This window comes from Sceloporus occidentalis, unplaced genomic scaffold (genome assembly GCF_023333645.1).
Source record: "Sceloporus occidentalis isolate IW3139 unplaced genomic scaffold, rSceOcc1.0.p SCAF_23, whole genome shotgun sequence".
Taxonomy (NCBI): domain Eukaryota; kingdom Metazoa; phylum Chordata; class Lepidosauria; order Squamata; family Phrynosomatidae; genus Sceloporus; species Sceloporus occidentalis.
The window spans coordinates 6,714,228-6,847,500 of record NW_028317003.1 but is presented as its reverse complement, the minus strand read 5'-3'; the positions used below and the strand labels follow the sequence as shown (position 1 = coordinate 6,847,500).

The window sequence follows — 133,273 nt, the reverse complement described above, 5'->3', positions numbered from 1 at the left end:
TTATTGATATTTCCAGCTGTTCAGCTTTCTACCTATTTGTTTTCCAATTCCTAACAATAGACATCTGAGACATCTGACTCTAAAGTTACCCCTAGTGTCACTAACTATTTTATATTAGCCAATGAGGCAATGTAAAATACTATATGGCAATAAGGCAGCAGATGGCAGCTTTCACATAGAGCACAAGAGACATTACCCCAACACACACCATGACCTAGAGTAGATTTTTTTTAGGTTTTTGTTTTGTTCCCAAAGCATAGGTGCTGAAAAAAGTACAAAAAACTGTTTAGTAACATCTATAATAAAGTAATGTTTGGAAGGGCCAAAATGCCCTTATTTCATTGGTGGGGGCGGGGTGTAATGAAGGTCGTTTTTTATTTTTCCATCTCATTTTTTGATTTTTTTAGAATAATTTTTTCAGACTTTGTAACCTTAATGATTTCTCTTGTAACACGACTTTACCCTTGATACAGAGTCTGTACTAGAATGGCTGATGCTTCTAGTGGTGTTAAAGCTAAAGTACATTTCGAAGTGTACTGGAGCATGCATCAAGCATTGTTACCCCTAATGTCTGCCCACAACCAGTAATGCTGAGTCCAGGTCATCATTGGACAAATGGTGGGGAATTTTCCCCACCAGTGCAAAAAGTGGTCATTGTTCATGCCTTGAGCAGATGTAATAATAATATATAAACGTTGTGAAGGGATTAATACTCAAATAAAAATAATTAATACATAATAAAATAAATATAAATAAAATCATTGATAATCTGCAATGTGACAGGTCCATTTTAATACACAACTATTGTGAAAAGTGCATACTTTTGTCCTATATTTACGTCAAGCTACTTTTTAGATCATGTGTATGTTTTGTTTTTTTAACTCAAATCCAAAAAGTATTCAGATTATAGTGTTTCAAAACTAAGGTGTTGTCATTTAAATCAGCTGACATTTGCGTGTAACTAAACAAATAGTATTATAGAATTTGTCTTGCCAAAGAAAATATACAAATTATTATTGTTCACTAACACTAGACTTCAAATGAAGAGCAATACATTTCCACAAGTGAAAAAAAATAAATAAACCAAATTGAAAACTAAGACCAAATGAATATGTCGAGACAATATTTTCCAAGTTATTGGTTGAGACCTTTTAGGATGCAGCCATTTAAGTTTAGTGGGGTACTGAAAAATGTTCAGTATAGGGATTACTGGTCTTTTGTACATAAAATAAATATGGCACTTAAAGTGTAGGCTACCCATGAAAGTTCTTTTGGACATAAAATAAATATAGCAATCGTAGGCTATTCATTAAAGTGGGAGCTGAAGAGTTTAACTCCCTGACTTAACTATGCAGTATTTAAGGTCAACCCTAGTTAAGATCTCATGTAATAAGGCCTGTGCTGGCCTATAATGCATAATTATAGGATTTATCTATAGTCATTTCAATAACTGCCATATACAGGGCCATCTTCCCCACAGCTGGAGAAGCTAACTGGGATTTGGCCATCATGTTTCATTGTAAAGTTGATTTGAAATGTTAAACTGTCGTCCATACTACTCAATATTTTTAAGCCTTGTCCTCTTAATTAGCAGTTTTGTACATTGGATATGCACGCTCTAATTTTTAGTTAAGATCATCACTATGCAAAAATTATGTTATTGGAGAAGTTGTATTTCATGCTTCTTGCTTTAAAATTGGAGCAGTGATTTTGCATTTCATTCTTCCAGGGCATGTCAAGTTCATTCAGCTGCTGATAAATTATAGTTCTAAAATCTACCATGTTGAGAATCACATTCTGCCACTTAGGGTGTTCTTTTCTAAATAATTTCACAAAAACATTTCAATTTAAGAACTCCATTGTAAAGTCAGTTTACTTTTCCCCATTAACCGGCTGTGAAACAGTTTAAAACTTAGATTATCAATAAGTGACCTGTATAATGTGTACCTTTGAAGATAAAGAGGAAATTTTCTTGGAAGAAATGTAAAATGAGAAATAGGTCTATGAATTACATGTTTTACTATTAAAGCATATGTTATTCTACATAATTTACAGATGTTTTATATAAAAATATGTATATAAAAAATAAAAAAATAACAAGTCTTTATAGCTTTGGTTCCTTCTTGATGAATACTGATGTGGAGGTATATGACCACTATGACCCCTCTTTTTTTGTAGAAAGGTTAATAGGGCAGTGACGTATTTTTGGGTTCATTATGACACCATCACAATGGGTTCATGATTGCATCATCATGATGACATCATAATGGGTTCATGGTGACATCATCATGACAACATCATAATGGGTTCATGATGACATCATCATGGCGACATCATTATGGGTTCATGATGACATCATCATAATGGTTTCATCATGACATCACCATGACAACAGCATAATGGGTTCATGATGACATCATCATAATGAGTTCATGATGACATCATCATAATGCGTTCATGATGACATCATCATCATGCGTTCATGATGACATCATCATCATGGTTTCATGCTGACATGACGACATCATAATGGGTTCATGCTGACATCATGACTGCATCATAATTGGTTCATGATGACATACTCACAATGGGTTCATGATGACATCATCATGACATCATCATGGGTTCATGATGACATCATAATGGGTTCATCATAATGGGTTCATGATGACATCATCATGACATCATAATAGGTTCATGATGACATCATCACAATGGGTTCATGATGACATCATTACATCATAATGGGTTCTTGATGACATCATCACAATGGGTTCATGATGGCATCATCATGACAACATCATAATGGGTTCATGATGACATCATCACAATGGGCTCATGATTACATCATCATGACAACATCATAATGGGTTCATGATTACATCACAATGGGTTCATGATGACATCACAATGGGTTCATGATGACATCATGACTATATCATAATGGGTTCATGATGACATCACAATGGGTTCATGGTGACATCATCATGACAACCTCATAATGGGTTCATGGTGACATCATGACAACATCATAATGGGTTCATGATGACATCATCACAATGTATTGATGATGACATCATCATGATGACATCACAATGGGTTCATGATGACATCATCACAATGGGTTCATGATTACATCATCATGACATCATCACAATGGGTTCATGATGACATCATGAACACATCATAATGGGTTCATTATGACATCATTATGATGACATCATAATGGGTTCATGATGACATCATCATGACAACATCATAATGGGTTCATGATGACATCATCACAGTGGGTTCATGATATCATCATAATGGTTTCATCATGACATCATCATGGCAACATCATAATGGGTTCATGATGACATCATCACAATGGGTTCATGATGACATCATCATGCCATCATAATGGGTTCATGCTGACATCATAATGGGTTCATGATGACATCATCATGACAACATCATAATGGGTTCATGATGACATCATCACAATGGGTTCATGATGACATCATCATGCCATCATAATGTGTTCATGATGACATCATCACAATGGGTTCATGGTGACATCATGACGACAACATCATAATGGGTTCATGATGACATCATCATGATGACATCATAATGGGTTCATGATGACATCATAATGGGTTCATGATGACATCATGATAACATAATGTGTTCATGATGACATCATCACAATGGGTTAATGATTACATCATCATGACATCATAATGGATTCATGATGACATAACAATGGGTTCATGATGACATCATCATGACATCATAATGGGTTCATGATGACATAACAATGGGTTCATAGTGACATCATCATGATGACAGCCTCCTAATGGGTTCATGATGACATCATCATATCATCACAATGGGTGCATAATGACATCATCATGACTACACCATAATGGGTTCATGATGACATTATCATGACATCATAATGGGTTCATGATGACCTCATCATGATCACATCATAATGGGTTCATGATGACATCATCATAATTGGTTCATTATGACACCATCACAATGGGTTCATAATGGCATCATCACAATGGGTTCATGGTGACATCATCATGATGACATCATCCTAATGGGTTCATGGTGACATCATCATGATGACCTCATAATGGGTTCATGGTGACATCATCATGACACCATCATAATGGGTTCATGACGACATCATAATGGGTTCATGATGACATCATCATGACGAAATCATAATGGGCTCATGATGACATCATCATAATGTATTCATGATGACATCATGATAACGGGTTCATGATGACATCATCATCATTATGACATCACAATGGGTTCATGATGACATCATCACAATGGGTTCATGATGACATCATCATGACATCATCACAATGGGTTCATAATTACATCATCATGACTACACCATGATGGGTTCATGATGACATTATCATGACGACATCATAATGGGTTCATGATGACATCTTCATGACGATATCATAATGGGTTCATGATGACATCATCATTACAACATCATAATGGGTTCATTATGACACCATCACAATGGGTTCATGATGACATCATCATGATGGCATAATAAGGGGCTCATGATGACATCATCATGATGACATCATAATGGGCTCATGATGAGATCATCATGGGTTCATGATGAAATTATGATGACATGAGTTCATGATGACAGCATCATGATGACATTATAATGAGTTCATGATGACATCATCATGACAACATCATAATGGGTTCATGATGACATCATCACAATGGGTTCATTATGACATCATAATGGGTTCATGTTGACATCATCACAATGGGCTCATGATTACATCATGACAACATCATAATGGGTTCATGATGACATCATCATTACATCATAATGGGTTCATGATGACATCATCATAATGCGTTCATGATGACATCATCATGATGACATTATAATGGGTTCATGGTGACATCATCATGACAACCTCATAATGGGTTCACAATGTCATCATCATGACGAGATCATAATGGGTTCATGATGACATCATCATGACAACATCATAATGGGTTCATTATGACACCATCACAATGGGTTCATGATGGCATCATCATGATGACATCATAATGGGTTTATGGTGACATCATAACGACATCATAATGGGTTCATGATGACATCATCATGATGACATAATAAGGGGTTCATGATGGCATCATCATGATGACATCATAATGGGCTCATGATGAGATCATGGGTTCATGATGAAATCATGATGACATAATGAGTTCATGATGACAGCATCATGATGACATTATAATGAGTTCATGATGACATCATCATGACGACATCATAATGGGTTCATGTTGACATCATCACAATGGGCTCATGATTACATCATCATGACATCATAATGGATTCATGATGACATCATCATTACATCATAATGGGTTCATGATGACATCATCATAATGGGTTCATGATGACATCATCATGATGACATTATAATGGGTTCATGGTGACATCATGACAACCTCATAATGGGTTCACGATGTCATCATCATGACGACATCAAAATGGGTTCATGATGACATCATGACGACATCATAATGGGTTCATGATGGGATCATAATGGGATCATGATGACATCATCATGACGAAATCATAATGGGCTCATGATGACATCATCACAATGGGTTCATGATGACATGTCAAAAAAGGAACAGAATGCATTCTACACAATATTAAACATATTGTATTCATATGTTTTGGTATGTTTAAAGAGATACGTTCATTTTTTAATACAATTGGATCCTTAAATAGTATATTGTTGTCACCTACTTGCGATGGAGGGGGGAGACCCCTCTCCTCTGACATACAGCCACTACAAAGAAGGGGGAGACCTTCCTCCACCTCGCAGCAGCCGCAACCACTGCCGAGTACGAGAGGAAGACCCCGCTCCATCAACGAGACGTCGTCCTCTTCTATGTCTTCACACGCTCTAGCAGCGCCGGCGGAAATGACCGCGTCTTATAAAGGGAGGTGTCAGGGTCCTGATCGGGGGCATTGAGGCAGGAGCTGTGTTTTTTTAGTGTTCCTGGATTGGTGAATTGGTTTCTGGTGTGCAAGCACCTCCCCCGTGTTGGTTTACTCTATGAGAATGAATAGGAGACGCCTCTCCCCTAATGCCAGTGACTCAGCCACCTTCTCTGAGTCCAGTGGTGTTGACACGCCCCCTATGATGGTTCTGGAAGTTTGGCACACCCCCTGCCGTGGCTTCCCGAGTACCGCCCTCGGTATACCCGCCACACAGGCCGCGTGAACTATGCAAGCCCAGGGATGCGGCCTAGCGCTGCGTCACATTGTTGGCCTAAGGCACACGGAGGATCCCTAGGGCCTGGACGGAGGTAAGAGATGCCTCATCTGCATGAGTTCTGGTTTGGGGGCCTGAAAGGAGGTTACGTGCTCGCTGCACTCAAGATGGCCATGGGACGTATGGAAACCTATTTAAACCCTCAGAAACCTTTGCACTTTGTCTTCTGATGGTCATACCTATATCCTATAGTGCCTATTCCTCAGTACGCGTTTTGTTTGATCTCTCCGTTGCTGAACCTGGCTTGCGTTCCTGTCTGATACTGGTGCCTCCTCCTACGCTGTGTGTGACAATGATTACATGGAAACCAAAAAGACACAGTTAGGATTTTCTTTAATTACCTTTATATAAGTACTGCATTGTGGAGAAAGCAGGTAATAAGAGTTACACTTCTATTTATCAGAATATGAGAATAAGATAACAAAAGTGTGTGTCTATTAAAAGGAAAACGTTGGAGTCTGTAAAGTAAAATTCAGAAACATAATTGGGAACATAATTGGGAACATAACTGCTCCTTGCTAATATTCTGGGGTCCAATGGTTTGCACACCTAAAAGCAGTTGAGCAATCCTCCCTTATTTACTTGGGTATGGCCTTTTTAGAGTTAGTGACGGAGCTACTCACTGCCTTTTACATCTATTTTTTCTGTGTATAATCAAAAAAACAAAACAAAACTCATACAAAATATAAAAGTATCATCTCATAACTCAAAACATATTTTATTGCACAATAATATAATGTTACTATTAAAAAAGAAATTAACTTTTTAGCATACAAATCAGATTAGTGCAAACACACAATGCAACCCTGTTTTGTGTACAAGTAATCGGTTTCGATAATCCATGTTGCCATTTGTTATAAATTTAAACAATGTTGTTATGGGTAAGTCTGAAAAATACTAATAGTTCGGCTTTAGAGCTCAGATATACCTAATTAACTTGAATACATATACTTTTTTCCGTTAATTTGTATGAAATCAATGTATGATCATACAAAATTGTATATTGCTGACAAAATGTAGGATTCAAGCAGTATATTATTCCCAACCTCCATATGTTTTGTCAGATCCATTATACTTTCAAATACATGTTTTAGAAAGTATTATTATTATTATTGTCTCACCTAGTTATAAATTATTATAAGGATATGTCATCAAAAATGGCCATGATATATTTTGAAGCATAGTTACTTCGAAAATGTTGCATTGATAAGATCACAAACCAATATAAGACCATTCTTTAAAAACTAAAATTATGTGTAGATAGTTAAATTGCTTATTTATAATATTAATATTAATATCACAAACAAGGTCACAAGTACAGAAAGAACACCTTTGTATACAATTTTAAAACAAGTTTCATTATAATTGATTTAGAAAGACAACATTGTTACAATAAATAATATTTTTTGCAACCAAAAACTACTTTTCACTGAATGGGAGTGCATTTTAATCACTGTTAAATGAAATATGTTCATTATACTAACAATAAATATACACGGACAATAACAGCATGTATTCTTCTTGGAAGAATAGCATCTAGTCTGTTACATGTGCAAAACTTTGTGTAATAGTATCAGAAAATGAATGGTATGAATTCAATAAACTTTCACCAAGGGTTAAGGGTTTACTCCAAAGCAGTCCTCCTTTAGGAAGATTGAGTTAACTCTATGTAAACTCACTGATTGAATTATGATTGAATTATGCTGGACAACCTCCAATGTTCTTGTGATAAAGGCCACAATTAATTATTATATAAATTATTAAAGTAATGCTCAAAAAGGCATTGCACAATGATGTACTTTCCTTGACACTTAACATTTTGATCAAATTTTATTCTTTCTACGTTATCGTATTCATTGATTGGTTTTAATAATATTTATGCCTAGGAATACACATTCTATGGTCCATACAGTATGCGGCTATTCTTTCAAAAGATTCATTGGTACACTCAATAACTAGAAAACAGAACTTATTACAGGATCTGTATAATTCAATATGCAAGAAAAATTGCAGAACACAGTAATGTGTATTGGCTCACTCTGGATGCAATTCAGTATAAGGAGTGATGGAGGAGGCCAACATCTATATTTATCAAGGCGTGAGAACACAGTGCATAAAAATCTAGGTTTTGCATTATCCTATGGGAATTTATTATTCATAATGGGTTCATGATGACATCATCATGACAACATCATAATGGGTTCATTATGACACCATCACAATGGGTTCATGATGGCATCATCATGATGACATCATAATGGGTTTATGGTGACATCATAACGACATCATAATGGGTTCATGATGACATCATCATGATGACATAATAAGGGGTTCATGATGGCATCATCATGATGACATCATAATGGGCTCATGATGAGATCATGGGTTCATGATGAAATCATGATGACATAATGAGTTCATGATGACAGCATCATGATGACATTATAATGAGTTCATGATGACATCATCATGACGACATCATAATGGGTTCATGTTGACATCATCACAATGGGCTCATGATTACATCATCATGACATCATAATGGATTCATGATTACATCATCATTACATCATAATGGGTTCATGATGACATCATCATAATGGGTTCATGATGACATCATCATGATGACATTATAATGGGTTCATGGTGACATCATCATGACAACCTCATAATGGGTTCACGATGTCATCATCATGACGACATCAAAATGGGTTCATGATGACATCATGACGACATCATAATGGGTTCATGATGGGATCATAATGGGATCATGATGACATCATCATGACGAAATCATAATGGGCTCATGATGACATCATCACAATGGGTTCATGATGACATGTCAAAAAAGGAACAGAATGCATTCTACACAATATTAAACATATTGTATTCATATGTTTTGGTATGTTTAAAGAGATACGTTCATTTTTTAATACAATTGGATCCTTAAATAGTATATTGTTGTCACCTACTTGCGATGGAGGGGGGAGACCCCTCTCCTCTGACATACAGCCACTACAAAGAAGGGGGAGACCTTCCTCCACCTCGCAGCAGCCGCAACCACTGCCGAGTACGAGAGGAAGACCCCGCTCCATCAACGAGACGTCGTCCTCTTCTATGTCTTCACACGCTCTAGCAGCGCCGGCGGAAATGACCGCGTCTTATAAAGGGAGGTGTCAGGGTCCTGATCGGGGGCATTGAGGCAGGAGCTGTGTTTTTTTAGTGTTCCTGGATTGGTGAATTGGTTTCTGGTGTGCAAGCACCTCCCCCGTGTTGGTTTACTCTATGAGAATGAATAGGAGACGCCTCTCCCCTAATGCCAGTGACTCAGCCACCTTCTCTGAGTCCAGTGGTGTTGACACGCCCCCTATGATGGTTCTGGAAGTTTGGCACACCCCCTGCCGTGGCTTCCCGAGTACCGCCCTCGGTATACCCGCCACACAGGCCGCGTGAACTATGCAAGCCCAGGGATGCGGCCTAGCGCTGCGTCACATTGTTGGCCTAAGGCACACGGAGGATCCCTAGGGCCTGGACGGAGGTAAGAGATGCCTCATCTGCATGAGTTCTGGTTTGGGGGCCTGAAAGGAGGTTACGTGCTCGCTGCACTCAAGATGGCCATGGGACGTATGGAAACCTATTTAAACCCTCAGAAACCTTTGCACTTTGTCTTCTGATGGTCATACCTATATCCTATAGTGCCTATTCCTCAGTACGCGTTTTGTTTGATCTCTCCGTTGCTGAACCTGGCTTGTGTTCCTGTCTGATACTGGTGCCTCCTCCTACGCTGTGTGTGACAATGATTACATGGAAACCAAAAAGACACAGTTAGGATTTTCTTTAATTACCTTTATATAAGTACTGCATTGTGGAGAAAGCAGGTAATAAGAGTTACACTTCTATTTATCAGAATATGAGAATAAGATAACAAAAGTGTGTGTCTATTAAAAGGAAAACGTTGGAGTCTGTAAAGTAAAATTCAGAAACATAATTGGGAACATAATTGGGAACATAACTGCTCCTTGCTAATATTCTGGGGTCCAATGGTTTGCACACCTAAAAGCAGTTGAGCAATCCTCCCTTATTTACTTGGGTATGGCCTTTTTAGAGTTAGTGACGGAGCTACTCACTGCCTTTTACATCTATTTTTTCTGTGTATAATCAAAAAAACAAAACAAAACTCATACAAAATATAAAAGTATCATCTCATAACTCAAAACATATTTTATTGCACAATAATATAATGTTACTATTAAAAAAGAAATTAACTTTTTAGCATACAAATCAGATTAGTGCAAACACACAATGCAACCCTGTTTTGTGTACAAGTAATCGGTTTCGATAATCCATGTTGCCATTTGTTATAAATTTAAACAATGTTGTTATGGGTAAGTCTGAAAAATACTAATAGTTCGGCTTTAGAGCTCAGATATACCTAATTAACTTGAATACATATACTTTTTTCCGTTAATTTGTATGAAATCAATGTATGATCATATAAAATTGTATATTGCTGACAAAATGTAGGATTCAAGCAGTATATTATTCCCAACCTCCATATGTTTTGGGCTCAAATTTGCGTTGTATTAGTCAGATCCATTATACTTTCAAATACATGTTTTAGAAAGTATTATTATTATTATTGTCTCACCTAGTTATAAATTATTATAAGGATATGTCATCAAAAATGGCCATGATATATTTTGAAGCATAGTTACTTCGAAAATGTTGCATTGATAAGATCACAAACCAATATAAGACCATTCTTTAAAAACTAAAATTATGTGTAGATAGTTAAATTGCTTATTTATAATATTAATATTAATATCACAAACAAGGTCACAAGTACAGAAAGAACACCTTTGTATACAATTTTAAAACAAGTTTCATTATAATTGATTTAGAAAGACAACATTGTTACAATAAATAATATTTTTTGCAACCAAAAACTACTTTTCACTGAATGGGAGTGCATTTTAATCACTGTTAAATGAAATATGTTCATTATACTAACAATAAATATACACGGACAATAACAGCATGTATTCTTCTTGGAAGAATAGCATCTAGTCTGTTACATGTGCAAAACTTTGTGTAATAGTATCAGAAAATGAATGGTATGAATTCAATAAACTTTCACCAAGGGTTAAGGGTTTACTCCAAAGCAGTCCTCCTTTAGGAAGATTGAGTTAACTCTATGTAAACTCACTGATTGAATTATGATTGAATTATGCTGGACAACCTCCAATGTTCTTGTGATAAAGGCCACAATTAATTATTATATAAATTATTAAAGTAATGCTCAAAAAGGCATTGCACAATGATGTACTTTCCTTGACACTTAACATTTTGATCAAATTTTATTCTTTCTACGTTATCGTATTCATTGATTGGTTTTAATAATATTTATGCCTAGGAATACACATTCTATGGTCCATACAGTATGCGGCTATTCTTTCAAAAGATTCATTGGTACACTCAATAACTAGAAAACAGAACTTATTACAGGATCTGTATAATTCAATATGCAAGAAAAATTGCAGAACACAGTAATGTGTATTGGCTCACTCTGGATGCAATTCAGTATAAGGAGTGATGGAGGAGGCCAACATCTATATTTATCAAGGCGTGAGAACACAGTGCATAAAAATCTAGGTTTTGCATTATCCTATGGGAATTTATTATTCTTTCTCATTTTCCTGTTCACTAATAAATAGTAGAAAAAAAAAATATATATATATATATATGAATACAAGAACTTTTTCATATTTTTTTTCTTATTAGGTCTACTGATAAGTAAGACATATTTTTACATTTGTTTCATATATAATGTTGTGCATTAGTAGTACACATTCCTCTTTCTGGAGAATGCTTAGAGTTAGGGTCAGGGAAACTCCTCCTAACATTATAAACACCTGTAATAAACGGTGAGGAACAATGTGAATGTTTGGTGGTATAAAGAAAGTCTGTAATTACAGGCTTTGTAAAGGGCACTGCTTTCAATGAACCAGTAATTTTAACTATGTGACTTGGGTGGGGCTAATGATTTAATGAGCCTGTATACTCCGGTTATGACATCACAATTTGAGTCTTTGGAGTCTCTCTTTTTAAGTGGAAATTGCCCAGAGAGTTAGCAGGAGAACTGTAGTGTTTAACATCCCAAATATACACATTACGAAGGACCATGCCTTGCAACATTCTCCTGGAAAAGCTGAGCTAGCCCTACATAATGCATATGTTAATAAAAAGGTTGGCTTTCAATAAATCTCACTGATATAACTTTATGTAGTGTCATCCAAGCTCTTCTTGCTTCAGAAGCTTACTTGGGTGGGCCATTTAAAATGCATAGTGAGTTTGGTTGAAACTCCTCCTGCTAACCTTCATTTAGTCAGTAAACTCGGTTGAATAATTCAATGTGGAACAAGAGAAAAGAGATCCCTTCCATACTTCCACGTATAGTTATCACACTGGCTGGAGCCATACCCCCTGCCTTAGTATACCTAGACGGATACAATGAACATTAAAGGCAACAAAAAAAGTACTGGTCATTTTACATAAATATGATTATATAGACATATTAATAAGAAACTGTGATTTAGCCCTGGGCAGCAAAGGGATTCTCCACTTTTGGATTTACAACTCAGTTGTAAGAATGCTGGCGTGCTTGGTATTTAAATACTTTAAAACATTTTACAACATATTTTGCATTTACATTTAAACCGTTTAGCATAACATATGTTTCATCTCATATTTAGCCTCTAGAAACTACGAAGAGTTGCTCCTTCTGCCAGGTGATAAAATATGACAATGCATAAAGATCCAGTTTCTTTAACTTTACCTGCCCAAGATTTTGCTAATTTGCTAAATTGCTGCTAGAATCACACCTACAAGTCTCTGCCAAGCAGTTCAATCTCATCCAGCATGAAATCCATGTCTTCTCGGCTCACTTGAGGACTGATTATAATCTGACGGAAGAAGTTAACTTTATCCCGGTGAGGCTGATATCCCACCATCATACTGCCTTTCTTCATCATCCTTTCTTTAATGACGGGGGCAACCTGCGGGTTACACAAAAAAACTGCTTTCAGGAAAAAGGATTAGTACTTCTGCAGCTATAGACTAGACTAGTCAGCAACCTCTAGAATGAAAGTGACTCTCTCTCACCTGGACACTTATGCCTGCTTAATTAATTAATTTCCCCTGCATACTTATTGCAAGCATTGAGCATATTTATTAAAACTACCAATTGTCTGGACTTTTTGGTTTGCTAACCCTAGGCTTACCCCTGACACACAGCGAAACCAAATTCTAACACACACACTCATGATAACACCATACGTTACCACCCACCATCAAACATATGCTAACCCCAAACACTAACACACACCTATGTTAATACCATACACTAACATGCACACACACTCATGTTAAGACCATTTGCTAACACTACGCCCACCCCTGACACACACACATACTCCATCCCCACAATGGTCACTTTATTGCTAATGTAAGCAGAAACCCCTTATTTACCATAAGTATTATTTGAGAACGTACAGGAAAAGTGTGTGTTACTTTCCATTTTTTAAATTAATGTTATGATGTTTGTTTATCATCACTTACTGAGTCATGCTAAGAATTACAAGCAGAGCTGACGAGTAACATTCTTTAGAACTATTGCTCACAGAATTACACTCAGAAATATAACTAATTGGTTATAATATATTTTTTCATTCACATAAACTCAGATGATAATGTATTTTCCTGTAAACTAGAGCTATCTACTGTCTACTTTACTGGATGATGTAGGAGGAACACACATACCAACTCATGGCTAGCCTGGCTGTTCCAAATAAATTTCATAATATCTCAATATCAGATTTTTTATTCACGTTGCATGATGCGTAAATGTTAAATTGATTTCAAGACTAAACACATGGCATATGGTATCTGCGTAATCTACCCTTTGTAATCAGAGTTTAGGTGAATACTGCATATTTGGTGTTCAGTTTGCGATAAACTTTACGTAGCAATTACATCATTATTTTTTATTCACTCAGAACAGGTTTTGTGCATAGGAATGCCAGTGGTTTGTGCCTGGGGGCACCTGGAATGTAAGTACAACTCTGAGTTAGGCATCCCTGAAAGTAAATGCCAGTCATGATTGTATTCCAAAGAACTGAACAAACATAAAAATCATACAATTCCACTTCCTCTTATTTGTATAAGAGGAAGCCTGACCCCATATACAATCTATACAACACTACTGATTAGTATATTTAGGATGTGCTTAAAAAGAGCAAATACTTCATATTCTTAAGAGTTTTATTATACAAATGTGCCTTGTGTGTGTAAAAAATGCAACAAGAGCAGATTGTTCTCAGTTAGTGGAGGATTGGCAGCTTTGTGTACAATAAAAATAGCATCCCTGCCATCATGGAACTGCAGCTTTATGTATCTACAGGTTACCATGGTCCATGCATGCTGGCATCTGTTCTATTGTTAGATCATCTTGCCAGCATGCAGGAACAATGCTGGTTGCATGATCAGACCTTGTGATGCCACACACCAGCAACTGTCCATTAACAAGCAATAATAAGCTAAAATAAAAAAAATAAAAAACATACAAAAATATATATTTAAGAGATGTTAAGCCATAAACGAACAGATGAGTTCATGTTGACAGCAACTACCATGGTTTTTAGCCAAAATGACTACGAGGGCCATTAAAGCTCTAACACACAACAGTGGGTAGGTACACAAGTAGTAGAAAAAAAGAAAAATGGAGAAAAATGTATGTCTAGATTAGGTTGCATTGGTATAGCATACTAAACCCATTTTATCACCATAAATTGACTAAAAGGGTATGATGTTTTTAAGAAACATATTTACTTTTAGTTACTTCTAGTTTTGGTTTTGCAATAACTTAAATAATTATGTAATATGTTGTGTTTTAGCATTTTTCACATATGTACCATTACATCAAGCTTTGCCTTAAAGTATGCATATCTTTATATTTAAACGTGTACTTAAAATATATAGATTCTTCTCTAGTTTGCCAAAGAGTATAACACAACCTTTCAATGATTAGTAGACCCTGAAAAAAGTTGGATTGCATCTATGATTTTATTGGGGTCCTTGGGTCTGAAGCTGGACACCAGAAAGACTTCCAGTGGCCATGTTTACCTTCTCACAGTAATTTCCAATGGGATTTCTTAAACTCAGAAGATATCTGGTTTCTGAGGGAACTTACCAGACTGATAAATATCTGGCAAATATCTTGTTACACAGGCCATTCTTTGATTGCTTCATATTTGACAATATTTAGAAAATTCTAAATGACCATTTACAACACACAAATACTTAATATTTATCAAAAGCATACGATATGTACAAAAAAAGTCAAATGAATCTAAACACCACTGCTTACATGTTAAAAAAAACTTACTTTATGAAAAGTAGAAGTAGATTTGAACCATTTTAACAAGCTCTTAACACTGAATATTGACATCTTTCTACCCTTTTGATTGATGCATTCAAGGTCCTTTCCTTTTTTACTGGGGTGATTAGAATTCTGTGAACTTCATTTATGGTTGCTTTTTTTCTAAAGCATAGACATTTTTTTTTAAAAGCATTGCAAGCTAAAACAGTTAGAAACCAGAGCTAATGTCCTAATTAAAAGATCCAGTACCAAAATTACAAAAACCTAAGTAATGTAAGATATATACATTAACACTTTCAAAACTGCTTGTGCAAAAAAACAAAAAACAAATGCCGTTTTAGGATTATAAATATGTTCAAAAATCCCAAATGGAGTCCATAAGAAGTTAGAAAGTCTATAGTGTAAAGTCCCCTTGGAGGCTCTCTGGATAACCTCTAGTAATTATTTGTACTGATATAGTTGAGATTCACAGCCACGGGGATATGTCAAGGGATTATACCAGAAAAGGAGAGTCACCAACAATATGCCCTAAAGGTCATTCCGTTCATGAGATCGGGTATTATTGCTAAAACATTTGATACTGATATTATTCTAGACAAATACAACATCGCTCATGGCAACAAATCCTATCTTCTCATTAGCGTGTTTGCCCATTTATTAGTCATGCAGAAACACAGATATCCAGTAGAAACTAGTATTGAACTTTGCTCAAGGCTAAAAATGTATGTACTAACATGAATATGAAGTCATAAGTTAAAGAAAAGTTAAAGCTCAGGAATGTAGGATTAACAAGGATTTTAGACCTGTTGAGGCAGAACTTTAACTATCAAGTTTCCTGACACAAGTGGCCTAATGCTGCTGACCTGGTCATATTTAACATACAATAAAATGTATTATTATTATTATGCAAACATTACATTTTGTTCAAAAGAATTCATTAAAGCAAATATAGGCAGCAATCGACTTATTTAGATCTTTTCAAGAAGCCGCCAGTGTGTTTCACTTAATGGTCTGGTTTTCCTCTTTAACAAGGTGTCTTACACATACCTTTAAACAAGCAAGACATCCACCTGTAGATAAGACGGCTGGCAGTCAGTTCAGGAGCTGTCTGGCAGCTCTTCTTACAGTGCAGAAATGCTTTCTCTGGGGACCCAGGAGCATCATTGAATAGGTGGTACCTAGTTGGCAGTCTAGCCCTTTTGTCACCCCAAAAATTCAAGTATTATATTGTTATTCTGGTGACTGAAATCATCAGTATTGTTGAGAGTAAAATCCCTAACATTTACCTGAGCAATGTGGCAACTTTTATCTATGAGTGTATTGTTTCTCTGCTGTTCACAGATATCTTATGGTCTGCACCCAGTTGTGACTGTGTTGTGAATTTATGGCATAATATTTTTTGTACAATTTTTCATTTTGCTTTGTGCCTCACTTATCTTGCAGCACAGGCCTCCATTGTATCTCCCGAGTGGTCTCTAAACTACACTGCTGCCTGCACCAACCCCACCCAAATTTTTTTTTTCATTAATTCACTAACTGCCTGTATTTGCATTTGTAATTGGAGTTAACAAAGTTTTGTCATCTCATGGATGGTTGAGAGTATCATAAAATATACAGAGATAACATATGATGCCATGTCACTAGATTCGTGTTGTGAATCACAAATTTTTTATTTCATCTTTTGGCTATAAACACAAAGGTCTTCTCTGTTTCTCTGTATCAGGAAGCAGCTGAAAATGAATGAATTGCAGTAAAAAGACCTGGTAATTCCTTTGCTACTTATAACCATGGGCATTTGAAAAAGTATAAACAGTAAAAGGCATAATACGTATATAAGAGAACACTCATAGCTCCCCATGTCAAAGCCAACAGAATCACCACTTACAATAGGATAAGAATGTGAACAACAAAAAATAATATATTCCAGGCCAAAATATGCTGTATTAATTTTAGGATTTTGTTTATAAATCAATGTTATGTATGTGCCTTTGGGTATGTTAGTATAGTTGTGACTGGTTGTGTTAGTTTGAGTAGGTTTTGTGTGGGTGTCTATGTTAGTGTACAGTGCCTGTGCATGTTAGTGTTGAGTTCCTGAATGTGTGTGTTGTGTTGGTGTGAGTGTCTGGGTGTGTGTTGGTGTGAGTGTCTGGGTGTGTGTTGGTGTGAGTGCCCCTATCAAGGTCAGGCTCTGGATCTGGAGTATAGGCTCATAACATCTTTAAGAATTTAACACACCTTCAGTGTGTTTCTCTCTGCTGAAGGACCACACCTGGAAAACTTTGCATGACTCCTAATAGATTCCATTTACAGGAACATGTGGGAATACTTTAAAGCAAATCCTTTCATTTTCCAATCAGCACTCATGGCACCTGAATGATTTAATGCAAATAACCAGATATATCCAGATAATACATGGACTGAGTATTTCACTTAACATGTTCTAATATATGCCGCATATATGATATTTTATATATGTTGTAATACAATATATTTAGGGCAGTTATAAAGTGTTCTAATACACTAGTTATCATTTGTTAGCTGCCAGCAGGGACAACGGAAAATCAAAATCTGTAAAAAGTCAAACTTTAGAAATCATTCAGCTAAAGCTATTAGTCAGAGTCTTCATATGCCTTTTTATACCTGGTGCTTGCCTAAACCACTAGTATACTCATTACATGTATGAATATCCTGCCTCCTTAACTCCTGTTTTACCGAAATACAATAGAAAAACAAACAAATATAAACAACTTCCACATTCTTTACAAATATTGAGTTAAACTAGACACGGACACACCTTACGCATAACATAAACAATGTAGCAATACATGGCAGTCATAAAGAACACAGTACTTTCACATAACACTGATACATGTGTAAACAGGCGCTAGCTAATGTAAACTCTCACAGTTACTGGATCATGGATCAGGTCCATGTGATTATATATATTATATATATTATATAACACCTGTTAAATTGCTTGTTAAGAAGCTACCCATTCCTGGTTGAGTTATTCTTAAATATTTTTGTATTTGGGGAATTGAACCTCCAAAACATTGACAAAGTAGATGATAAAAATTGAGAAAGAATCCAGATCCCAGAAAACAATATATAGATAAGGAACACCGTGTGAGGCTGAGAACTGTTTTTATTGGAGTTTTAGACCTACCTAAAAATATAATCATTCAGAACATAACTGCAGTAAGACATTATCTTTTTAATTTTAAAAGCTCATGTGAATCAATTATTCAGAGTATTTGCATAATAATTTGTGGCACAGTTCACAGACGTCCCTCTTTCCCAGTGTCTGGATTCCAAACCTAAAATTCATTTTTAAAAATGCTGTTTCTGTCGCAATGCATATTCTGATTTTAGTGTTATGAAAATTAAGCTGTCAATTGCAAGAATATATTATGAGCTCTTAATACCCTGTAGTAATTTCAATCCTTTAAAACAAAATTTCACTGCTTGGTTATCTTGAACATAAAAGATGTTTTTTTTTCCTTATTGGAATCCAATATCAAGTAGCATCTCTTGTTGACTTTATAAATGAATTGACATAAATATGGTTCTAGCATTAAAGAATATTACATTTTTGTATTGCTTATAATTCAAACAGTAAATGAACAGTTTGATTACTCATTTGATTAGAAAACTTATGTGGTTGTTTTCTACATATTCTACATCAGAAATTACCATTCCCCCCAATCACAGTTTGACCAAGGCTATCCTCATATACGTAGTTTTAAGGGCAAAGATTTTATGAAGAAAATCTTACTGGGCACCAGTGTACAAGAAAGATATAGTGGAGCTGGAGAGGGTTCAAAGACGGGCAACCAGAGTAATAAGGGGAATGGGAGGACTACAGTACCCAGAAAGATTATCAGAATTGGGGTTATTTAGTTTGTAAAAAAGACGGCTTAGGGGGGACTTAATAACTATGTATAAATATATAAGGGGACAGTAAGGAGATCACTCCCAGGACCTATTTATACCCAGGACTGTATCTATAACAAGGGGACATCTTCTACGGCTGGAGGAAAGAAGGTTTCTACACCAGCACAGACGGGGGTTCTTTACAGTAAGAGCGGTGAGATTATGGAACTCTCTGCCAGAGGAAGTGGTAATGGTAAACTCAATAAAAGAGTTCAAAAGGAGCCTGGACGTGTTTCTTGAAAGCAATAATATTACAAGTTATGGATATTAGATTAATAGGGACAGAACGTTGATCCAGGGATTTATTCTGATTGCCATATTTGGAGTCGGGAAGGACTTTTCCCCCTGGTATGGGGCAATTGGCATCTGCTTCATAAGAGTTTTTTGCCTTCCTCTGGATCAACACAGTAGGGACACAATATGTATATAGGTTGAACTTGATGGACTTTGGTCTTTTTTCAACCTTATGAACTATGTTACTATGTTACTATTCCATCATCCACCTGCCTCAAGTGTTTTTTCATGGCATTTCAATATGTACTTTCTTTATAGTGTAAGCAAGGGGTGCTTCCTATTACATGGCATGTCTTTCTCACAGGCTCTAGAGGAGCTGCATGGCTGGGTTTACCAAAATTACCAGACTTGACTGACGTCGCATGCCTTTTTAAAAAAAAAACTGTTTCCAAGGACATGTAAGTGCCTGCAACACTAAATTTTGTGAATTTCTGATGAGGGCATGCAAGGTCAGTGGGAAATTTGCCTAAAAAAATGCAAAATTTTCCCCTCCACCAAACAACACACACAAATAATATTAAAAATAACTAAATTAATGGGGAATAAGGTTAATTATGACTCATCCTCCCATCCCGTTGCTCACAGAATTGGTGGGTTAATTTCAATTAAAGGCCCTTTCATCTACGTCTGCAAGGTAGAGGGGGATGAGGTCCATCCAAGAACCCTTTGGATGCCATGAAGGTGGACAGTGAAAATAATTAAAATATTACAAAGGTGCAGGGGGGAAACACCATCAGCTACCTCTTAAGGCCATCCACAAAGCCATCAATTCTTATTTTCAGCCAAAAAATGGCTATAAAAAATAAAATAAAAAGAAGCTAATGCAAAAGGTAAAAATTGCCACCCAAAAAATTAAAAGGCAATCAGGCCAATGTGGATTATATATATATATATATATATATATATATATATATGTGTGTGTTTTTCACTTCCATATTGGGCTTTTTTTTAATGAAACCGAGTTTCTTGTTGCAACTTTGATGACTCTACTGCTGGAATTTTGTACATTTATTTCTTACTTGCAAGCTCACAGTTTAGTGAATACACCCTCCAGATAAGTAAGGATCAGCCAGCAAAGACTATGCTTCCTTTAAAGCCCTTGACATTTCAATTGAGAAGTGATATATATAGTTCTACATCATACAATTTTCTAAAATATATAACCTTTCATTTGCCAAATGAGCATATTTGATGTTATGTATACTATATATATCATGCAAAATCATCTTTGGGCTGTCCATTGGGAACTACAAAAAAATTCTGGGGTTTGCATCATGCCTATACAAAACTGAATAGAGGTTTGGGTGTGGACCATTTTGACATATGAGTCATATCAATGTGCTGCTTACTATTCCTATGTGTGATAATACATGTCTGAATTATGGTTTATACAATGTCAAAACACCTCTTGTGCTATGTTCATATTAATGACTAAAAAGGTATGGCAAAAACAAGCTAAAATTCATTCATATTTTTTATAACCACTGTTCACAATGAAAACATTGATTTAAATGTAACTGTATTTCGATGGCCTGTGGGAAACTTTGGGATTTAACATCACAGTAAATACGCATCCTCTTCTCTCTCACACAACTTTCTCTTTCTCACTCAGAGAAGTAGGAAGAATGCATATTGGTTTGTTGAACCACTCTCAATCTGACCCTTATGATCAGGATTAGTAAAACATTATAAATGGTGATTTTCCCTGTGCTCATTATGCTAAGAAAATACAACTTGCACTTCACTGATAACATCTTTGAAGGCTTTAGCTTAGGTTTCAATATGCTGTTGGTATCCTCATACAGAGTATTTTTTTCTTTTCTATGTAGGGATCACATAACCCCCAACATTTCAGGAACACCAAAAAACCAGAACACCTATGTTGCTGATGTGAAAGAAAATAAGGAGGGATGATGCTGTAGGCAGTGAAAGGATGGGCTTGAGATGGTGCGTTGCTCAAAGAGCTTCAGAGCTGGACAAACCGTCATCCAGGTCAGGGGACATCAATGGATCTCCCCAGCTGGTCCATGTTCCCCATTGCCAAAAATCAGGACTATGTCACAGAAAATGGAGCCGAAAAACATTTGGCATTTGACTGTTAAATAGCTTTTTGGGGTCCACTAAATATTGTGACCTTTAATATGCAACTGAAAGCAGTCTACCCCTCCCTCAAAAATATCTTTCATGAACAGTTTACAGAGATTACTTTGTATTTTGTCATGTTCCCAGTCAAAGTTAAAAATTAAGTTGATATTCTAATGAATTTCTCTTAGGACAATATGGTTAAAATAAAAATCAGACGTTTCCCAAGAACAAAAGAGTTTGTGAGACATCTGGCTGCTTGGAAACAAAAAGAAATACTTATGACTTATTATGGATGGAATGTAGAATGGAGAATTCACAAACAATATCCATGTGATCAATTTGGTTTAGTGACTTAAGTTTACATTCTTCTACTGGGTTTGAAAATTGGTTACTGAGACCTTGGCACCCTAATATCTATATCTATCACATATCTATGACATTGCATTCTAAATACATAGACATTGGTATGTCCTCTTTAGCATAACACGATATTTTGGACAATGTTATGCTTCCAACTTTGTGGGAACAGTTTGGGGAAGGCCCTTTCCTATTCTAGCATAATTGTACCCCAGTGCACAAAGCAAGGCCCATAAAGACATGGTTGGATGACTTGACTGCCCTGCACAAAGCCCTGACCTCAACCCCATCGAACACCCATGGGATGAACTGAAATGGAGATTGCTAGCCAGGCCTTCTCGTCCAACATCAGTGCCTGACCTCAGAAACGCTCTACTGGATAAATGGCCAAGAACCACATGGAAAAATGCCAAAATCTTGTGGAAAGCCTTCCTAGAAGAGTGGAAGCTGTTTTAGATGCAAAGGGGGGACCAACTACATACCAATGTCTATGCATTTAGAATGCAATGTCATAATGGTGTAATGGTCAGATGTCCCAATACTTTTGACCACATTACCGAGGCACGCTAAGCTGCAGTGAAGCTCTCTATGAAGGGGAGGGGGATAGAAAGAAAAGTGTGTGAGCTGCATTGATAATGGGGTGGATGTTAGTGTATGGTGTTAGCATGAGTGTGTGTGTCAGCATATGGTGTTAGTGTCAAGGGTAAGCTTATGGTTAGTGGTGTGAGGAAGATATGCCATTTATGTGAGGATCCAGATTGGATTTATTCTTTAATGAAACTCTTAAAAGAGCAGTAAGACATGACTATGGATTCCCCTGGGGTCTTTGTAACTAGAGGGAACTGTGATAATGTCATGATGACCTCACTAGGGTCCCTATAAAATACTTAGGTCCCTATAAATATATATTTTTTTAAGTTTATTTTTATTGATAATTATTATTTTTTTTAGTTTTTTAATCATAGAACAACTATTTCCTATTCTTTTGTCTTTCTTCCCTGTGCCCTTTTCACACAGTTATCAATAAGCAGGAATCTGGTTCTGGTTTTCTGATCATATTATGTGTGATCAGCTATAGGAGACGACCAGAAACCCCTATGTACAGCCTGTATGTCTGTTTCATTGACAGAACCACTTCTCAGTGAGATCATTGACACTGCAGGATCAGAATACCCTAACTTCCATCAATGTAACATTGTTTGCACTGACCCAGTGATACTCTCCCTGCTGATGCAAAAATAGGGCATTTTTGTAATTGTGACCACCTTTATTCAGGGTGCAATAGTATGTCCAAATGAAAAAAATTAACCCAATGGAAGCTGATGTAAACAGTGTTACATATTTGTATATATTGTAAAGAACTGTAAAATGTAGGGTTAGGTTAAAGTGATTTCACATTTTAAGTGCTGTTTGGAGCATTTTAAATTAAACAACAACAAATGGTGTTGGGGAGTCTTACCTTAGAGGTTGGAGATATTAATATTAATTTCCAATTTGGTTTACATTGAACATACTACACTCTCCAAAGAAAAACACATTTTGGAAATCACACCCTTTTAGGACCATTTATGACCATGAGGGATGCAACCTAATACGAACTCCCGCAGATGCTGGTTTGGCCACACATCACATTATGATGTTTTGCTGATGCAACATCCCTGGTACAACAGAATACATACACCTTTTTTTCCTCAATACCCAGAGAGTTAAAAAGATGGAGAATTCTGTCAATGCCAAGGTTATCAGCATGCTTGAAATGCCCGAGTTCAAAAGAACATTACACAAAAATGCAAATTCCACATTTGCCTGGGAACTTAATTAAAAAAAAATATTCACCAAGGAATCCACCAAGAATAAGAGGTCGCAGAAGTCTCTTGTCTGAGATCATATGAGGCTTAGAAAGATCCTTACAGATTTGGGTGGAATGTAATTTATAATGCATAGTGCAGTTGTTTAAATTAAATGTTTGTTTTTTTCACCATAATCACTTGGAGCCCATGGTTTAGTAAATTGAACTTGCAGAGGTGAAATATATGCTTTAGCCTTTTCTACAATCTAACATTTTAACACATATAAAAATATTGTATAGTGTTCCTTTTCCATCTCGGTTAAAATACATTTAAAAAAAAGTGTGCTATATTCTCCAAATAGCATTATTTTTGGCAGAATTATCCCTCCCTCCCATGTGTCGGGAAATGAAGGCTTTTCTGGCAACATAGCACAGTAACTGGTCACAGAATTGTGTTTCTTTTATACAGAATGCATTTCCAGCTTGGATCATAACTCTCATGTGCATTTGGCTGAATCAAGAAATCTTGTGTAAGGAAATCCAGAACTATGCCAGAAACATATAATTGCTTTTGTCTTAATAGTAAAAGCTGAAGTCAGTATTGCAAACAAGGTTAACATCCATATATTTCATAGGTTTTAACATTTAACATAGCTTTCAAATGTTGATGTTGAGCTTATCTTATTATTTGTGCAATTAAAGGGACACTACAGTTGTCATATGTAAATTTCTGTTGTGTCTCTTTTGCAATTTGCCATGCAGAAGAAGTGTTCAGCTGAACATTTTATTATTATTATTATTATTATTATTATTATTATTTTTAATTGTTTTATATAGTGTCATCATATTCTGTAGCGCTGTACAACAGGCAGACAGGACATAACAAGTGGTATATAACATAACAATTTGACTTACAGAAAAAGCAGGTAGGGGGGGCCCTGCTCAAATGAGTTTACAATCTAGCGGGAGTTATGGTGTATTACGCAAAAGGTAACAGTGCCGTTGTTAGAGATGAACCAGCCACACTTGTATATGTATTGCAGAGAGAGGGACTAGGAGATGTGAGCTAAAGAAACAAGGTTGGGGGTTAATGTATAATGTTAAAAAGGTTTTGTACCGTGTAAGCCGTTGAGAAAACAGGAGAAAAGTATAGTTAAAATGATACCATTTATTGGCTAACTGAGAGTTTAATTGCGAGCTTTCGAGACCAAGTTGTTAGGTCCCTTCCTCACGCATTAATGAAGCTAACACAGACTTTTCTAAATGTGCTTTTGTATTTAGAAAAGTCTGTGTTAGCTTCATTAATGTATAATGTTGTAAGCGTCCTTAAAGAAGTGGTTCTTAAGGGATTTTTTGAAGGACGAAAGGCAAGGGAAGGACGGATAGGCCGGGGAAAGGCATTCCCGAGGATAGGGGCAGCCCTTGAGAAATCTGGTATGCGTGCATGAGAGCTAGAAAGGAAAGATGGAGATCATTGGATGAGTGGAGAGATGTGAGGGCTTTGAAATTCAGTTTTTTTAAATTTACCCTAAAGTGCACAGGCAGCCAGTAAAAAGACTGATTGTGGGGTAAAGCGATGGGAGAGGAAGTCTGGCAGCAGCATTCATAGTGAATTATAGAGATGGGTAAGGGAGAGACCAGCTAGGACCGTGTTACAATAATCAAGGTGAGAGATAATGAGGGCAAAAGCCTTAGTGGCATCTTGTGTAAGGAAGGGATGGATACGGGCAATGTTTATAAGATGACACAGCAGCTTTTAGAGACAGACTCTTTGTACATAATATACGTATCCCTCAGTGCTGGCTCAGTTAATGCCACAGACCACGATCCGTCCAGACCTTGGCAAGTGCTCCCAATGGGCAAGAATCGTCACCCCACAGAGGAGGGAAGTTAAGTGCTTTAACGTAACTATAATTTTAGCAATTGCTTTTAAATGTCTTTTTTTCCTCATTTTTAAGAATGTATATTAAAGTGCACACAGACTACTTTAATATGCTTTCTTCTTTAGTGGGGTTGTCTCTTTTATTTTATTCTATTTTAACAAAAGAAATGCTCAGTGTTTGCAGCTTTTTGAGTGTTTGTCTTTGTATCCCTGCTGAAATTTGGAAAATAATAAAACGCGTTAAATCCCTGTTCTGTTCAACTGCCGGCACTCACACAGTTAAAGGTGTATTACATCTAAAAGCTTTAACTTAAAATTCTTCTTAAAATGTGCATTACGTAACTATATCCTTAAGTCAACACATAAGTCACTGTAGTGATCATTATCTTGTAGTTAAAATAACCTTTGGTTGGGGGAATCCATGAGTTCACACTGACACTGTAATTCTACCAAGTGCAACTTGGGTCAAAAACACACACACACACACACACTTAAAACATAAATGCCTGTATTTAATCTATAGACCACATTGCATTTACCTTAAAAAAAGGTAACTGGATAATTTCTGCTTAAACTGACAGGATCAAACTGCTATGTCCTTAACTCTAACACATGGAAAACATTCGTGCTCCGTTTTCTTCTCTTTCATGCACTGATTAGGAGGGAAAGCTCATGTTTCACTGTGATGATTTATTAAGAAGGTCCAGGTAGCTTTAATACTAAGTTAAGTTTCCCAGATGTTCACTCACTCTGTTTATGAGATTAAATAAAGAAATAACTGCTCAAAAATATGAAGTCATGACCCAAATATGATTTCTTATATTTATTATGGTAAACCAAACTCTGTTAAATGATGAGTAAAATTCACACACATTAGACCGCTTCCAATCTATATTTACCTATTTAAATCCTATATAAATTTACACTAATATATACATTATATATACATATATACATACATACATATATACATGTGTATATGCTGCTATACAATATTAAGGGTTTATTTAAGTGTATAAATGTATGTCTCAAAATATTTTTTTTTTTCTTAATGTATGTAGTGATGAGTGATGTAATAAATATCTCAGTTTACAAAGAATGAGGGACAAAATATGGTCATCCAATAGATTTTTAACTATTCCTATTTATGAGAGATAGTCAATGTCCCATAATTTCTCAATTAGTATTCAGTTGGGATCCCACATTCAGTAGGAATTGCTAAGTCTTTATAATTGTTTAGGAAGAATGCTAAAACCTCTAATGCACTTTGTTTTTATTTCCTGGGATCCTAAAGTGAAACCATGATTGGAATTATACTACAAGCCCAAGTGGGAAGATTTTTCACTCTTCTATGCTCTTTGTGAATTGTTTTAAAGGATTGTTCACAAAGGTAGTGCTTTGAATTATTACAACCATCTACTTTACTCAAAGGTAGATGGCAGTGCTTCAAAAGGTTGCCACATGAGAGTTCCCAGGGTTTATAACTTCCATGAATTCTAGATTATTCATGCAAGGAGTTAAAAGATACACTCAAGCCATTACTTGCACTTTAATATAGATCTAGAGAGATCCAACTATATTAACTTGGTGTCCCTTTTGTAAATGCATATACCCTTTTGTAAATGCATATACATACAGAGGACCCTGGACTTTGCCTGTTCAACCCAACAAATCTCCCTGCATGTGATATACATCTGCCCCAGTCAGCCCAAACGCTGGCTCAGTGAATGATGAGGGTGAGCAATGCTCTATAGTAAATTTAAGCTAAATTAATTGAAGAAGCCAACAGTGGCAAAATCTGTCAGACCATGGAGGTTCAATCATGTGGTACAGCAGCAAGATGGCAGCTCCAGACTTAGACTAAACATAGGCTGAAGACGGGGAAAGATTATATTACTTGACATGAAAAGTATATTTTTAATCTCGTATTTTTCTTTTACTGTCTATGGGGATAATCTCCATTCGGTTCCTTGTAATAATTTCAAGTTAATATGTCCTTCCTTCTAACGCAAAATATCTAAATGTTCAACTTTCCCATGTATCGCAAAACTCAGTAATGACACATGAAAACAAAAACATAGGCATATGCAAGTCAAATATAATAAATAACCTGTTTTTAGTCTGTTTGAAAACCTTTTTCATGTCTCATTGTATAGCTTTTGTCAGTTTACACACAAAGTATTGTATTAGATTTCATCGCCATCTAGTGAAAACACCTGTACACTGCATGCGACTTGTATCACATTTTATTATCAATTTTACCATAATATATGGCATTATATGTATGACATAGGATTTTGTTTGCTAGGATTTGATAGGGTGAGTTCAGCTTTAACTAAATTCAAATGCCTGGAAGTTGGCTAACATGGAAGTTTGGAGTGCCAATCTTGCACAAGTTGGACAAATACCCATCTCATAAATTCACTAAAGCCTGCAGGAAAGCAAGCAATTCAGAGATTAATTAACCTGTTGGTTGCAAATGCAAGTTGGCACTCTCTGTCCATCACATATAAGGTAATAGTTATTTTGAGACTCAGCTCCTTAATGTATAGACCCAAATGTATTTCCATTTCAAGACTTTCCATTGATTTTGAAGTAATACTGCTGCAGTGTTGGTAAGGACAATGGATATTAGACTTGTGCATTCGTATTTGGGTGAACATGAAAACGAACACGAATGGTGCATTTCCGTTGTTCAGCCCGAATACCGAACATACCAACATGACGGTGGCAAAGTGTATACGAAGACAAAGACACACAACACGAAGAATCTTCGTGTTCGTCTTTGTTTACTAATCTCCCTGGTCCCTTCCTAGCCTACTTTATCTACGCAGCATAGCAGGAGTTAACGGGAGCGGAAATCTATAGGTTCGCCGCCAGGAGTTAAAGGGTCGTGCAAACGACTCTATTGGTCGCCTGCAAGGGCCTCCTCTGGCATCAGCCAATCCTCTGGACCAATAACTTTTATTTGTAATAAAATTAAAAATCAAAGGTATTGGATGCCAGATGGCACAGGGCACAATCCAACAGTCCCTCAGCTGGGTGGTAGTTAATTCTAACATGTTTCATCCAAAGTGCTGAACTAAGTCATAGGTACCGAGATGAGGCTCGTTTCGACAATATTCTATACCTCAAATATAAATTAATATGTGCGTGCTATCTTATACACTGTCAAAGTAAAGCACGTTTTCATATGTCTATGTCATTAATTTATAATATTTTCCTGAATGTACACTGGCTATTTTGTACTGTATGCAAAAAGTCATGTAATTTTGGATGCAAATAAAAAACTTCTCAAAAAAATAAGGTTGGCAACCATTAATAGTTAATAAAGCTTTGACGTTCTTATGACAGAGCATCTTCCAAAATGAATGCCAAAGGTATAAAGCTTTACAAAAACCAAAGATTTACAAAAAATAAACACTGATTTGTGCTGCATTTCTGCAGTGTTTTCTCTTGGGGTCAGACAACACAAATTAATAATAGAAGTGCACAGTTTTTTCCCCCCTAGCCAATATTGGTAATAGCTGTCAAAAAATGTAATTACAGATTAAACCCAATTAACATTTATTTAAGAAGAAACTAATTGCTTGCTCTTTAATGTAAGAGTTCACAGTGAACGTTATCTAAAAATCTCAGGATACACAAAAATTACTTATTTCTGTCTTCAGATCTATGTGTTTTTTTTACTGACTCTTTCTGGTACTCTTCAGGTTCTTTTAGTTGGAACAGAGTAAATAACAGATATGCTTGAGTTCTGTTATCTACAAAAAATAAAGTACTATGTATCTCAAATCAAAAAATCCAATCTAAACTGCTACGTTTATTTCTTCAGAGCTCCTCAGGCAAAACAATTTAACTTCAAAACAGCACATTATTTTCGAAAGAATATGTAGTACAAAGTTCAGAAAGTACCCAAACTGCTAGATATAGTATTTTTTACTGAACTATAATATAGTGAGATTTTTAATGTGTTTTGAGTAGTATAAGATTTAAAAGACAGACATTTACCGGGCAAGAAAAGCGACTTTAAATCCAGCCATAAAATGCACATCCTTTTTAGTGGTTCCACAAGGAAGACACTTAAGTCATATCACTCCATCGAAAATAATCTGTTTAGCACATTCCCACCCATTATAAAAATCAATACATTTATACAAAAATATATAGATAAATATTAATGTTTTTTCATGAAACAACATATTTTGCAATTTTTTAAAAATTTTTTGTATTACATTTAACCAGACTCTTCATAAATCGGCTAAACTCATTCAACTGGCACAGCACTGCCCTGATGATGTCCATATTCCAATTTCACTACGGCTGGTGAGGCTGAATTTATGGTATTGCGCATGCATAATGTCATATTATTTATGTTTTACAGGTGACATACGACTGCATACATAAGTCCTTCCACCTGCTTCCTGTAATGTATATTCTATCAAGGTTTGGAATCATTTATGTACACATTAGCAAATGTTAGACAATGCTCGGTTCTATTTTTTACCAGTTATAATTAACCTCTAGATTCTATTAAAAAATGTAAAAATAGCTATATGTTAATCTATTTAAGATAGGTAAGGATTTGGAACAACCAAATAATCCAAATGGGAAACGGTGAATTTGAGATTATTAATGTATTTGCATAATATCCACATTTATTTTTACCTAGCAGATGGACAGAAAGTAAAAAAAAAAAATCAGCAAATTCCACAATGTTTCGGCAGACTGTCTGTGAATGACTACACATATGGAATATTAATAAAATCTCACAAAAATGAAGCAACTGTAAACCAAGCTTGTATCCACTGTAAAACAATCTTTTTAGTTCTTAACAGCGTTTAGTACACCAAATAACACAGATAATCACATTTTTTGCAAAGGGAACATGTTGAAGAAGAGCCTCTCATTACAAATCCCACAACATTTCAGGTGCCCAAATTGGGACACTTCTGTTGCGGGGTGTTAGTAGAGGTGTGGAATGGGGCTGGAGGTGGTGAGAGGGCAAAGCCAGAGGTGTGACCATCTGCCCACCTTACCAGAAGAGCCCCCTTGCAGAACTCAGCTGCAAATCATAAAACAAAAGCACAGGCTTGCATAGATATTACAGCAACCTGGGCCGGTCAGGTGAGATCAGTGGATCTCCCCAATTTTCCCATGCTCCCCACTGCCTTCAAAAGCTATCCGGGACAATTGAGGGTAAGTCATTCCATTAACATTGACTACCTTCTTCTAAGGCACAGCTAGAAAAATAAAAAATGAAGCACTCCGATTACTACTGGTGAACTTGCCGAGACTGGAGGACCAGTTGAGGCTGGCAGCCAATGACATCAGAATTGGTTGAACTACCAATTTACCCCAAACACCCCTCAACATGAACATGTAGAATATGTACATTAAAGTAAATAGATCACTAAATGTCATATAATTACAACACGTCATCATGAAATACAATTTGTATTTGGTTATATCATATTAAATGAATAATACAAAACATTAGTATTTGTGTTACATTTTGGATATTTTACTTCATTAATTCTATAATTTCCTTGCAAAGTAAGAAAGCAAACTGACATATGGTTTATAGGACATATATTTCTTTATTGGACTTCAAAAGAAAGTGGTTTTCGCTGTTAAATATGAGCTTGCATCCGATCTTATTTACCACATGGGGGAGCCTGAAACTTTGAGCAACGACAGATGCTCTACTAATGTCTGCAATGTCTGTAAGTCAGTACAGTAATAACAAAAAAAAAACGTTAAAATTACCGTAGGAGAAAAGTTAAATCAAATCAATTAAAGAGATTGTACTCACTTGATGGAGTTTCTGCCAATACTCTGGTCCTTTTTGCATGTTCCTAAGACTCGGTGGAATGTACCAAAAACAGATGTTTGCATATTCCGGCTGATAAAAAGAAAAATCGTAAACATTCATTTAAAAGCTATAATTAGCATTTTTCAGAAGTTGAAACATAGATTGCTTTCAAATTCAATCCCAACTCTGGATAATAACTAATCATTTCTTTTTCTACATGGATTAGATGCAAATTGTTTTGCTTTTTTTTTATATTGTGTTTTTCACTTTTAGTTACAAACTACTACATTGTCTTGTATTTGTTTTGAATTTGTCAGCCTTCTTCAGGTATACAGGTACAATATATGATAGAATATAGAAAAATATAGAAAAATAAATACCCCAAATAAATGTACATCTATAATATATTTATCTGGTTATTCTGAGAATGCATATGCCCTAGACATACACTCCCATGAACTCATCAGCTACAAGCCAGTCTGTGCTTTTAGCTGAGAAATTTTCTTAAATATTGGGAAATAATTGTATTTATTTGAAAGTAAGAAGACTGCACAAGCTCATATATACCGTATTTTTCGCTCTATAAGACGCACCTGCTGATAAGACGCACCTAGATTTTAGAGGAGAAAAAAAAGGAAAAAATATTTTGAGCTAAAAAATGGGCTATAAAAAAAGGACATCGTCCTCCCGTCATGCCTGCACAGAAAAAAGCTGGTCAGACATGATGGGAAGTGTAGTTGGACTACAAGCGCCGTACTGCGCATGCGCCGGCGCCATACGTGACACGGCGCTTGCGTCAAATCCCCCCGTCCTCTCCATCCAGTCCGCCCTTAGCCGTCGCAACGGACCAGAGAAGAGGAGAGGCAGCGACAGAGGCGGCGGTCTCCAGATGAAGACCTCCCCTGGACGGCGAAGCGAGACAGAGACTGTCCGGGACACTTTTGGTGAGTACCGTATTGGCTCGGATATAGGCCGCCCCCGTATATAGGCCGCACCCTAAAAGTTTGGTGCTTTTTTAAAGAAAAAGTTTTTTTCTTTAAAAAAGCACCAAAAAACATACTGCCACTCTGCCCCCCCCGCCCCCCGAGATATGCTACCACTGTCCTCCCTCCCCGAGATACGCTGCCACTGTCCTCCCTCCCCGAGATACGCTGCCACTGTCCTCCCTCCCCGAGATACGCTGCCACTGTCCTCCCTCCCCGAGATATGCTACCACTGTCCTCCCTCCCCGAGATACGCTGCCACTGTCCCCCTCTGCCCCCCCTCCCCAACTTACCGGAGCAGACTCCCGGGTGTCTTGCGGGGCCGGCGGGGGACATCTACGCAATACAACTTCCGGTGCGGCACATCCGGCACCGGAAGTTGTATTGCGTAGACGTCCCCCGCCGACCCCGCAAGACACCCGGGAGTCTGCTCCGGTAAGTCCGCGGGGGGTGCAGAGGTAAAACGCATCCGCACGATGCGCTTAGACAACCTCCCGTGCCGGCACCCCCCCCCGTGGGAAGTGCTGGCAGGGGAGGCTGTCTGAGCGTATCGGGGAGTAGGATGCAGGTCCCCTGCACCGCTGCGGGGGATCTGTATCCTAACCCCGCTGCCTGCCCGGCGCCCGGGACTGCATGTCCCGGGCGTCGGGCGCTAGACCCCGAATATAGGCCGCACCCCCACTTTAAAGTCTTAAAGTGGGGGAAAAAAGTGCGGCCTATATTCGAGCCAATACGGTATATCGTTTCCCCCCCCCCCCCCTCCCTGCCTGCATCTTCGCTCCATAAGACGCGGCTGATTTTTCATCCTACTTTGGGAGGAAAAAAACTGCGTCTTATGGAGCGAAAAATACGGTAATTATTTTTTTTAGTTCTGATGTATATTCTTGATTCCAGAGTAGATGGTGATTACAATGCACATATGAGTAATGTAAATGTATATTGAGGTCCCATTACCGAACCTAAGTTTCTCTAGTTTTCTCCCTTTTTGTTTTTTGCTTTGTTGTGTTATCAAGTAGAACATGAGGAAGCATTGGTGGAGCAGTAACCTGAGCTACTAGTAAGCTCCAATCCTTTGCTGCACACTGTAGATCCCTAGAAAATAATATTTTCTTATGGGAAATCCATCTAAGGACTAAGTCTAATGTCAGAAACATTCTCAAAAATATAAACATTTGTGAGAAATAGAAGGATTCTTCTAAGTATAATCAACTTCCGCTATCACGGTTTCTTTTTTCCTTTTGTTGATGTATTTCTTTATTTTGTTATCTTTTATACATGTAACAATCTTACTAAGGGCAGTCGTCTGTAATATATAAAGCTTTGGAGGATTTGGGTGGGCCAGGTTAATATAGATAAGTTGTGCCAGTAACTCTGTGATGCCTCATGGCTGAATATGGCAAACAAGTGCATCCTATGGACTTTGACAATGGCAATGTTTCTGAAAACTGAACAAGATAGGAGGAGCTCATGGAGCCAAGTTTTCCTGGATTTGAAGCTGACACATGGACAGAGAACCATAAAGCTGCCCAGTTCCTAATATGCATCAGGGACAAAGAAAGGGATATCTGTAGATCATGGACTGCAATCTCTCCTAAAGGTATGCAAAACAGTGTTTGTAAAGGTTAACAGATACTAAAATCCTGAGAAAAATACATGTGTGCAGAGAAAATGGTTTTATGAAAGAAATGAAGGCTTTACATAAATAAATGAATGGGTCACAAATTATACCAAATTTACCATTTATGATGCTATGATAAAGGACAGGGTTTTAATGAGATCTAATTCCAAAGAAATGCAGAAGAAATTACTGTTGGAAGATAATCCCAGAAACACTGGAATTTTTAGTGAGAGCAGATGGAAGTGCTACACAGCAACACTGGGGAGTTACACATGGTGCAAAAACAAAATGGAGGCTACTAACAAATGGCGGCTCAGGGCAGCACTCAGAGAAATGCACACACGCAGAATTATACGGAGCAAAGAATAGGCAGAAGTGTGTGCAATAAATGTGGCACAAAACACAAAATGAGGAACGCCCTGTTGAAGGGAAAAGATGTTTCAAATGTAAGAGATATAACCATTTTTCTAGATTGTGTAGATCAAGCTCTGCCAGCTGTAGGAAAGTTGTAAACCATTTAGAATAGGATGGAGAGCAAAGCGACAGGGAATATAATGACAGCTCTGTCATAGATATGGTAAATAAAACAAATAAAGAACCAGATGAAGTATATTCAGAAATACTAACTTGACACGGGTGCACAAGTGATCGGCATACCTGCAAAATTATACTACAGAATTCGAGCATATACGTGTAAACTGGTTAAAACTGGATTAGCAAACTTGTGTGCTATGGTGGTGACAGTGTGGAAGTCCTGGGTAAATGCTCATTGAAAAAACACAAAAATCAAGCATGAATCGGGGTATTGGCAACTTAAACTGCATTATTTTTTAAAGAATTTTTAATTCACCATTTGGAAGATGGTGTTTCATAAGAGTGCCATTGGGCATTGTATCAGCACAGGTATTTTTTCTAAAAAATTAAATGGTGTTCATGTGATCATAGATAATCTTCTTGTCTATGGATCTACACATGCAGATTAAGACCATAATTTATGTTCACTTTTGGAGCGTTGCCAATGCGAGAACCATAAAGTTAGACCCGTTTAAAATGCAAATTGGCGTCATTAAATATTTTAGTCATCTACTGATGCTCAATTGCTTAAAAGCGGAGAAAATATCAGCAACATAGCAGTTGACACCCCCTGCTTCTAAAAAAAGATATGAAAACCATCTTGGCCACTTATTAACTATGTAGCAGAATGTGTTCCTGGCTTCACTGCTATAAGGAAACTGCTGCACAGATACACTTTGGAGTTAGAAGAAATCATTAAGCGAATTTGAATATGTTAAATGCCTTATTGTTCCTTAAAAAGATTAAGAATACAATATGTTGATCCTACTAAGGAAGTCACCATATAAACGAAGTAGGGCAAGCCTGTTTCTTATGCATCCAGGACAATGGCTCCTACACAACACAGCTATGCACAAATTGAGAAAGAAATGATTTTAAGGTTAATTGTGTGCCTGCAAAGGATTGGGAAACCATGTACATTCTATTCTGAAACCATTACCCATCACAGATGAAAAACTTTACAAAATAAGCATAGTGACAGAAAGGCAAAATCATAAGGCAAGGATGGCCATACACAAAAAGTATAGTAAGTGCAGATTTAAAAGCTGTGTGACGAGTACTACCAGTGGTTGAAGGAATTGTGTTGCGAGGCACATTGTAATTCCATTACAGAAAATAAATGCTAGGTGAAATACATATGGGTCGTTTTGGAATAACTTTGTGTAAGAGACGTGCCCATGATCAGAAAAAAACATGTTTCAAAAAAGCATCACTAACCAATCAAGAGCTGCTAAAATACCGCAACAATCCAATAGATGGATTGGTGTCACCAGCAGAACTGCTAATGAGTAGATGTTTAAAATCTGTTTTGCCACCAATATATGTTCTTCTTGATGCCAAAGTACAGAATCCAATTTATGTACACCAGAAACGGAAATATTTCAAAAAGCAGACAGAAGTACTTTTATGACCGGGGATCAAAGCCACTAAGTCCCGTTGCAGTTGGAGATGGCGTAAGAGTGTAAGATCCTCATGGAAGGTGGAAACCTACAGTAGTTTCTAAAATAGCCAATTTTCCATGCTCAAACCTGTTGTGCACTGCGACTAGAGCAGAATATCGATACACCAAAGTACATCTACAAGTTGAAATGAGTACGCACACAAGACACACGTGCGTTGAAGACTCAGAATATACATCACAACCTAAAAAAAGGACATTGCAAGAGAAAACCAAATTTCAACTGCAAAATCAAATGCAGCACAAGATGTTCTGAGCAGGATTTACAGGAACAATGTTCACAAGGCACAAGTCTAATTCAGCTCTAAAGATATGGACATAGAATCAAGCCAAAATATTGGAATGATTCATCTACTGTATTATTGTGACATTATCCAGTATTTGTATATCAAATGTTTTTATATATTTTTTAATCTTTTTGTGGTTGTTTACGATGTTTTACTTTAAAACATTTTCTTACAGAGAGAGATGTTATGATTATAACATACTGTCTGTGCTGCAGTAACTGTATTCTTCCACTAGGGGCAGTCATCTGTGATATACCGTATAAAGCTATGGAGGGTTTAGGTGGGCCAGTTTAATAAAGGTAAATTGTGTCAGTAACTTAGTGACGTCTCTACATGTAGTAGTATATTGAAGAACATTACATACACATACATCTGCAAAAATACTTTCATCATATGCAAATAAATGTTTAAGATTATTTTCTTCTTGATTTTTTTCTTACCTCCCACAGAAGCTCAAACCCATTCCTTTTCTTAATTTCATTTGTTAGATATCTAAAAAAAAAAACAGTTTAAGAAAAGAATACAGATTATGGTATTGTTTTTAACTAACTTAATACAAATGTAAAAAGTTGAATGAAGCAGTGTACAGCAGCATTTAAAGATATGTACACAGACACGGACATTTGCTGAATAACCCAACAATGCTTTTTTCCACAAAGCCATTTTTTCACATTATTTGTGACCTGAATATGTCTACACTGTCCTGGACTTTTACATACTCTATATACAAGGGACAATATAATGTAAAAAATGTTATTTTAGAGGGTATTTCATTTTAAAAATTAAGAGTTATTTGGGATTACTCATTACTCATTTTGTGTATGTGGAGAGCAAATTCTTCCCTTTAAAAGTATTTGTATATAAGAAAATGGGTTGTCTCTAAACGTACGTCAGGATCAAAACATATGTATAAAGGTATTCTTGTGAATATGCATCTCCGGCCAACTGTATACCATATTTAGTTCTGATACTGCTGAAAAGAATCACCAAAATATGTTTTTGTTAACGCCAACAATCTTGAAAGTTGTGCCTAATACTGAAAGTTGGTTAAAGGGGCTATCTCATTGAAAAATCAATATTTTGTACATTAACCCCTTAATGACAAAGCTCAAAATGCATTGTTTTCAATGGGTTTAGGGACCACCCATTGTCCTTAAGGGGTTATATACAGTTGTTTTAATTGTTTTAAACAATTAGCATTGTAGTTTTGCTTTTGCATACATGAATAATAATATCCCACTTTTAATATGCAGTGTAAGTCTGTGAACATGTTCTTAAAACAGACATTATGGAAATTAAAAAAGTGCAAAGTAGAATGGAACACCTTAGTTATTAAAAAAAAAGGCTAGAAGAGTTGCATTTGTCTTAGATGTAATATGATAGCATTATACAAATACATACAGGGAAAAGTCAAACCATGCACTTATGATCTGCTCATTACTCTGACAGTAGCCAGCAAAAACGGCTCTTTACAGTAAGAACAATAAAACTGTGGAATTCACTACCTACAGAGGATCAAATTGATGGCTTAAAAAGATGTGTGGATATTTTTTTTAACACAGGAGAAAAGTTGATCAAGATCCAAAATTTCTTGCCACTGATTGGCAGCACAGTTCTTCCAATAAAATCAATGGGCGTATATCTGTCATTGATTGATACCGTAATCAGTGGCAGGAAAGTGCTCCAATTAAAGTCAATGGAAAGACTTTACAAGTGCCCACTGGTCTAAACATGCAGCGTTCAGCAGAGCCAGTGCTGGATCTAAAAGGAGATGAGTACATCACATGTAATAATTAGAATTATAAAAGAAAAACAGTCTATTTAAATATTGTTAATGTAGTAATGCAAAATGCTGGAAATTTGCACTGAAGTAGGTTAGGAAGTGCTACTGTAATTAGCTTTTTTCCTTTCGTAATACTGCTTGTAAAATCAATAACCTGATGCTACTGATCTCCTAGTTGATAAATAAAGTATAACCAAATCTAAGTCTCATAAGGTTGGATATGAACTCAAGGAAGCAAGATGTTATCTCCCTTTAGACATAGCTTTGCAATTTTTCTACACCAAACAAAAATGCGACAAGTGAAAACATCATACACATTATTGCACTTTGTGAACTAGCGGCTGTATTTTTCACACTGAAATAATCATTTTTATTAGCAAACAGATTAATTTCTCAATGTCTCCAGTTCAATCTACTCCAACAGAAAACTGAACTTGTGTAGTGCACGAAAGGGGTAATGTGTTATCTGCAATGAAATTACACTTAATTGGTTTTCAACATTTAGTTTATCAATTAAAAAAAGAAGTCTGAGTGGCAGAAGCACTTGTGTTAATGATCTGACATTTGAATGCAATGCAAGCTGAACAAAAATGTCATGAGTCAAAGTGCTCTATACAGAAACTGATGCTTAAAAGAGAAGTGACACTTTGGTGAGGTAGAAATACAGTACGAGATACAAAATCTAGTTTAAAAGTTCACATAATTCTGTACATCACAAGGATATTCTCCTTCATTATGTTAATTTGGACTAATAATTAAAAACAATATAGGCATTCAACATTTTTACAATTAGAGATTCTATTGATTGCCTTGTACTATGGAAGCTTTTCCGAACAGTCTGGACGCAGGGCTGTGTTTAATAATATTGAGGCCCTGGTAAGTCTCCTCTAGTGGGCTCCTGGCCCCTGGCCCAGTTAAACATTCTCCAGAGCCCCTTTCACCCAAAGTGGTGCAGTGCAATGGATATGGAGGTCTCTGTAGCTGCTGGCAAGGACTTCTCCAACGAAGATTCCTCCTTCACAGTGTGTGCGCCACCTGATGCCGAACTCTGGTATATGATGTCATATCCCAAGTTTGCAACTGCAGGTGATGCACTGAATATAAAGGAGGAACTGCTAGATCAAATGTCTTTATTGTCATATGCACCGACTGCCATTACTTCAAGCTGAATTCTACCACCAGACCCTGGTGGCTCTCATGGTAACCAAAGCCTAGTTCTAGGGCAGATCTCCTTTTGCCCCTTGTTAAATAATGTATACAGCCCCATTCTTATACTAGCAGTCCTCATTTCAGTGGATACATGCAAAAAAGAACTTTAACATATAACAGATCCAGTTAAATGTCCCTTACAGCATTAAAATCAAAACTGCCTAATGACTCGAATCTGACATACTCATACTTTCATCAGGATGACATGATTGCATCAGTCAGTTAAAAAAAAGAAAATAAATCATTGACAACTTTAACACCTCTGGTCCCTGGCAATGGCAAAGAACTGGCCCTGAGTTATAAGGTCAGTAGACTAGTTATAAAAGCCAAATCTATTTTCAGAGGCATATTATCTTTGTAACTTTCAAGTTAGCAACAAAATATATCAGAGCGATCAGAGCAGTCAGGCTTAGAAAAACAGCTGAATTGGGGTATTAAATGCAACAGGATGAAGGAACACTGCAGGGCTTATATAATGTAATTATATATAATATATAATGCCCTTTAATCATAAACATGATGCCTAAAGTTGCACTTGTTGCATAATATGCATAAACAAAATTACCCGTCTTTATACATACCGATGTTGAGGCTGATATACAGCAGCTTCCTCGGCTGTCAGAGAGAAGAGTTCCTCTCTGACAGCCGGAGGATGTATGCACGATAGACACAGACAACCCCCGTTGCTAACCCCACCTCCTTCTGGCTGCAGCGGAAGTTGCCAACGCGAATCGCGCAGACGTCTACCCGCTGCCCCAACTACACACCAGGGAGTCAGAAGCACTGGTAAATTTGGGGAGGGTTAAATGGAGGGCATAAGGCATTTCTGTAGGCAGAGTGCTCTATGATATGCTTTTTAACCCCCTTAATGCCACTCTGCACCATAATATGCCTTTTAACCCCCTAAATGCCAGAGTGGCATACAGGGGTATAATGCATTTCTGGAGGCAGGGGGTCAAAAGACATATTATGGGGGGGCATATGTGCATAACTGGGGGGCAGGTTGGAAAATAAAAGGAAATAAAGACAAAATATTTTTCTCAATCATAGCGTACATAGTTTACATAAATTAACATTTACTGGTAAAACTTTTTTCCTATAGGGTCATCTTGTATTCAGGCTTTTTCTTTTTTCTTCCTAAATTAATATTCAGATTTTGGGGGGTCATTTTATAATCGAGCAAATACTGTATTATAATCCTCAAATTATGGGCCACCCCTATTAACCCTATGAAGAATGTGATGTGGCCCTTTTACTTAAAACTTTAACAGTAGCATAACTACAGGGGTTGCAGTGGTTGTATGCATGTATTTATGTGAGCATGGATGTATAAGTGTGTGAGTGTGTATGTGAGTATGGGTAATTGTGTTTGGGGGCAATGATGGGACAGACCATCTGTTGAAGTTGGGCGTCCTGGGGCAATTTTTGCACCACTGCCCTGTGGTTTCTAGTTAAGACCCCGAACTTATGTATGTATTTATTAATTATTTCAGATTTCATCTCCTTCCAATAGCAAGAAGACATTTGAAGGTTCACACATTATTAAGTGTGCATGCTTTATAGACCTGTAAATAGATTACACTTTTTGTGAGCTGACAGTACTAAGATGCTACTTTTCGCTTTGTGAGATCACAGTTATGTATTTAAGTGTGTTTCACCTCAATGTTATGTTCTATAAAATCTCTGGAGTCCATAGAAAAGAAATACAATTGCCTGCTGCCTTAATGGAGATGAAGCCTAAGAATAAGTGTTTTCAACAGTACAGCAATGGCCACATTCCATTTAAAGGCCACATGTTTTTAATGCATTTAGATCTTGAGAAATCTCTTCCATTGTGATTTTTTTAATGAAATTCTTTTCCTATTTCAATTTAGCTGTGACATGCTACTTGTTATAATGCATTTTGTCAATATTCAATCCAACGTAAAAATCAAAACAGGTGTTCCTTTGGAGTTATGCATTTCCCCCCTACATTTAGTAAATATTGAAACCAATATTGGAAGCTCGTATTTCCAACACATCAAGCGGACATCTCTTTATCAAGTTGCGCTGTGGACCCTTGCAAAAATAAAGAATCATTAAGGCATGTATTGTTGTATCCTTGGCTAATTAATTTTCATGTACATTTTTACTGACAGTATTATAGCTAATCATACAAAGTTGGTGCTGCCACACTAACCTCGCAAACCTCGAAACATTGGCCTCTCTCCCTGACAGCTGTTCGCGTCTATAAACACTAAGCTGTATGCTTGAATATTAATTCAAAATAAATGGTATAAAATACTATTACAAAGTATTTACAAGGAATATAACCTCACCAATAGGAGCAGCTTGACATTCTTCTGCACATGCATGAATATCCTCGATGTTTTTAATTAATAAAGTGAATTATATTTTACTCCATAATTTTTTTAATTGACTATGTTTCTAGCACAATCAACGTGGAACCAATTAGTTAAATACATTAGATGCCTTGTGTTGAAATTCCTTACCTTGATAATGCAAGTGCACGGTTTACCCTCTCTTCAAGTCCCATGGTCCCTAATGCTTTCCACATCATCCAGAACTTGAACGCATCCGCTCGCCTACTGCACTGAACAGATTTGTCCCCTGTGTCATATCTCACATCATAGAATTTATCTTGCTGGAAGAGATAGGAAGCTTCTGCTGAATGGCATTTTTTAAGCAGACCCTGCAAAATATGTTTAAGTAGATACATTTAGAGCATAATTATACTGACAGTTAAGTCATTGATGTTTGTGTTTAAAAAAGATTACATTATTATTATATGTGCTTTGGTAAATCAAACTTTTATTAGTAAAGTTTATCCGATCATAAAAAAAATCCTTTTACCCACTTCTTCAAAGCGAAAAATAAATAGAAATAATGTTCACTCGCCAGTAAGTGGAAAATAGGTCACAAACTAAAAAGTGTGGTAAAGTTAATGGAACTCTACATGATTTGTTAATTTAAACAAGGCAGTGAATCTAAGAGTGAAGGGTAATCAATGCATGAGCTGCTTCCTCATTGTGCCTTGTTACATACTAAATAAAACTCACTAATGAGGACTATAAGAAGCCAGAACACTCATCCTATGCCTTTATATTATCATAGTTACATAGTTAATTAGGTTGAAAAAAAGACATATAGTCCATCAAGTTCCACCATTCCACAAACCCATCTGTTCAGTTGATCCAGGAGATCTTACCAATGACTTATAAAGAGGGAAAATTATGTTCTGATACCTTAAACCCATTAGCCTTTTAATATATGCCAGAATCTTGCTTGCCTTAGACTAGGCTGCCTGAGATTGTGCATAGCTGTATTGTCAGTAAGAACACTCAAATCCTTTTAAATAGGAGATTTACCCAACACAAAGCCATTAAGGGTATAATTTGCATTTTTTTTTTCTTACTCAAGTGCATCATTTTACATTTATCTATATTAAAACACATCTGCCAATCAACTGCCATTTTCCCATTCTGTCTAAATGCAGAGAAATGACATCTTGCTGAGACTTTATTACATTATATAATTTTGTGTCATCTGCAAAAATTGAGACATTACTTCCAGGACCTTCTTCCAAGTCATTGATTAATAAATTAAAAAGAACTGGCCCAGGGACAGAACCCTGAGGCACTCCACTTGGAAAATTTGCCATTTACAACCACAATCTTTTAACCAGCTCCATATCCAAGTACTTTTTCTACAATCTTATGTGCCTTGTCCTTTCATTATTTCATTATAATTTCGATTTAGTTAGTTCTAGTTGTTTTGGAAATCAGCCAATGATTATGTCTATAACAACAACACATTCAGGGCTACATGATGGTGCATGTGATATCATTGAATATAGGTAGCGAGTTTTAGTGCAATAGGCATACATAGGAACATTATGGCTCTGGCTACCTGGACCTCTTCCTTTGTAGGATGTGGACAGAAAGTCTCACTGATGTCAGTTGGTGGTCCTGCTCACATCGCGGTCAGTCCAGCTGAGTTTTAGTTAACAGTAAATTTACCTGTAGCGACCAGTGTCAGGCAGCTGCTGCTAAGGCAAATAAAATCATGGGGTGCATCAAAAGGGGCATAGATGCCCACGACAAGGAAATAATTCTACCCCTGTACAAGTCACTAGTCAGACCACACATGGAATACTGTGTACAGTACTGGGCACCAGTGTACAAGAAAGATATAGTGGAGCTGGAGAGGGTTCAAAGACGGGCAACCAGAGTAATAAGGGGAATGGGAGGACTACAGTACCCAGAAAGATTATCAGAATTGGGGTTATTTAGTTTGGAAAAAAGACGGCTTAGGGGGGACTTAATAACTATGTATAAATATATAAGGGGACAGTACAGAGATCACTCCCAGGACCTATTTATACCCAGGACTGTATCTATAACAAGGGGACATCCTCTACGGTTGGAGGAAAGAAGGTTTCTGCACCAGCACAGACGGGGGTTCTTTACAGTAAGAGCGGTGAGATTATGGAACTCTCTGCCAGAGGAAGTGGTAATGGTAAACTCAATAAAAGAGTTCAAAAGGAGCCTGGACGTGTTTCTTGAAAGCAATAATATTACAAGTTATGGATATTAGATTAATAGGGACAGAACGTTGATCCAGGGATTTATTCTGATTGCCATATTTGGAGTCGGGAAGGAATTTTCCCCCTGGTATGGGGCAATTGGCATCTGCTTCATAAGGGTTTTTTGCCTTCCTCTGGATCAACACAGTAGGGACACAATATGTATATAGGTTGAACTTGATGGACTTTGGTCTTTTTTCAACCTTATGAACTATGTTACTATGTTACTATGTTACTATGATGTCACAGGTGTTCCCGCTGACGTCAGTGGGTGTTCCTGCTGGTTTGAGTGCAGAGGGCTTAGCTGTCATAAGTACAGCCAGTTTGGGTGGCACCCGCACTAGTAGTTAAATGCTGTTCACACTGTGAGCTGGATTCCTGGTGGGTTGCGAGTAGTGTGTCCACCACTGCCTATGTTAGTAGCCTTAGGGACCCCAGCCCGTCATCAAGATCACATCAGTTAGCAAGTTTAAGCCAACATGTTACAGTTTATCTTGAAATAAATTGTTAGTGTTCCATACACTGTAGCCTTTTATCACCACACCTTTTGGCCTGTTTCATTATTTTATATACCTAATGGCCATATTTACTTTGCATGAACCATTCCCTGTCTTGATCGAGCTGTCCATGGTGGTGTTTTAATGTTGTAAGGGTTAATAACTGGTTACCTGGTCCTGCTAACTGGCCAAAATTCAAAGCTTGCTCTGTGAAAACATATGTCATCTGCCTAATGCTATACTGTCTATTAGTACATTATTAGTTCACTAGCTATCCAAAACCATATTTGAAGTTATTGAGACTCTCCCAATAAATTCAGACGTCTCTGCCATGAACTGTTCATTCTGTAGATGAACCCTCTTCTTTTTCCGTGGCTACTACATTTGATAAATTATCAAATTTAGAACATAATGATTGGTTATATACCTCTAATGTGATGTATAGTTGATAATTAGAATTTTACAGAATTAAAATGTAAAAAGGGCCCTGCATAGCTTGAAAGATATAATATGATATCCACTTTTAAAAACTTTTAATACTGGGCCCTTTAGGTTTTCATCTGCGTATAGGCTCTTTCTTCGGGTCCGCCTTCACGAGGAGAAATTATTTACCGTATTTGCTCGATTATAAGACGAGGTTTTTTCCAGAGCAAGTGCTCTGAAAAATACCCCTCGTCTTATAATCAAGGTCATCTTCTAATCAGACCTCATTCTGCTGGGGCCGTGCTGCTTACCGTGCTTTGGTCGCGAGCAGCGTCTGTGCCACTAGCAGCAGGAGAACAGGAAGCTAGCACAGTCCTCGCATAACTCTACCTCCCCCCCTCCTTCCTCTGGGGGCGGGGCCAGAGAAGTTGCTCGCACAGCCGGGCCCCTGCAGAAGTCTGCGAGTGGGAGATCTGCAGTTCAGGTAAGGGGAGGGTTTTTGTGATTAATGTGTGAAGTATGTGTGATTAATGGAATGAATGAGTATTTAAATGTTTGTGAATGAGTGTGTGTGTGATAGCATGGATGTGTAAGGGGGGTGGTGGTGGTAGCATGGCATAGGGAGGCTGTAATCACACTACTATCATCCCCAGGTTCCAGCATGTACTGGCTGCCTTGGCTTGATAGGATTGCTGTTAGCAGTTATATATAAATATACCTCCAGAAATGCATTTTAACCCCCTATATGCCCCTCAGCCCCATGATATGCCTTTTAACCCCCTATATGCCACTCTAGCATATAGGGGGTTAAAAGGCATATCATGGGCAGAGGGGCATATAGGGGGTTAAAAGGCATATCATGGGGCACAGTGGCATATAGGAAGGTATAAGACATTTCTGGAGGCAGAGTGGCATATAGAGGGTTAAAAGGCACATCATGGGGCAGAGTGGCAAATAGGGGGGGTATAAGGCATTTCTGGGGGCAGAGTGGCAAGCCTGGGGGCAGATGTGCATAACTGGGGGGGCAGGTTGGCAAATAAAAGGAAATAAAAAATATATTTTTCTCAATCATAGCTTTTATTAAATATGAAAATTAGTTTACATGAATTCATTTTTACTAGTAAAACTTTTTTTCCTATAGGGTAGTCTTATATTCAGGCTTTTTCTTTTTTCCCCTAAATTAATATTTTGATTTTGGGGGGTCGTCTTATAATCAGGGTCGTCTTATAATGGAGCAAATACGGTACTATTCCATGTAAAATATCGAGCCTAGGTTTAATCAAGACTATGAAGTAAAAGTCAACTTTGACAAACAAGAAAGCCTCTACGATACATAATATTTAAATTATAATTAACATCTAATTCGGAAATTTGTGTTATACTGTAAGAACTCATGTTTGAAACGCAATGCAATCGAAATTCCACAACTTGTACCGAGCATTCTTCTTCTCAGATCACTCCAAGGGAAACAAAATGCCGATAATGGCATACTGTCCCAGGTGGTTTAATTACACATACTTCATACTACTGAGAAACTTTTTGTGAGATTTAACATTCACCGACATGTAGGTATCTCAAGAATTTATAATGTTTGATGCTCCATATGTTTTGGTCTAAGACCTAAAATGTTGTGATCCATGTTTAATACAACAAGACTTACTCAAAGCAACCATATGTTTAATACCTGAAGCCAGTGATTCATTGGGAGATAATTACATACCTTGATTGTTGTTAGCTAGATTTACATTGCTCCTGGGTAGTCTGACAAACTGAGTAGTTTGTCTCCCATGAGATACTGTTTGGATTTTTTGTTCCAGTATAATGTAGAGTATTGGTATAAATATAATGTTCACAATTCCCAGAGACTTACTGATCATGACACTAGTGTGCGGATGTTAATTTGAGTTATACCATCTGTTTTGAGTGTTTTGCTTGCAGAACTACATACTATCCATTTAGATGTCCCCCTCCCCCCAAACCCTGGGCTAAACATTACCTGGATTCCTATTTATGCATCAAAGTTTAAATTTGGCCCACATTTTATGAAATCATCCACAACAGTGGAGAGAGTTGCCTGGTGTGGTCTCCTTCGTTCTTTTTATATTTTTTAATGTTAATTGAGTCCACTGCACTGTAACTTAAATGCTATGTCAAATGGGTAGTAGCCTATTAGGCAATCAGACTACCCAGTGCAACATTGTTCCATGGGCTGGTTGGGAAGATCAAAGATCTCCCTTCTAACTCGCTAATACACTATGGAGGTTTGCAGTTTTCCACCATTGCACTCAGCACTCATTGCTCAACACCCCACATTAAAATGTGATATCCCAGCTAAATATATACACACACACAATTCTGATGACGTAGAAACATCTTCCTCTACATAATGTAAACCTAACTTACTTGAGAGATAATTGTGATAATTCCTAAAGAAATGCCATCTGTTTTATATGCCTTACATTTTATGCTATAAGTTTTCCTGTTCTGTGCTGTACTGCTATACACTTGACAGCATTTAAAAAGTACATTAAATAGTGTCTGACGAAAAACAATTCAGTCCTTTTCCAATAGTTAGTCAAATAGCATTTTTCTGTGTTTCAGAAGAAAATACCGTTTATTTTTTTTCTAATAGCAGTTTTGAAATGGCAACCTTTCTAAAGGTCATACAAACCTAAATATAATAGAAAACTTCATATTCTTATTTCTTACATTTTTTTATTGAAATATACCGGTATATATATATATATTTTTTGAGATTTACTGCCTGTTCTTGTCTACTGTCAACATGACCAAAATCATCACATTGCTACATCTAAGTTTCTGCATTGCCGTGTTAAGAAATAAATAGAGCAGGGTGTGTGTTTTGCTCTTTAAATAGAAATGATAAGCACCAATTTTTTAAAAAGCTATGCTTGGTCAGACAGCAAGATATGCATTGAAAAAGACAGCCTTGAAAACGCTGAGTGGCACTTTGACTAACAACCTGAAAATGAGAAAGCCTGTACCGATTATACGGAAGAATAGGCTCACTAAAGATAATAAATTCATACAAGTGAAGATTTTTTCCCCTTGTGGAAGGCACAGGTTGATCCAGGTAGAAAATTACTTTTTTGGCCACCTCACAGCAGTTCCTTAAATGACAAGCAAATCGATCGTTTTTCAAAAAATGGTGCCAGAGCCACTCTCCTTTAAACAAATAATTATCAAGCTATATTTCGGTTTCTTATGATGATGTTTAAAACAAGAAGAAACTGGAAAAAAAATGTTTCTACATTGGAATATATTGAAACATTAGAGCAGAGTACTGCTAATTATATTGTTGGACCTTGCTAGAGGTAGAGACCGGAGTGAAAAACAGAAAAAACTGTCGAATAATAACCAGAGTATGTGTTAGTTGTGGGTTAAGGATGATCCTGCTACACACAAGATTACTCCAGACACCAAAAGAGCACTACAATTTTTGGAGCAAAATGAGATATTACTACAGTATATTGTACGGCACTGTATTTAATGCTCAAGGGGAAAAATATTTATTCTAAGGAACATCCCCTTTAAATAACAACATCAGAGGCTTAACTAGAAACCACAGGGCCCTGATGCGAAAATTGCCCCACCCTCAACAGCTGATATGCCATCATTGCCCCCAAACAACTTGTCTGTGCCTTCTTTGTCCCTTGCCCCCCTTACAAGATACACTCTGGCACACATATGCAAACACCTACACACACTCTTACTCACAAACACACCTACACACACCCCATCTCACTCCACTTACACATACATTCACACACAATTACACATCCATGCTCACACAAACGCATACAAATAGACATCCATGCACACACGCACACAATTAGACTTCCATGCTCACACACAAATAGTTAAACATCCATGCTCACACACAGTTAGACATCCATGCTCACAGACTTAATTACACATCCCTGCTCAAACACAAACAAAATTACACACCCACGCTCACACACATACAAAATTAGACATTCATGCTCCCACACACAATTAGACTTCCATGCTCACACATACACACCATTACACATCCATGCTAACCATCCATGCATCATACATACACTTAAACCTTACATTAAACCTTCTTACTTAAATAGCATGGCAACAACCTATCACACCCTGCTTTTGATAAGCATTTCCTGAGAAATTATTGTCACGAAATTTAACATGCATTCAACGATGCTGGGAATGATGTATCTAATACTGCATTAAATTATGAAAGTGTCATATTCAGCAGGGTAAGCAGAGCAGCACCTTTAAGGACACTGTCACGCACGTACCGGCACGCAGGGTCGGCGCCGGCTTACTCCCGGATCCCTGGTGCCGGCGTCGTCTGGGACGGCTGCTTCTTCACTCCCGTGTCCACACGGGGAGCTGGGGAAGATGACGACGGAGTGGCGTCGGGTGCCAAGAGACGGGCGGCGCACCTCCTTCTTCTGCCGTCTGTGTGCAGGAGAGGGTGGGAGGTGCCACTGAGGAGGCTGTTGCTAGAGGGGAGGCGCTTCCAACGTCGTCTCATACGTCACACCTGTGATCCCTATAAATTTCTCAAGCTCCCTCTCAGCAGTGCTCAGATATTCTGAGACGCTCTGTGTGCTACATAGCGTCCCCAGTGCTGTGCTCCTTGCCCTATTTTGAACCTGTGCCTGAATCTGTGCCAATACCTGTGCCTGCACCTGTACAGTTACCTGTGCCTATACCTGTGCCTGCACCTGTACCATTACCGGCACCTGTGCCTGCGCCTATACCTGTGCCTGCACCTGTACCGTTACCTGCGCCTATACCTGTGCCTGCACCTGTACCGTTACCTGCACCTGTGCTTGATCCTTACCCTGGACTGTTACCTAGTAAAGTGAGTCTGAACTTTACCTGTTTTGCTTCTCCGTTCCTCCGGTCGTACTGCATATTTGGCTCCTTCTCTTAACGGAACACAGACACCTAGTGGTGTCTGACAGACACACAACCAAATTAAAAACTTTGAACAATAACTGTTTTATAAACAAGTATAACAATTCTATTTTTGCTCACATCAATGTCTTAAAAATCTTTGTGTTATGTGCCTCTTCAATTGAGAGCCACAGCTCAGACATCATACTGTTTCAGTGTTTCATCTCTATTACTATACCTGATTAAAGCAAGGATTCAGATCTGTAATTCAGACAGTTTTATAGCAAACAGTTGCTTATCCTATTCGGCTCTGCCATAGCCAAAAATAAACATTTTTTTATTTGATTTTAATTCTATTTTATGTTCACACAATGAAGGTGAGATTATTACAGACGGAATTTTGCTTTGAAAAGCCTTTTTTTTGTCAATACATCTCTGACAAATGCAAGGCATCTCTCATTGTCAAAGACTGGTAAGACTGCAGACTTATTTCTGGAGTGAAGGCGATAAAGGAGTCTTTTTATTGTGTTGCCTATCTAACTGTAGAATAGTCTTTACAGATGATTATAATGTGAAAAGAGTCCCAGACGTGGTCCCAGCCCGCTGAGATAGAAATTGATGGCAGTATCTCCGTCACAGCAGAATGCACAAGCGTTTGTTTCATTTTCTGGTATGTTTATAGGATGCCTTTTGCATTCCTAACAAAACAACTGATTTAATTGAGTCATTTTTAAAAACTCACATGCAATTCAGTTGTAATCTCAGTTGCCTTGATCTTCTAATTCAGTGCTTTTTATGAATAAAGTATTATCATTTTTAAAAAGTGTGTGAGTGTTGATATTTGTATATCTATATCTATCTAACTATTTACAAAGTACTGTGCAAAGGTTTTAGGCAGATTTGAACAAACGCTGCTAATTATTTGGTGTGACCACCTATTGCTTTCAAAACAGCATCAATTATTTTAGGTGCACTTAAACTCAGTTGTTTTTTTTAAAGAAACTCTGCAGGTAGGTTGTTCCAAACATCAGAGTTCTTCTGTGGATTTAGGCGCAAAAAAAAACACAAAAAACTAGCGTGAAAAGAGTTTTTTATACTTTGTGTAGATTAACCCGTACTGATGCGGGTGTCGGTGTGGCATAGCTTTCCTGGTGTGTGTGTGTTTGGGTGTCGGAGCCTGCCCTGGTGTGTGTGTGTTTGGGTGTCGGTGTGGCAGAGCCTGTGCTGGTGTGTATATTTGGTGTGTCGATGTTGCAGTGCCTGTACTGGTGTCAGGGCAGGCTGTTCGGGGATAAAGTTGGCTCACTCTGGACTGTAATTTATTTGTGTAATCTGGATGCTGGTCAGGTTCTATGTGGGCAGTGTGTATGCCAGGGTTGGCCTTTGAGGTGTGCAACCTGTGATCTATGCCTGTAATTTAGGGGGGTCATTCTGAGTTTACATGTGATTTCCAGTTGATTTATACCTGCAAAACTGGGTTTGTGTGTTATTCAGTTGATCTGTATCTGCTATCTTTCCATACATTATTTATGTATACCTGCAAGTACAGGGTTTGTATGTCTTATTCAGTTGATCAATACATGCAAGTGCTGTTTACATGTGTTTATTTGATCTCTATCTGAACTACAGAGAGGAAAGAAAAGAGGCATGGCTAAGTGAATGAGGGGACTAAAGGACTCTGGGGATGATTTCGGGGAGAGGATCTCTCAAAGTCACGGTCAAGGTCAGAAGGAGGGAAGACTTCACTAACTTGCCCTAATCTGCAGTTAGTGTGGCATATATATATTTTTTTGGTTCGGGAGCGGAGGAAGTGATTGCATGCCACGGAGTGTGGAGCGAGACCCAAGGAGATGCTTGCCTAGGGACCAATTTTTCAACATTTAAAAAAATGTTTGTTACAAAAGTTAGCTGTTGTTTCCTATATTTAATGTATTAAATGTACATTATGTTCACCAGTGTTTCAAGTTATATATTATTGTACTTGTTTGCAAAAAAAAGAGATGGGGAGAAAGTGGGGTAGGGGGTAGTGAGGAAATAGGTATCTGATGGGGGAAAATGCCCATTTTATACCCAGATTTTTAGGGGTACCTACACCCATGCTGGTGTGTGTATTTAGGCATCTGTTTCCTGGGACTTTATTTTCTGTAGGAATAAATTTAACAAATTAAATTTTTACTTATCCAGAGATAAAACGCTCCCTCCTGAATTTGTAGTCACTTCAGAGGACAAAGGGTTAGTGGCGATAAATTGTTGCTTCAGGCGTCCCGTGTATGATTACTTTTTTGGTGTACAATCACATCACATCAATATGTGTTAGAAAATCAGGGAAAGATGGGCATGGATGGTGGGCTGATTCGGTGGCGCAACAGATCACTTGACTAGACTTGCCCCCCAGGCCTTAGGCTGCCAGCCCTCCCCTGGTACCTAATAAAGTGCCCGTGAGTGTATATCTGATGCATGTCCCTTCCCCTTGCAAGTGCTGATTGGCCAGATTGAAAAAAGGCCCGAAAACCTCCCAAGCACAGCCATAATCTTCAAGTAGACCATCCACCACCAATGAAATTATATCACTTATCACAAGGTTGTCTGTCCTTAAATACTAAAAACACAAATCAGGCTTGTCTTCAACAAGTGCAATGGCAAAACTGTTCAGGGTGTCACAGATGGTCAACAACATTGTGGGGAGAGCAAACTTCTTGAAATATAACTGTAAGCTCTTAAGGGCATGCTTGGGGAAAGGTGGTGTAGCTGGTTTTTGTCTACACAGTTTGTACTAAAGTGCATCCCATAAATGTTTGCCTAGGGCCATTGAAAAAGCCCTGCATGAGATGAAGTGTTATGTAAGTTGTTGGGCTACACATTTGCTTTATCACGGAAGGCAAATCTTAGCCCTAATAATTATTGCACGCATGCTGCTATAGGATTAAAAAACCAAGAGATTGGCTTGGAGCATGTCTTGCAAAAATAAGATGTTCCATTACAGTAAGATTTTGATCTCTTAGAAAACTATATGATTCTGTTACTATGCTGAAGTTCACAGTTTATCTTGAGGAAATTGAAGAGATTACTGAAGCAAAGCACAGCTTTAGGCCAAATAGACCTTAAAAAAGGTTGTCAACTGTATTGACAGGTTCGTAGAGTAGATTATGTGTTTGGAATTTAAAACCGCATTTCACTTTGCTCTTTTTCTGAGATTTAAATTGCACCAAAACATACATAATGTCAGTGATTCAATAATAAAGATATCACCATTTTACACACCATCAGAATGATTATGTCACCCATTTTAGAGGACTTTATACTATACTAAAATACATTAGGCTTAAGTAATGTACAGAGTCTAATTACTAACTCCCAAATGAAAACCGAGTCCAGCGATAGAGAAAAACAGATAGCGACTTAAGCAGTGGATTTTTTTTGGGAACGTTCAAGCCACACAACCTCTTTCTTCTCTACCCTTAACTTTCCCTTTCTAGTCACCGGAAAATGTTATTGTCCTCTCTTTTTTATTACTACCCACAGCTTTTTATCTTATAGCATAACTAAATTAACTTATTATAATTACTTATATAGTAGCTAGTCATTTTTGCTTGCCATTTTTCTCCCCATTCACTCTAACAAAGACTGTCGAACCAGTAAATAATAATCAGCAACTTAATAAGGAAGAGAAAGTTAATGTTCAAAAAATACACACACAGATATTGGCATCAAGAAGCTACTCCAGTTACATTTTAGTACATGCAAAAGGGACATTAATTGTATATTAGGTTTATTCGAATTCTTCTGTCTCATTGAACTCCTCCAATATTTGCCTCTACTGAAAATAGGAAGCGTTAGCATGTAAACTTCTAGCACTCCATCTGAGGTCACAGAAACCAATCACAAGTATCCTAGTAAAACATCAGTGTTAGTTGTGATAGGATGCTGCCATTGCCATGTTGCGTTTAAAGGAACACGTGTAAGAGGCAAATGCTTTCGGCAGAGGCAGCCAGGGTATTAGTTTATTAAGACAGAAATCTAATTTCTTTCTCCAAAAGAATACTTGCTCTGGTTTTCAAGAAGTAAAGTGTTCTGGAGTCCAAAATGTGTCCAATACATATAAAATGCTTATTTTAACTTGTAAACACAATAAATGGGTTTGTTTGTTGTATAACTAAGGTAGGGTACCAATGCAGGATTTGGGAAAGTAGATCTTTTATCTCTCTGTGCAGTGTCATCATCCTTTTTAGAGCCCTGTGCACTATAGAAACCTCACAGTCAATTCACATGTGTTAGTTTAGGGGGGGGCGACTTTTTTCAAAACTGTAATGTTAATCAATGGTTTCTATTATGATAATGTTATCCTCTGATAATTTTTGCATTGTAATTCCCTTGGTGATGCCGCTGTAACAGTTTTTGTTTTTACACTTTATGAAAGTTAATCAGCTCTGCCCTTCTTACATAATAAAATTTGAGAATTATGTTATAAATCACAGCCACCGTGATCTTTTGTGCTGCAGTTCTTAATCACAACCAAAAAGCTAATTAGACAATGATCACACAGTGACGTTTGCTGAACTTGCATGTTCTATCTGGGTCAATACATGTTCATTAAGGTTTATAAAAAGCAAGACAATGAATAATGTAATAGTGGCATAAAACTGATTTACAGCATAGAATTCCACTCAGAGGAAAAACATGAAAGGAAAACAATAGTGAACAACTCAATCATATTTGCCAACTGTCCCTAGTTACTCCAAATAGTTTAGGACAGCCTGAGGAGGTCAGGTCTGAGCCAGAGGGTAAAGGTACATGTTCAGATTTTGACTACTGCAAAGGAATGTGTTGTTCAGCCCTAAAGCTCAGTTATTACTTATACAGTAACTCATAATCCTTAGCATCCCCCAGGTGCCTTGATTTAAATCCACAACTAAACAACTAAATTCTAGCTCTGTGGCACAAACCATGCCCTTCGTTCATAAAACATCCAGATTCCGATCTTAATCTGGCCATTTCATTTATTTTTTGTATTCTGTGTTTATCATTCCCATTATTACCCATCACACGTGCAAACAACAGAAAAGCACAACTTAAAACATTTCTTGTAGTTTAGTCTTAATTTATTCACCCTCGCTGCTTTTATTGCAATTTTTATTGTTACTAAATTTAAATAAGAGATTTCTGCAGGGCAGATCATCAACTATTTTACAAAGTAGAGCCATCTGGTTTAACTCATATCTTTTGCTTCTTGACAAATTCATGAGATGGAGATGGCTCTGAAGGTAGCACAAGTGAACCGGTGCCACTCAGAGTGAGGTCGATGAGCCAATTGGCAGTCAATGTGCTGCTGTTGTGCCACATCATGCAAGGAGAAAAGTGATATTCAGTCTGATATTGACATCATAGCTGTCCCAGCCAATCTGAGGCTGACATCAGAGCCAGGAGGCAGACAGATTTAGTGTGACACTGTGCCAGTGAACTACTTGCCCTTACGCTAAAGATGATATCATGTGAGTTACACAGCTGGCTTAAAAATGGCAATGACACCATGCCAGTGAGCTACTCAGTGTCTGACTGACTCACATCATAATATGATAAGCCAGACACAAATAAAGGTGTGTATAAATACTCACAAAAAACACAAAATTACAGCATTTACACAACCAACCAATACAGAGGATTGTACAATGCACAAACTAGATCGTTTGGCCATTTTGGCCAGGAGAATGATTTGGATTATTTTATGGTGGCTCAGGTGTTTCCTATTTACGTGAAAATTATTGCAAATGTCTTACACAAAGTAAGCTGCCAGCTTTCCAATGCTAGGTAGATTGCACTTCATCTGCCCTTTATATACTCATATGTGCCAGAGCGACACACATCTCTTTTCACTGTTTGTTAACTAAAATAAGAGATGCTTTTATGCCTTTCATGACAGTAAAAACATTTTTTGGCACAAAATAACAATTTGTACTGATACGTTGGCTATTTAAGAGAGTAGTTATAACAGCAGGCAATAAGTATTGAGAATATAGTATATGCCTTCAATACTTTTTTGGCTTGCAATATCAGTATTTATGCCTGCTTGATTACATAATAGCACTTTATAACTATATCAGAACAGTAAGGGGAAAAGTCTAGCAGGGTGCAAAGCCTTTCCCAGAATCTGCTATGAAAGTAGGAGAAAAATTAGAAATCAGGTCCAGGAGTTAATACTTGGTTTGGGTATGCCAACTCCAGGGAAACAATGTGCCAGCTCATTTCAGCAGTACTTTTGGATTCAGAGACTCAAACCCTCTCTCATTTCTATAATTATATATAGAAATATATTTTATAAGTGCATTACATGTTAGGATCTGAAACTCTGGCAATGCACTGTGGATGATGCTTCTGATGGGATGACTAAGCTCATGAGAGAGGAGAGGGGGGATAGATGGATCCTTTAACCTATATAGTTAATGTATATTTACTTTCCTATATCCCAACACTGCTAATTGCTGACACTTATGCCCTGCTTAATATTTTTTTATTATAATTGTCCCCACCTAAAGGGAAAATCCATCTTCTCATCCTACCTTAGGAGTCCTTATGGGAGCCTGAAGGCCAACCATGTTTCTATACTGCAACAGTGCAAAAATAATTCTATAACATAGCCTTGTCTTACCTCCCATGTGTGTAAGGGTGCCTTCCGTTAAAGTCAGAGAGTGACTGACCATTTCTTTTTGTGTAAAAAAAAAAATATATATATATATTTGATACGCAATATGGCTACCTGCTACCATGGTAGCTATTGTAAAAAAGATGTGCCTGTATATTGACAGCTAATCAGTTGTTGGAGCAGCTTGCGAGCATGAAACTTTGTCTGAGCCATGCTTACCAATATTCTTGAAAAAAACAAGGATTACAAAATCTAGGGAAGGAGATCAATTCCATTATTGTAACAAATGAACTACACACTATTTACGTATGAGTGACAGTCTCAGTAGATGGTTTTAAAATGCATCACCATAGCAACCAACGGAATTGTCTTTATGAGTTGGACCATCTTATTGCCTGCTATAGTAATAAGATGACTTTTACAACTTTATACCAGAGCTGCCCCAAAAACGACTTTTGTTCCTCACTTTTAACATGCATAAGTAATAGTTTAACAGGTACACAATATCATCCTTTTGTAAAGGTTATAAGAAAGAGCTAATAACCTAAAACAATACAGATTCGCCGTGACTGTTAGAATAACTAAAAAGAACTGAAATGTACATTGTCGATGGAATCAGTCACGTAAAAACATCAACATAACATTTTGTCAAATTATGCATCATTTGTGAAGAGCACAGAGAGAGAACCATTCATTATAGAATGAATTGGTGTCCTTAACATTAGTGTAATGGGCAGTTCACTATATTAGTTAATGATGAGCTGAAATCAGTATGTCCCATCTCATTATAAAAAAAAATCATGCTGGTAGGTAAACAAAATGACTTTGAAATATGCTAACTAAAGAGTGAATGTTAAAGTGGCAGATTGAAGGGAAATGGTTCTGCATCACCGCTTATCAGGAAATCAAACTCATTGCATTGTCTTATTATGGAAGAAAAACAAGTTAGGAACAATTGCTTTTACCGTCTGTAACTAGAAAATGAAATGAGCAAAACAAAATCACAATATCTCAAATAACTGTAATGCTTGAAACCCTTCATTTCTAATCCAAGAGGAGGGTTTAATTTTCATAAATGTTTGTACAATGTAAAAACGATTTTAAGAAGTACTATGTATTTACTTTAAAAGGAAAAGAGCTTTGTAGGATAACAGTAAATATATCACATAAATATATACTAATGTATAATTAATAATTGTGAATCATTAAAGGGGATATTGGCAGACATACTGAGGGAGATTATCTAGTATGTCGAAATAAAGTTGTATTTTGTTTCTAAATTGGGTAAAAATAACCTTAAATCATTTCCATTAACAAAAAAAGACAAAAATGTAGCAAACATTGTCTAAATATTTTGATTAATTGACATAGTTAATGTTATTCTTCTACAGTAATAAAAGATGTTTGCAGACTTACAGTACTGTCCTTTACCAGCAGGGCGCAGCACTGAATGCCGGCCATTAGCATTTTATGAGGATTCCATGCTACTGAATTGGCCCTGGTCAAAAAAAAAAAAGAAAGTTGTGTTAGAAGTAAAAATAAAATAAAAAATAATGCTGTTTAGTACCACAGTATTACACTTACCTGTGGATACCATGCAAAAGTTTACGATACTTTTGTGACATTAAGGCTGAGCCTCCCCAAGATGCCTATAACAAAAATAAAACTTAGAACAGGGGTTCCCAACCTCAATTATATGTTCAGACAGGGATTCATGCTACAGACCTATATATAACATGGTCCAAAACCATAATTATATTAAATTCTCCACGGAATGGAAAAATGTGCAAAACTATTTGCTATTAAACACTCTATTTATATCTTTGTAATGCAACCTGTTCATCATGTACTCACTATTTTAATTTATCACCTCACTCTTGCATATATGCTTTCCTTGTGCCTTGTCATTTAGTTTTTTATGATGCCATTAAGATATTTTATTTTAATATTTCTTTACAATTCACACAACATTCAATACCTGGGGCATAGCACAAAACTTACTGTGATGTAGCCTGTAGAATTTATGTTCCCTTGTGTCGGCAGACATTGCCACTAGTAGACTTTTGTAATTCTGATAATATTACCAATATTACCGATGCAATATAGCATGAAGGCATAGTGAGCATACATATTGTCCATAACAAGCATGTTTTGCTCATTTTGACCTGGTTAAAGATATAAAGACTTACATCTACATGAAACCAAAGTTTGTGTTTTTCACAGATTTCAGCAATCTCATCCAGGGGGTCAAATGCTCCCAATACTGTGGTTCCAGATGTAGCAATGACAAGAAATGGAGCAGCTTTCTGTGTGATTAAAGGGGAAAAACTGAGACTCGTGAGACAGTTAAAAGAATGAATCTTTCACCTCTTATGCACCCCTATACACAAGGTAGGGGGAAGGGGGTTTAATTCTTTTATTTTATTTGTTTTTCTTTAAAAATGTGAGTGGCAGGTCTGCAACCTCCAAAGTGTAAAGTTGCATTAACTCAGATGTACTCATAAGCAACTGGTATATTAGTGAAAACTCAAGTTAATTTGGGAGTGTTAAGGTATGATAACATTCTACAGTAATAGAGTCTGTACACTCCAGTTAACTATTAGTTTCAATGTATTAGCCAGCACTGCTATTTTATTTCTTGTATATTCTGGGGTTTATACTCAATGTAATCATTGTTAAGAAATATGCTATTACAGTGCTTTCAGGGATGAAAAATTACTTTGTTTTATTGGATTCCTTACAATTAGTAATAAAGCATCAGTCACATACAGAATTGCTTTAGATAACTGCAGCTATAATTAAGGGAAACAGTTACATTATATATGACAACGATACATAATGAACACATTTGCCCGCATTGATAGATTTCACTGCATATCTTGGTGCTACTTATTATCTCTCAGTTGAAAAGGTATTATTGAAATAGACCTTCCTTCATTCTAACAAAAATACCTCAATTCCAATGATAGTTCTTTAGAATTTCATAAACCTTGCAATCTTTCCAAATTTTAACTAACATAGGTACAATTTTACAATTTTATGTTATTTTGTTTTCTTTTACATTTAAAAAAAAAAATAGCTACAGATTCTGGATTTACCTCTTCTTTTGCTCTCTGCACCTGCTTCTCCAGTTCCGCAGGTATCATCTTCCCTCTGCATAACAAAGAAGTTACATTTGTCATTGTCATTCATTGATACAAAGATCTTGACTAAACATTATTTATTATATTATTATTTACTACCTTATTTTATGACCAGTAAAATAGGTACTTTTTTTTTTAAGTAGCAATTAAATGAACCAAGTATTTTAAAGATTCACTAAAGATGTAGGTTACTAATGATCTCACCTCTCCAGGAATTAAGAAGTTTAAAATACTACTATAGATTACTTCAGTACATGAATTATATGTCCTTCCGGGAAGATCCTTTTCTATAACAGCATGACTGTGTCCCAGTGCACAAAGCAAGCTCCATAAAGACATGGTTGGATTAGTTTGGTGGGAAAGACCTTGACTGGCCCACACAGAGCCCTGACCTCAGCCCCATCAAACACCTCCGGGATGAACTGGTACCGAGATTTCGAGCCAGTCCTTCTCATCCATCATCAGTGCCTGACCTCAAAAATGCTCTACTGGACAAATGGGCATAAATTCCCACTGAAACACTACAAAATGTTGTTTAGAATGTGATGAAAGTTCCTGTGTAATGGCCATGTTTCCCAATACTTTTCTCCATAAAATGTATGAGGAAGGGTGTGCATTACAAACACATATGAAAAAACAACACGGGAACCACACTTTTAATTCTGTTCCTGGAATGATTACATACAATAAAGTGGACAGCATTTCCGCTACACTCCTTTTATTTGCTGGAGTAAATGTCTATGATCAGGGCTGGCACAAGGCATAATGCCGCCAGGGGCGAAGTTTAAAATGATGCCCCCTCCCCCTGCCGACGCCAGGGGTCATTATCTACCCTTCCTCTCCCTATTATGTACCCTTCCTCTCCCTCCCTCCCTACCTCCCTATTATCTACCCTACCCCCCCCTTTGTACTTACCTTTCAGCAGTCATGTGGCAAGTCTCCCTGCTCTGCCACGGTGTGCGCTGCTTTACTGCTGAGCGCTGGGAATGACGTCATATTCCGGCGCTCAGCATTACAAGCCGGCACCGAGATCGAGCTAGAGGGCTCGCAGAGGAGATAGAGGGGAGCCGAGCGGGTACTGACAACTTGGTAAGCGAAAACCACTCTGCGCCCTCTCTCTCCTCCACTTTAAAACAAAAAAAGCGCATGGGGCGGCAAAGTGCCACCTCTTCAAAAGTGCCGCCTCGGGCAAATGTCCCACTCTGCAACATGTAGTTGTTGATCATGTCTATGATCAACAACTGCCTTACCAACTAGCTGAGGATTGTCAGAGGTGTAGATCATCAACAATTAAACATTTACATTTGGGTCAGACAGGAACTAATTTTCACTTAACAAAAATACTTGACAGTTCAACTGTTACTTTTTTTCTTATGCTTTGAATTCTTAAAGAGGGTTTAAACAGCATGAACCATTCAGCCTAATAATAGTTACAAAGTATGCAGTGATAGAAACATGCATAAAAGATGGGAAATTTGAATTAGGCGAGAAAAATCAAACAGTGCTCTAGCTTAACATGATTAAGGTCTACTAAGCTTTTTAATATTATTGTTCAATATTATTGCTCAAACAGTAATAACCTTTAGATAAGGAATGCAATCTATGGAAAAAGCAGCTAATGCCCAGACATATAGAGATGTAAAAAAACCTTGTAAAAATTTTAAAATTGGATAAAGAGTGTTAAATGTAAGATAAAATGATTAATGGGAAGGTGAACTGCATATGGGACAAATAAGTCTAAATATTTGATAATGTAATTTGGGCAGGTCTGTCCTATCTTATACTGATATCTACAGATAACTCTCTACCTGACACACAAAGAAAGTTTGTTCCTAAAATCCAGTAGCAAATATATACAACTGTACAACTGTTTTAAATTGAGGATTATATGTACTAGATTAAAATTCAAAATACCACATAGAGGATCTGGTCTTAAATAAAGGACTTAATTATGCATCCTTTAGCTGCCAAGAAATAGGATAACATGTAGCCTTAGGAACAATTGCAGCTGCAAAACCCTCCATGGTCTGGTTTTAGTGCCACTTTTGGCTGCTTGCAACATGCGCCCATTGTGTAGGGGATCTGATTAGACCCTCCCATAAGCACATCTGCGATCTGCGGGGGAGGAAGACTAGAGAAGAGTTCATTTTAATTAGAGGGGGTCATGTGCATTATAGTGTATATAGGACGGCTGGAGTGACCAATCAACAGAGGGGGTGGTGTATCCTGGCCAAGGCCAAACAATACAGTAGGACCCTCTTTTTCTACAGTCTTATGTGTTAAAGGTGATGCCAGATTTGTATATGTTTTTGTTAGTTTTCACTTTCCCTTATTGCAATAACGCTACAGAATCTGTCGCACTATAAATAACATTAAATGTAATGCCTAGGGCGGCACATAACAAATAACTGTAAGCTCCCCGATGTGCTGCTGCTGAATGAGCTGATTTGTTACTGGTCCATTTATACTACAGATTTCTATGCCTCGCCCGCAAAGCATCAGCTGCAGCTTTTCTCTTATGACACGACCTTCTGGGGCACAGGGCTGGGCTATGATACGTGTCCAGTCACTCAGAACAATGGGAAGAAGAGGAGAAAATCCTCCGGGTAGTCTGTCCATCCCTCATATATAATGCCTATAACGTCTTTCAATCATATGTTATTGAGTGTTTTATTTTTAGGACAATTAACAAGCAATAGTATACCGGTAGGATTGATGTGACCCCAAACAATTTACAAGTACCCTTACAGTTGGACAAGAATCTTGTGACGTGAAATTCCCAAAATTAAGAATCATACAAAGTACAAAATATTAAATAAAAAACATTTTCCATATATTTTTATTAAACAAGAATGAATGATTAACCACCTACCGATCGTCAGTCTTTACAAAATATACATTATTAGTGCCGATACCAAGAAATGCAGCTGCCTTCTTCATGGAATAGTGGCACTGTTGAAAACAAAGTAATAACTGTTAGTGAAGAAGATTAGCACACATTTGGCTCACACAAACCCAATGCCAAGGAACCTTGGCATACACAGAACATTATCACTGATGAGAAATCAAGTGGGTTGGTACATTACAAGAAATGCAGTGAGCTTAAAACTAAACATATCATTACCTGCCTGGTAATTATAATCAAATGTACTTAAAACACAAGGATGCACATCATTAGCTCAAATTACTAAAGACTGAGAAAAACGTTCTCCTCTCCAATGGATGATTTTGTTGGCCACAACCCATTTGTAGAAAGAATACTTACTATCTGCAAAAAAAGCTATATATTTGCTCGCTATGAAATTGTTGGAAGCACAAAAAAACATAAGTGTTAAATCAGATGACATGTAACTATTTAAAATTTTGTAATTTATCTTATTATTACCATATTATTTAAAGAATATACATTGGTGATATATTTATATTTAACTTGTCTATTCTTTCAATTTAAATTTGTATTTATCAAGCTATTAACTTCCCTAGCCTTCCCAATACCAAAACATATTGCTCTGCTCCAAAATTTCAAAAGTGATCTTACCACCATAGTAAATAATGGTATAGAATAAAATTACTTTTCAAGGGTTCAGTTTTTATACACAACCTCCATTGTTAGAACAAATAACTGAACTAAACATAACTAGCCCAAGGGGGTCTTTTTAGTGCTGACAGGTTTTCTGCTGCTGGTAAGGTGCCGGTGTGAGATGGCACAGCAGATGGAAGCCTGTTGCTAACCAGGAAATTAGGTGAATTGGCTGTATGATATGACAACAATGTGCATAAATATCTGGTCCTAAGAAAGTATTGGTTGCAAATCCTTGGATATATCCTTGAGTAGATCTATTAAGTTCTTCTAGGTAAGAACATGAGGAACACACATGTTATCTTGTTTATCTTGCATAAACAGATATAATATCTGGGTATCTATTTCTCTGTCAAATAAAGCCACTGAATGTCCTTGCTTGCACAACTCACTATAACTGATTTCTTGTATGGCTGGGGTTGGATCTGGAGCACTGAGGATATTTTGGTGCATTGAGGTTTTTTTATATATTGTAATAATAATGTTGACACAACTACCAATACCAAATATGACATTTAGAAGTTGATGCACTTGGTGGAGTAAACAAGAGTGTCTATAATGGCTGAAAATGAGTGGAAATTGTTATAGGTGATATATATAAGAGCTACAACTTGTTCATTCCAGAAAAAGAACAAGTAGCAGAGCTATCGCAGTGGTTTGATGTTTTGGGAATTGACAAATTCTTCTACTAAAAATGTTTTGTACATCACCTGTGTGTTCCCTTTTGGAGATAAAGTTCTTGCAGGAACTTATAACATTCTCATGGGGGGGTTGATGTGGGGGTGGTGACATCCATTGTTACCAGAATACAGTTATGTGCCAGATCTTTCATATTGTTACATTTCTTAGGAAATAATTCTTATACAAAACTTTTGGTGCCATATACAAGCCGGGCACAAGCGTCAATGTCAGAGATTATGGGGTGTCCTGAATTGCCTAGTTTGCGTTGGTGTATCTTAGGGAGCATATAAGAATACACTGGCGATAAGCAGTCCAGAACTAGTATTTTTTTCTGAATTTGAATCTAGGGATTACTATTTAGTCCATTAAAGGATTTGATAAGTACAACATACTTGACTCTGAATGATAATATGGAATTCCCATTATTTCCTCATTCCTAAAAATGGTCTTGGTAAAAAAAAATATGCAGATTGAAAAAGAAAACTGTAAGGGAGTCAAAATAAGCAAGTACAAACTTGCTTATTTAAGCAAATGTGTTTAAAAAATATCGCTATTATCAAAAATAAAATGTCAATATTTGAAAAAATATATTGTACTTTCTCGAATAAATGTTTTGAAAGAGCACTCAGTATTTGACTGGCATGTCTTTATGCATTCCTCCTAGCAGAAAATAAATATCCAATTCAAAATACTCTGTTGTGCCTCACTTATTCTAACATGCCCCACTATTTGAACACCAATGCATTCTCTAGAGTTTGATCTGTCTATTTGTGTCACTCCTACAGCCCCTGAAGTATAATAAATAACAAACAGGTTACTACGGCAAACACCAGTCTAAGGCATTACAAAGAGATGGGGGGGCTTAACACTGGTTACTAATTCATGTTTTCTTCCACTTTATGATATTGTTTATGAAGCACAAGTACCGATATAATTTACTTGGTGTTTGTGAGATAATATATAATATACCTCTTCTGAAGTAAACATGACAAGCCGTGGAGTTGTCGAAAGCCCCTTTTCTTTTATATCAGGACAATGGGTGTATCTAGCTATATTAACAGCATACATATTGGAAACGGATCCACCTGGGAAAAGAATACAGGTTTTAATAATGCATAGATTTCATTTTCTATGGCAACTGATATTTGGTACAGTTATTAAACTTATAGAACTGTCAGTTTATATGGTGAGACAGTTTGTTTATGGTAGGTCAGCTCATCTTCTCCTGAGAACTTTGTTTAGTTGGAAGCCTTTTAAACTCTGCTGCCAAAACAAGGAAAGTCAGACAAAATTCTTAAATATCTAAAGAACTGTTCAATTCTATAAAAATAGGTAACTGTAACAACAGTAGTAGCTAAACAGTACCGGTATATACAGTGCCCTCCACTAATATTGGTACCCTTGGTGAATATGAGCAAACAAGGCTGTGAAAAACTGTCTTTATTTTTTAATCCTTTGATCATTTCTTCAAAAATACACGAAAATACTCCACTGTCATGGATATTAAGCAACTGCAAACACAACACAGGTTTATATAAAAAAAAATGTTAACTATATGTGTGGCACAGTTATTTGCACACTTTTAGTCAATACTTTATGCTACCTCCCTTTGCCAAGATAACAGCTTGATAATGCCTGATAAGGTTAGAGAATACATGGCAAGGGATCTGAGACCATTCCAATCTAATTTAATTGATTATCTGCAGTAATATAATGTTTGTACATTCTGCATCAGACACAATAGGAGGATGACTTATCGCTCTTACTATATCTGTTGATGCATCTGAATAGTGCCTATGGACTATTTCAGCTAGGCATATCATTGAGTAGTACATAAGAGTAGGAAGAGACATGGGGAAATAATTTATGTGACCAGGAAAACTAGATCAGTAAAAGACATAGACTTGGCATGAAAGTTGTCCCTATATTGTTACTGTATAACAACCCCTTACATTATTTAGTGATTCATTATAACTATTTTTATACTGTTATCTAACCAAGCTTATAGTTTATAGTAATCCTATTTTTTGTATTATGTCTAATTTGCACCCAGGCTTGGAATCTTTTCTTTGCCCTTTCACAAACTTTGAAAAAGCTGATCTTGAAGGCAAAGCATAGCTGCAAATCGATTAAAGGAGGGCAACAATAAAAAAAAAGATATATTTGAATATAAATGTGTGAATTATGTACACATTAGAAGAAATGCATTTTATAATTTTTAAAGTTTATAAATAACTACAAATAAAAAAAGATCAATGAATAGGTTATATTGTAGTAATGAACAGCCACAGTGTGTAATGATTAATTTCAGAATGGAAAATATGACCTTTTTAAGATGTAATATCAGAAGTATTGACATTTGAATTTATACAGTGTATTAGCTTAATAAACTTAAAAATATTTGACACTAAAAACATTTTTTGTTTTAGAATCTTCCTTGTGGTCTTTTCCCACGCACTACAAACTATTTTTTCAAAAGGAGACATTGGTGATATCGTACAAGATTTAGTCCTAAAGATATAATTACAATAAATTGGGAGCACAATTTGACAGCAGAAGTAATAAAAAGGGATAATGCAAGGTAAAGTTATCTATGAGGGAGTCCTCATTTTGAAAAATCTTTTGCCATGTGACTACTGTGTTCAAACTTACCAGGACTAAATATTCCATCCCCCTCCTTCCAGCCAAGGAATTCAATCATTTTCATCAAAACAGCTTCCTCAATTAGTATAAACACAGGAGATACTTCATAAGTATATCTATAAGAGATCCAGAATGAATTAAATTTTGACAGTTCTAATATATTTGTGTGTTTTCAAAAGCGCTGTAAAAAATGTTAACAAGTTTAATTGTTAACAAGTGTGATCTTTTTTTTTTAATTACAGGAAAGCTGGAAGACAAAAATGTGCTAACAATAAAAAAAGTTTTTTACTTATAGTTAATTCCTATACACAAGTATAAATGCTTACTTGATACTAAAATTTACAGTAAAATTGCCATATTCAGGTTCAATGGCAAATGCTTAGGATGGCAGCCACTCACATAAGGCATTCAATCATCTCAATATGAGTCAGCTGTAGGTGATTCATTACATTATGTCTTTTTGTTTGATTAACAAATGTGTTCTACTGTGACAATACCAAGGTTTGCAGAGCCAAAAGTCTACTGGCACCAAATCGCCATCTATCACATCTATCTAACTTTATAAAACAAAAGCACCTTGAGTTGCCAGTAGACTGCTGTGGTGTGGGACCTACAGAGGTTAGGTTGGTAGTTGCCAGTTGCCATATTCAGTATCCCAAGAGGCTGTGGTTGAGAGCTGTGTGTGATACCATCTGTGTGACCAATTCTTGACGCTTGTCAGTCACCTAGGACACTTCCATCAGGGTAGATAATCTTCAGTCTTGGGCGATTCAAGGGCCTCAGGGCATGCCATATGCTCCTCTCTGCAACTTTTCTGAGCATCCAGAACATTTCCTGGTGCGTTTTGGTGTGATACCAGTAGGCATTATTCATTGTGCTATTTTATACCAAATAGTCCCTTCTTAGTTAAACAGGAAGGACTGGTGTACTTTGGCAGGATGGCTAGTAAACCTGCCAACCAAGATGAGGAGCCACCCTCATCGTGTTCCCAATGGACAGATTTGAAAAATGTAATGAGTGACATTAATGTTGGAGGTTTAGCTGGAATTTTTGTTAGGAGTCGAAATTGTAGTGCAATTTTATTTTTTTTAACTTCTAGCTGTCCTGGACATAGGCTCTTTTTCTTCTGATAGCTAGACAATTACCTATCTCACTATGTCATAGGTTAGCACAATAAAGAGCAAGCGTAGTTGTCACCACCAGAGTTAATTGACCCCCAAGGGGGCCACAGTACTCCTAATACATATTTGACTTCTGACCACTTTGAGTTAGACTCGCTGGCCAATGTGCTTTCCATGTCTTGCAGGGCTCGGATTACGTCTGCCTACTAGAGACTACTCGTGTCTTTTCCCTTTTGCTAGATTGCTGACGGCAATAATCCTTCACCATGAGTTCACCTCAGGCACTCTAAACAAATTATTGTTGCTCTTGACACAATTCATGCAATTAGGTCATTCATGCTGTGATAAACACTTTCTCCCAAACAAAAAAAGGTCTGCTCGGTGAGTTAGTATGATTTCTGTCTCTTTCAATTACGGTTAAAGAATTAAAGCTTTTATGTGTTTCTCTGTAGGGTAAGGTATCAGGTTGTAAATTATCTTAAGATCCATGCTGTTTGGAGCAAGTTTTCCAGAGACTGGCTTAGCTGGGTCTGACAAGTAAGTGGATATTTAGGCTGGCCAGTCTGGGCCAGCAAAGTCTAGAGGCCAGATAGGGCTCCAATTGGGAGCTAGGTTTACACATTTAAATTCCTGGGTTGCTGCTAGAATAATAATGACCAACAGGTACACAAAGCAAAGCAAGAAATCAGCACACATACCCAGAGAATACCATTCATAAAACACCTAAGGCATAACTATTGGGGATTCCATCACACTATATGGCCATATATTCCTTAGCCTGCCACTACGCCAGAGTACCCCAAGCAAGTCATATCATTAATGGTGTCCAGAGCAGGCTTTGAATTGCTTGAGAGTCTCATTTGGGTTAAAATGCAGTGCAGTCCTAGTGATTCAGCTCCTTGGTAAGCAATACTGCCATGAAAACATTAGATAGGACTCACCAAACTTGGGGTACTTTGACTTAGTGGCAGGCTAAGAAATATATATGGCCATATAGTGTGACATAATACTCAATGTTTATGCCATAGATGGGTGTTTTTTTGAATGGTATTTGCTGGGTGTGCACTGAATTCTTGCTTTGTTTCATGTTCCATTTCAGTAGCCCTTTTTGATGTTTCTATATATTGCTGAAGAAAGGATAATTAAGATTTTGATCAATTTGATAATATTTTATTATAGCTTCTGTTGCTTCTGACTTACTATATGAATACATTTCTTATTTACAGATCTCAAGAATACTTAGGACATTCAATAAGGTTACTTACACACTTGGATTAAGGGCCTCTGTAATAAAACGTGCTGCTAAAGAGTAATGGTCCATGCCAGCATACAGCTGATTGAAGAATCTTGGATGGCCTATGAAAGAAAAGAAAAACAATGTAATATGCCCCATTGTATCAATATCAGCGCAATCTGTTAATGTGTTATATTAGTAAATATTTTTTCCGATAATGGTAACAGAACAGGCATCTCTAGTACAGTAAATCCAGGTCTAAATACATTTGTAAGCATCCTGTAAAAGTCAAATCAATGTCAACTAGCCTACCACTGTAGGTATTGCTTATTCTAATAATATTCCTGTATTGTTAGGGATATTAATGAGACAAAATAGGCAAAACCAATATTTCGTCACACACACAAAATAACGACGCTACCAAATATTGTAGTACCCCATCCACAATATTAATTTAAGGAGATACCCTATATTTTATCTCCGATCCTAAATTCTTTCAGATCGCCGAAAATTATAATTCAAATTAGATAGATATCGCCACGATAGTCAATCAAAAATATTTATTTATTGTGAATACAATTTATCAAATCTATGTATGAGTCACACAGTGCATAATATAAAACACAACGTTCTTAAAACATGTCAAAATTGAATCAATTCAAATACAATATGTTATCGATAGTTATCAATATGAATTAGTACTATATGAGTCTAACACACAATTAATTTCCAGTCCACTCAGCAACCAAAAATTGATAATAATCAGGGCAGTAATAAAGATATCACTATTTCTCTTATATTAGTTTAACTAATATGACAAATTAAAAAGTAATTTAATAATGTCTACGAGTATTAGTGAAATTCCTAATAGATGCAAATGATGTCAAACTTCATCTACAGGTAAAAATACCTTTTCATTATTGTTATTATCACGGGTTATAAGCTGCAGTCTCACAAGCCGCCATATACAATAATGCAATATATTATTTCCCAGAAACAGGGAATTCTATATGAAGAAGACAAAATTCATCTCTATTCAGAATAATAAAACAATTATATTTACCACCACTTGTTGCTGTTGTCCCACTGGTCCTTGTAGAAATTAATCCAGGTTCATTGTCAAGAAATTAAGTGGGAAAGAATATAACTTTCTAAAAGTTATATAGGTTAGAACTCCAAGTAACTCTAAGAGTGAAATATGGTGCCAGGATCTTAAGATTCCAATTCTCTGGGGTAAATTTGGTGAATCAGTCCGTCCTTTTCCTTTTTCTTTTTTTTAATTATCCAAGACATAAGCTTAAAAACAGAGCTTATTATCATAGCCTCCACCTCTTGATTGGAATTCTCCAATCATAACGGTGGGTTTTACCCATTAAAATTAGGATTTCTACTCATAATTACACCATTGTAATTTCTTAATTTACCTGTGAGAGACGCTCTGGTCTAAGAATTAACTTAAAACCATTACATATGTGTTTGGAATTTATCCTTGGTCACCCTAATCGCCAGGTGTTACCTCCTAGATAGTAACTCAGGCCTTGGTAGTCTTACCATGTATCCCCCATTCCAAGTTACATTTCTAAAGATATGCAGTGTCTACTCCTTAACTTTCTCATGGAAGATAACATTAATTGTATCATATATACGCTGAAACATCATTATACATGAATACTCCTTTGTTCTCAATTATAGAGGGAAGAAGGACAAAAAGAAATAATCACTATATGATTAAATAAAATAAAATGGATCTGACTCCATTTTGTGTTCATGTAAAATACAGAATATGTGGAATACATGTTTTCTATCATAAAATATCTGACAGTATTAACATTCACTAATATACTATTCTTTATTCTTTGTACATTAATATTTGCCAAAGAAAAAGTCCCTTCAAATATTTCTTTTAGCAAACAGTCATTTCCTCGAATGACTTTGTTTTACCTTACTTTGCCTTCACTTTTTAGTATTAATACAGTGAATACGGCATTGTTATTTGTGACTTGATAAATATGCAATCCTGAATCCATTAAATTATCAGTTATATCAGTTCTAAGCAGCAAGTGTTTATATGGTACGTTTTGTACTGTAGGAAGAAAAGAAGCAAATTAGACAGAACATTACAGGTTTGGCAAATAGCAAAAAAAGAAATTACCACAGAGCTCTTCAGACTTTTGTAATAGATCTTTAAAGCTAAGATGATGGAATGGATTCACATATATATGAATTCTGTCATGTTTCCAATTAACCTTGTCACTTTAAGTCTCTTTCCCTGCAGCTGCAGTCTAGTTTACATTATGGAACGCTCCAACAACTGTGCTTTATTATATGACCACCAAGTCGGAGGCGTGCCATCAGAAGAATTGATATTATTTGGCAGTTCACCATTAAATATTTTCTCTGAGCTGTAGATCGATCTATAGATGTCTGTGCTTAATTTTGTTATATTTATATAAAGATATGATTGACAAAGTGATGCAGATATGTTGTTTAATGTATATGTGTATTACTAGAAAATGTTAAACATTTTTAGTTAATCTTTCTTAACTTAGTTAACCCTTTGTTGTACCTCAGAACATTTTGAACCTCACAAATGCTCTACTGGATGAATTGGCAAAGATTCCCACAGAAACTCTCCAAAATATTGTGGAAGGTGTTATAGCTGCAAAGAGGGATCAATTACATGTTAATGTCTATGTATTTAGAATGCAATGTCATAAAAGTCCCTGTTGGTGTAATGGTCAGGTGTCCCAAAACTTTTGTTCATATAATGTACCTCTATATATGCATTCACCAGTGTGGGGTGTTGGCAGTTTTAGGACAAGTGAATGTGGCCACTGAGCAGGACACTAGATTGCATGTTAAAGGGAGAGAAAATATCTATGTATGGAGGGGGGGTTGATGTACCATGCATTGACCCTACAGTACTGGGATGTGCAGTCGCTGGAGATTTGTAGACTATGGAGGTAACCAAAGGTCCAGTTGGTGCAGATTTTATAGCAAGAAGATGGTGGCTCGAGCACAGCAACCATGACTAGGTTTTTAAGTAAATTTTCTATTTTTCTGATGCAGCCAGAGGCAAAACCATAAACCACCAGGCTCTGGTGTGAAAATGTACCCAGGCCCCTTACCCTATCATGCAACTCCACCACAGAAATGCCACATTCACAATATATGTTTATATAACTAGAACACAGCAACAAGGAGAGGCACATATATTCCACAAAAAAACAAGGCCACATATCTCAATACAGGTTCCCCCTTAGTGCCACACATCTCAAAATAGATTCCCCCTCAGTGCCACATATATAATACAGAAATACAGATTCCCCCAGTATTATAACAATAACCTCATGCCTCAACACATATTAGTAACAACAAACTGCATCACAGCCTTATTTACAATATGCAGTATTGAAAAGGTTAACCACACACACATGAAACTTTTGCACTCCAGCGCTGATGAAATTACACAAACATATAAAGGTTGCATGTTTGGCACCCCAGCACTGAACAGGTTTACTACACACAGGGACAGACTAAAAGGCAAAGACAACGCAGCTTCTACTTTCAGAAAGGGATTAACTACAAACATATGCATGTTTTGCACCCCAGCACTGAACAGGTTTACTATACACAGGGACAGGCTGAAAAGGCACAACTTCTACTGTCAGAAAGCTGCCTTTTTTCTGAACAGCCATTCAGACTATTCAGCCAGCAACCATCTTGACCTTTTAAAAAAGGATCAGGCTATTCAAAAACAACTAACTTGTCTAGCTTATGAAGCTCTGCATGTTCTAGGTCAGGGGTGTCCAAGTTTTTTCTGCAGTGGGCCACTTCATCAGAATTGTATACGTGCGAGGGCCGCACTTATTTTTCACTGAGAGAAAATATGGACTTTAATAAGATATGCAGATTACAATAAAGTAAATGACACAAAACCTTTACTTTTCCTCTCACTGATTTCTGGGATTTCTGGGCCTACAAATTCAGCATTCTGGATAAGTAAAAATGAAATAGTTCTATTTATTTTAGGGATGCACTAAAATGAAAATTCTGGACCAAAACCGAAAATTCAGGGTTCACTTAGCCGAAACTGAAAGTGATCCCCCCACACACTTTTAATAAAAGTAAGTGTAAACACCGAAATTGTACAAAAAAAATATATATTATGATTGTTAACAGCAATCTCAGGCATACCCAGATTCCAGCATGTACTGGTTGGCTGGGCATTGTATTTTAGTGTGTAACCACACTTTTATTAAAAGTAACACACCACAATTGGACAAAAAAAAATCAACAATATGACTTGGCATGATAGGAGTGTGATTGCTAACAGAAAACACACTCTTTTTATACCCAGGCAACCAGTAAATGCTGGAACCTGGGCATGATGGGACTGTGATTGCTGTTAGCAGATTGCTGTTAGCAGCTGGCAATCACACTCCTATCATCCCAAGTCAGCCAGTATATGCTGGTACAGGGTGGCTGTAAGTGCAGACCCCTTACTGTTGGCAGCATCAATACACAAGGGGGGCAAATAGCCTGGTTTCAGCATGTACTGGCTGACTTGGCATGATAGGAGTGTGACTGCTAACAGCAAACACACTCTTTTTATAGCCAGGCAACCAGTGAATGCTGGAACCTAGGCATGATGGGACTGTGATTGCTGTTAGCTGTTAGCAATCACACTCCTATCATCCCAAGTCAGCCAATACGTGCTGGTACAGGGTGGCTGTAAGTGATGTGCAGACCCCATACTGCTGGCAGCATCAATACACAAGGGGGGCAGCTAGCCAGGTTTCAGCATGTACTGGCTGACTTGGCATGATAGGAGTGGGATTGGCAATCACAGTCCCATCATGCCTAGGTTCCAGCACTTACACATCCATGCTATCACACACACAAATTAATTCATTCACAGATTCATTCCCTCAATCAGGCATACTCATTCACACAACCTCCCCCACCCCCTTACCTGCACTACAGCTCTCTCAATGCCGATCACAGACTTCAGCAGGGGGCGCGGCCTCCCTCATTCTCCCCACAGAGGAGGCAGGACTGGAGCAGAGAATAGTCCCTCCCACAAGTAAGCAGCAGGGCTCTTGTGATCCTGGCTGCCGATCTCACGCGGGCCGCACCTCGAGGTTCCGCGGGCCGCATTTGGCCCGCGGGCCGCATGTTGGACGCCCTTGTTCTAGGTGGATAGGTACACAAAGTTTTAAGCGCACTGGAAGCTGCCTTACAAACTGACAGGAAATTGGAAATTATTCAGTGATTAGAGTAACACCCAGTAAAATACTGGATGTATACTCATCTGGAAGAGTAATGAACTGAAAATTGAAGCCAGGGATTGTAAACTAGACTTAAGGAAAGACTGCTTGGAGAAACTGACCTCACACTACAGAAGGCAGTAGAGATATGCAGGATGTCACAAATGTTTCAAAAGCTCAAACTAAAGCTCAGCGACGTACCTAGAGTATTTGACACCTGGGGCGGATCCTATATTTGGCACAACCTCAGAGAATTGCACAGACTTACACACATGCATACATAACACACTTATACCCTACACACGTAAGACATACTCCCTCTCATGCATACTTACATACAAAATGATGCTTATACACATTTACTCATACATGTTCATGCTCACACACATACACATTTATACATACATTTATGCTCACACAAATAATTCCTTAGCCCCTAAGGCTATAACTGCAAGTGCAGATTCTTCCCATACTTCCCAAGTGTCACTTCACAAAACCTTCATCCCCCTTTTCTCCCCTAATGTTTGAGGGCATGAGTGTAATTAAGTGTCCCCAGCCCTAAAAGTTACAATGTGTGTAGAAACAAAATCAAAACATATCTACATATCTAAAAAAAAAATATTTTAAAAGCCCTGTCGCCTAGTGTGTGTATGGAACACAAAAATGGCATTGGTTGCTCGTGGAGGATCCAAAATCTTCTCAACAGGTATAGTGGTTGCTTAAGGGGAGGTCCAAAAACTTCCCAACAGGGAAAGAGACACTAACTTGAACTACTCCAACATGCACAACACATCGGCATTTTTTCATACCCAGGGCCCAACAGTGTGCTTTTAGGGAAAGCGGCATAGCAAGATAACGATTTGTCTCACAAACTAATACTAACTAGAAAAAGATGAAGCTGAAGACCATTGGATATCAAATCACTCCTTAACAGTTCAGAATTTGGAACTATTCAACTGTGCGACAACAGAAATATTAATAAAACCTAGCAACCCAGTAGTTATTCAACTTCTTGTGGATAATCATGTAAATGAATCACTAGGTTTAGTTGAAGTAGAAGCTAGGGACCAAAGGTTACTTACTGGGTCTTACTGAGAGAGAGGTAAAACAAATTCTAGCTGGTTTCTCATATTTTCTTACAGTTGGCATTTATGTCACGTTCTTCCTACAGTCTTTAATATTCACTCTCAGAAATGGACCTGCGTACCCAACTTTACATCCAATCTGACACTAAATACATGTTCACACAGAGATGAAATTTCACTAAAGGGCCTATCAGTTTCCATTTTTCATTGAAAATTTCAACAATGCCTTCAATGTCAGGCACAAAAAAATTGCTCAGTGGTACAATTGTGGTTAAATATAAAAGTTAATTTAAAATAGCAACATAAAGATTATGTTTATTAACCATGCAAATGGGTACATTAAGCTAGGAGGGGTTTAATTATTTTTTCATTACAGGAGAGACCCAAAGCTCCTTGCACAACTAAGTTTTGCTTAATGAAGCTCAAACAAAACAGTTCTTTATATACTTTGGTATTGTGGCTTTACTGGCTTTATCCTTCCTTCTTAAAGGGAAATCCCCACCATTTTTTCCTCTATGTGGTGTATCTTAATTGTCCGTTTGCTACAATTCCTGATTTTTCTGTTTTTACAGGCAGTACAAGTCCTTGCTACAATTGTGTGTTGTATTTCCTACCCAGACTGAGGACACTGATCTCAGAAGTGCCATATGTCAAGCAAGAGTAATGTCACAATTACAGAAAATGTTTTTGCAGCCTGCTTAGGGATATTTGACACCATTTGCGGCATCAATACATTACACTGTGTATTACATGTGACATTATCAGTGTTGATCTCACCTTAGCTTCTAAGTTGAAAGAAATAGCTTCTAACAGAAGATTTAATGTATAGATGTAAGCTCATTAACAAAAATGTTAATTTTAGTTATTTATCTCATTCATTAACTGAGCACCAATTGTAAAATTTTTCCTGTTTAATTTTCTAATAAAAAATGTTCATCATCTTCGCCCCAAAAAAGAAAATATACCAAGTAGGCACCATCATCCATTGTCAGCATGGAGCAGAACCAGTTGGGAAGAACAATGATCTCTGAACTAACTGACCCTACAGAACGGATGCAAAAGGTGTCATATACTGCTCAGTATTACTAATCTGCATATTAAACAAGGGGTGTTGTTCTTAATATCTGTGCCACACATACCTCTTTACACTTTCTCGCTATATTATGATGTATCTGTTAAAACTGCTAAAAGTTCCAAGACAAGATTTTTGTAAGGCTGCTCCACTGATCAGTCAATCTTATCTTCTGAAATTGCAGCTAAGCGTCTAGCCCTCTAGTTTTAGACCATTTTTATGTGAAGTAAACACCCCTCTGAGAAATCTTTATATTAGAATGTTTCTGCCATATCCCCTCTCTTAACTGTTCAGCAAACTATAGATTGAGATGCTTTAAACTCTTTATGTTATGCACCATTTTGGAAATTATTTAGATTATCTAGTTATTCTCTGTTTTTACATACAGTAGATGGGTGACTACAGTGATTATATATTTCTGTTGCATTCCTCAGAAGTGTATTCTTCCAGTTTACCTACATGATCTGCCAGATACCCATTGGCGTAGGAACCCCTAAAAATCTGGGGGGGTAGCATTGTTCCCCAGATACCCCCTTCTTTTTCCCCATCAGATACATGTTTCCTCACTATCCCCTATCCTACTTTCTCCCCATCTCTTTTTTGCAATTTTTTTTTACAATATATAACTTGAAACACTGGTAAAAATAATGTAGGTTTAATATATTAAATATAGGAGAAAAACAGCTATTCTTTGTAACAAAAACATTTTTTTAAATATTGAGAAATTGGACCCTAGGCAATTGTGCCCCCCTCCATGCTCCCTAGCATGCAATAACTCCCTATTTGCCACACTGACTGCAGATTAGGGGTTGACTGTGAGAGTCAGTGCAGTCTTCCTGCCTTCTGACCCTGACCAAGACTTTGAGACGTCCTCTTTCCTGTAATCATCACCAGAGTCCGTTTGTCCCCCAATTCACTAAGCCACACCTCTCTTTTCCTTCCTCTCTGTAGTTCAGGTATAGATCAAATAAACACATGTAAACAGCAATTACATGTATAGATCAACTGAATAAGACATACAAACCCTATATTTGCAGGTATACATAAATAATATATGCAAACATATCATAGCAGGTATAGATCAACAGAATAACACACAAAAGCAACTTTGCATGTATAAATCAACTGAAAATCACATGTAAACTCAGCATTGAAGGTATAGATAAAAACCCCTACATTACAGACATAGATCACAGGTTGCACATCCCAAAGGCCAGCCCTGGCATCCACATTGCCCACTTAGAACCCGACCAGCACCCAGATTACACAAACAGTTTACAGTCCAGAGTGAGCCATCTTTGTCCCCAAACAGCCCAATGTGAGCCATTTTTGTCCCCAAACAGCCCGCCCTGTGCCATGTTTGTCCCATAAACACCCTGTCTGTGACATTTTGGTCTCCAAGGCTCAAACACCCTGCTTGTGCTATCTTTGCCTTTCCCTTAATCACATCCATGATACATATCCATATCTATTAATGCATTCTCACAAATCATTCAAGCAAGTCATCCACATTAATTAGTTATTTATCTCATTCATTCACGCAATTCATCCACACATTACTTCATTCTCTCTCTCATTCACACAATTCATCCACACATGGATTCATTCTCTCACTCATTCACACAATTCATCCATACGGATTCATTCATTATCTCACTCATTCACACAATTTATCCACACATTCTCTTCCTCATTCACATAATTCATCCACATATGAATTAATTCATTCTCTCTCCTTATTTCAATATTCTTACTACCTCCCTTTCTTTCTATCTATCCCCCCTTTCTCACTATTCATTCAATTAGGGATATCTGTGCTCTCCCTAACCCGTCCTGTAGGCTGCAGCCCCTAATTGGGCGGCTGTGCACCCCCTCGCAGCTGTGCCAAGGCGAGTGCCTCACTTCCTCCGGCCCTGGGGGGGCTTCTTTATTATTGTTCCCCCTGCATGATTTTCTGGAGGGGATCTGTCCCCTCCGCCCCCCGGTTTCTATGTCCATGCAGATACCCTGTCCTGTTATTTTTGGTCTTTGTATCACCTATGTCAAGACATTGATCATTAATGTGAAGACGTCTAGGTAATGTGATATCCCCAGTGCGATAAATGTGTGTCAAAAAAAGTTACAACTATGTGTACACCAATATTTTAGGACAGGGGGACTCTGTGGCTTATTTCCAAATTTAGCTATATCAACTGTTGCTCTTCTGCATGATCACATAGGGTTTTAACACTATGGAGGACTGCCATGTCAGCACAGCCTCCACAGTTTACTATCATCCAGTGCCACCCATCCTTAAAAGGAAAAACATTGGGATTGATGTTATTTCTCAGTGCTCGGTGGAAAGGACGGTGGCGCTGGCCTCAGGCAATGCCAAAGATACAGGGGAAAAGAAAAAATGTCGGTGCGCTAAGCTAGTCACAGGCTTAAATAATACAAATGTATAATACGTGGCCTACCAAACAGGTGTAAGCATGCTGCAAAAACAGTGTATTGGCTGTACAATGTATACAAAAAACAAATTAATTGGCCAAAGCATAATTAAGCTCACCCGCCACGTCAAGGCACACTCTCAATGCCAATGCCAAAGATACACACTGCACCCACACTACCTCTGTTGATATACTATTTAAAAATGACCCCTACATTTCACATATGTCCACGCTACATTATCTCCCATTACTCCTTATACTCTCTGCCTTCATAGGTTTCATACATTTTCAAGCAATCAATTACATAGTGAACAAACACAGAATGTAATCCACATATTGGGAGCAGATATACTAACTTTAGCCATCATTTTAGATACAATACTTTGGCAGACTGTAACCTTTTGATTAAGTGGCAGATAAGAAACAGAGCAACACTGCATGGAGACATGGAAGCAGTCGGCAGAGAAGGTAGAGAGACATTCAGAGAGAGCGTGAGAGAGTGAATGAGAGTGTGATGGAGAGTGTGAAAATATATATATCTATATATAGATATATACACACAAAGCAACTTATTTTTCATTTCTTTCATGTCTCTGTGGATGTGATTTTTTCTGGATGGTACAGTCATTATGTTCTAGTATACTTTATCATGCATCCTCTCAAAGTACACAATGAGAACCATCTTACTGGCTTTCTTTCCAAGTATACACAATATATAAATAATATTTATATAAATATATATTGTTAGATCTTACTTGTTCTGACACTGTAGTTTATGGCATTTTGACAAAGTTGCAGTAGTTTCTGGTGGGGTTCTCCATTATCTTTCAAATTTAGATCCAAAAGCATCTTAAGTTGTTCTGGGTCCTGCCATTCACAGACCTAAAAAGTGGTAAATGGGAATTACATTTTGTAGCATACATATCAATTTGTTAGTTTGTCTTTCTTATTCTAACTAGCAGAAGATCAGCTAACAGTCAATCCAGGCTAAAATATGGAGTGACATATAGCCCTCTATCGTTCTTAAACTAGTGTAAACTGCTATAAGTCAATGAGAACATCAACAATTGGATGATGAAGAACACATATGCAAGTCTACATTTACTGTGTGTTCTATATATTGACAAAAATACAAAGTCATTGACTTACTATGCTTTCCATTAGGTATCTATGAGAGACATCTCCAGATAGGGGCTGCCGTTCATTTATTGTTATACATCTCAACCGGTTGTCTTATTTGCTGCATCATTCCCAGAAATGATTATCTTAATATTATATTACTTGACCTATGATGTCCTGCTAGTTGGATTCTCCCCTTCTATTCTTTGCTATGTAGCTATCCTCGCAGTTGTGAAGTCATTGATATGTACATAGGTCCTGCCAACAAATACTCTGAGAAGGAGTGGATGGATAACAGCTTTAGGTGAAACACATATAGCCTATGACCGGGCAGCTGGTCTATTTTTCCAAAATGCTTTAATCCTGACACTTCCTAGCCTGATGTTTGATCTTCTGTGTGAACTTCTAATTACTGCCAAATTACATTTCACACCTTTGTACTGACTCTTAGAGTAATTAATTATAACTAAGACTTGTCTGAAGATATTGTAAATTGTTGCCGTGTTTTTGGTCTGTTGACAAGCACGAGGGTTTGTTCTAGAGAACCACTCGGTAAAACAATATAGTCCATGCATCCAAAGTGAACTCATCACAAGTGAACTATGGGCGACACTGGTCTAGCTAGACATCCATATCATTCATGTTTTCCTCCAATTTTTCTTTACACACCTCACTTGGAAAATATCATATTAACCTTAGAAAGTCTCCCAAAAATACCCTGGTCCTCTTGTGAACCCCTTATTTCATGCATTCACCCTCTGTTAATATTTGGTATGCCACTCGTACAAATCCCACCTGCTTCTGAACCCCTTATTTCATGCTCTGACCTGCTATTTATTCTTAGTTTTTCTTCACTCCTGCTGATAATTTCTAATAAGGGTTTGTCAGGGTTCAGCCCCAGCCCTGCAAACTGCCAGGCGTGGCCGCCCCTTTAAGTGGGTGCCTGGAGTTAAATTCCTCTCCACAGCTTGCTGTCCTGTTTATTTCTGTTTGTATTTTATGTACCTTTGCCCTCTTTCCCTTATACATCTCAGCTCCTCACTCCATCCCCTGTGTTCTTTGCCTTGTTGCTTGTCCTTTGTGGCATCCTGTAACATGTATGCATGTCTTGCTATGTATATAATTAATGTGCTGTGTATTTATGTTCAGCTGTGTTTTGTTATACCTTTACCCTGCCTCCCTCGCCTGAAGCCTAGACAACTCACACCTGATCTGATGAACAGGATTTATATCCCTGCCTCTCAGTAACAGAGGTGTGAGTTCATGGAGTTCTTTAAGTTAAGTTCTTTGGAGCCATAGTTCATGACAGATGCTGGATATGCCTGTTGGATTTGCCTACCTTTTTTGCTTGCTACCTGTCCCAGACCCTTTTGAATACTTACCTGGACTTTTCTACTCTCATACTCCTCAGCAGTCTGTATGCATGATATGCCTCCTACTCTGCTGCTTCTGGTGAGATGCCTTGCTTTGCTTTTGTAATATAACCTATAACCAAACATTCTGCTTGTGTCCTTCGTGAAGTTTGTTTCAATCACTGCGTTCTTACACTCCCGCACTCTGGACTCCAACATCCAGTTAAGGGCTGCAATATGATGAGCCTGACAGGGTTCTTTTTTGTGTGTTCCTGTCTTGCTTGTTTGCAATTATTGAATTGCTTGGTTTAAAGCATAAGCTGACTATCAACTAATCTGTTCACATGGGATGTGGCCTTTGTTTGGTACAACAATGCATTCACTGGTCCAAAGTAAACTCATTACAAGTGAACAGTTGGAGTTACACTCAAGGTAAATTGCAGGGAATGTAAACACTATCTTCTTTTGGCATTACTAGGTGTTTTAAGTTACTTATTTGTTCTCACTAGCTTGAACTTTCTATCCTGGTTCTTCTTCTCTTCCTTTTTTCTTTACCTTACTGCATCTCCACCCTCTCACAAAGACCGCAGCGGTCACTCGCCTTATGCCTCGATCTTCTCCCTTTTGTACTTATTCTCCCCTCATTGTAATAGCACTATGGAACCTGCTGGTGCTTTATAAATAAAATGTAATGTGACATAGTAATGAATCTGCCATGTATTATACAGATGTCTTATCGAGATGAGGTGTAAACAAATGGTAGAATGTCTGTGACACAATTTTGGCTCTGAAAACCACAATAAACACTAGCTTTGGGTGAGATGTTTTGCACATAACATGGTGACACTGAGTGTTAGAGTAATCCAAACACTGGAAAGATAGCATCCATAAGGGCTGAGTTTAATACTCGTGTTTTAGGAAAGAAAGGAGAAAAATGAGACAAGAGTGGAGAGAGAGAGAGACCATCAATGTAAGCTACATTGAAAATTTTTTTTAAGACTGCAGTGTTTAGACCTTAGCCATTGCCAAATAATTATCCTCTCTATAGGGCTGCAGGTTGGCTACACCAGCATTTGGATAACAGCCAATATAGTCTGTTGATATAGCTGGAATATATAAAAAACATAGAGAGTAAACACAAAAAGCATTATTGGTGTTATAAAACATAGTTACAGAATCTATTATATATCAACAAGAAAGGAGGGGGAGCTACACAAAGAGTAGCATTCATGTGTCAAACGAAAATGATGTGCACTCTTCTTCCAACAAAGCATTTTTTTCTTCCAATTATCTTCCCCAGTATGTACAGTATAAATTATCTGACATGCAAGCTATAATGCCTAGCTCTATATAGTGCCATCCCAATCTATTTACATTAATATGCGAGTAATCCTTCATTTGCTAGATGCCCCAATGCTATTAATAAATCCTGCAACATAATCAGTTTAGGAAACACCTATTTCAGGATTTATGTCCTTTCTCTATGTAAAATATATATTAATTTGACAGTCAATTCTTTAAACTCAAAAAATGTACATCGGGTGGGATCAAAATGAGAAACTGTGTCACTGATAGGGGACACTTTTATCTTCCACTGCATCTGTTAAAGGGCATTAACAGATGCAGAAATAAGGAAGAAACTTGGTGCCGAATGCCCAGGTCAAACCATTTAAATGGAATGTGGAACAACATGAATATAACATTACTTTATCTTTGAAGGAATACTTTCTAAATCAACCACACAATGTTTGTAATCATCCTTTTAAATTTGGAGGTACAAGCAATACATACTTCTATTAAGGTGTCATAAAAAGCATCAAGGATGTAGACCATGGTCTCAGATGATGGTGGCAAATGTTTTATTTTAGATGGTGCATTATTTTGCTTATAATCAATGTCTTATTGAAGGCTCCATATTGGTAACCAAAAGTTGATGTAGGAACCTACTATAAAGCCTTTTTAAATACAAGTCATGTGAGTGGCCCTTGGTTTGGAAGGTTTTATAGTTAACTTTTCTAGTTAAACCACCCAGCCATATAATTTAATAAAAGTGCTGCTACTTGTGTATATTTTATTATTTACTATTCACACAGCCCAAGGCATGGGTGTGTAATGGGCAAGGACCAAGATCACAATATTTGGTTATGGGACCAAATATTATGGGTGATGGGATATTAACTGAGTAAAATCAAGACTTAATTTAATTATGCCATCACTACACATGGGAATAGGAAAACAAAGATTTTACAGTGCCAGGTAATGCAGTAAGGTAGAGAGAGTAAGAGAATGAGAGGTTAGGGAGTGAGTATATATGTATGTATAAGTGTGTGTGTTAGCATGAGTATTTATGTATACGTGTGTGTTAGCGTGTGAATATATGTGTGTGTTAGCATGTGTATGTGTGTGTGTGAGTAAGTATGTGTTCCAGTGCATATGTTATTTACCGTGGTGGGCAAGGCACACCTATAAGGTGCCAACCCTCCCCTAGTTTGTGTGTGTATTCCATGGGTCAATAGTGAAACTGTATAATATCCTCTGGTATGGATTTTTTTTCTGGAAAATAAACTTTTTTGGAGTTGCATTTGCAGATTTTGTAATGAAACAGGGAAACCACAGCTCAACAGAAAGCAATATTGATCTTCAATTGTTACTGGACTATAACTCGTATCATCATTTGCTAGACACTTGTGTAGGTAAGGGTTTATAGAGTGACTATATTTTAGCACCTTGCTTACTCAAATAACACACTTTACGTTAAAGCCTGGTAAAGGCATATAAATATACTACATACTTCTTGTATTACAAAGGACAAATTAAAACAAGAAAACGATTTACCTTCTCTGTTACATCGGTTGCTTTTTGTACAACCTCCTTCATTAGTAGTCTGTATACATCATCAATAAATTTTTCTCCGGAATTGTAATCAATGATTGGTCCATTAAGTATGACGCCGTCCACGAGTACTGCATTCTTTTTCATGTTCCTTGCTTCTTGTGTGTTTGAATGAGCTGAAAACAAAATCACCACAATTAGAAACACAGTCCTTCTGGGGATGCAGCTATTTCACTGCTTAAATTAGTTTTTGTTCAGGTAATGGCCATTATTATTTTTTTTCTTATAGCACAATGGGGATACCATCGAGCCTTTGGAAAGAGACAAGCAAGTTCATTGGGAATTTACTGCGTTTGCCCATGTAAGGCAAGATATTCACAAAGGCATGGATATTACAATTCAAAGAAAGACATAATGGAAATAATTACTGTAACATGGCTCATCATAGCTCAAATACTACTGTGAATTCTGGCTGAAGGAGGATGCTACTAGTCACCAGAATATAATAAAAATAATCAAAATTATGATTATACCTACATTACAGATTTCCTTTAGATGTGTACGTATGGCATCTGTGGATTTACTTTAATAAACAGACTTTTTACCCTTCACAAAAAAAAACACTAAATCCATGAACTTTTCTATGCAATGCCATTTTGGTATATGTGCTCACAAACTGAACAAAAGACATGTTAGCCTGCAGAGACTGCTCTGAAGAACTTGCATTTACTCAATCATTGCAGTCACTGCAGATAGAAGAGGTGGAGCTGGCAGCATTCAGCACAGGGGCAAGTCAACAGCAGGGGCCCATTAACAAAGCAGCCCAGGACACATCTGCCTCACACAATGTTTACTATCCGGTCCTGTCCAAAACATATTTACAGAACTGGACCAATCAGGACTTAATTGTTGCCTAAGCCCCAGTTCAACCTACACCTAAGACCAATCAACATTCCTGGGATCTGTCCAGGTTTAACCTGGATTCTTCTAGGTCAATTTTTCTTTACCTGGACAGGAGGATGGTGCTTGACCATGCCTTCCCCCTCCCACTCCCCACTTGCTAATGAGTGTCTGGTGTCAGCATTACTCCTATGCATGACTAACCCTGCACCCTTCACAAAGCCCCCCCCCAAAAGACAAAGAACTCTTGGTTTTCTACCCTGAGAAGTTCCCAGGTATGCCCATCAAATATCCTTATTATGTTTTTATACAAATAGTTTAACATACCTGAAATTATTTTATCAGAACTACCTCTATGTTGTACTTTGTTTTTTAGTCTGCGCAATGGTTTTGGACACATCAGGTTTAAAATGGGCCTCTTCACCTCAACATATATTTGCAAACAATGCGCCATTTTTAACAATTGGGGAAGAGAGGAATAATGATGAGGCTCGTGAGGACAAGAAGTTAAGATCGGGGCTTCTTTGGTATTCACATAAAGTGAATTTGGATTATGTATACAGTGGAAAAAAAAATATTTGATCCCCTGCTGATTTTGTACTTTTGCCCTCTGACAAAGACATGATCAGTCTATAATTTTAATGATAGGTTTATTTGAACAGTGAGAGACAGAACAACACATTTCAAATAAGTTATACATTGATTTGCATTTCACTAAGTGAAATACCGTATTGGCCCGAATATAGGCCGCACTTTTCCCCCCCACTTTAAGTCTTTAAAGTGGGGGTGCGGCCTATATTTGGGGTCTAGCGCCCGACGCCCGGGACATGCAGTTCCGGGGGCCGGGCAGGCAACAGGGTTAGGATACAGATCCCCCGCAGCGGTCCAGGGGACCCGTATCCTACTCTCTGATACGCTCAGACAGCCTCCCCTGGCGGCACTTTCCATGGGGGCACTGCCGGCACGGGAGATTGTCTAAGCGTATCGTGTAGACGTTCACCGGCTGCGGCGATGCGCGCGTAAACAACCTCCGCTGCCAGCACGTCTGCACGATGTGCTTTAACAATCTCCCTTGCCGGGAATTCCCCCAAGACTTACCAGAGCAGACTCCTGGGTGTCTTGCGGGGCCGGTGGGGGACATCTACGCAATACGCATATACAATTTCTGGAGTTGTATACGCGTATTGCGTAGATGTCCCCCTCCGGCCCTGCAAGATACCCGGGAGTCTGCTCTGGTAAGTCGGGGGGGCAGAGTGGCAGCATATCTCAAGGGGGGGAGGACAGAGTGGCAGCATATCTCGAGGGGGGGAGGACAGAGTGGCCGCATATCTTGGGGGGGCAGAGTGGCAGCATATCTCGAGGGGGGAGGACAGAGTGGCAGCATATCTCAGGGGGGGACAGAGTGGCAGCATATCGGGGGGACAGAGTGGCAGCATATCTCGGGGGTGGGGGGGACAGAGTGGCAGCATATCTATTACAAAACATTTTCTTTAATAAAGCACCAAACTTTTAGGGTGCGGCCTATATTCGGGTGCGGCCTATATCCGAGCCAATACGGTAAGTATTTGACCCCTTTGCAAAACATAACTTGTAGTTGGCCACCAGGTTTGCACACATCTCAGAGGGATTTTGTTCCACTCCTCTTTGCCGATCCTCTCCAAGTCATTAAGGTTTCAAGGCTAATGATTGGCAACCCAAACCTTCAACTCCCTCCACAGATTTTCTATGGGATTAAGGTCTGGAGACTGGCTAGGCTACTCCAGGACCTTAATGTGCTTCTTCTTGAGCCACTCCTTTGTTGCCTTGGCCGTGTGTTTTGGGTCACTGTCATGCTGGAATACCCATCCACGACCCATTTTCAATGCCCTGGCTGAGGGAAGAAGGTTCTCATCCAAGATTTGAAGGTACATGGCACCATCCATCGTCCCTTTGATGCGGTGAAGTTGTCCTGTCCCTTTAGGAAAAAAAACACCCCCAAAGCATAATGTTTCCACCTCCATGTTTGACAGCGGGGATGGTGTTCTTGGGGTCATAGGCAGCATTCCTCCTCCAAACATGGCAAGTTGAATTTGGTCTCATGTGACCGCGACACTTTCACCCAGTTCTTCTCTGAATCATTCAGATGTTCATTGGCGAACTTCAGACGGGCCTGTACATGTGCTTTCTTGAGCAGGGGGACCTTGCGGATGCTGCAGAATTTCAGTCCTTTATGGCATAGTGTGTTACCAATTGTTTTCTTGGTGACTATGGTCCCAGCTGCCTTGAGATCATTGACAAGATCATCCTGTGTAGTTCTGGGCTGATTCCTCACCGTTCTCATGATCATCAAAACTCCACGAGGTGAAATCTTGCATGGAGCCCCAGACCGAGGGAGATTGACAGTTATTTTATGTTTCTTCCATTTGCAAATAATTGCACCAACTGTTGTCATTTTCTCACCAAGCTGCTTGGCAATGGTCTTGTGTAGGTCTACAATTTTGTCCCTGACATCCTTGGACAGCTCTTTTGTCTTGGCCATGGTGGAGAGTTTGGAATCTGATTGATTGCTTCTGTGGATAGGTGTATTATACAGGTAACAAACTGAGATTAGGAGCACTTCCTCAGAGAGTGCTCCTAATCTCAATTTGTTACCTGTATAAAAGACACCTGGGAGCCAGACATCTTGCTGATCGATAGGGCATCCAATACTTATTTCACCTTAAAATGCAAATCACCTTATAACTTATTTGAAATGCGTTATTCTGGATTTTTGTTGGTATTCTGTTTTACTGTTCAAATAAAACTACAATTCAATTTATAGACGGATCATGTCTTTGTCAGTGGGCAAACGTACAAAATCAGCAAGGAATCAAATATTGTTTTCCTTCACGGTAGGTTATTTATTGTAATATGTAAATATGATATATACTGCATGTTTAATTAATGTATTGAACTTTAATACATAGGTTTTGAGAAAAGTAATGAGAAAAGTTGCGGGATTTTAATGTAAGCACAAACTGCGCTCTCTGCAATCACACCTTGTATGTACAACCAGATCTATTACATAGAATATATGTAGGTTAAAACATAATATATAAATACACTTAATTATTCTCTTCACTACTTGTGGCTGTTTTGGTGTAGTGAAGCTTTAAACAGTGCTCCCTTTTGCTCTCCAAAACTGCTCAAGTCACACATCATTAACTCCTTCATTACCTGTGTAACTAGACCGTGTTCTTTTTACACAGTACATTAAAGCTCTAGTTTTCCTGTCTGGATTAATTCAGTTCGACTACATTTGCCAATTCTATGGGTTCAAATGAAGGTAAATTTAGAATGTGAATTATAGTGAAAAGGATCAGTAATCTAGCAACTGGAAGACTAATTTATTTTGTATCTAACAACTGGAAAAAAGTGCTTAATAATATAGTAAATTCTTAAAAGAATGTATTCTCTAGGTAAAACTTTAGCTATGTGAATCCTGGATTAGGGATGAAGATACTTTATAAAAAATAAATAGGCTAATCTGTGGATTAAGGATTACTAACAGCAAGGTGAATTCGGATATTTAATTCAATGGCAATGATACCGCTTAGCAGACCAACTTCCTCCAAAGTATGAATCAGCATATCTGACAGGGAATGAGGAAGCCGCCTCTTGCAAACTCTCCTCCAAAACAAGAATCAGCCTATCCGAATGAGAATGAGGAAGCTGTCTCTAGTGGATTTTCAGGGAAGTGAAGGTACTCTCATAGAAGGGGGTCCAGGCAGACCAGAAGAGGAGACCACCAGATGACCGGAACACTGCTTAGCAGACCGACCTCCTCCAAGGCAGGAAGCCGGAACACAGGTTACAGGGACAGGACACCCCTCAGCCAGGGCTCAAGGCAGGACACCCCACCGCCGGGGCTCAGGACAGGACTCAGGTTAACCCACTCTTGCAGACTCAGGTATGCATCATAACAGGCAGGAAGGGGTGATGCAGGAGTTATTGCGCAGTAGCGGCCGCTGATGGGCGGCGCTCGCGTACTGACGCAGCGCTTAATACGATACATATATTCAAGGGGTATGACAAGTCAAGACTAAGACTAAGACTAAGACAAACCAATATATTAGGTGGAGAGACACAACAAAGGAACAAGGACCACAAGGGATGAGTGAGGAGCCGGGATCCGTGGACACTTCTCCTTTAAGCAACGATAGGACATCTTAATTGGGACATGGGGAGAGGAGAGAAGAACCGAAATCCTCAGATGATTCAGGGAAAAGAGGGCAAAGGTACATAAGAGACAGACAAACATGAATACAGGAACTAGCCTAGGACTATGTGATAACAATTGGAGATTCCGTCACATCATAGGAGGGGGGGTTGTGTCACACCTACCGTGTCCGCCGGGGACCCGCACCGCTCTGCCGCGCTGGTCTGCCGCTGATGGGCGTCGCTCGCGTACTGACGCAGGCATGCTGCGGCGGCTCGCATAACGTTGGGCGCAAGCCATGGGCGGTATGCCCATGGCAGTTTCACAGCACTGTGTGAGCCGCTGAGGCACGCCCACGGCGTGCGCCCAATGTTATGCAAGTAAATGAGCGAGTTGGAAAAAAGTTTTACCAGTAAATGTTAATTCATGTAAACTATGTGAACAATTTTTTTTAATAAAAGCATTGATTGAGAAAAATATTTTGTTTTTATTTCCTTTTTTTTTCAACCTGCCCCCCCCAGTTATGCACATCTGCCCCCTGGCTTGCCACTTTGCCCCAGAAATGCCTTATACCCCATATATGCCACTGTTCCCCATGATATGCCTTTTAACCCTCTAAATGCCACTGTGCCCCATGATATGCCTTTTAACCCCCTATGTGCCACTCTGCCTCCAGAATTGCCTTACACCCCTATATGCCACTCTGGCATTTAGGGGGTTAATGGGCATATTATGGGTCAGAGTGGCATATAGGGAGCTATAAGGCATTTCTGGAGGCAGAGTGGCGTATAGAGGGTTAAAAGGCATTTCTGGAGGCAGAGTGGCATTAAGGGGGTTAAAAGGAATTTCATACAGCACTCTGCCTCCAGAAATGCCTTATGCCCCCCATTTAACACTCCCTCCCCCCCCCCCATCCTCCAAACTTACCGGAGCTTCTGAGTCCCCGGTGCATAGTCCGGGCAGCGTGTAGAGCTGTACGCGATTCGCGTAGACAATTTACGCAGCAGCCGGGAGGAGGTGCGGTTAGCGGCAGGGGTTGTCTGCGTCCATCGAGCAGACCTTCCCTGGCTGTCAGAGATCACGGAGACAACCCCCGCCGCTAACCGCACCTCCTCCCGGCTGCAGCAGAGGTTGTGTACGCGAATCGCGTAGAGCTCTACACGCTGTCCGGGCAGCGTGTAGAGCTCTACGTGAACCTGGATCCTCCTGCCCCCCCCCACTTACTTGTACTTCTGAGTCCCTGGTGCTTAGTCCGGGCAGCGTGTAGAGCTCTACGCGATTCGCGTAGAGCTCTACACACTGCCCACACTAAGCTCTACGCGAATCGCGTAGAGCTCTACACGCTGCCCGGACTAAGCACCAGGGACTCAGAAGTACAAGTAAGTGGGGGGGGGGCAGGAGGATCCAGGTCCCCTGCATCGCTGCGGGGGATCTGGATCTTAGTCTCACAGTCAGACCTAGTTGAGGTCTGATTATAAGACGACCCCGATTATAAGACGAGGGGTCTTTTTCAGAGCATTTGCTCTGGAAAAAACCTTGTCTTATAATCGAGCAAATACGGTATAATGTGTGTGGGAGCATGAAATGAGAAAGAAGAAAATCACAGCTAAACAGCAACACTGAAAAATGTTAAACGAGCCTTTGTCCCAAAATGTACTACGAGTAAGAAACCGTAGTGTCATTAAGGGGTTAAAGCAAGACATCCATATGTAGATATACAGTCCAATGACAATTGAATCATACAACTGAATAATATATTTTTAAATACTCAGATAATGGCACCTAGTTACAATAACTGCAAACAACATAAACAATATAAAAGACAGAGTGCCAACAAAAGCACCGTTTTCTATAAAAGGGGGAAGGTATGTTAGATTAAATCTAATGTAGAACTGCCTGACACTATCTGGCACTTCTAGGTTTCACTAGATATTATCTCTGTATGTGACACGGCATTACAAATAATCGCATACCTTTCTCGCCTCAGCTAACAGTAGATTTTTAACGGGTGCTTTATTACCATGATCATGGTTTTAAATAACAAATATATTTTTGATATGAAATCTATGGTGTCAAAATAACATTCAACCATGTACAAATCATAAATTCAAACTTAAATTGTTATTCTGTTCTACATGCATTTTTAGCCTTATATCACATGTATGTTTTAGTTGGTATAAAGTATGTTAAATATGTTGTGTTTGTTAATTATCCAAATGTGCTTCCGTATTTTATTTCAATCAGAGTTCTTATATTTTTTCACCATAACCTAATATTCTGTTTGTAGTCCACCGTAATACTCCATTTTCATTAAGATTAGATTTTATTTGGTATTAAATTTGACCTTATATTTCTATGCCTGTCAGCTGTGTGAGCCAGTGTTTTCCAGAGAACTGATAACTTATAGCCTAAGGTACTGTCAAAATTCAACAAGCACAGTCGCTTTTATCTGTGTTCCCTTGAAGCCGAAGTGCTAATCACATGACCATTTATAGATTTGGTCTTTAGCAGGTAGCCAAACATGTTACTCATTGGCTACATATTTAGGTTGGTCTGTATTACAGTGTTTAAAATGCCAAAAACAAAACTTTAGATAAATACAGTAGTTGTATTGGAAGCTTCATAAATTATAGTCTAAACAGAGATTCTCATAATTTTTATAACACAGCACCCTTTACACAGTTCTTTGGTAAGTATCATATTTTTAAAATAGTTTTTTACAAAATACTATTGCTATCTGATAAGAAGCATTGATGGAGAAGCATTGATTAGTTTCTATCCCTCCAACCCTGGGATCAGTAGAGCAAGCAATTAAGCACTATTACTGTTTCTGGTAAATAATGCTTTCTTAAATGTCCTGATCTCCCATAACAAATTAGCCCAGTGTCACCCACTCCTTTCACCAGTATTCATCTCTGTCGGGCTTAAGTGCCATCATCAATGATGAAACTCAGTGTTTAATAAGGATTCACTACAGAGTAGTAGGGTCACTGGTGCCTGGGTGCAGGATTTCCTCGGCATTACTATTAATAAGCATGGCTATAACATTGATTAGACCCTCATGTGATGACCCAACGCTTCTGTTCCTACCCCTTCCTGTTAATGCTCCTACCCTTCTATTCTATACCCATCCCTTCCTATTAACCCCTCAATGACAACTAATGTGCCAGGCACATTATGAAAAAATCCCCTTAACTACAATTGACATGCCTGGCAATTGACTGCATAGTGATCTCAATAATTAAGTTAATGCAATATAAAAAATCATTACATGAAATAATTAAAGTATCACGTGTTTAATTACATTAATAAAATAATTGATTTCAGGTGTGTATATCATTTTTTTAACTTGTATTTTTTTCATTTTGCTATCCTGTGGCCATGTCCTATTTGTGAAATGTATATAACCCCATAAAAAATATTTTTAAAAACTTTCCATGCATGGTTTTAAAATTTGTCAAAGCTTGGGGTAGTAAATTGTTTTGTATTTTTTTACACATTTTATACTTGAAGTATGAATTTATAGCTCCTGGTATATGTCACTGCCAAACAACACCCCAATATATGTTAAGCAACATCTCCCGAGTACAGTGATTATCAGAATTAGGGTTATTTAGTTTAGAAAAAAGACGGCTTAGGGGGGACTTAATAACTATGTATAAATATATAAGGGGACAGTACAGAGATCACTCCCAGGACCTATTTATACCCAGGACTGTATCTATGTAGCTAGCAGAAAGAAGGTTTCTACACCAGCACAGACGAGGGTTCTTTACAGTAAGAGCGGTGAGACTATGGAACTCTCTGCCAGAGGAAGTGGTAATGGTAAACTCGATAAAAGAGTCCAAAAGGAGCCTGGACGTGTTTCTTGAAAGCAATAATATTACAAGTTATGGATATTAGATTAATAGGAACAGAACGTTGATCCAGGAATTTATTCTGGAGTCGGGAAGGAATTTTCCCCCTGGTATGGGGCAATTGGCATCTGCTTCCTAAGGGTTTTTGACTTCCTCTGGATCAACACAGTAGGGACACAATAGGTATATAGGTTGAACTTGATGGACTTTGGTCTTTTTTCAACCTTATGAGCTATGTTAATATGTTACAGTGATACCACCCATGCATAGGTGTGTTGGGTTGCTTGGGGACTGGTCATCCAGTGCCCTTGTACTATTTTGGACATCTTTGAAACCGGCCAATTCAATTTATCCCAATTAAACCATATATTTTTGAAAACTAGACACCCCATGGTATTTTAAACGACAGTATTTCAATACTTTCAATGCACTAATAGCTAACTAACAATAGCGACGGTCTAATAAAATGCACATAATAGTGGTAAACTCTAGACTTGTGCAAATCGACCAAAAAAAATAGTTTTGTTTCATTTTTGGTCCTTTCGGTTTGGAAAAACTTTGGGGGGCTTTTTCCATTTGAAAACAAATTTGTGGCCACCCTCATCCACTCTCTCGTGCTTTCTCACACTCTCATTCATGCTCTCTCACTCACTCTTTGTCACATTCTCTCACACTCTCACTCACCCTCGTTCCCCCGAGGCTCTGCCCTCTTGTGGAAGTGTGCCTGGAGGCCAGAATAATGAAGACGCATTCACAGAGAAAGAGAAGCATTTCTCAAATTTTGTTAAAATTTAAATTTGTACAAATCCGAATTCAGAAGTCTTCTAAATACTGTAGCTTCCCTTTAAAATGCAGTACCAGCTGAATTATAAGGATAGGTCTCACCTGCTGATTTTAGTGTATAGCTGAAATGGAAAGTTTAATCATTTTGGGAAAACAAATTAAAGAATATGGCCGGGTCCAATAAAGTTTAAAGGAGTCTGTAGAAAATTAAGCCCTGACCTCAGCATCAACCGATAATTGCCAAGCAAAAAAGAGATATGCAAAAGCAGCTTAAAAACAAGGTAAATTAAGCACTTGGCCCTGATGGTACTAATCCATCGGTTTCTAATGAGCCCAGCTCAATGATCGCATGAAAGGGCTAATTAATGCTGAAATATTTTTCCTACTATGGAACTACAGGTCTACAAGCTTAACAACCCTTAAAAATATTTACTAAAGGACAAAACTACAGAAAAAAAAAATCTATTTAGGTATAATTATCTGCTTTAATCAGCTGCCCAGTTTCACAAAAGAAGGGTTATCTGAAAAATTAATTAGCAGGTAATTTGTTGAACTTGGCATTTTGAAATACAAAAAAAACCAACTGTGTCTCCATAAGACACCATCAGTATTATTCACTACAATTATGGTTACTTTAGCATTCTTCTTCTTTTCTTCTTAATAATAATAATAATAATATTCATCATCATCATCATTATTACTTTGGAAGAGGTTTTCATGCCTACAACAGCCTAGAACAGGGAGCCATTTTACTGTTGAGCGTATGCTGCTATAACTACCCTGCCACAACAGAATGGGCTTCCACACATGCCCAATAAATTCACCTCTTTGCAAGGGAAGAATCAAATGCCTCTGAAGAGTGTTTTACACTTTGAGAAGAGCACCCTGCAAGTGTGGTTTATTTAACAGATCAATCATATAATGTTGTTCGTTTAAGAAACAGATGAGGATACAGGAGAATCCTGAATACAGGAGTATCCTGAATTATTATTATTATTATCTTTTATTTATATAGCGCCAACAGTTTACACAGCGTTTAATCTCCATCATGGTGATTTGCTGCTGTCTTCGAAGCAAGTACTACTGGCTGCTTTATTTGTGGCATGGTAGTATGTAATTTGCCTCTGATAATATGGTATTTGCAATACCAGATTTACACTTTAGCTGACCATATGCACAGAGAATACTGAAGCCCATGGAGCAGCGCAGCTTAGTGGAGTGGGCCTTGACAGAGCTAGTGGGTGGGCTTGAAGGAGTAATTTAAATTAATTGGTGCAATTTTGTTATGGGTGTGGCTAATTATATGGGTATATAAATGGGAGACATTTTGTAAGTGGCTCACTTAACTGTTTTTCCAAATCTGGGTTGTCCCACCCAGGGCCGGCCCGACAATGGAGCCGAATGGGGCAACCGCTCCAGGCGGCATTTTTGAAGTGGCGGCACTTTGCCGCCCCAAGCCCCTTTTTTTTTTTTTTTTTTTTTTAAAAGCAAAAGAGAGAGAAAGGGGCGCCGAGTGGTTTTCGCTTACCAAGCTGTCAGTACCCGCTCGGCGCCCCTCTCTCTCTCTCTCTCCTCTGTGACGAGTCTCCCTGTTCGGTCTCGGTGCCGGCTTATAATGCTGAGTGCCGGAAGATCAGTTCCGGCGCTCAGCATTACAAGCCGGCACCGAGACGGAACAGGGAGACTCGCCGCAGGACTGCTGAAAGGTAAGTACAAGGGGGGGGACGGAGGGAGAGGAAGGGTAGATAAGGGGGGGGGCATTTTAAAATTCGCCCCAGGCGGCATTTTGCCTTGGGACGGCCCTGGTCCCACCCTCCCTTCCTATAATAGGTGGTTGTGGAGCTGTCTACCCCGTTATTTCACAGCAGCTGGGATAGTTAGGGATAGTTGTTTTGATACAGTGGGTTTTGGTTTGATTTTACTAATTTGACTTGGTTCAAGTTAGTTTGTTAGGTTTCGAGCTGGCCTGTGGCTCAGAACCTGGGGTGGTGTAGGGATGTCTCGGTATGCCCCTGCATCGGTTATTTGGTTTATTTGGGTGGTGTAGGGGTGTCTCCGTATGCCCTACATTGGTTATTATTTGGTTATTCTGTGTGGTGTAGGGGTGTCTTGTTTTGCCCCTACATTAGTTATTATTTGGTTAATCTGTGTGGTGTAGGGGTGTCTTGGTATGCCCCTACAGTGGTTAATTGGTTAATGGGGAGGCACCTGGTATGTGGTGGTGCCAATGTTCATATGGTTAATATGTTTATAATTTGGGGCTCATAGTCATTGTTTATGAAGGGGAAATATGTTATCACTGTTTAATTGTGATGGTCTGTTTTGACAATATATATTGTAAATTGTTAATAAAGCTGTGGAAATTATATTTGCACTTAATAAAGGTGTGTGTTTATTTTGGGGGGAAATGTTGGTTTGTGGGTACGGTTATCCTATGGCACATTCGACTATGCCCCTGTCAAGGCTTTCCCCACACCCAAAACAAAATACAATGTGAGGATGTGTGGGCAATTTTGGTTTGAGATCATAACTCCCTCTGTAACCTTATAGCAAGTGACCTGTCCATGTGAATATGGCAGTTCATGGTGGCTACTAATGCACCAAATACTAAAGATCAAATTCAAATGAAAAAAATATTTAATCTGGAATTTAATATACAAGCTTCATTCAGACCCTCCAGTTCCAAATATTTTAATCAATATTCAAATCTATTTTAAGATAGGCAGAAGTCTCATGTACTAGCGATCATACAAAATGGAATGCGTTAAAATGCACTTTAAGTACAAGTAAAACAGAATGCTAGAAGTTAGTTGGACCAGAACACTATTGATGTTTTTTTATGATACACACTTAACACCAAACAAAAAATATATACGGAGAATGTATTAATTTATCAAATTGGTGTGTTATTTCAATGCATTGTATACAAACATCACTCAACTCAACTGAAAGACTGTGATTCACCACGATGTGAGGACCTTTAAAAATGCATTAATATTAAGTGACAAAAATACTTCTACAACTTAGAACCCATAGTGCTCCATGTTGTAGACACAAGGCTTGGCTTGTTTTTTATTGTTTAAAAAAAACATTGCTCTGTTGAGCCCTAACTACAGTATACAGAAATTAAAATCCCAACTATAGTTGGAAGCCTTATCGATTTACCAACCAAAAAGAAAACCATACAAAGTATTCAGGCACAGGGTAGCTCAAACAATTAACCCCCCTCTTTTTCTCTCCCTCCCTCCACAGAGAACCAAATACACAATTTATGAAACAAAGATAATATCAAAACATCTACCTGGGTCTTATGTTTTCCACTACATAGGGTACCCTGGAGAATAGTTTAGGATATATATGTATACTAGACTTGGGCACCAGGGGGCTCTTCGTGTTCGTCTTCGTGCTCGTCTTCGGGGGAAAAAAAATCTTCGTATTCCGCGAATATTCGCCCGTTCCTGTCTTCTCTTCGGGCGAATATTCGCGGACATTCTTCGTGCTCGTTTAATCTTCGTTTTCCTCCTGGTTGCCTAGCAGGGGTTAATACGGGGTTAATAACACATCACAGCAGCAGCAGCTGCCGTGAAGGTACGTGTGTGCAGCTCTATTGGTCGTTTCGGCAGGGGGCTGGTCTGGCATCAACGAGTGAATTGCAGAACTGCAGAATGCACTTCATTCGTTGATGGCAGGCGAGCCCCCTGCCGAAACGACCAATAGAGTTGCACACACATACCGAGGTGTACTGTCCATAGATGTTTAATAAAAGAATAGGGAATATTTTACATTTTTAAATTGATTTTGGACCACTTTACATGCCTAACATTTGCTACCTATTTACAATGGCATACTTTGCAACAACCCAACTTACTTATTGGACAGGACTGGAAAATAGCAGGACTGTCCACCAAAATCTTGGGTGTGTTGGCAGGTATGCTGATGGAAAAATGTTGGACAAGAACTAAAAAATAGCTTAGGGTTAATGTACGGTTATGTTTAAGATTAGTAGCAGTGCACTGGTTTGGTTAAAGATGGATTATGTCTAAATAATAATAATTTAATTTTAATGTTTTTTTTTAAAAAAAAATAGGGGTTTATTTAAATGTATTTTAAAGTTAGATTTATTATTTAGTACTTGATTATATTTATTAAATGTTTATAGTAGCGTTACCTACCGAGCTATAACTACCTATGTGTATTTGCATTTTGCATACCTAGTTTAGCTAAATTAGATGGGACAGGACTGGAAAAAAGCAGGACTGTCCCTGAAAAAGTTGGGTCTGTTGGCAGGTATGTGGATGGAAAAATGTTATAGGGTGAAGTGTGAGTTATAGTGTTAATGTAATGCTATTAGTGAGTGAAGGCCAGGGCAAATAACAAGGAAAAGGTCCTTGTGTTTTGTGCATTGTAAGTGTGTGTGTATGTGTGTTATGTGTGATGTCACTGTGTGTTATATGTGTTATATGTGTTATTGTGTGTGTTATGTTTGGTTGGTTGTGTATCAGAAGGAAAATAATGAAATGGAAAAGGAAATGGGAAAGGCAAATGAGTGGGCAATTGGCGACCCGCTCACCTGTTTCACCCCAGGGCAAAGCACCCAAACACTGTCAGTCTTAGACGTTTGGCAGCAGACTTCCAGAGCTCAGACACAAGGCCCTAGCGTAAGCTGGCCACTCCGGCGGAGGTAGCAGGCGTTGCCACACCGCAAACAGAGGCAGCCAGGGGGGAGAAACTGCCCTTACCATTAGGGACATTTTGGGCATGACTCTAGCCAGGAAGCGAACTGGCAGAGAAGAGATGCTGGCACCACCACCAGCAGCAGCATTGAAAAGGCGAATGAGTGGGCAATTGGCGACCCACTCACCTGTTTCACCCCAGGGCAAAGCACCCAAACACTGTCAGTCTTAGACGTTTGGCAGCAGACTTCCAGAGCTCAGACACAAGGCCCTAGCGTAAGCTGGCCACTCCGGCGGAGGTAGCAGGCGTTGCCACACCGCAGACAGAGGCAGCCAGGGGGGAGAAACTGCCCTTACAATTAGGGACATTTTGGGCATGACTCTAGCCAGGAAGCGAACTGGCAGAGAAGAGATGCTGGCACCACCACCACCACCACCACCACCAGCAGCATTGAAAAATTGGAAAGGCGAATGAGAGGGCAATTGGCGACCCGCTCACCTGTTTCACCCCAGGGCAAAGCACCCAAACACTGTCAGTCTTAGACGTTTGGCAGCAGACTTCCAGAGCTCAGACACAAGGCCCTAGCGTAAGCTGGCCACTCCGGCGGAGGTAGCAGGCGTTGCCACACCGCAGACAGAGGCAGCCAGGGGGGAGAAACTGCCCTTACAATTAGGGACATTTGAGGCATGACACTAGCCAGGAAGCGAACTGGCAGAGAAGAGATGCTGGCACCACCACCAGCAGCAGCATTGAAAAGGCGAATGAGTGGGCAATTGGCGACCCACTCACCTGTTTCACCCCAGGGCAAAGCACCCAAACACTGTCAGTCTTAGACGTTTGGCAGCAGACTTCCAGAGCTCAGACACAAGGCCCTAGCGTAAGCTGGCCACTCCGGCGGAGGTAGCAGACGTTGCCACACCGCAAACAGAGGCAGCCAGGGGGGAGAAACTGCCCTTACCATTAGGGACATTTTGGGCATGACTCTAGCCAGGAAGCGAACTGGCAGAGAAGAGATGCTGGCACCACCACCAGCAGCAGCATTGAAAAGGCGAATGAGTGGGCAATTGGCGACCCACTCACCTGTTTCACCCCAGGGCAAAGCACCCAAACACTGTCAGTCTTAGACGTTTGGCAGCAGACTTCCAGAGCTCAGACACAAGGCCCTAGCGTAAGCTGGCCACTCCGGCGGAGGTAGCAGGCGTTGCCACACCGCAGACAGAGGCAGCCAGGGGGGAGAAACTGCCCTTACCATTAGGGACATTTGATTCATGACACTAGCCAGGAAGCGAACTGGCATCGAAGAGACACTGGCACCACCACCAGCAGCAGCAGCAGCAGAATTGGGAAAGGCGAATGAGTGGGCAATTGGCGACCCACTCACCTGTTTCACCCCAGAGCAAAGCATCCAAACACTGTCAGTCCTTGGCGTTTGGGAGCGGACTTCCAGAGCTCAGACACAAGGCCCTAGCGTAAGCTGGCTACATTGGCGGAGGTAGCAGGCGTTGCCACACCGCAGCAAGTGCAACCAGGGGGGAGAAACTGCCCTTACCATAAGGGACATTTGAGGCATGACACTAGCCAGGAAGCGAACTGGCAGAGAAGAGACACTGGCACCACCACCAGCAGCAGCAGCAGCAGCATTGGAAAAGGCGAATGAGTGGGCAATTGACGACCCGCTCACCTGTTTCACCCCAGGGCAAAGCATCCAAAAACTGTCAGTCCTTGGCGTTTGGGAGCGGACTTCCAGAACTCAGACACAAGGCCCTAGCGTAAGCTGGCTACACCGGCGGAGGTAGCAGGCGTTGCCACACCGCAACAAGTGCAACCAGGGGGGAGAAACTACCCTTACCATCAGGGACATTCGAGGCATGACACTAGCCAGGAAGCGAACTGGCATTGAAGAGAGACACTGGCACCACCACCAGCAGCAGCAGAATTGGGAAAGGCGAATGAGTGGGCAATTGACGACCCGCTCACCTGTTTCACCCCAGGGCAAAGCATCCAAGCACTGTCAGTCCTTGGCGTTTGGGAGCAGACCTACAGAACTCAGACACAAGGCCCTAGCGTAAGCTGGCTACACCGGCGGAGGTAGCAGGCGTTGCCACACCGCAGCAAGTGCAACCAGGGGGGAGAAACTACCCTTACCATCAGGGACATTCGAGGCATGACACTAGCCAGGAAGCGAACTGGCATTGAAGAGAGACACTGGCACCACCACCAGCAGCAGCAGAATTGGGAAAGGCGAATGAGTGGGCAATTGACGACCCGCTCACCTGTTTCACCCCAGGGCAAAGCATCCAAGCACTGTCAGTCCTTGGCGTTTGGGAGCAGACCTACAGAACTCAGACACAAGGCCCTAGCATAAGCTAGCTACACCGGCGGAGGTAGCAGGCGTTGCCACACCGCAGCAAGTGCAACCAGGGGGGAGAAACTACCCTTTCCATTAGGGACATCTGAGGCATGATTTCAGCCAGGAAGCGAACTGGCAAAAGATACTGGCACCACCACCAGCAGCAGCGTTGGAAACGGAAAAAGGTGAATGAGTGGGCAATTGACGACCCACTCACCTGTTTCACCCCAGGGCAAAGCATCCAAAGACTGTCAGTCCTAGGCGTTTGGGAGCGGACTTACAGAGCTCAGACACTAGGCCCTAGCGTAAATTGGCTACACCAGCGGAGGTAGCAGGCATTGCCACACCGCAGCAAGTGCAACCAGGGGGAGAAACTACCTTAAACATTAGAGAGAAAAAATTTAACTTTCCAAGCTAAGAGCTGGGTAACCCAATTTGGGCAGATTGAATTTAAGAAAGGCAATCTGCTCCATCAGATGAGGTGCCATGCGTGAGCGCTGTGGACTCAGTATGTTTCCAGTCATAGAAAACACGCGCTCACTTTGAACAGTGGTTGGCGGACATGATAGAAGCTGCTGCGCAACCCATGAGAGTGCAGGCCACACACTCTTCTTTTCATCCCAGTAGCTAAGAGGATCAACATTAGGAGCAGAAGGAACTTCACAGAGGTAAAGTTTGACCATTTCAGCAGCACTACTCTCCTTTCTGCTGCTAGCTCTGTCAGATGGTCCAACTATACTGCCAAGTGCCTCTTCCCAAAACGCAGCTGCTCCACTCAGCTGTGTTGTGCTGCTTGTGGCACTGCTGCTGATGCTGCTGCTAGGGGTAGCAGACCACATCATCTCTTCCTCCTCCTGCACCTCACCCTCCTCGGACAGCATTCCCATTTTACGCTGCCAGTCACGCACCTTGTTGACCAATTGCTCCCGGTAGCTACTGAGAACATTGAATTTCAAAGCTAGCTTTCCCTTAATTCTTGGATCACAAAGGCACGCTAGCATCATTTCGGGACTCTCTTCCATTCGCTTGCGAAGGTGTACTTTTAGCAGATCCTTCAGCTTCCTGACTATGGCTGCTACGTCAGGATGTAGAGTGCCACCTTGAACAGCCTCACGGTTTCCAAGGAACACATCCATCTTGCTGCCTAGATGGGAGAACACTGGGATTACCTGGGCCAGACTGGCAGTGTTTGAGCTTAAATTTTCTGTGGCATCCCTGAATGGTTTAAGGACTGCCACTAGCTGGGCGATCACTGTCCAATCCTCCCTATTCAATGGAGAGGTAATCCCAATATTGTGCTCTGAGGCAAGATTATGGATTGCCCTCTGCTGCTCCAAAATCCTCTCTAGCATGTCTAACGTGGAGTTCCACCGTGTACTGACATCCTGACGTAGGCAGTGTACGGGAAGACCTGACCTCTCTTGCTCTTCCCTCAAAAGTTGGCTAGCCTTAACACTATGGTGAAAGTGCCCAGCGATCTTTCTGCAGCGGGACAGAACTACTGCTGCCACATTAGTTCCTTCTGACATTGCTGCCTTCACTACAAGATGGATGATGTGGGCTGCACAGCGCACACCAACAATATGACCATCTCGCAGCGCTTTCACCATATTGGCACCTCCGTCAGTTACCACAAAACCAACTTCAACATTGGTGCCCGCCTCTGCTCCCACCCAAAGGCTAAACATTTTCCTAATCGCATGCAGAATATTTTGGGAAGTGTGCTTTTCATCCATCACTTCTGCATGGAGAAGGAATGATCGGTAGCCTGCTGCAGCAACTTCCTTAGACACACCGGGCTGCCACCAGTGTGCTGTCAAAGAAAGAAAGGCATGCTGGGCGCTAGGTGCACTCCACAAATCTGTAGTGAAATGAACACACTGACCAGCAGCCTTGGAAAGCTCCTCTTTCACTGCTGCAACACAGGACCGATACAGCGAGGGGACAATGTTCCTGCTGAAAGTGGAACGTGACGGAACTGTGTATTGTGGAGCCACAGCCGCCATCAATTGTTTGAAAGGCTCCCCTTCAATCATGGAGAAGGATGCCCCTCCAACAGCAATGAACTGACCAATAAGTCGCGTTACTTTATTGGCCTGCTGTTTGGGCATCGTTCTCTTGGAGTGGAATGCCCCAAATTCTTCCAGGGTGGGCTGGGCATGCAGTGCTCCAACCTGCCTTGGTCTCTGGCTGCCAGCACTAGTTGCTGCTGCTGCTGCTGCTATTGGCTCAGAAGAAGAAGCTGTTGGGGTTTTTCCACGGCCACCAGCTATGCTGCCTGCACTAAGTTTTACCTCTGCATCTTTCCCCAATAGCACAGCGTTGTGTTGAGTGCTGAGGTGATGCTTCATGCTAGCACTGGTAAAATGGCCAGACACTTTCCCTCTGCTTATTAGCTTCCCACAATGTTTGCACTTTCCATAGCGCCCTTCTTCAACATTTTCAAAGTGCTCCCAAATTGGGGCGCGCATAGCCTTGGAGTGTGCCTTGGGTGCTGCTCTTACTGCTCGGGGTGGATGAACAGAGGCAGAACTAGTGGTGGTGGGACTGGTGGTAACAGTACTGGCCATAGTGGGACTGCTAATTGCTTTAGATTTGCTAGGTTTTGCTGCTGCTGCTGGTGGTGGTGATGGTGATGATCGTAGCGGAGAAGGTGGAGGCTCAGGGGAAAATTGTGCACTAGTCATTTGGACACTGCTCCCTGAGGAATCTGATTCCTGACCACTCATCTCCTCTACTTCCTCTGGCTCATAGTCTAGCTCTTCATTAGCCAGATCGAATGGAATTCCTGCTAGGCTGGAGCTAAGACTGATATCGTCGTGAGACTCGTGACTAGTAGTAGTGCGAGCAGGAAGAATAGACTCTGCACTTGGCCTCTCAGTCTCAGGCTCCTCTGCTACCTCGCTAGGTGGAGTTCCACTATGTGTAGCCCTCTCTCTAACTGTCTTTACAAAAATTTTGTAAGGACTTGGTGGCTTGCTAGAGGTACTAGGAGGACATGGTGTGGCGGTACCAGTGGGAACAGTAGGCGCAGCACTAGTGGTGGTAGAGGCGGGGGTGGTGGTGGTGGTGGTTTTCCCTACAAAGGAATGAGATCGCTTTGGTTTGGGACCCCTCTGAGTCTTGCTGCTAATTTGGCTCTGCTTGGTACCTTGTATGCTGCTGGTGGATGGGGAAGATGCTGCTTGGGGCAAAAGGCACTTCTTTTTAGTCACTGGGCTGGTACTACTTGTGCTACCCTTTAACTTTGAACGTGCTTCTGGTGCTTTAGGCTTTCCGTAAAAAACCATAGAGCTTGTGGGCCTAGCCGCACTACTACTGCCTGCTTTTGGTGCCTTTCCTTTACTTGATGATCCTTCAAGCAATGCTTCCCCAAATGATAAGCGAGAGCTTGGCCTACTTGGCCGACTAGACTGACGCAAAGGCTGCATCTTAGAGCTGGTGGTGGTGCTGGTGGTGGTGCTGGTGGTGGTGGTGGTGGTGGTAGATGGAGCTTGTCCCTCCTTAGTCCCAAAAGGAGGATCCATTTCAAATTTTGTGTTGTGTGTGTAGTGTAGTGTAGTGTAGTGTAGTGTTTAAAAAACTATAAAAAAAAAAATAAAAAAATAAAAATAAAAAAAAGGAAAAACGAATTAAAGACAAAAAAATTAGAGGAAGTTCTCTTCAGTGCTACTGCTTAAAAAGTAAAACTATGCACTACTGCACTGTGCTGTGTGCAATCTGCCAAAATCCTAAAGTTATTGAAATTATTAACTCAAGATTAACTATTTAATAACTAGCAGTATTTTATTTTTAATTTGAATTTACACGGGCCTAAGAGCTTAGCCTACCACTATGCTTGCCTAAAGCTATATTTCCTTACTATAAGTCTACCTCTAGGCAGACGCTCTCAAACCCACTAAGCTAAAGTGAGGTTAAATCAGATTCAGTATATGATTTATTAATTAATATTAAGTTATATAATATTAATAGATTAGAACTAATTTACTTATATATTATGTATTATAGATAGAAGAATATAGATTATGAATTAGAATTTAGAATTAGAATTACTTATAGATTATGAATTAGAATATTATTATTTAGAATATATTATAGATTAAGATTAAAGAAGATTAGAATTATTTTAGTACTACAGCTAGTAGTTTGAAGCTTTGCTTAGTACAGCTCGTCACAGTCAATTTTTCTTGAAAAGAATTAGAAATAAAATAAAATGTCACAGCAAAACAGTTATCTTCACTGCTTGCTGCACTCACTAGCCCAACAAGTTCACTTCACTGATGGACTGAGGTGAGCAAAACACTAAGGGTACTTTTAATAAAATTGAAATAAAATGTAAAATAAATGAGAAAATCTTTGCAAAACAGTTAACGTCACTGCTTGCTGATCAAAAAAAAACACAGCACTTATGCGGCTGCACTCACTAGCCCAACAAGTTCACTTCACTGATGGACTGAGGTGAGCAAAACAAATGAAATAAAATGAAAGATTAATTAAGAAAAATTGACTTGGTCTCTTACTGTTGCTAAAACAAAGCACAAACTATAGAGCTGCAGCACCAGTACTAATAAGATTAGCTGAACTATACGCTAGTAGTAATTAATTAATATTATTACTTTTATTTATAGCTAATTTAATTAACTATTAAGATAAGAAAGAATTAGAGAATTATTGATATTACTGATTTTAGATTAGACACTAGTAGATGTTCTGAATGTCTACAGTACACTCTACACTAGTATACTATTACTAACTATAACTGACAAATATATATATAATTTTATAATGAATCCAATTATTAATTATATTAATTAATATTACTGATTTTAAATTAGACACTAGTAGATGAATGTCTACAGTACACTCTACACTAGTATACTATAGTATATATATATATATGACTGACAAATATATATATATATATATATATAATATTATAATGAACTATTAAATTATAGATTCTATTAAATTGTAATTTATAAATTCTATTTAATTTATTTAAGCAGGACAGGCAATAGGCACTAGTGCCAGCCCAGGGCAAGGGCACCCCAGTGCCACTGAGGCACTGGGTGCACTGTCAACTCAACAGCACTTACACTAAAGTTGATGACAAATTAATTTTAAAAAAATTAAATTAATCAAATTATTATTATTAAATATATTAATTAAGTAGCACTGAAGTGAGGATGAAGTACACAGTGAGAAATGGCAGGCTAAGGCTTACCAGTCTCACACAGAACAGAACAATCTCTCTCTGTAACGCTCGGATGCAGCACAGCAGTGTTGCCAAAGCAGTCACAGCGAAAAATGAATGGATCTCTCAGGCAAGCTCTGGTCTTATAAAGGCGCCTTCAGAATTCAAAAAACAGCAGCACAGGCATTGGACGAGACCCTTAGCGTTACGTCACAAGAGTGAGCTGATTGGACAGACGAGGATCAGCTCACTCCTGTTTGAAATTTTGGCGGTTGCGCGGCAAAAACGAAGACGATCACGAAGAATCTTCGATTCTTCGTGATTGTGAGTCTTCGTCTTCGCCTACGGTTTGCCGGCACTGTATTCTGTTCTACGTTCCTTCGGAACGAACAAAAAAACGGCCTCTTCGTGCTCGTTTTCATGTTCGCCCGAAGACGAATGCACAAGTCTAATGTATACACACTTTATATACCCTACATCACCATCCCACACATTCTGTATATTATAAACTATATGTTTTTCTATCATGATTAGAACATTGATCAACAAGGCGTAATTAATCATTCTGTTCAATGTTTTATTGCAGGTTTTGTTTGACTACTGATCCATTATACAATTAAACAAAGCACTAATAAATCATCTAGTTGTATTTAGTAAAAGGTTTACGTTTAAAATATTTCTGCTATAATATTTTGCGCAAATAGCTGAAGTTCCAATTTGTACTAATGAAGTGTTCAGTATATATCCACCAATAAAAGATTTGTGTTTACTGCAGTAGAAACGGGACAAATATTGACTAAGGTATACTATATGATTTCCGCATCTTGAGGTGTAGGACCAGGCACATGCGTTCCTCTGGAGTTAACTCTATGGTGTGTGTGCTATTCTTGGGTTTATACTTGAATACAGGGTGGGCAATATTTCCTATGACACACTAGAAAGATGCCTAGGACACTGTTTTTCAAGTCACAGCAAAATGTTAACCATGTCTATGTTGATCCCGCTCTACCCCCCAAAAATCTTCTCCTGTCTATATCTTCCTATAACACATTGGACATAGAGATTTGACGCCTCCTATTTGTGCCTGCGCTAAAATATGAACATAGGCTACTAGTAATGCTAGTATGGCAGCTACCTCATCGTTTTGGGTCAGATCAAGTGAGTACCTGTGAGAGAGGGAATGCTTGGTCCTCTGGCCTTAAGGCTGGGGCCTCCGTCAGACATGGATCCGCTGGGACACTCGGCACTTTGAGTGGTGTGCGGGTACACATTTTTTTCTCACTGTGCACGGGTTGGTAAGAACACTATATTCACCCAAATCCCTTCTTAATGAACTTTTTTTATACCCACCCTTAAATTGCCCTGGCTATTGGCTGGGGCCTGTGGATATTTTCACTGGCACTTATTTGCACCTGAAGTCACAGTGGAACTAAGTCCCCAAAGACTGTCCGGTTTTGGGGAGGGGAGTGGATTTTGCCTTCTGGCCCTGACTCCCCTACTGTTTTTTGGATATGAAGACTTCAGTGGGTCTCCCCTAGGGGAGAACCAGCCCACTGAAGGCTTACTGGGTGGGAAGGAGGAACCTGCATATCCCTTTGGGGGAGTGCAGCCTTGGAAGACGAAGACTAGGGACTTGGCTGCACTGTGGCCCTCTACAGTTTGGATCATAGATTTTTGACCTCACACAGTAGTAGATTATGAAGAGCATGATCCTTGGGCTCTCAAAAAAATAGCTCATCTGAAGGTGGCTGTTATAATGCAGATAATTAAGTCAATATATTTTGGTAGATCTTTCAGTAACACGTTTCTTGACATCATATAAATTTACTTGCCAGAATCTGCAATACGTTTACTATAGGAAATTAAAATGCTAGCAGATGACAGTATGACAAATGGATTTATAATAGCGGCATATGTGTTTCACTTTTTTAAATGATCACAATGGTTGAATTACAAATCTATGCATAAAATACCAATCATGTGTAATAGCTATTGGTTTGAAAGCACCTGCTATGTTCACAAATCAGTTCCGCTAGTGTTGGCAACAATAAAAAAAAAAAAGTCAGCTTAGAGCAGAACCAATAGCATTTAACCGTATCAGGATAACCAAAAAAGCCTGATTTGAGCTGTAAAAGAAAACTTTACATTATATTGCACTGTGAAGGTGGGACAGAAGCTCCAGAGCCAAGCTTCCTGAGCCAAGACCCTTGATCCCAAGTCCATGGTGACTGATAGAAAGTTAGAAACATAGAATTCGACACAGATAAGAATCATTCACCCATCTAGTCTGCCCATTACTGGGAAAAGAAAAATATCATCCCATTGCATTAAGTCTGATTTTTGTAGAGCCAAATCATCTTAGAGGTGACAACTGCCAGGATCAACTTGTCATAAGACATAGCTAATTTTAAATTTTCCACAGCTCTCTGTTAAACCTCAACACATTACAAACCAGTCTAGTGCCCAATTAGTTAAACAAAAACATACATTTTTGATTTGACATTATTTATGGAAAAACAGTCAATATTATAGCTATATCAGTGACCACCTAAATGAACTTTAGGACAAACAGACAAGAATAGTGAACAAGACAGTAACTGGAACCAAGTAGAGTGGAGGGGTCCCAATCATTCTCCTAAAATGGGAATCCTACATCCGTTACAAAGACCATATGACAACAAAGCCAGTATAAGCCTATCCTAGGAAAAGTAAACTGTTATGATGGCTAAGATTGCTGGGAGTGAGGCTGCTTTGACAGATTTCACTTTTTGTAGTTTGCATGTTCATTGGTGGTGGGTGTTTTAAGTAAAGCAGCCCCTTCTCAACATATATATATTTTTTTTATGAAATAAAGCATAGTGATGGTTTCTCATATTTGATTTCTTAATAATATGAAACCAGACAAAATTAAGTAAAGCATGCTATTCAATTTCTCTACATCAAAAAAGGAAGATACATTTTTGTGGATTATTGGGGCTATGTATAAAAGTCTTAATAATCAGCAGGTTGACCTCTTTTTCTGTTCTGCTATATGCCATGCATTTCATAAAACTAATTTAGTTCTGAGAACACTGACATGAAGCACAATAATGCTTTTCCTAACAAAGCATGTTCTTCCTGTATAATGAGCATAAAAATAAAAATAAAAAACATTAAAAAAAAATTTGTCTGGGATAATAATTCAGTTTTAACGACATACCATCAAATAAGAGGATATTAAGCGAGATTAAGGGCGGATAATAGTAATAACCTTAAAAGAAATGGAAAATTACAACTACTGCACAAGTGACATTGTATCAATGTTATGACATCACACAGAAGTCCAGCATAAGCCAATGCACTGAATTCTTTAGGAAGGCATGCACTGTACATCATTAACTCTTTGGTTGGCTTTGCTTAGGTGCACTGTATATAATTTTTGCATGCATTTATAAGAAATATACATTCACAGCTATATTATTTCTTTCACCAATCTTTTGCTTCTGTACTATACATTACAGGCATATGATAGATAGAAGCCCTAGACCAGGTCTCAGTACATGCCCCTAAGCTTGAGGAAAGGCAGAATATAGTTTGCAAAATCAAAAAAGAGAACACATGCTGCTCTTTTGCATAAAGAAACTCCATTTTTAACACTGATACGTGAAAGAATCTAATTAAGCAGATTCCCAAAGTCATTAAAAGAGCAAAACTTCTGGATCCATTACTGCAGCCTGCTGCCTAATGAAGTGATGCCAGAGGGGGAGAGAGAGAAGGAGATGCAGTTCTGTTACCCTCCATATGGCTGGTAGTGTGTGTATTCTGGCTGCTCACTGATGCTTCTGGTCTCTGAAGGTGGCTGCTTCTTGCTTCAGGGCTCCCCAGACCACTAGTCCAGTCTCTCAGGAAATCACAGTGAGTGCCCAGTGTGCCAGTCTATAATGTACAGGTGTCTTGTGTCACTGTCTCCACCCTGGCTTAGTGTGTCCTGTGTCTGCAGCTGCTGCCTTAATGATTCTTTCCAATAGCAAACCAGGGCATCTATTAATACAGATACCAGCTGGCCCTTATCCAGTCTGTACAGAAAGGGAGGGTTAAAAAGGCTCAGCTGAGACCAGATGGCCAAGAGGGAGGGACAACACTTAAAGCTTTGATACTCAGAGGAATGACCCTTGCCTGCTAGACCAGCTTTGACATTCAGACCTGCTTGCCTGAGTGCTGATTATATTCCAGATATAGTAACTTACCTTTCACTTAAATGCTGACATATCATATGTGAAAATAGAACAGTTTTATAAAACTCCAGACTATTATAGAAGAAATAAAAGTATTCCTTGTAATTGTAATTTCCTTTTTTTTTTTTAAACCTATGCAGTTCTTTATAGTTTGCATACAATATATCAGCGGCTTCTGTGGATATGATCAATGTGTAATATTTGTCAGAGACGCAGGGATGTGAATACTGATCGGAATCATTTTTCATTTTGTTGTTGCCTCAATCATTTTCTGACAACAAATTTTTCTTACCTGTCCCTTTGGTTCTGAACAATTTCTGAGGACGTTTTTTTCATTAGGAAACAAAATTTAGTGCAATTTAGTCTCTCTCTCCCTCTCTGCATTGACCCTACCCTATGCACATGCATACACACATACTACTATACAAGCTACACAATACAGTCACACATTCCTATACACATGCATATTATACCATACAAAGTCATACTATCCTATACACAAACACGGAACACGGATACACAGGACAATACACATTGACCCTACCCTATCCACATGCAAGTATTCATACTACCATCTAAAACAATTCACATTTACACAATGTATGCTACACATTCACACAATATACACATGCATACTATACCATACAAAATCATACTAATCTATACAAATTTATGCAAAACAACACAAAGTGACCTACACTATGCACATGCCTACTACCCTGTACACAGTCACACTACCCTAGACACATGCAAATTACACAATGCAGTCACGCTTCCCAGGACAAACACAAACTACACAATGCAGAGTGACCCTACCCTTTAAACATGCTTATTACATTCATGCTACCCCAGACACATTCAAACTACACAATGTAGTTGCACTACCCTTGGCACAAGCATACAATACAGAGGGCCCCTGCCCTATTCACATGCATACTACCTTATACAAAGTGACCCTACCCTATTCACATGCATCTCAAGCAAATTACAGTTACACTACACATGCTACACAATATACACAATATACAGACACACAACACTATACACATATATATACTACACCATGCAAAATTCCTTTAACCTATGCACATTCATACTACTCTGTATACAGTTGCACTACCCTAGTCACATGCAAATTACACAAATCAAAACACAGAAGTCTTTATCTCATGCAAGTGAATCCAGCCAACAACTACAAATGCTTAAAATGGGTCAGGAGTGATACACTGTACAGAGCACAACAAGCAAAATGAAATACACATGCAATTATGGACATGTCTGGAACTGACACAAAAAGAGTGAGCCCACGTAACCAAGGATAAAGTATCAAAAAGTAACATATCTTGTTATCATGTGCCTGTCTCAGTCTTGGCATGTCTCAGACAAGCCCAAATTGCCTTCAGAATATGTTTATTGCACATTGGAATCATTATCTGTTTGTCTTGTTATGTCCCTAACCAAATTTCAGCTGTTTTTTAGTGGGATACAATGTGCTACTGTATATTTTCATTCTAATACAGCAACAGGCACTAAGGGAGCTTCTATGAAACCATGGAAGATGGATTGGCTGTGATGACCTTCAAGCTGATCAATAGAAAAACCAAATTTTTGTGCCATGGTAATACTTTACATTTTCCTTATGTGTTACATTTCATGATTATAGTTTTTTTACATTTATATCTTACATCAGTCGACATGAATATTCTCCGACTTTATTCCAGCTTTCATTTAATAGGTGGTATACAAATGTAACCAAAAACAAATCTACCTATCAATGTTTTGTTTTTTTCTCTCTCAATCCTAATGTAACTGCCAACAGAAAAATCCCACAGCACCGTGCAGTACTTTAACATTGTCAACAGCCCTTCAATGGGATGTAACCATATAATCCCTTTAATGAGCTACTTTACATTGTAGATCCAACAAGAATTTAAGCTAATTTAAAATAAAAGATCAAGCACCAATCATATACAAAACCAAGTGTCATAATCAGGCTTAATATGTTAAGTACTTTATAATTTTCATACAAAAAAAACACAAAATAAGCTTGGCACACAGTGTGATTAACAGAATTGCAACAAATAATGTGTGTGATTAGATCGTAATAGCCAAACCAAAATCTTACAGAAAAATGTTCCATACAAATCAATTGAATGCTTCACCTTCATAACCCCATAATTAGTACCTCAATTGAACTCAATTTCCCGTGCATCTTATGCAATACCACATATACCCACTGATTACTAGCACTTAGCTGTCCTCTGTTTGAAATACACCTCTCGTGAAGTTCTAGAAGTAAGTCATGTCTCTGGTGTTAGATCACAGAAGGACTGTAGAAGACCGTCCCTTAATGCCTCAATTTAAGATACAGGGTCAGTTTAATGCCTGTATGACACAGAGATGAATTATATAGCTTGTGAAGCTGTGAGGCACAAGTATGGACATCTTACTTAATCCTAGCTGTAACTTCATGCAGAATTGAAAACCTCAGTAATATCTGCAAATGCAATATTGTAAGACAGATCATTTCTGTTTCTATAACCTGATTTTAAAGGACTATATTAAGTTTTTCATAAAACTGGTTGCTTTAAAGTATGCGGCAGAAGATGGGAGTTTGGGAATTGGTGGTTTCGGTAGAGTGGGTCACACAGCTTGAGGCTGTGCAGGTGAACATAGAAGTGATAACAAAGGAAGTAAGAAAAGGCATGATAAATGTACTATAAGAAGAAGGAACTAGTGTCCTATCGCCTTATCATCATTCTTATTTAAATAAAAGCATGTAGGGATGATTTGTACTAGGGGACCAGAACTATGCATTTCTACCCCTATACTCGACAAACTGTGTGAAATAAAAATGAAATACTATTGAGTACAAAAGGCATCTCATTTTGGGGCCTAATGATTTTGCTTCTGGTAATCTGCCTTGCATGTGTATACTTTACATGAATTAAAATGATCTGTACATTTTATACTGCAGAAAAAAATTGAGAAATGAGAAGTGGTCAACAGGATATACCTCCAAAGCACAATTAAAAAATTCACCTTCACTTTTAACTATAGAATCAGTATGCTATTCGAAGAAAGCTGTTCCAGAAAAGGCGTCTATTTCATAACAAACTGATATTTTCTCGTCCTAAAACTACCTCATGGAATCCAATAGTTGCTATTAGTTGCTATAGAAAATTAGACTTAGCAATTGTTTCATTATCACAATTTCTCAGATTATCAGATCCTTGATTTTACTAGGATTATGATTATGAAGAGCCAACAGGAGTGGACCTCGGCTGTAGAAACAGCTTGGCTGGCTCATTATAAAGCATAGTCAAATCAGTGAAGCTTCTTGAAAGTCCCTTTACACAATTAAGCATTTTACATGGTCTTGTTAGACCTGCTAACCCTTCTTTTGGTATTTCTCCAACAAAACCCCACAAAATGGGAAAAAAGCTAAAAACATAGATCTACTGGGCCATGTTCATTAACAGACAGAAAATGTGCTCTATAGGAGGATTACTATTCAATAACTTGGGATAGATTTATCTCCTGCATTGGATTTGGCTCATTATGTTCTACAAGGTGCTTTAAAACTACTTTAAGCATAAGTCAGCACAATTCTTTCCATTTCTTGTTTATTTCTTGACATGTGTAGTCATTAAAATCTTTATTACAGACAGTGTTCTTGTGGTTTCAATCCATTATGAAGAATTCTCAACACACTCATTAGATCATTTGAGGCATTATAATTTTTCATTGAAATGTCTCTAGTTGCAAACAGTCTTTGCCAATTTGCATGCGTTTTCTAAACTGTGTAATTTGCAGCAGAATAAAAGAAATGTTTTTATGGCACAGGATGTATAAGGGTCTCCTGGAAATTTCAGTTAACATTATTCTTAGGAAGTCTTATACATTGGCACCTTTTTCCGTTTTTTCCCCCCCTAGTTTGATTTTGCCTTATTTTGCACAAAGAATAGACACATAACCAAAACTTTAAAGGTTAAAGCTGCTAATAGGCCTTGGAAATCCAAGGAGCCAGAGATTCCTACATACCTCCCTACTTCTAGCCCAGGTGAATTGGGACACTGTGGGGGCAGAGCTGGGGAGGTAGAGTTGTCACTCAAACTGGCAGCACTTCTGCACATGCTCAGTATGCATCCCCTGGTATCCAAGCCATCTCACTGTCACCAATACCAATGATTAAGTTTGGTTAAGTGCAAAACGAGTCTGGCATTTCACCCCCGATTTTTTTCTTCTTCTTCTTCTTTAGTGGAAATCTGCTTTATATATGCTATACTGATCCAGGGGTGGATCAATAAATAATCTATTTTTTGTAGCCATGCGTGTCTCCTTCTTTACGAAGATCAATCTTCCTCTTGTGTATGTTTATGTATTGATTTATGGACACATAGGTCTGTTTTTCTGCTATTCTGGGGCTTATGAATACAAGGTTAACAGGGTGAACATTCTGAAAAGCAACCATAGCAATCAATGGAATGGTTGTGCTTATTGGCCCATTCCATTAGTTCTTTTGCTTATAAGACTTTTAAAGAATGTCAATTTAAAAACCAACGGAATATTCATGCTCACTATTCCACATTTTCCTATTTTTTACATAGATCTAGATACTTTAGCTCCATCATACAACATAATTTCACTTTCTTTCATGTTCACTTGCATTAATATATAGAACTAACAAGGAATTACAGTTCCGCAGAATATTTTAATATAGCAGACATTAAAAGAAATCACAAAGTGCACCATGATGTAAATCTTTTAATTATGTGAAAATGGTCATAAAAAGAAATGAAACCATTTTAATGAACTACAACTGTCTCCTGAGACATTGCTGGCAAGAATAAGAGCTTGCAACGTAAATGTGAAAAATATTACATTTTTTTTTTACATTCTGGGTAATTATAACATTCTTTCCTTTTTATGTTATGACTGTTTAACAAAATCTGGCATGGAGCATAAAATCAGGTTTGCAAAGAAAAATTTACATTAAAATCCGACAATTCCAATCTTTCATTTAACAACCACCTAGTTATAGTGAGGTGTACAATACATACCAAATCACATATTTACATCAAATTAAAACTAGTGATGTTTAAGTTTAAATAAATAAAATTTGAACATGAATTCAAGCCATCCTTACAATGGGGCTTATTCACTTGAGCGGAAGGTGAGTTAAGGTAAAAACCAACCATTTATTTAATATAAATTGTCAAATACATTAAATTGCCCCGAGCAGAGAGGCTGTCAACGCTATATAATGCACAGTACAATCAGTGAGATAATGTGCAAAATTCCCCCATTAATAAACTATGTAGTTGGCCCTGTAAAATAGTTGAGTCAATGAGATAAAATCACTGCTTGGTAAATAAACGCCATTGTATAGAATTTTATATATGCAAATAGTATCAATTAAGTATATTTAGTAGTGTGGTATTTTGAGTTACTGTTTGATTTATGGAGCCCACTTCCATTGATCAGAAATGTTTTAATTGATAATTTAATACTCTTGATTTTGGCAGTTAAGAGAGCAACTGCTAAAAGTTTAGAATATGTGATGTGTGAGTGGGACAACACTTTTGAGTGCATTCACTAAAATGTCTGTGAAGTTAACAGTTAATTTGCCCAACTGGATTAAAGTAGCATGACAACTCGGATACTCGCTATTTTAAGAGTACATGCAAGTTGCAGGCCATGATGCGCACGTTTAATGACCACTCACATATCAAAAAAAAATACTAATTCTAAATAAACAGGGGTTTCTCTGTTAACTACAATCGAACTGCAAGCTACAATTACACCCCACTCTTCTCCCAATACATATGCAGGGGTTAAAAATAAAATAATCCTTGGGGATATAGTGCCTACCTATAATTTACTCACTCCCCATATAACGGGGTTAAATTCTAATTTGTTATTAAGTCTGCGAGTTGCTAGCTTTCACTTGCAATCAAGTGTAAACATACCGAAAGTCAATTTATGGAAGTGCAAATAGTTGGCAACAGTGACTATGCATGTTTAACTCCAACTTCCGCTAGGTAGCAGTTGCACATATCTTTTTCAAATTTGCATGCATGCTAATTGTAGTGAATAGACCTCCACATTGCTCCTAGATGGATGAAGCAGCTCTGAGAGGGAAGGGAGGGTTCAAGAGAGACAGGGGATCCAAAACTTTACAGACACAAGACTAAAGCACTCAGATTTATCAGAGAAAGACCAACGGGATTCACATTATACCAGGAGGGCATTTACAACAAATCCACCATTGGAGAAAAGATGATAATGAACCGAGTAAATACATACTTTACATATGTAAACTGTATATGTGCTCTTAAAAAATGTTTCATATATAAATATTGAGGATTCAGTAACACTATATCGCTTAAACTAACACTACATGTTTTGGTGCAGAAATGTACCTCACCTACAGGTATTTTTAATTTCACTCTTGTACAAATGCAGTAGGTCTATGGCATGCCGTCTGAATTTGGAATACATCCCATCATTGGAAACTGTCGATTAGTAAAATAAATGTAATGTAGCAATAGCTCACGTTCTTGAAATAGCTATTATCACTTTCATTCTATTTTTTTCTACAAAATGTTTAACAACCAAAAAAAAAACAAAAAACTTTTTCATGAAAAGAAAAAAGTTCTGATTTTATGGCAGCATTTTTCTTGTCATTTCTTTCGGGACTATCCCTTAAAGAGCAAATTCACCATTGCCAATTCACATTTACATATTGAGAAAATAACTCAACTTGCACACTTTACACTGCAGGACAGCCAAGTTGATGAGAACTGAAAAATCGGTATGTAGACAAAAGGGGTCAGCCTCATATCTTCCAAGGCATTTGCCCTTGACTTTATTTTAGTGATGGAAGAACCAACATAGTTACAATGTTTCTCTATAACAGTGATATAAGAGTGTCGGTAAGAAGGGAAATACATAGAATACATAGATAAAATACATTAAAAACATTGACACCTTTGGAGAACAACGGAGTGTGGCATGTGTAGACCAGTGCAGTTTGCGTAGACCACATAAATAGATTTAGGACAAAACATTAAAACAGAATAAAAGCCTGGACAAGGATTCAATTTTAACATAAGATTTTTATGTCACAGTATGGATTGAATGATTCAGAGCTAACCGCATAGGTCAATAGGTGTGTATAAATAGGTAAAGGGTGGAAAGTAGATTACAGCAAAATGCAAATTACAAAAGGAGTAGGCAAGCAAACAAGGGTGGGAGATACTGATAGCACAAAGTATAGAAGGAATGTGTGCAAGATTGGAATGAACATTCAATTGCAAATTTATGTGCATTGCCCTCTGCCACAGAGATGGAATAATGGAAGCCTGAGCAACAGAGTACTCGAATTCGATAATGTGTGGGAGCCTTCCGTCTAAGCTTGCATCAGCTGTTACCTAAGATTCAAGTGAATTTTTAAAATGTTGGGTCATTAAGAAACACAGGCTGGAAATTAGAGCACCTTGATGCACCTTAATCACAAATTCTATATTTTACACTGTAGTGTCTGCTAATAAATAATAAGTCATAAATATGTGTTATCTGCCTCCTTGTATATCAATGTATATCCATCTCAGCTCCCTTATTATAAGTATCTGCATGTGGATTCGTTCCCATTACATAACCACTTTTATATTTTTGTTTTAATTGTTATTGACTGGTTTAACAGCATTTGTAGGGTGGGAGAGAAGAGAGGAAACTTCAGGACAGAATGCATTTTAATTAAATATGAAGCGCATGGTGAACAATTAGACAAAAATGAATTCAATTAGACCTATCAATCACTTATACTTCAGGTGGGAAGCACCAACGATCCATACCCCATAAAAACAATTCTAATTAAAAAGAACATACTCCAGGAGGTTTATTTTAAATACATTTTAACTATGCAAATGGCAGTCCTCCTTTACATTTATAATACATTAGGACCAGTGGCGTCGGCAGGGGGGGGCCAGAGGGGGCCATGGCCCCCCCTACATCATGCTGTGCCCCCCGGTGTGCCCCCCCAATTGAAACGCCGGCTTTTTTTTTTTTTAATAGACCCGGAGGAGAGAGTGAGAGGCGCCGAGCGGTTGCTGAGGAATAAGTTCTGAGCAACCGTTCGGCGCCTCTCACTCTTCTCCGCGACCGCGAGGCCTCTTCCTGGTTCGCAGTGCCGGCATTTCAAGCCGAGCGCCGGTATATGTCGTCATATCCGGCGCCCAGCAGTGAAGCCGGCAGAACCAGGGAAACAGAGACCTCGCGATCTCACCGCTGGACAAGCCCAAGGTAAGTGAACTTCAAAGGGGGGGTTAGAAAGTTAGGAGGGGGTTAGAGAGAAGAGGTAGATAGGAAGTGAGAAGGGGTAGATAAGGATAGATTGGGAGGGAGAGGGGGTAGATTGGGAGGGAGATGGGGGTGGATGGGATACATTGGGAGGGAGAGGGGATAGATAGGATTGATTGGGAGGGAGAGGGGGTAGATAGGATAGATTGGGAGGGAGAGGGGGGTACATAGGATAGATTGGGAGGGAGAGGGGGGTATATAGGATAGATTGGGAGGCAGATGTGGTAGATAGGGAGGGAGATGTGGTAGATAGGATAGATTGGGAGGGAGAGGGGGTAGATAGGATAGATTGGGAGGGAGAGGGGGTAGATAGGATAGATTGGGAGGGAGAGGTCTTTATGGGACAAAAACGGCGTACGTTCAGCTGTTTGGGGACAAAGTTGACATAATGTGTAACTTAGGTGCTGGTCAGGTTCTATATGGGCAGTGTGGACACCAGGGTTGGCTTTGGGGTGTGTGACCAGTGATCTATGCCTGTAATTTAGGGGGGTTTATCTATACCTTTAATGCAGAGTTTATATGTAATTTCCAATTGATTTATATCTGCAAAGCTGGGTTTTGTGTCATTCTGTTCATCTGTATCGGCTATATTTCCATACATTATTAATGTTTACCTGCAAATATAGGATTTGCATGTCTTATTCAGTTGATCAATACCTGGAGTGCTGTTTCCATGTGTTGATTATTTGATCTAAACCTTCAGTGCTGAGTGTACATGTGATTTCCAGTTGATCTATACCTGCAATGCTGGGTTTGTGTGTTCTGTTGGTTTATACCTGCAATGCTATGTTTCCATACATTATTTATGTATACCTGCAAATACGTTTTTTTTAATCTCATTCAGTTGCATGTGCTGTTTCCATGTGTTGTTTATTTGATCTATACCTGAACTACAGGGTGTAAGTAAAAGAGCGCTATGGTTTAGTGAATGAGGGGACAAAGGGACTCTGGGGATGATTACAGGGGAGAGGACCTCTCAATGTCACGGTGCAGTCAGAAGGAGGGAACACTGCACTGACTCTCACTGTCTTCCCCTGATCTGCAGTCAGTGTGGCAAATATATTGGCAGCAGGGTCTAATATTAATATATATTGGCTGCAGGGGCTAATATTAATATATATCGGAAGCTGGGACTAATGTTTATATATATCGGCTGCAGGGCCTATTATCAATAAATATTGGCTGCAGGGGCTAATATTTATATATATTGGCTGCAGGGACTAATAATATATATCGGCAGTAGGGGCTAATATTAATATATGTTGGCAGCAGGGTATAATTTCTATGTATATCGGCAGCAGGGTATAATATAAGTATGTATCCGCAGCAGGGGCTAATATTAATATATATCCGCAGCAGGGGTTAATATTAATATATATCTGCAGCAGGGTCTAATATTTCTATATATCTGCAGCAGGGTCTAATATTTATATATATTGTCAGCAGGGGCTAATATTAAATAATGAAAAATAACTGTCACTTTAGCTGTTATTTTGAAATCATATTTTAATCACAGTCTTTACTTCAAAGAGATAAGTGCATATTATGTAGTTAAAAATGCACGTCTAACGTGTGTGTGTGTGTGTGTGTGTATATATATATATATATATATATATATAGTGTATATGTACCGTTTTATAATTGGCCCCCCTACTTTGGTCCCTGGCCCCCCATGTGCCCCCCCTAAATATGAAACCTGGAGACGCCACTGATTAGGACCACTGGATATTTCACACAGGCTATGAAAGGAGGCATACAAAACTGTTCATTTGTAAAAGACACCAAGTAGCCATTTTTGTTTATATGTGAATCAATGTTCTTTTTTTTGCTCTATCATTAACCAGTTTGGACATTCATATATAACATGGGATTTTTAAAAATATGGCTTAAACACATAGCATGAGACAGCACAATTTATGTTTGGCAGCAAGAGATTAGACTGTCTAACAACACTATTGTGCTTGGAGGATGTTGGCAAACATACAAGTGGAATTACAATTTTATTAAAAAAAATGTTTATAGAATTTATACTAACATAGTGATGGACTATACAATCAAAATCAATAAAAAGCTGTATTTGTCCTAAAAAGCAATATATACGGTACTTGCCTAACTATGCTAATCACAAAAAAGGGAAATTGTGATTATACAAATATATGGTAACAATTGCAAAGATTCTATAAGGGTGTGATATTGCTGTCATTAAAGTGTTAATATTTTGGGAGTGTGTCTTCTCAGTGAAGCAAAGAAGGACTCAATTGAAATGGATGATAATGACAAAGATTGATTATCTCTGTTTTATGTATGATGCTATCCATGGTCACGCGGGAGACCCTGTGTAGGGCAAGTGGACTTCTTATGCTGCACCCCCCCCAATATTTTAAATGATGTACCATGGTAAGAGCATAGGGGGTTCTTAATTTGGCATCCTACATTGGTCCCTGCTCAGCCTGGATCTTGTGACATTTGGCTCCACACATAGACATGTTCAGCAAATAAAAATGACTTTCAAAAAAAGGCATGACTGACACAATAAGTCTGAACTGTAACTTGGAATATAACTCATTTTATTAATGTATTTTTACACATTTTGCACATGCTGTCAGGTTGATCTGACTAAACTTAAATGGTTTTGATGTTTATGCAAGGCAACCAAGCAGTGCTCATGCGTTTTTGTTTTTTTTATGTTAGAATGCCTTTGCAGCGAAAAACAGTTTTACTTAAAATTCTGAACAGTTTCCATTCCTTGGCTGCTTGCCTGCTAGGATCTGATAATATATTCTTGAATGTATAAAGTTTAAATCTTATGACTTTAATTACCTTCATGTAATCTCATTTTGTCTTTGTATATATGTCTCTTCTCCAAAACTTTTTGTTTTCTTTCAGTACATTTTTGCAGGCTAGCATTCCATGTGTCTAGACATGATTGTGACGTCATGATGGCTCTATTTATGTGTCATAATATACCACTTGCCACTAGTAGTAGAAGTGACCTAGATGAAAAGGTAATATTAAAGACATTTGTGTGAGGCATTGCCGAGATTGGTTTGATGTTTTTTCCCAAGCTTTTAACTTCTCCACTTCTGTCCTGCCGTGGGAAGCATAACAAAACAATTTATAATGGGGCCTTATAGAATGTTCAGCCCTGGTAACGGCATGGACTGCAATTCCATGATGCTTCAAATTACCTATAAGTTATGGACCCTAGCCTTTTGGACAAAAAAAGGCAGTGACATCAATATTGAAACACGCTTGATTAAACCAGGGTTGAAATACAGACTTACCCACAAAAGACATTAGCGATAGTAAATATGTGATCATTGAGGAATGACTGAACCAAAATACAATATAAACCTTCCTCTTCTCTTTTTCTCACAGATATAAGAGCCTACTCAACCGCCAAAGGAACTAGAAGCTGTATATTTGCAGTGATCATAAGACAGCAGCAAAGACAGAACATTCACATTAATAGTACAGTTACCAAAAAATTTGAAAACAAAACAATTTACCATGAGCAACCCGGTGCAGTGATAATCAATATGCTGTGACATGACATTAGCCACTTTTCATGTTATAAACAGCAGTCCTGCTTACTTTCTGCAATGCCTGTTTTGCCAAAGGATAGTGTTGTGCGATAGGTCAGTATGACATAAGCTCCGTTGTCAGACTGCAACATTTGGCATCTATACATATGTAAACGTGACTTGGTTAAAAATTTCAAGATTTTGCTTTTCACAATAAATGTATTATTTATTTATTTAATCATTATGTTAACCATGTCCCCAGCTTATTACCTTTAAGTAAACCTTCAGTTTGCACATTTTAAGCCATAACCACACTTAAATATTTAAATATTCCTAATTTCTTTGAAGAAACATAAGTAAGAGTTGTTAAAATTCCCTTCAATTATTCATGCCTTGAAATCATATGTAGTTTAAACCCTTCCACATCCAGTTAAGCTTTCCTCTCAGCGAGGACTCATCCTAAAATTTATATCTGTCTATCTTTCTGCTCTAAAAAGTGAATCTGCTCATTTTCATGTAATGCATATTTATAATTAAACTATTCCAAAACCTGCTGCAACAGCGTATTTTTTTATAAATTAATATAGTGATGTATAGTGAGCATCAAGACATACAAATGATAGAAGGAGTGTCACATTATCACAAAGCAATAGCGGCTAGAATTCTGCACTGGATCCTGCAGGAGTAGTATTTCCAGGCCAAATAAAGATGTCTCTGATTGCTCATTTAGAACTTGTCTCTAACACTCTAGGCATAATACTAAAGAAAATGCCCAAATAATAACATTGTAATTCATTTATTGTTGGCATATTTGCTATGCAAACGGTTGTGCAGCCTGGTCTAAGGACTGTTTTGGTTATGTGATGGTTTCAGCTGTACTTAGTAGTACCAGTTCTTATCAAGGTCACAGTAAGATCAAGCATGATTACAATCAACCAGGGCCGGCCTTTGGGGTGTGCGACCTTTGCGTCCGCACAGGGCGCCACACTCCAGGGGGCGCCACCGCGGGATCCGCTGCGGGGTCCGATGCCGCCGCTGGGTCCGCTGCCGCCCCCTCTGCACCTAAATTAAAACATTGGAGGTTTTTTTTTGTTTTGTTTTTTTTTAACTTTATTTAACATCCTCCATGTTAAATAACGTTTTTTTAACTTTATTTAACATGGAGGATGTTAAATAAAGTTAAAACAAACAAAAAAACCCCAATGTTTTCATTTATGTCCCGGGCAGGGGCGCCTCACTCTCCGTGACTCCATCGCGGTGCCGTGTTTTATGCTGAGCGCCAGAATATTCCGGCGCTCAGCTGTGAAGCGCGCACCACGGGAAGACGGACGCCTCCCGCTCCCACCGCTGGACTCAACAAGGTAAGTAAGGGGAAGGGGCAGAGGGGGGGGCTGTGAGAAGAGGGGGGGTCAGTGAGAAGGGGCAGAGGTGGTAGATAGTGATACAGGGGTATAGATAGTGAGAAAGGGGAGTTTTGTTACAAGTTTTTATTCCTTTCTTTTTTTGGGATGGGGGGGCGCCAGAGGAGTAGTCCGCACAGGGCGCCAGAACACCTAAGGCCGGCTCTGCAATTAACTATGCCTCCTAAGCTCAAACTGTGTTGCTGAAATGCCTCAATATTGAAAACCCACCTCAGGGCACACTGTGGTCACCCTGAAGAGCAACCACAATCCACAAGCATGTTGCCTCCCACAAGATGGTGGCGCCCACTAAACAATGAAAGAGTTTCCAAGAGGGTCTGTTCAGACCTGTATGTTAAATAGAGGTACTGCATTCAACCATGCAAGTCAATGAGGCCAAGCTTTCTAATCACAATGTGATTGTCAGGAACCACTTTTTCGCTGCCTGAACCATGGCTTTTTCATACCTGTGGTATATAAATCTGCTACTACTAGTGGCCACCCTCCGCCCTCTGGAGCACTCAGAACTCAATTACTGGGATCAGGTGTGCCTTGTTACCTTGGTTGAGCCCTAGTCAATACATCCAGCTGGGCCTTTGTATTCAGTCAGGACTCAGGTGATCAGGTCAGGTAGGACCCCAAGTATCCCCTGCACATGGGCTTCTACCTGACCTGATCACCCGAGTCCTGACAGTGATTAGTAAAATATATTAAAAAAGTAAAAAAATAAATAAAAATTTAACATGTGCAAATAATTCTTCAGTGATATCACCATTAGGGGAACCATCTAGTTTCAACAAAATGTTAAAAAAAAGTCCAAAAGAATAAAAAATAAAATGCTTATGTTTATGAGCAAGTCCTAAAATTAGCCTTGTATCTTCCCAAAAATCCTGGCATGGACAAAGTTAAAATACTAACAGTTAAAATACCCATGGGGTGTCTAGTTTTCAAAAATGTATGGTTGTAAGGGGTAAATTGAACTGGCCGGGTTCAAACATGTACAAATATTCCATGGTGTATGGGCCAGATGCCAAAATGAAAAAATGTGCACCTCCCAAATGTGGCCTTTTAGCCCCCAAACAACCAGACAAACCTATTTATCATTGTATTCATGAGATGTTGCTAAACACATATTGGGGAGTTGTTTGGCAGTGAGACATACCATAAGCTGCAAAGTCATGCCTAAAGTACAATGTGTATGAAGAAAACACACAGAAAATAACTACCACAATCTTAGACAAAAGTTGGTTTTAGAATAAGTTCATAGAAAGTGTTAATTTACCAGCATTTGAAATACCTTGGAGTGTGCAGTTTTTAAAAATACATGGGTTGGGTAAATTGAATTGGCTGGGTTTAAATACGTCCGAAATAGGACATGGGTGCAAGATGTCAAAATTCCAAATTGAAAAATGCGCACCTCCAGAATGTGTCATTTTAGCCCCAAAACAACCCAACAAGTTCATGGGTGCAGGGCCGGCACCGTGGCAGCACAGGGAGACTCGCCGCAGGACTGTTTAAGGGTAAGTACCGGTGGGGGGGCTAGATAATGCCGCCCCCCCCCGGCGTCGGCGGGGGGCGGCATTTTAAACTTCGCCCCAGGCGGCGTTAAGTCTTCGGCCGGCCCTGCATGGGTGGTATCACTGTACTCAGGAGATGTTGCAGAACGCATATTGTGGTGTTTGACTGTGTGTGGGAAAAAACACAAACAAATTACCGTATTTGCTCGATTATAAGACGACCCTGATTATAAGACGACCCCCCAAAATCTGAATATTAACTTAGGAAAAAAAGAAAAAGCCTGAATATAAGACGACCCTAAAGGAAAAAAGTTTTACCAGTAAATGTTAATTCATGTAAACTATTTTTTTAAATAAAAGCTATGATTGAGAAAAATATTTTTTTTGTTTTTATTTCCTTGTATTTTCCAACCTGTCCCCCAGTTACGCACATCTGCCCCCAGGCTTGCCACACCAATATGGCACTGTGGCCCATGATATGCCTTTTAACCCCCTATGTGCCACTCTGCCTCCAGAAATGCCTTATACCCCTATATCCTATTCTGGCATTTAGGGGGTTAAAATGCATACTATGGGGCAGAGTGGCATATAGGGAGGTATAAGGCATTCCAGGAGGCAGAGTGGCATTAAAGGAGTTAAAAGGCATTGTATAGAGCACTCTGCCTCCAGAAATACCTTATACCCCTATATGCCACTCTGGCATTTAGGGGGTTAAAAGGCATATTATGGGGCAGAGTGGCATATAGGGAGGTATAAGGCATTTCAGGAGGCAGAGTGCTCTATTAAATGCCCCCTTAACGCCACTCTGCCTCCTGAAATGCCTTATACCTCCCTATATGCCACTCTGCCCCATAACATGCCTTTTAACCCCCTAAGTGCCAGAGTGGCATATAGGGGTATAAGGCATTCCAGAAATGCCCTATGCCCCCATTTAACACACACAAGCACACACACACACACACACACTTACCGGTGCTTCCAATTTCCTGCTGTATTGCCGGGGCAGCGCGTTGACGTCTCCTTCCGCTGCAGTCGGAAGGAGGTGGAGTTGGCAGCGGGGGTTTGTCTGCGTCCGTCGCGCATACCTTCCCCGGCTGTCAGAGATCAGAGTTCTCTGAGAACTCTGATCTCTGACAGTCGGGAAAGGTATGCGCGACGGACGCAGACAACCCCCGCTGCTAGCCACACCTCCTTCCGGCTGCAGCGGACGTTGTCTACGCGCATCGCGTAGACGTCAACCCGCTGCCCCGGCAATACAGCAGGAAGCACCGGTAAGTGTGTGGGGGGAGGGTGTTAAATGGGGGGGGGACAGGAGGATCCAGGTCCCCTGCAGTGGTGCGGGGGATCTGGATCTTAGTCTCATAATCAGACCTCTATTTGAGGTCTGATTAGAAGACGACCCCGATTAGAAGACGAGGGGTATTTTTCAGAGCATTTGCTCTGAAAAAACCTTGTCTTATAATCGAGCAAATACGGTACTACCACAAATTTTGCAACAGCTGGTAGTAAAATTAATGCATGGAAAGAGTTAAAATACTAGCATTTGAAATACCTTGGGTGTCTAGTTTAGAAAAACATATGGCTTGTGTAAATTGACATATCTGACTTCAAAGATGTGCCAAATAGGAGATGGGGCGGGATCACTGGATGTCAAAATTGCAAGTTAAAAAACTGAAATGCGCTTCCCTAATGTGGCCTTTGAGCCCCCAAACAAACCAACAAACCTATGCATGGATGGTGTCACTTAGGAGATGTTGCTGAATGCATATTCAGGGCCGGCCCAAGGCAAAATGCAGTCTGGGGCGAATTTTAAAATGCCGCCCCCCCCTTATCTACCCTTCCTCTCCCTCCCTGCCCCCCCCCATTATCTACCCTTCCTCTCCCTCCCTCCCTATTATCTACCCTTACCCCCCCCCCTGTACTTACCTTTCAGCAGTCCTGCGGCGAGTCTCCCTGTTCGGTCTCGGTGCCGGCTTGTAATGCTGAGCGCCGGAAATTAGGTAATCTTCCGGCACTCAGCATTACAAGCCGGCACCGAGACTGAACAGGGAGACTCGCTGCAGAGGGGAGAGAGAGAGGGGCGCCGAGCGGGTACTGACAGCTTGATAAGCGAAAACCACTCGGCGCCCCTTTCTCTCTGTTTCGCTTTAAAAAAAAAAAAGGGCTTGGGGCGGCAAAGTGCCACCCCTTCAAAACTGCCGCCTGGAGCGGTTGCCCCACTCGGCTCCATTGTCGGGCCGGCCCTGTGCATATTGGAGTGTTGTTGTTGTGGCAGTGACACATACTAAAGGCTGTAAACCTAAATACCTAAAGTACTTGTGTGGAAGAAAACTCAATAAATAACAACCACAAAGGCTGGTAGTAGAATTAGTGCATAGTGTGAATGCTCAATAACTTTGAGACACAGATTCTTCCCAAAAGAGTTGAATCAGCAGATTTTATTGCTTGTGCACGTATTTATCACACAAGTCATTAGCTATACTGTTCTCTCTTCATGAAAAAAACACATGTCTTATATACCTTTGACAAACAAGACAGCTATATGCTATCTACTACGTGACAAATAATCAGTGTCCTGAAATATACATTGAAACACAGAAAACCATTCATCCTATTATGCTCAGTTTATGTCAAAGACCATGGTTGCAGCTGAGATAATCAATCACTTCTGACCCCACATTGTGGTCCTTGAATAGAATTGGTCAGCTTCTCTTAACTTACTTGGAGCAACAAAAACACCTGTCCATTCTTAATCTTACATTGCACATAGAGTCACACAGAAAAGGACACTCAGGGTTAACATAAAAATATCCGCTGAGAAACTTAAGGCACATAATCAATATTCACAATAGCAAGAGTTAAAATACTTGCATTTGAAATACCCCGAGGTGTCTAGTTATTAGACTTGCGCATTCGTCTTCGGGCGAACATGAAAACGAGCACGAAGAGGCCGTTTTTTTGTTCGTTCCGAAGACATGCCGAAGAGAATACAGTGCCGGCAAAACGTAGGAGAAGACGAAGACTCCCAACCACGAAGAATCGAAGATTCTTCGTGATCGTCTTCGTTTTTGCCGCGCAGCCGCCAAAATTTCAAACAGGAGTGAGCTGATCTCGTCTGTCCAATCAGCTCACTCTTGTGACGTCACGCTAAGGGTCTCGTCCAATGCCTGTGCTGCTGTTTTTTGAATTCTGAAAGCGCCTTTATAAGACCAGAGCTTGCCTGAGAGATCCATTCATTTTTCGCTGTGACTGCTTTGGCAACACTGCTGTGCTGCATCCGAGCGTTACAGAGAGATTGTTCTGTTCTGTGTGAGACTGGTAAGCCTTAGCCTGCCATTTCTCACAGTGTACTTCATCCTCACTTCAGTGCTACTTAATATAATTAATAATAATAATTTGATTAATTTAATTTTTTTTTAATTTAATTTGTCATCAACTGTAGTGTAAGTGCTGTTGAGTTGACAGTGCACCCAGTGTCTCAGTGGCACTAGGGTGCCCTTGCCCTGGGCTGGCACTAGTGCCTACTGCCTGTCCTGCTTAAATAAATTAAATAGAATTTATAAATAATAATTTAATAGAGTCTATAATTTAATAGTTCATTATAATATTATATATATATATATATTTGTCAGTCATATATATATATACTATAGTATACTAGTATAGAGTGTACTGTAGACATTCATCTACTAGTGTCTAATTTAAAATCAGTAATATTAATTAATATAATTAATAATTGAATTCATTATAAAATTATATATATATTTGTCAGTTATAGTTAGTAATAGTATACTAGTGTAGAGTGTACTGTAGACATTCAAGACATCTACTAGTGTCTAATCTAAAATCAGTAATATCAATAATTCTATAATTCTTTCTTATCTTAATAGTTAATTAAATTAGCTATAAATAAAAGTAATAATATTAATTAATTACTACTAGCGTATAGTTCAGCTAATCTTATTAGTACTGGTGCTGCAGCTCTATAGTTTGTGCTTTGTTTTAGCAACAGCAAGAGACCAAGTCAATTTTTCTTAATTAATAATCTTTCATTTTATTTCATTTGTTTTGCTCACCTCAGTCCATCAGTGAAGTGAACTTGTTGGGCTAGTGAGTGCAGCCGCATAAGTGCTGTGTTTTTTTTTTGATCAGCAAGCAGTGACGTTAACTGTTTTGCAAAGATTTTCTCATTTATTTTACATTTTATTTCAATTTTATTAAAAGTACCCTTAGTGTTTTGCTCACCTCAGTCCATCAGTGAAGTGAACTTGTTGGGCTAGTGAGTGCAGCTGCATAAGTGCTGTGTGTTTTTGTTCAGCAAGCAGTGAAGCTAACTGTTTTGCTGTGACATTTTATTTTATTTCTAATTCTTCTAAAAAAAAATTGACTGTGACGAGCTGTACTAAGCAAAGCTTCAAGCTACTAGCTGTAGTACTAAAATAATTCTAATCTTCTTTAATCTTAATCTATAATATATTATAAATAATATATAACAATATAAATTCTAATTCATAATCTATAATATAAGTAATTCTAATTCTAAATTCTAATTCATAATCTATATTCTTCTATCTATAATACATAATATATAAGTAAATTATTTCTAATCTATTAATATTATATAACTTAATATTAATTAATAAATCATACTGAATCTGATTTAACCTCACTTTAGCTTAGTGGGTTTGAGAGCGTCTGCCTAGAGGTAGACTTATAGTAAGGAAATATAGCTTTAGGCTAGCATAGTAGTAGGCTAAGCTCTTAGGCCCGTGTAAATTCAAATTAAAAATAAAATACTGCTAGTTATTAAATAGTTAATCTTGAGTTAATAATTTAAATAACTTTAGCACTTTGCCAGATTGCACACAACAGCACAGTGCAGTAGTGCATAGTTTTACTTTTTAAGCAGTAGCACTGAAGAGAACTTCCTCAAATTTTTTTGTCTTTAATTCATTTTTCCTTTTTTTTATTTTATTTTTATTTTTTATTTTTTTATAGTTTTTTAAACACTACACTACACTACACACACAACACAAAATTTGAAATGGATCCTCCTTTTGGGACTAAGGAGGGACAAGCTCCATCTACCACCACCACCACCACCAGCACCACCACCAGTTCTAAGATGCAGCCTTTGCGTCAGTCTAGTCGGCCAAGTAGGCCAAGCTCTCGCTTATCATTTGGGGAAGCATTGCTTGAAGGATCATCAAGTAAAGGAAAGGCACCAAAAGCAGGCAGTAGTAGTGCGGCTAGGCCCACAAGCTCTATGGTTTTTTACGGAAAGCCTAAAGCACCAGAAGCACGTTCAAAGTTAAAGGGTAGCACAAGTAGTACCAGCCCAGTGACTAAAAAGAAGTGCCTTTTGCCCCAAGCAGCATCTTCCCCATCCACAAGCAGCATGCAAGGTACCAAGCAGAGCCAAATTAGCAGCAAGACTCAGAGGGGTCCCAAACAAAAGCGATCTCATTCCTTTGTAGGGAAAACCACCACCACCACCACCACCACCCCCACCGCCTCTACCACCACTAGTGCTGTGCCTACTGTTCCCACTGGTACCGCCATGCCATGTCCTCCTAGTACCTCTAGCAAGCCACCAAGTCCTTACAACATTTTTGTAAAGACAGTTAGAGAGAGGGCTACACATAGTGGGACTCCACCTAGCGAGGTAGCAGAGGAGCCTGAGACTGAGAGGCCAAGTGCAGAGTCTATTCTTCCTGCTCGCACTACTACTAGTCACGAGTCTCACGACGATATCAGTCTTAGCTCCATCCTAGCAGGAATTCCATTCGATCTGGCTAATGAAGAGCTAGACTATGAGCCAGAGGAAGTAGAGGAGATGAGTGGTCAGGAATCAGATTCCTCAGGGAGCAGTGTCCAAATGACTAATGCACAATTTTCCCCTGAGCCTCCACCTTCTCCGCTACGATCATCACCATCACCACCACCACCAGCAGCAGCAGCAGCAGCAGCAGCAAAACCTAGCAAATCTAAAGCATTTAGCAGTCTCACTATGGCCAGTACTGTTACCACCAGTCCCACCACTACTAGTTCTGCCTCTGTTCATCCACCCCGAGCAGTAGGAGCAGCACCCAAGGCACACTCCAAGGCTATGCGCGCCCCAATTTGGGAGCACTTTGAAAATGTTGAAGAAGGGCGCTATGGAAAGTGCAAACATTGTGGGAAGCTAATAAGCAGAGGGAAAGTGTCTGGCCATTTTACCAGTGCTAGCATGAAGCATCACCTCAGCACTCAACACAACGCTGTGCTATTGGGGAAAGATGCAGAAGTAAAACTTAGTGCAGGCAGCATAGCTGGTGGCCGTGGAAAAACCCCAACAGCTTCTTCTTCTGAGCCAATAGCAGCAGCAGCAGCAGCAGCAGCAGCAGCTAGTGCTGGCAGCCAGAGACCAAGGCAGGTTGGAGCACTGCATGTCCAGCCCACCCTGGAACTATTTGTGGCATTCCAATCCAAAAGGTCAATGCCCAAACAGCAGGCCAATAAAGTAACGCGACTGATTGGTCAGTTCATTGCTGTTGGAGGGGCATCCTTCTCTATGATCGAAGGGGAGCCTTTCAAACAATTGATGGCGGCTGTGGCTCCACAATATACAGTTCCGTCACGTTCCACTTTCAGCAGGAACATTGTCCCCTCATTGTATAGGTCCTGTGTTACAGCAGTGAAAGAGGAGCTTTCCAAGGCTGCTGGTCAGTGTGTTCATTTCACTACAGATTTGTGGAGTGCACCTAGCGGCCAGCGTGCCTTTCTTTCTTTGACAGCACACTGGTGGCAGCCCGGTGTGTCTAAGGAAGCTGCTGCAGCAGGCTACCGATCTTTCCTTCTCCATGCAGAAGTGATGGATGAAAAGCACACTTCCCAAAATATTCTGCATGCAATGAGGAAAATGTTTAGCCTTTGGGTGGAAGCAGAGGCGGGCACCAATGTTGAAGTTGGTTTTGTGGTAACTGACGGAGGTGCCAATATGGTGAAAGCGCTGCGAGATGGTCATATTGTTGGTGTGCACTGTGCAGCCCACATCATCCATCTTGTGGTGAAGGCAGCAATGTCAGAAGGAACTAATGTGGCAGCAGTAGTTCTGTCCCGCTGCAGAAAGATCGCTGGGCACTTTCACCATAGTGTTAAGGCTAGCCAACTTTTGAGGGAAGAGCAAGAGAGGTCAGGTCTTCCCGTACACTGCCTACGCCAGGATGTCAGTACACGGTGGAACTCCACGTTAGACATGCTGGAGAGGATTTTGGAGCAGCAGAGGGCAATCCATAATCTTGCCTCAGAGCACAATATTGGGATTACCTCTCCATTGAATAGGGAGGATTGGACAGTGATCGCCCAGCTAGTGGCAGTCCTTAAACCATTCAGGGATGCCACAGAAAATTTAAGCTCAAACACTGCCAGTCTGGCCCAGGTAATCCCAGTGTTCTCCCATCTAGGCAGCAAGATGGATGTGTTCCTTGGAAACCGTGAGGCTGTTCAAGGTGGCACTCTACATCCTGACGTAGCAGCCATAGCCAGGAAGCTGAATGATCTGCTAAAAGTACACCTTCGCAAACGAATGGAAGAGAGTCCCGAAATGATGCTAGCGTGCCTTTGCGATCCAAGAATTAAGGGAAAGCTATCTTTGAAATTTAATGTTCTCAGTAGCTACCGGGAGCAATTGGTCAACAAGGTGCGTGACTGGCAGTTTAAAATGGGAATGCTGTCCGAGGAGGGAGAGGTGCAGGAGGAGGAAGAGATGATGTGGTCTGCTACTCCTAGCAGCAGCATCAGCAGCAGTGCCACAAGCAGCACAACACAGCTGAGTGGAGCAGCTGCGTTTTGGGAAGAGGCACTTGGGAGTATA

The 133,273-nt window shown here is 38.8% G+C and overlaps 1 protein-coding gene across 1 annotated transcript; it reads right to left on the bottom strand.

The window, feature by feature from the left end:
• Window positions 1-13,228: 13,228 nt before the first annotated feature.
• LOC149300751 (acidic amino acid decarboxylase GADL1) lies at window positions 13,229-84,620 on the bottom strand. The gene is made up of 14 exons (XM_089484719.1): window positions 84,468-84,620; window positions 79,917-80,043; window positions 69,337-69,427; window positions 66,960-67,066; window positions 65,277-65,392; window positions 62,919-62,998; window positions 60,002-60,056; window positions 59,093-59,209; window positions 58,488-58,552; window positions 58,320-58,401; window positions 42,343-42,542; window positions 37,299-37,350; window positions 31,939-32,028; window positions 13,229-13,402 (listed from the first exon to the last, which is right to left on the bottom strand). The coding sequence occupies exons 1-14, from the start codon at window positions 84,609-84,611 to the stop codon at window positions 13,229-13,231; spliced, it is 1,500 nt and encodes a 499-aa protein (XP_089340845.1). The 5' UTR covers window positions 84,612-84,620.
• Window positions 84,621-133,273: the final 48,653 nt, after the last annotated feature.

Coding starts and splice junctions, on each gene's coding strand:
- LOC149300751 (XM_089484719.1), bottom strand. CDS start 84,611: ATGAAAAAGAATGCAGTACTCGTGGACGGCGTCATACTTAATGGACCA. Junction 60,057..62,918: donor TTTGTAAAGACTGACGATCG/GTAGGTGGTTAA, acceptor TTTGTTATGCAG/AGGGAAGATGATACCTGCGG. Junction 42,543..58,319: donor TGCTGGTAAAGGACAGTACT/GTAAGTCTGCAA, acceptor CATATTTTGCAG/GGTCTGCTTAAAAAATGCCA.